This window comes from Meles meles, chromosome 5 (genome assembly GCF_922984935.1).
Source record: "Meles meles chromosome 5, mMelMel3.1 paternal haplotype, whole genome shotgun sequence".
NCBI lineage: Eukaryota > Metazoa > Chordata > Mammalia > Carnivora > Mustelidae > Meles > Meles meles.
This window is the reverse complement of record NC_060070.1, coordinates 98,806,804-98,950,982: the sequence shown is the minus strand read 5'-3', so window position 1 is coordinate 98,950,982 and position 144,179 is coordinate 98,806,804. Positions and strand designations below refer to the sequence as shown.

The window sequence follows — 144,179 nt, the reverse complement described above, 5'->3', positions numbered from 1 at the left end:
AGAAAGCAAATAATGTCAATCTGTTACAGCTGGGGAAATAAATGTTGATCATTTGGCTCTAATGTTGTCTTCTGGGTGTCTCTGCTGTAGTCACTCTTTTTCCTTATGAGGAGGGAATGCTGGACAAAATTTAGAGCCATACTACAAAATAATTGCTAATATAGTAAAAGAAACCCAAGGACCTGTTCCATATTCAAATAGATTAAAGAGATATGACAACAGAATGCAATGTGATATCCCATACTTTCTTTTAGCATAAAAGATGTTTTTGGTGAAATTGCTAAAAATCTAAAGGGTGTAGATTTTAAATAGTATTCTATCAATACTAAGTTCTTGATTTTGAGAATTGGGCTATGGCAATATAAAAGAATGTCTTTGAATTTAGGAAATAGACAATGAGGTATTTAAGCATAAAACATTATGTCTTCAATTTATTCTTGAAAGGATATATACATAAAGCATATGAGGTACGATTGTTAATATTTGAAAAATATGAGTTAAGTATAAAGATCTGTAAAGACTTTCTCAGATTTTCAAATGCAGTTACTTTATAGTCTTGGTGAGCTCAGTTTTACTAGGAATAAACCTTGCTGAAAGGCTGTCTCTCAGGCTCAGCTGATCATAGATTCAAAATGTTTAGTGAAATAACAGGGCAGTATGGTGTGACATTTCAGGAAGGGTGCTCAAATAGACTTTCAGCCAAGGAGGTACATTTGACCTTTTCTCTCTCCCTCACTCCTCTTGCCTATAGTATGGGTATGATAGCAGGCATCTTGGACCATGAATAGAATCTTAAAGTTGGAAGCCAGGACTCAGACAGTGGCAGTGAAGGATGGAAGGAGGCTGGCCACTGATGATTGGAGTTACTGCCCCACGAATGAACTGTCTTTCTCTGAATTTCTTTCACACAAGTGAAATAAACTTTTATCTCACTTAAGCCATTGGTGTTTTGGATTTTCTCTTGAACCCTTTCCCAACTGATTGGCCGCATGACTCTGAGATTCTCAAGAAGACAGTTTCTCCAGGCACTTACTGTATTAAGGTATCAAACCTATGTTAATGATATTTTCCCCGGCTTTTCAAGTTTGGAACACATTATGGAATGAGTCTGTGCTGAAGACTAAGTTATTGTTCTTCAGCTTGGTGGAGGAAGATTGAGTCAAAACTTTTGCTTCTCCTTTTGGATCTTCCCATATAGGTACAGGTGGAAGACCCAGAGGCGTAGTGATGATGGTCTTCTTCTGGTACACAGGTGGTACCTAGGTTTCTTCTCTTATTTCAAGGCTTTAGAAATTCACGAGGTCTGGGAAGGGAAGGCTTCCACTCATTGGGAGAGGCCTACGATGTTAGGACATGCCTACTGTTAAGAGAAACTTACAGTAGAATCAGTCTCCAGCACAGATCCTCCTAAGACAGCCTTGCCAATACCTGCTTCATGCTGGAGAATTCCACTGGCTCCCTAACGCATCAAACCCTCTGCCGGGACTGGAAGGCCTCCAAAATGTTTTTCCATGCCCTTTATTTCGCCAATCATTTCTCTCAGTCTTTTTTTTTTTTTTTAAAGATTTTTTTTTTATTTATTTGACAGACAGAGATCACAGGTAGGCAGAGAGGCAGGCACAGAGAGAGGAGGAAGCAGGCTCCCCGCTAAGCAGAGAGCCCGATGTGGGGCTCGATCCCAGGACCCTGGGATCATGACCTGAGCCGAAGGCAGAGGCTTTAACCCACTGAGCCACCCAGGTGCCCCCCATTTCTCTCAGTCTTATCAAGAAACTATCATCTTTGTAAAATCAGCTATGTAATTCCAGTTCCCATCACTAGAATTTTCTTACTCTCTGCCTAATTTTACTTCAGGTTTTATTTTTTGACCTTCCTAATTTTAATATTATTTGGGAACCAGTCCAAGTTTCACCTTCTTGAATTGGCCCCCAGTTATTCGAGTGCTCAGTGATTTCTCCAGTTGCAGTGGGGTCAGCACACACAGTTTAGTGATGAATCATTGTTTTGTCTCTCATGGTGTGACCATCTCCTTGGACAAGATTAACACTTCCTTGAGGTGGACAACATGGCTGTATCCCTCAATATATTCCATAGACCTATGGGATATATTCTCTTGTGTACATGGCTTTCTGTATCCATGCTGTTTAATTAGATTTCAAAACATCTGAATGAAGCAAGTAAAAGGTATTTCAAAAAACAATCACTTAACAGGAATGAAAGCTGTGAGGCTAATGGAAGTGAAATAATAATAGAAAATAAATTGAAAAATAAGAATTAAAGCTTGTTTCCTAGATCTTCCTCTTTTGTTAGGTAACTCATGTTAGAATGTAAGCTCCATGAGGGCAGGCACAGTAGTTTATTTTATTTGCTGATAGATCCCTGGTGCTTAGAAGATTGTATGGAGCATAGTAGGTCCTCAATAAACATTCATTGATTAACTGAATGGGGGCTTTTGGAACCTAGACAAGAATTAGGCTCATTATTAAAAAGGATTATGGACATCTCTTCAAGAAGGTGCTGAAGAAGTTTAGTCAATTTGACTGCAAGAAGCAAATAAAAAATAGAAGGTGTCATTTATAATAAAGAAAAATACACACGAATATATGAAGCACCTATTTCTTTCATTTTCTTAGCTGATTAAATTAAGCTATTTTTCGTGTTTATGAAACAAAGCATATTTTTGAAACATGAAGATAAATCATTTTATAAAAAGGGAAACTAATTTATTTTAAGAAGCGAAGAACTCTCTACAAATGTGAATTTATCACTATGTAAATTTGTATACTCGTGTGACAGGTTTGCCTGAAGTGCAGCAAACTGATGATGAAGGAATGGAGACCAGGTTCTTTTACCCATCAACCTTCCACAAACATCACACTCATGTTAAGAATTTATCCTTATTGATAGATGGTGGAACTCCTAGATGGAAATATTTACAGGAGTAGGAATTTAGAGCATTTTTTTAAAAGTAGAGCTACTACATGTAGCTGGGATGCCCAGATTAGTACCATAGAAACCAACCTCAAGTTAAATGGAAAGCCCCTCAAACTGTCCAACCTGGAGTCGTAAAAGCGTATTTCCCCGGAAGGTTTATAAATGAACCATATAATTTTGTGGCTCACAAGTAAGGTACAGTAATGATGTCTTCCCATTTGGTATTTACTTCTACAGGTTGGAGCAGCAGACACATGAGGAAAGATCTAAAGATTAACGTTTGGATCCTCTGAAGGAACCACATCAAATGGTGGAGGCAACCAAGGAGTGTAAACATTCTCCCCAGGAGGAGACATTATGAAAGGGTTACTGGAGTAACCAGGGCTGAAGACTTGCTGCCAGTAAACAACAGACATCTCTCCTAATACAACAGAAACTTTGGGGAGAACACCCACATTGTCCTAGAGTGCTCTATGCGTCAGGAATGGCAACTAATACATCTCTACTGTGGGCTCCAGATCTTAACGTTGCTTCTAAATAACAGGGGTGCCTGGGTGGCTCAGTGGTTTAAGCCTCTGCCTTCGGCTCAGGTCATGATCTCAGGGTCCTGGGATCAAGCCCCGCATCAGGCTCTCTGCTCAGTGGGGAGCCTGTTTCTCCCTCTCTCTCTTCCTGCTTCTCTGCCTACTTGTGACCTCTCTCTCTGTCAAATAAATAAATAAAATATTTTAAAAAATAGCTTTAAATAACAACTCATGAGAATAAATGGATTCTCACTTTTTCTATGCATCTGGGACATGTAGATTCTTAGAACACAAGCAATTATTTCAATTAGAATGAAATAGCCCCGATCTAAGTGAATCATGGGATTGCTCCATTAGTGAAGATGTTGAGCACTAGAGGTAGAAAAATGTCACCTTTCCAGCCACTGTGGTTGTATATAAAATTTCAAGTAGGGAGGGGCACCTGGGTGGCTCAGTGGGTTAAGCCTCTGCATTCGGCTCGTGTTGTGATCTCAGGGTCCTGGGGCCAGGCCCCACATCAGGCTCTCTGCTTGGCGGGTAGCCTGCCCCCCCCCCCGCCTACTTGTGATAGCTCTCTCTCTGTCAAATAAATAAATAAATTCAAGTAGGGGAAGGGGAAATAATCCTAGGGCTGTGTCTACCATCTTGGTCATGGAGAGGGGAGGGGGAAAGAAGAGCCAGGGATGTCATGGCACATGTGAAGTGAATTATTCTGTCCCTTTCCAATGCCCCATGGGGACTCCGTTTTCTCTCAGCTTGTCACCTTCTCATGGACCTCCACAATGCTCTGAGTTAGCCCTTCCATCTCCTGGTCCTCCATCCCTCCTTTATCCTGGACTCTGTCAAGCTTGAGCTACTTGAGGGAGACAGGTGGGCTTTTCTGTGCTTCTTTCTTCCCTCTGCTTCATTTTCTCAGCAGACTGGCCAGAGAGGAGTCCTTGAAACCCACTGACCCTACAAAGTCCTGAGATGACCTCATTCTATGCGATTAACTCACCCAAACTGCCTAGGGATTTCCGTAGAGATTTTGCCAGTGTTGAAAAGGTATTACAATACTGAACCTCAATAACCACAATAAGTTAAGAAATGTGATTAAAACCAACAATATTTAGCACACACCCATACACATCCATAAACACTGCTCTGAAAATCATACAGGTGTCTTCTAGCTTACACAGTTCCCATTTTTACCAAGAAAACAAAAGGCAAAAAAGAAACAGAAAGAGACAGAGAGGGAAGGAGAGAGAGATTATGGTGGATGGGGGTAGAGGGATGGTGGGCGAAGAGAAGAAAATTAGGGAATCAAAACAGACTCAGTCCTGGTGATGCAGGCATCAGAGGTATGCTTTCCTGCCCTCTCTGTTCTAACCTTAGTTCTCTGTTCTAAGGTAGTAATTTCCAAACTTGAAGGTGCTTTAATGGGGACTGCACAGGTAATATGAATTCTCAGGCTTATCCCTAAACATCATGATTCTGTGAATCAGGAGTAGGGTCTAGGATTTTCCTTTTAACAAAGACTTTAGATAATTCAGATTCAGGTGGTCCTAAAAAAGTCTGTAGGTGGTTGTGTGTGTGTGTGTGTGAGAGAGAGAGATAGAGAGAGACCTTATTTGAAATAAATGTGACCATACACATTCAGGGCTAAGTTATTTTGGCAAAAAAGGAAGGATGTCCAAATCAAAGAAGGAAAGGGAAAATTTTATCAAATAGGGGAGATGTTCTGTAATTGTTTTTCTGTTGTACTTTTTCAACTGATATATGTGACGTGATGAGATTTAAGATCTGTGCTCCCCAAAATGGCAGTCTAGGCTACCTCACAAAACTTTTAGTCAGTGGTATCATTCAGACAACAAGCTATACTGGGAGAAAACAGAGTGATAGAAATAACATACCAAACTGACAGCGTGGAGTGCTGGGTTCAGCTTTGGTGCTATTGGGGGCAAATTTTTTGTTCTTTAGCATCATTACTCTTACCTCTAAAATAAAAAGTCTGGGAAAGATGGTCTTTCGGTTCTCTTCTAGAGCTGAGTTCTGCAGGAAGAGTCTATAGTGGCCTTATTGGGTGATCCACTGTTTTTAAAAACTGGATGTCAGGTTAGCCCACAGGCACCAAGTTGATAAAAGCAATACCAGCAACAATTTTACTCAGCCTCTATCTGGTACCAGGATCAGCACTTCACTGTGATGTGTATTTTCCCCATTCTCTCCCAAATCCAGTAAGCTGGGTTTCTTTACTATCATTTTGTAAATGAGGAAAGTATGACAGAGGGAAGAGAGGTGGCATAATGTAGGGCTTGAGAGCAAGGATTCTAGAACCTTGAGCCGTGGGTTTGAATCCTGACTCTACCATCTACTGACTCAGGGACTTTAAGTCCAGAAAAGTTACTTAACACTCTCTGTGCCTTAGTTTCCTCATTGGTGAATGAGAATTATAATGGCATTTCCCTCAGGGGGCTCTTGTCCACGATACATATTATGCAAGTGTTTGCTTTAATGGTTATTAAATGTTTTGTTAGCGCTGAGATTCAAAGCCAAGTTTGTTTGAATCTGAAACCCATGCTAGTTTCTTGTCCAGTGACTGGAATACCATTGCCGAGCCAGTGTCCAAACCCAAACACGTATTCTAACCCAGTGGGTTAAGACGCATCACCCAAAAGTGAAGGTCAACAGTAGCTGGCAAAGGAGCATTCAACCTGTCCCCAGAGTAGGACTGATTAAAATTTTAAGCCATTATGTTTCCAACAAACCTTCTGGAAACTTTGAATGAAACCCATGGTTCTGATTAAAATTATGTGATTAAGTCTAAAAACCATATGTTAAGAAAATTCACACATACACATAAATACACAGTTTGTCATCCTTGGTCGCCTTGTAATGTTGGAGTAAAAACTTTAAAGGTCGGTGAACTGAAGCACAAAACCATGCGATTATTCACTGAATGTTAAGTGTTCTCTTGGACTGGACAGTCCAGTAGAGCTCAGAAGTAAATAAAGAAATGTATTAAAGAATTGTTGTGAGAAGGTCTTTACCCACACATTTATTATTTGATTATTGTTTGACAATTTTCCCATGTTCTATCCTAGACCTTTTCCCTCTGTGGAGCACTTCATTATTTCAGTTATCTGGACATTGTGTAGGATTCCCTACTCATCATATGCTTATCATTTTAAGTGTTATCCCAGTTCTATTCTGCAGGTGTGTAGAAGTTTAGCCTAGTTCTGTAAATACATCTAATATAGTTGCAGAATATACTCAGTATCATCCCTAAATAATCTACCTATCTATAATCTATATCAAATGATTCAATGGCTAGCAGGTGGTAAATAACAAGCTGATAAATGAAATAAAAAGAGAGCAGCCATTTCCGCCCCTCGCTCTGGCAATCTAGTTGATGGGCGATAACTCGCCCCATCTTCCAGCAGAGGGCAGTAGAATACGCTTTCTAGCTTATCAAGGTCTTCGGAGCTACTGCTGATATTTTGAAAGCAAGTACGGTGTTCAGATACATTTTGAAGAAAGTAATATGAGAGTTTTTGCTGAAAATAAATTTAGAGGAAAGTGGGGGTTATGAATCAAAATAAAAAAATTATTTCTCATAGTAACTTTCTTCTTTAGGGAATTGGTAATTGGTGCGTCGTTCAAAAACATTCATCACCACATAATCCTGTATTTTTTAAGTATCTTTGTTAATTATCTTCTACATTTAGATAATATTTTATCTGTATTGTATTTCCCTGTGAAATAGGTTACAGGGAATATATATCTGCCCTTAGGGTTACTAGTTTATTTAATAAAGTAAAACTGTGCTTTGTAATTACTAAAATACTTAGTGGATAAGTTCATTTATTTGTTTTTTATTAGTTTATTTATTAGTTATTCAGATAACATTTAAAAATACCTTTAAAATATTTTTAGGAGAGAGATAATTTTCCAGAGCCCCACCTCTATAGATATTTTTTTTCCCCAAACATTGTTTGTTCATGCCAAACCTGTCAATGGGAAAGGATATACAGAAAACTTTCTCAGTCCTCGTCCTTTGATCTCACTACCTATTAGATCACATTTGCATATTCTTTCACTTACGTGTACATATCTTTATCATCCACAAATATCCAAACTTCCTTTGTCCTTCCTTCCACTCTGGTTATCACTGTGCGTGCCAATTTTCAATGAAGAAGATAAGTTAAATAAATAAAAGAAGACCTAAACGTTCCTGCAGATGCCAACCCCTTGAAATATCCTGGTGTTGGAGACATTTAGCTGCCCCTCAGCCACCATGAAGGTGAAATTGGAATTTGGAGAAACAAACGAATGGAGAAAGAGGGGCTACAACAGAGAGAAAGAAGGGTTTGCTGAGCAAAATCATATTCACAGCAGTTTGTGTCCTCGATAAGATTTAAAGGCATTATCACCTTAAATATTATATTAATTCTTATTTTTTTATATAACTAAGGGACTGGATCATATTGCATCTATGGATCCTTCCAACTTCAAATTTTCTAAGTAGCTCCTCTTACCTTAGTGTTTATCTGAGAGGTCTGATGTAACAATCTTCACCAACAACTTTTTCTGCCATCCCAAGCACTGTAGGAATAACCTAGATGAGGTTTCTGTTCTCTTGTAGACTTTACAGTCCAGTAGAGGTCATAAATGAAAACAGAGAATAGTAAATAAAGACTTATATGATAACAGATGGTAACTTAAACTTATTGTGATGATCATTTCTTAACATATATATATATATGCCAAGTCACTATGTTGTACACTTGAAAGTAATATAATGCAGTATATCAAGTATACTTAAAAAATAAAAGAAAATGCAAATACCCTTTGATGAAAAATAAAAGAATTATAATGTTGCCCTTCCACTTAGCTTTTGCTTATTGATTTGACTAACATTTATTTTTTTTTCCATTTTATTTATTTTTTCAGCGTAACACTATTCATTCTTTTTGCACAACACCCAGTGCTCCATGCAAAACGTGCCCTCCCCATTACCCACCACCTGTTCCCCCAACCTCCCACCCTTGACCCTTCAAAACCCTCAGGTTGCCCCAACCTCCCACCCCTGACCCTTCAAAACCCTCAGGTTGTTTTTCAGAGTCCATAGTCTCTTATGGTTCGCCTCCCCTCCCCAATGTCCATAGCCCGCTCCCCCTCTCCCAATCCCACCTCTCCCCAGGAACCCCCAGTTTGTTTTGTGAGATTAAGAGTCATTTATGGTTTGTCTCCCTCCCAATCCCATCTTGTTTCATTTATTCTTCTCCTATCCCCCTACCCCCCCATGTTGCTTCTCCATGTCCTCATATCAGGGAGATCATATGATAGTTGTCTTTCTCCGATTGACTTATTTCACTAAGCATGATACGCTCTAGTTCCATCCATGTCGTCGCAAATGGCAAGATTTCATTTCTTTTGATGGCTGCATAGTATTCCATTGTGTATATATACCACCTCTTCTTTATCCATTCATCTGTTGATGGACATCTAGGTTCTTTCCATAGTCTGGCTATTGTAGACATTGTTGCTATAAACATTCGGGTACACGTGCCCCTTCGGATCACTATGTTTGTATCTTTAGGGTAAATACCCAGTAGTGCAATTGCTGGGTCATAGGGTAGTTCTATTTTCAACATTTTGAGGAACCTCCATGTTGTTTTCCAGAGTGGTTGCACCAGCTTGCATTCCCACCAACAGTGGAGGAGGGTTCCCCTTTCTCCACATCCTCTCCAGCATCTGTCATTTCCTGACTTGTTAATTTTAGCCATTCTGACTGGTGTGAGGTGATATCTCATTGTGGTTTTGATTTGTATTTCCCTGATGCCGAGTGACGTGGAGCACTTTTTCATGTGTCTGTTGGCCATCTGGATGTCTTCTTTGCAGAAATGTCTGTTCATGTCCTCTGCCCATTTCTTGATTGGATTGTTTGTTCTTTGGGTGTTGAGTTTGCTAAGTTCCTTATAGATTTTGGATACTAGCCCTTTATCTGATATGTCGTTTGCAAATATCTTCTCCCATTCTGTCAGTTGTCTTTTGGTTTTGTTAACTGTTTCCTTTGCTGTGCAAAAGCTTTTGATCTTGATGAAATCCCAATAGTTCATTTTTGCCCTTGCTTCCCTTGCCTTTGCCGTTGTTCCTAGAAAGATGTTGCTACGGCTGAGGTCGAAGAGGTTGCTGCCTGCATTCTCCTCAAGGATTTTGATGGATTCCTTTCTCACATTGAGGTCCTTCATCCATTTGGAATCTATTTTCGTGTGTGGTGTAAGGAAGTGGTCCAATTTCATTTTTCTGCATGTGGCTGTCCAATTTTCCCAGCACCATTTATTGAAGAGGCTGTCTTTTTTCCATTGGACATTCTTTCCTGCTTTGTCGAAGATTAGTTGACCATAGAGTTGAGGGTCGATTTCTGGGCTCTCTATTCTGTTCCACTGATCTATGTGTCTGTTTTTGTGCCAGTACCATGCTGTCTTGATGATGACAGCTTTGTAATAGAGCTTGAAGTCCGGAATTGTGATGCCACCAACTTTGGCTTTGTTCTTCAATATTCCTTTGGCTATTCGAGGTCTTTTCTGGTTCCATATCAATTTTAGGATTATTTGTTCCATTTCTTTGAAAAAAATGGATGGTATTTTGATAGGGATTGCATTAAATGTGTAGATTGCTTTAGGTAGCATGGACATTTTCACAATATTTATTCTTCCAATCCAGGAGCATGGAACATTTTTCCATTTTTTTATGTCTTCCTCAATTTCTTTCATGAGTACTTTATAATTTTCTGTGTATAGATTCTTAGTCTCTTTGGTTAGGTTTATTCCTAGGTATCTTATAGTTTTGGGTACAATTGTAAATGGGATTGACTCCTTAATTTCTCTTTCTTCAGTCTTGTTGTTGGTGTACAGAAATGCAACTGATTTCTGTGCATTGATTTTATATCCTGACACTTTACTGAATTCCTGGACAAGTTCTAGCAGTTTTGGAGTGGAGTCTTTTGGGTTTTCCACATATAGTATCATATCATCTGCGAAGAGTGATAGTTTGACTTCTTCTTTACCAAGAAAGGTAGGACTGGATGCCTTTAATTTCTTTTTGTTGTCTGACTGCTGAGGCTAGGACTTCAAGTACTATGTTGAATAGCAGTGGTGATAATGGACATCCCTGCCGTGTTCCTGACCTTAACGGAAAAGCTTTCAGTTTTTCTCCATTGAGAATGATATTTGCGGTGGGTTTTTCATAGATGGCTTTGATAATATTGAGGTATGTGCCCTCTATCCCTACACTTTGAAGAGTTTTGATCAGGAAGGGATGCTGTACTTTGTCAAATGCTTTTTCAGCATCTATTGAGAGTATCATATGGTTCTTGTTCTTTCTTTTATTAATGTATTCTATCACATTGATTGATTTGCGGATGTTGAACCAACCCTGCAGCCCTGGAATAAATCCCACTTGATCGTGGTGAATAATCCTTTTCATGTACTGTTGAATCCTATTGGCTAGTATTTTGGCGAGAATTTTTGCGTCTGTGTTCATCAAGGATATTGGTCTGTAGTTCTCTTTTTTGGTGGGATCCTTGTCTGGTTTTGGGATCAAGGTGATGCTGGCCTCATAAAATGAGTTTGGAAGTTTTCCTTCCATTTCTATTTTTTGGAACAGTTTCAGGAGAATAGGAATGAGTTCTTCTTTAAATGTTTGGTAGAATTCCCCTGGGAAGCCGTCTGGCCCTGGGCTTTTGTTTGTTTGGAGATTTTTGATGACTGTTTCAATCTCCTTACTGGTTATGGGCCTGTTCAGGTTTTCTATTTCTTCCTGGTTCAGTTGTGGTAGTTTATATGTCTCTAGGAATGCATCCATTTCTTCCAGATTGTCCAATTTGTTGGCGTAGAGTTGCTCATAGTATGTTCTTATAATTGTCTGTATTTCTTTGGTGTTAGTTGTGATCTCTCCTCTTTCATTCATGATTTTATTGATTTGGGTCCTTTCTCTTTTCTTTTTGATGAGTCTGGCCAGGGGTTTATCAATCTTATTGATTCTTTCAAAGAACCAGCTCCTAGTTTCGTTGATTTTTTCTATTGTTTTTTTGGTTTCTATTTCACTGATTTCTGCTCTGATCTTTATGATTTCTCTTCTCCTGCTGGGTTTAGGGTTTCTTTCTTGTTCTTTCTCCAGCTCCTTTAGGTGTAGGGTTAGGTTGTGTACTTGGGACCTTTCTTGTTTCTTGATAAAGGCTTGTACCACTATATATTTTCCTCTCAGGACTGCCTTTGCTGTGTCCCACAGATTTTGAACTGTTGTGTTTTCATTATCATTTGTTTCCATGACTTTTTTCAATTCTTCTTTAATTTCCTGGTTAACCCATTCATTCTTTAGAAGGATGCTGTTTAGTCTCCATGTATTTGGGTTCTTTCCAGCTTTCCTCTTGTGATTGAGTTCTAGCTTCAGAGCATTGTGGTCTGAAAATATGCAGGGAATAATCCTAATCTTTTGATACCGGTTGAGACCTGATTTGTGACCCAGGATGTGATCTATTCTGGAGAAGGTTCCATGTGCACTAGAGAAGAATGTGTATTCTGTTGCTTTGGGATGAAATGTTCTGAATATATCTGTGATGTCCATCTGGTCCAGTGTGTCATTTAAGGCCTTTATTTCCTTTTTGATCTTTGGCTTGGATGATCTGTCCATTTCAGTGAGGGGAGTGTTCAAGTCCCCTACTATTATTGTATTATTATTGATGTGTTTCTTTGATTTTGTTATTAATTGGTTGATATAGTTGGCTGCTCCCACGTTAGGGGCATAGATATTTAAAATTGTTAGATCTTCTTGTTGGACAGACCCTTTGAGTAGGATATAGTGTCCTTCCTCATCTCTTATTATAGTCTTTGGCTTAAAATCTAATTGATCTGATATAAGGATTGCCACCCCAGCTTTCTTCTGATGCCCATTAGCATGGTAAATTGTTTTCCACCCCCTCACTTTAAATCTGGAGGTGCCTTCGCGTCTCAAATGAGTTTCTTGTAGGCAACATACTGATGGGTTTTGTTTTTTTTATCCATTCTGATACCCTGTGTCTTTTGATTGGGGCATTTAGCCCATTAACATTCAGGGTAACTATTGAGAGATATGAATTTAGTGCCATTATTAGCCTGTAAGGTGACTGTTACTGTATATTGTCTCTGTACCTTTCTGATCTACTACTTTTAGGCTCTCTCTTTGCTTAGAGGACCCCTTTCAATATTTCCTGTAGAGCTGGTTTGGTGTTTGCAAATTCTTTCAGTTTTTGTTTGTCCTGGAAGCTTTTGATCTCTCCTTCTATTTTCAATGATAGCCTAGCTGGATAGAGTATTCTTGGCTGCATGTTTTTCTCGTTTAGTGCTCTGAATATATCATGCCAGCTCTTTCTGGCCTGCCAGGTCTCTGTGGATAAGTCTGCCGCCAATCTAATATTTTTACCATTGTATGTTACAGACTTCTTTTCTCGGGCTGCTTTCAGGATTTTCTCTTTGTCACTAAGACTTGTAAATTTTACTATTAGGTGACGGGGTGTGGACCTATTCTTGTTGACTTTGAGGGGGGTTCTCTGCATCTCCTGGATTTTAATGCTTGTTCCCTTTGCCATATTAGGGAAATTCTCTCCAATGATTCTCTCCAATAGACCTTCTGCTCCCCTCTCTGTTTCTTCTTCTTCTGGAATCCCAATTATTCTAATGTTGTTTCGTCTTATGGTGTCACTTATCTCTCGAATTCTCCCCTCATGGTCCAGTAGCTGTTTGTCCCTCTTTTGCTCGGCTTCTTTATTCTCTGTCATTTGGTCTTCTATATCACTAATTCTTTCTTCTGCCTCATTTATCCTAGCAGTGAGAGCCTCCATTTTAGATTGCACCTCATTAATAGCTTTTTTGATTTCAACTTGGTTAGATTTTAGTTCTTTAATTTCTCCAGAAAGGGCTTTAATATCTCCAGAGAGGGTTTCTCTAATATCTTCCATGCCTTTTTCGAGCCCGGCTAGAATGTTCAGAATCGTCATTCTGAACTCTTGATCTGACATATTACCAATGTCTGTGTTGATTAGGTCCCTAGCCTTCGGTACTGTGTCTTGTTCTTTTGTTTGTGGTGATTTTTTCCGCCTTGTCATTTTGTCCAGATAAGAGGGTATGAAGGAGCAAATAAACTACTAAAAGGGTGGCAAAGACCCCGGAAAAATGCGCTGTAACCAAATCAGAAGAGACCCCAAATTGTGGGGGGGGAGAAAGGGGATAAAAACAGGTTCTGAAAACAAAAAAAAAAAAAAGAAAAAAGAAAAAAATTTAAAAAATAAAACAAATAAAAAAATATAAAAAAGAAAGAAAAAATATATATATTTAGATGAACTAGTCAAAAAACGTTAAAAAAGAAAAGGGTAAAAGTTTTAAAAAATTTAGCAGAAGAAGAAAAAAGAAAAAAGAAAAAAAAATTGAAAAAAGAAAAAAAAATTGAAAAAAGAAAAAAAAATTGAAGTAGCCGCAAGACTAAAGAATCATGGGGAGAAAGCCATGAATTCCGTGCTTTGCTTTCTCCTCCTCTGGAATTGCTCTGCTGTCTTAGGAATTGAATCTGCTTTCTCCTTGATAGATGAACTTCGTCCTGGCTGGATATTTTGTTGATCTTCTGGGGGAGGGGCCTGTTGTAGTGACTCTCAAGTGTCTTTGCCCGAGGCGGGATTGCACCGCCCTTACCGGCGGCCGGACTAAGTAATCGGCTTGGGTTCGCTTTTGGGAGCTTCTGTTCCCTGAACACTTTCCGTAGAGTTCCGGAGGACAGGAATGAAAATGGCGGCCTCCCAGTCTCCGGCCCGGAGGAGCCGAGAGCCTGGGGCCCCACTCCTCAGTGCGCCCCCAGAGGACAGCACCCAATCACTCCCGTATCCCCAGCCTCTAGCCGCGCTCGGAGCTCACCCAGCCCGCGACCAGTTCAAGGTAACCCCGAGCTGAGAGTTCAGTCCTCGGCTCTGTCTCTGCAGCCGGCTTCTCCGTTCTAATACCTGCGAGCTCTCCGACACTCCGACACCCCCGATCCTTCTGTGACCCTGCGGGGCTTGGGGCCACGCTGGCCCCACGTGGGCTTCACCCTGGCTTAGCCTCTGGAGCAATGTCCCTCAGTGGAACAGACTTTTAAAAGTCCTGATTTTGTGCTCCGTTCCTCCGCCGCTTGCCGGGAGCCGGCCCCTCCCCCCACGGTCTATCTTCCCGTCGTTTTAGATTCACTTCTCCGCCAGTCCTACCTTTCAGAAAGTGGTTGATTTTCTGTTTCTAGAGTTGCTGTTCTTCTTCTCTTCGCTCTCCCGTTGGATTTTTAGGTGTTTGCAATGTTTAGATAAGCTATCGAGCTGATCTCCTGTTACCTGATGTAGTCTCAGGCTGCTACTTCTCCGCCATCTTAACTCCTCCCCTTGACTAACATTTATTGATGACCGACTCTGTGTCAGGTACCCCATCTCCGTGGAGACAGGAAATAAATCATTCAACAAATAAACAGGGTAACTTCAGCTATGGCAAGTGCTATGACAAAAGTAAATATAGTCACATAACATGGATTGAATGGGAGAAGAATGTTCTCTGATTGGATCTAAGTTGGCTTAGATGATAGTTTTGTTGGTGGTGAAGGGTATCACAGAAAGCTTACCAAAGGATGTGATATGTAAATTGAAGCCCAAAGATTCGTAAGTGGGAGAAGGAAAGGGAAGGTGGTGGGTAGAGAGCATTGCAGTATGTGCACGATCTAGGTGGTGCTGCTTGCTTTCCCAGGTTGCTGAAAATCTGCGGAATCTTCCCAGGATATCTGATGAGTGTGGAGGATGGTAGGGTTGGGGAGGCTGGCAGGGCAAAAACAGTTCATCTCTCTGTACCTTGTTAAGGTGTAGGGAAACCTGTATCTTTTAGCATGCTTTAAGCCTGCCGTTTGTGTTTATGTTGAATTTGTGTGTTTATGTAAAATGAAAAGAACTAGGTATCATAAAATGTGCTCAAAAATAAGTTTCTCCTTAAAAATTAATTAGGGGACACCAGGGTGGCTCAGCTGGTTAAGTGGCTGCCTTCGGCTCAGGTCATGATCCCAGCGTCCTGGGATCAAGTCCCACATTGGGCTCCTTGCTCAGAGGGGAGCCTGCTTCTCCCTCTGCCTCTGCCTGCCACTCTGCTAGTGCTCGCTCACTCTCTCTCCCTCTCTTTCTGACAAATAAATAAATAAACAAATAAATCTTAAAAAAATTAATTAGTAAAATGGTCAAGGTCATAGCTCTTTTGGAGCTACAACTCTGAGATCAAGACCTGAGCTGAATCAAAATCCTAGAGGAGAACGTAGGCAGTAACCTCTTTGACATCGGCCACAACAATTTCTTTCAAGACACATCTCCAAAGGCAAAGGAAACAAAAGCGAAAATGAACTTTTGGTAATTCATCAAGGTCAAAAGCTTCTGCACAACAAAGGAAACAGTCAACAAAACAAAGAGGCAACCCATGGAATGGGAGAAGATACTCACAAATGACACTACAGACAAGGGCTGATATCCAAGATCTATAAAGAACTCCTCAAATTCAATACTCAAAAACATCAAAAAATGGGCAGAAGATATGAACAGACACTTCTCCAAAGAAGACATACAAATGGCTAACAGATGCATGAAAAAATGTTCATCATCATTAGCCATCAGGGAGATTCAAATCAAAACCACATTGAGATACCACCTTACACCAGTTAGAATGGCCAGAATTACAAGACAGTAAACAACAATTGTTGAAGAGGATGTGGAGAAAGGGGAACACTCTTTTTTTTTTTTTAAGACTTTATTTATTTATTTGACAGACAGAGATCACAAGTAGACAGAGAGGCAGGCAGAGAGAGGTGGGGGGGAAGCAGGCTCCCTGCTGAGCAGAAAGCCCGACGTGGGCTTGATCCCAGGACCCTGAGATCATGACCTGAGCTGAAGGCAGAGGCTTTAACCCACTGAGCCACCCAGGCGCCCCAAGGGGAACCCTCTTACACTGTTGGTGGGAATGCAAGTTGGTGTAGCCACTTTGGAAAACAGTGTGGAGATTCCTTAAGAAATTAAGGGCCATCTGTACCCCAATGTTCATAGCAGCAATGTCCACAATTGCCAAACAGTGGAAAGCAGCAAGATGCCCTTCAACAGACGAATGGATAAAGAAGATATGGTCCATATATACAATGGAGTATTATGCCTCCATCAGAAAGGATGAATACCCAACTTTTGTATCAACATGGATGGGACTGGAGAATATTATGCTGAGTGAAATAAGTCAAGCAGAGAGAGTAAATTCTCATATGGTTTCACTTACTTGTGGAGCATAAGAAATAACACAGAGGACATTAGGAGAAGGAAAGGAGAAGTGAATTGGGGGAAATTGGGGTGGGGGGGGAGATGAAGCATGAGAGACTGTGGACTCTGAGAAACAAACTGAAGGTTTTGGAGGGGTGGGGGTGGGGGGTTAGGTGAGTCTGGTGGTGGGTATCAAGGAGGGCACGGATTGCATGGAGCACTGGGTGAGGTGCATAAACAATGAATCTTGGAACACTGAAAAAATAAAATTAAATTAAATTAAAAAAAAGAAATTGTCATGAAGAATTTTCCTGCCAAACACTTTTTAAAATGTAAATTCAATTAGCCAAAGTATAGTACATCATTAGTTTTTGATATAATGTTCAATGATTCATTAGTTGAATGTAACACCCAGTGCTCATCATATTACAAGTCCCTGGTCAAACTTTTAACAGATTTTTAAGATTAGGGCTCCTTTTGATGGCTACTTGCCAGTGCCTTTAAATGATTTTCAATCTAATACAGAGTATTTTAATTATGACTAATTACTTTTAACTCTAGAAGTCTAGTTAATTTGAAATTCAATATTACAGTATTTTCATGGAACATATTTAATTATTTATGCAATAATTTATTATGAGTTTTTATTTTTTTATTCTTTTTAAAGATTGTATTTATTTGAGAGAGAGAAAGAGAGAGAGAACATGAGCAGGAAGAGGGGCAGATGGAGAAGCAGTCTCCCCAGGGAGCAGGGAGCTGGACACTGGGTTCTAAGCCCTGGGATCATGACCTGAGCCAAAGTCAGATGCCCAACTGACCAAGCCACCCAGGTGCCCCATTATTATGATTTTTAAAAAAGAGAAATACTACACTTGTGAAACATACAGAAACATCCACCTTTTGGGGTTGCCTGGATAAATGTATTTTCAATGTACTATAGGAGACAAGACCAATGACTTATTTAGGCATAGGATTTTTTAGAAAAAAAAGTCACTCTTGAAAGATTCATTTTGTTTAAAATGGTTGTTCAATCCAAAGCAACATTCAACTTTGCATACTCTCTTTTTTTTGAAAAACAATTGCATGGTAAATCCAGAAGACTTTTACCTGAAATATTTAAACCGGTGTAGCTTTTCCATTTTTTCTCTCAAAGATGATAAGGTTAGAAGTCTTTTAAAAGATCTTATTTATTTATTTGAAAGAGAGAGCGTGCTTGCACATGCACACAGGGAGAGGGCGAGAGGGAGAGAAGGAGAAAATTCTAAGCAGTTAGGCAGACCCTACATTGATGGGAGCTGCCCCAGACCTGGGACTTGGTCTCCTATTCCTGAGATCATTACCTGAGTTGAACTCAACAGTGGGTTGCTCAACCAACTGAGCCACCCAGGCACCCCTGACCTTGTCTGTATAGAAAATTAAGTTGAGTTAAAACATTTGAGTACGTATGGTGACAGATGGTAACTACACTTATCATGTGGATCATTTCCCAATATATACAAATATGGAATCATTATGCTATAGACCTGAAACTAATATAATGTTATATGTCACTTATATCTCAAATAAAAACAAAACAAAAACAAACAAATCCACAAACAACATGGAGTATTGTTTCCAGAAATACTTGGAATATGTCTACAACGTCAAGTTCACTTTCTAAGGAATCGACACGGAAGGTAAAAGAAGATCTTGCTAAAGTCTGCAAATCAATTGATTGTCAGAGCCGCTATCAACAAGCATCCTCCCAGGAACTAGAAACCCTAGACACCGAAAGGAGTGACTCCATGATGGTCTTTGGTTGCGTGTATACACTGAGGACATCAGCAACCCTGGGTTTTGAAGATGAGCATCATCTTGCTCACATGTGTGTTTCTGTGTCTCAGGGTCAGGGTGGGTGCTGAGGGCAGGGAAAATACTAGAGTCTCCCCTTGGGATCTTGCTAATGCTCCTTGTCTACCTGGTCTCACGGGCACACACCTGCTTTCCTAATAAGATTTTATTTTATTTTTTAATATTAGTTTCAGGTGTATACAAATTCTATTTTGATTTTTAGAACATTGCAGTTTGTTTGGACCCAATGTGAATTACACTTGTAACACAACCAATTCAAAATCCATTTCTACTCCATAGATTTTTTTTTAATTTGGCAACCAAATTATTTTTAGTATAATGATATTCTCAGAAAAAAATTGTATTTGTGTTATTGCTGAAAAATGATTTTAAAACACTTACCTCCAAGCTCTCCATATCACCCATCTGCTTTCAAACTAGAAGCAAGTTGGAGGAAAAAAGAACCAGTGGAATAAGAGGTCTAAAGGGTAGATGTTAAGAGACGTCAAGGACTGAAAACCTCAACTGGTTTGTCCACTTTATGGTTTTAAAACCCTCACTGGTTCCCTATTGTACTTGTGATGGAATATGGGATCTTCCATAGGGCCACACAGCACAGAACATTTCTTCAGCCTCATCTTCATCCTTACTTCTGGCTCACCTGGCACCGGTTTGCTGTATGGCCACCTCTGACTGCTGCTGTATGACCTCTGTTTGCTGTATGACCTCTGACTGCTCCTATAAATTCCAAGCTCTCTCCCCACTCAAGGCCTCTGCAAATAGTGTTCCTCCACCAGGAATGCTCTTTCTTTCCCCCTCGGACTGTTTAACTACTACTCATCCTTCGGGTCATTCTCCCACCCATTAGAGTTTTGCCCTCTCTCTCTTCATCTGAATTAATTCTCTGCCATTTTGTTTATTTATTAATTAATTTTATAAAATTATAGATAAATGAATATTTACTGTGACTCAGGTATATGTTAAATACTATCCATCATTTATCTCTTTTAATTCTCCTTGTATTATTTATCCCACCTCACAAGATTTAGAGAGGCTTCGGAACTCCCCAAGGGTACACAGCTACAAGGGGTTAGGTCCATATTCCAGCTGAAGCAGTCTGACTCCAGCACCCCAATCACTCCTAACCCTTCGCAAAACTGACTCCAAATCTGTGTGAGGCTCCCTGGTAAACAATTTGCATGCACTCGTTCAGTCAAACCTCACCACAATCCTGGAAGGTAGTACTGTTAGTATAAACATCCTCATATCACAGATAAGAAAAATAAGGCATGGAGACTAATTAGCCTTAGGTCATATCCAATTTCAAAGTGCCTATTTGCACAAGCAAAAGACCGCATGGGAACATGGCTAAGCCAAGATCACCATCCAGACAACTTGATTCCAGTTTCTGCTTTAAACCAGTCCTATCTATGGCGCCCAGGGCTGCTCTCCAACTCTGGTGCTATGGGTGTCAGTTTTGTTTAGCACCACATACCCAGCACAATGCCAAGTTCAGAAGGGTAAATCAAGGTGTATTTGTCCTATGAATGAAAAGACAGTGTTCATTTTTTCAATCATGGCTGGAAATTTTGTTTGCTTAAATCAACATGTATATTATCATCAGAAATTATTCTTCAGAAACTTACAAATACATTTGTTATAGTAAGCTGTTGAAACAGTTTCCTCCCTTTGACCATGGGTCCAATGCTTTTGACAACTCTATGGAGCATTTCCAATAGACAAATCAAAACCGTCTCACTCAGAGCAAAGGTGACGCCCCCTTCCTTTGTCTCTCCGCTTTTCAAAAAGGATGTCAACCTGTTAACAGTTTTTAATTGGCAACTGTCAGTTGCATATTGCTGGGTAACACACCATCCCAAAACTTAGTGGATGTTTGCAGCAACTATTATTTCTTGTAAGTCTGATGGTTGCTAGGCCATTCTGCTGATCTGAGTTTGCTCCATTGTGCTTGGTGGGTCTTGTTGTCATGTATCTGGCTTGAGCAGATTTGCATGAGCAGGTGATCACGTGGTAGGTTGCCTGGTCGCTCATCTCTTTTCCACAAAGTCCCTTCTTTTCCAGTTAGCTAGTCTAGATTTGTCCTCTAGACAGAGGCAGGAATTCAAAGGGTGGCAGAGGGAAAGTGGGAGAAAGGGAGAAGGAGAACAAACAAGTGCTTTTTCAAGGCTCTGCTTGCATTGAGTTTTTACTTTCTCATGAGCTAAAGAAGGCCCCATGGCTAAGCCCTGAGCTGGTGTGGGAGGGCACCGCCAAAGGGTGTAAGAGTACTGGAAGGTGGAAAAATTAGAACCATCAGTATCAATAAGGAAAAGGTCAAATAATATTTACCTAGAAGGTAGTCACTGCAACCCAGCATCCATTAGAAGTTCAGCTCTGAGGAATAGTTTTTTTTAAAGTTCTGATGGATGGATATCAGTTAGTTACTCTAAATAAAACCTAGGATTAAGTCAGGCCAATAAAGGGCTGAGTAACTGGACTATTGTTCTGGTCCCAAACGGTCTTGTTTTCATTAAACTATGTTTTGATATAATACCATTTGTCTACGAAACAGTCTTTCTTTTGTTGGATCTATTAAAGTGGTTCTTAATGGACAAAGCATGGCAGGGGTCATGGTCTCCAGGGACAGTTAGCAGTGTCTGGAGACATTTGTGGCTATCGCAGTTGGGGAGCAGTGCTACTGTCATTAAATGGAGAGAGTCCAGGAATTTCTGCTAACTAACCCATAATGCATGGGACATAACTGCACAACAAAGAATTATCCAGCCGATATGTTAAGGGTCCTAAGATTGAGGAATTTCAATCTGCTGAAAGAATGTTGTTCTTGGACCATTTTCCAAGGATTCTTTGAAAATTCTTTTTGCCCTCTAAGTGTCAGAATTAGTTGTATTTCTGCTGAGCAATTGTTTTGGCTTAATCTTCAACACAAATACAAATACAACACAAAATTGAATCAGTCATCAACTTTTCCATTTTTCAATGTCTATTGGAAAGCTCAGAGGGGTGTCTGGGTGGCTTAGTCAGTTAAGTGTCTGACTCTTGATTTTGGCTCAGGTCATGACCTCAGGGTCATGCTTAGCATGGAGCCTGCTTAAGATTCTCTCTCTCCCTCTCCTCCTCCCCCCCCCAAACAAAAGAAAACAAAACAAACAAACAAAACAAAAAAGGAAGCTCAGAGTTAAATTTGTTATACACCTGTATATAGCAAATACTCATAATTCTATTTTTATTAGCCTTATTTCTGATTCTATTTTTATTCCTTTACCATTTGCCTTTTTATTTCTCAGCTATTTCTAATTTATAGTATTTTATTATTTGCATAAGTTCCTGAAAGTTGTATTAAATCTTACTTTTGAAGAGTCTAGAAACATAAATGAATAAATGCATAAAATAAAATAAAGTACTTCTAGTCTGTGACCAAGACTTACTTAACAATAAATACATAATGAGAATTGCTATTTATAGCCACTGGAAATGAGCATGAGGTCTCAGATCCAGGACTTGAAAGTAATACGAATCTTGAAGAAACAAGACCAACAAAAACAAAGGACTGAAAAAGATTTAAAGTTCTTGTGCCCAACATATGGAACATCTTCTGTTATATGATTAGCATAGTGACCAGAATATACTGAGTTCTCAATAAATATTTGTTGCATGCATGAATGAATGAGTTTAATTAGTCTCCATTATGATAAAGGCTGTGAAAGAATTTTATTTTAAACATTTCTGGGTTCAAGAAAGTTGATTAAATATGATTTGTTGCTGATGATTAGAATTTTAGCATGACTAATTTGCAAAGAAATCTGGAATTTCCTAAGTTATCCTTATGTGCTCCAGGAGTTACATGTCCATATGTCAATAAAATACACTTACGCACATGTCAGTATAATGCACGTCTAGCCAGACAGCAGGGGTAAAACATACACCGTGTGCCTGGAACACAGGGGTGCTTTTTCTTCCACGTTCTAAAGAAGTTACAGGCAATCTCCAAATCCCTTCCCATAAAACCATTACAATAGTCTTCTGTCTCAAAGTCATTATAATAGCTTTATAACCTCTAGGATAAAAGACTATAATTTCCAGTGGAATTCTGTCATTCATTAAGAAAACAAAAACTTATCCACTCTAAAATGAAGTTAACTAATTAGAGAAAACATTTATGAAGCCAGAAAGGAAATGCAGCCTTTTCATACCCCCTCAACTATCCTCAGAAAAAAAAAAAAAAACTCTACTGTGTTAGTAAATAGGCTTCAAATAGATAATTAGGATAATTGGGAACAATAAGCATTTATACTGATTTCGGTGCTGTTTGAGGATATAATTTGTACAAAGAATGCTTTGCTGTAGATGAGACAATAAGTTGTCAGTTTTATTTTCCATTACTATTTTATTTAAAATTGTAGCTTTAACAATGCGCTTCCAGGATTCATACACTGGAGACACGAGTGTGGTAATGACTTTCTGTGTTAATGCATGAGTTGTCTTGTGCCTATCACTTTCTACTCTGGCACTGTGAATCTGAAAACACTCCTAGGCTTCTAGTAATTTATGTTTTTTCACCATTTCTTCCAAAGCATATGACATATTTTCTCTATAGAACTTGGATTGGTATTGAATTTCATCTTCATTCATTTGTCTATCAGTCATTCCTGCCAGGCAGGAGTTTGCTAGGTAGGTATTGGGCTAGTTGCTGGAATTACAAAGACAGGCAAGATACATGGATTCCCTCCTCAAAACCTAATGCTAGTTAGTATTAACAATTCCATGGAGACAACTAACTGGCTCAGTCAGAAGGGCATGGGACTATTCATCTCGGGATTGTGAGTTTGAGCCCCACATGAGGTGCAGAGATTACTTAAATAAATAGAACTTTAAAAAAAAAAAAAGCAACACAATCCCACTATTTGCAGTAATATATTAATGCTAACTCATTTGGGCCCTTACTATGTCTCAGGCACTGTTATTCTTGTTTTACATGGAAAATTTAATTTAATTCTTATAATAATATAATGTGTGTAAATGATATAAATAGTACAGTCATATTTAACATGGTATTTACATTGATGTAAATACCATATTAAATAAATGTAATATTGATATATGTAATACTAAATATAATATATAATATATGTAAATATGCATATATATAATATATGTAATATAAATATAGTATTTACATCAATGATGTAAATACTATGATTGCCCTCATTTTACAGTTAAGGCAACTGGGGATTATCTAATAGGAAAGATAATTAAGTAAATAATTATTTAAAAAATTTTAGTAAGTGACACGCCTATGAGAAATGGTAGTAGAGGAGTACAAAGGAGGGAAAAGCAACTTGGTTTAGAGAATGAGAGAAGGCCTCTTTAGTAGGAAGTGTTCTAAAGATGAACTTCCAAGATTTCCCACCTAATCTCCAGGACTCTGGATGTAATGTAGTATCACATTCATAATTATGTTACATCTTAGGTGATAAAGGAGTTTTGCAGATGTAATTAATGCTACTGATCAGTTGACTTTAAGTAAATTAAAAGAGAGATACACAATCTAATCTTGTGAGCCCCTTAAAAGCAGAGGTTTCCTCCACCTGACAGCTGAAGGCAAAGTCAAATTCACTGTTGATTCAATGCACTGTTGCTGGCCTTGAACATGGAGGGGTCCATGTAATAAAGCAATGAGAGTGGAGTCCGGGAGCTCTGAGTGACTCCTGGCTGACAACCAGCAAGGAAAGGGGGCCTTGGTTCGATAACCACAAGGAAATGAATTTTGCCGACCACCTGAAGGAGTTGGGAAGTGGATACTCCCCCTAGAAGCTTTAGATAAGAGTCTGGGCTGGCTGTTATCTTGAGTTCAGTCTAATGAGAGACTAGGTAGAGACCCAGTTGAGCCTGGCTGGGCTTGCGACCTAAGAAATGGCACTAATGAATGGATGCTAATTTAACCCATTAAGTTTGTGGTACTATGTTATATAACGATAGAAAACCTATATAGTTGCACTGAATTAGTGACTTTTAAGCTGATACCTAAAACATTAGTAGAAGCTGGCTTGGTTAAGGAGGTTATGTGGAACCTAATGTTCCAAGCTTAGACAACTATAGAGTCAGTCTTAGCTTGTGAGTAGTTTCAGGAATTCAAAGAAACTTGATGTGACTGGACCATGGAATGTGTATGTGGTGGGCCAGAGGAGAGGATATGATGAGGGAAGCCCTGATATAAATTAAAGCTGGAGGAAGCTGGAGGAGAGGCCAAAGATCAGGTAAGAAGGATATTATAAATCTCTGGAAGAGTTTGACTTAAAGTGAACAGAAAGCCTTAGAGAGTTTTATTTAGGATGTACAAATTGGTTACTTTTTAGAATGATTTTTCTAAGGAAGAGCAGCACTGTAGGCAGGAAAGCCAGTTAGAAGACTACTATAATAGTGCAATCAAGAGCTGATGTTGTCTTGAACTAGGAGAATGGCTGCTTCATACAGTTGATCAATAGGCCCTGCAGAATTAACTTATTATAATATTATTGTATTTATTTATCAGAACCTAGTGATTAACTCTATGAAGTGCTACGTAGAGATAGGGAAAAATTTAAGATAACTCACAGGTTTACATCTTAGGCAACTGTATAAGGGCATCACTCACGGAAAAGGAAAACTCAGGAGGAGGAAGTTTGACTGAGATTGAGGGAGGGGATTGATTAGAAATCCCTATTTTGATTTTTTTTTGTTTTTTTTAAATTTTTTTATAAGGAACCATAAAAAAGGATTTATTTTCCTTCATTGTAGACCAGGGAGTACTATCCAAAGAATATATCTTTTTTAAAAAATATATGTTAATATATATCAGTATGTCTATATCTGTATTTAAAGATACTGTTTTTCATAGGACAATACCCTTAGAAAATTGATTACACAGATCTGGAGCACAGCAGTAGTCTGGGATAAAGATATGGATTTGTAATTCATCAGGATTCTGTTAAGCTAGGCTAATGAATAGCCGCAGACAGACACTGCTGCCCACCCCACAATTTCAGTGGCCTAACATACTAGAAGTTTAGGTTGGAGTAACAGGTACTTCTCTTCCACATGGTCATTCAGGGATCCAGGTACTTTCTATCTTCTGTTTCTGACATCTCTAAGACAGTGGTTCTTAACTAGGAGTAATTTTGTCCCCCAGGAAATGTTTAGCAATGTCTGAAGACAATTTTGATTGTCACAATTAGGAGAGATGCTACTGGCATCCAGTGCATAGAAGCTAAGGATCTGCTAAACATCCTACAACACACAGGATAGCCCCTCGTAATCAGGAATTTTCTGGTCCAAAATGTCAATAATGCCAAGGTTGAGAATTTTTGCCCTAGGGACTCATTATTGGAGGCAAGTACATGGCTGGTTTTCATTTGTAGGATCTGGAAGTATCAAATATCACTTTCACTCCCCCACTGGAATGAACTTAAGCACATAGCCACAAACAGCAAGAAATGTTGAGAAATGTAATCTGGGCCAGGTGTAGCAAACAACAGTCCTCAGGCTCAAGAAGGCCCAATATCTATTTTTGTAAAGAAAGATTTCTTGGAACAGTCATGCACATTTGTTTACAGATTATCTATAGCTACTTTCATGCTATAATTACTTGCAGCAGAAACCATATGGCCTGCATTCCCTAGAATATTTACTACCTGGCCCTTTACAGAATAAGTTTACCAGTGTCTATCCTGGATAAAGGTAAAATGGCTTTGTTAGATGGCTATTGGTCTTTGCCACAAATAAGTCATAATACAAGGTGATATTGCCCAGGGAGAATGTGTGGGGTGTGAATATAAAAGATCCCACTATTTATGCACCTTATTAACTTTTCTTGACTCCAGGAACATCCTGATAGGACTTGGAACACTAAACAGAAATATCACTGTAAGGTCCTTGCTCCAAATACCTCTTGACATGAATGAAGTAATTGAAGAAATACAATGTTAAAGGAAGAATAGCTTTGAAACTTACATCAGACTTTGGCAATAACTCACATGTACAGGTTTACTTATTTTTATTTTTTTCTGCCTCTTACGGGAATTATTATTTCAGATTTTCCTGTATCCCATTCTTTTTGAATTCTCTGTGATGCAGATGGGAAGTAGCTGAAGTTTAGTTTTTAAGTGTAGTGGGAATGAATGTCTGCCTGCCAATTTGGATATATGAGAAATGTCACCTTTTTCTGTGACATGATGCAATTTTTATATGTTAGTCTTCTTTTCAATGTGGCAGAAATTTAGTATTAGTCCACTTAGGGTCTTCTTGGGTTCATCGACCTCCCACATTTGGGGGAGGAGGGCTTACGTAGAACCATGCTGTGTGGAGGAATATATGGTCTGGATCTTTGTCTACTGATGCTTCGTCTACTGGCACCTGCAGAGACCCTCTTCTATATTGTGGGAGGCTGGGGTAGAAGTCTGCAAGCCATCTTTCTCACAACCCTTTGCCAGCTGGCTTCTAACTGGACTTTGACAATGGAGACACTGGTAGGAATTCAAAGGAAGGAGGAGGTAAAAAGAACACTCCATGTATTTCTTGGTTTCTATCATCTTCCTTAAGCAGAAGCAGAACGTCCTGGTTCCAGCCCCCAACTCCTTTTATATTCCTGGAGTTAGCCATGCTCTAGGCCTCAGAGGTACCACCAGCATCTATTTCTGAGGTTCAACAACTGTGGAGGGGAGGGATGTTTCAGGAGCTCCCATGGGCAAGTAACCTCACTTCTTTCCTTATGTCCTTCTATCTATAAGAGTGATCGCTGCTTTTTTCAATTACCAATATTTGGGTGATCCTGTGTCTCATTTTTCACTCTTTTAACTTTTAACCCCTGTCCAACCTATTTTCTTCAATAAATCCTTTCTCCTTGAAATCCTTAGCAGGTTTCTCTTCTCCTTAATGGACTCTAATTGATGTGCTTGAATTCCCATCTGGTCTTTGACACACGTCTCAGGTTTCTCCTGGACATGTTCACATTCAACCTGTGAGGACTCTGTATGCTCCTGGGGGCACCTAAAATATCCCCTTTCTGTTGCACCCCCTGGTGTGAGAATGTGCCTGCTTCCACCCACACCGTCCTGGGACCTCTGAGCCATGTTGAAGAGAAACTCTTTGGGAGAAAGCCCGTGGGGCTGAGACCTATCTGCCTACACACACACACACACACACACACACACACACACCCTACCACATAGACAGCTCTGCTGTTTCTGCACTCTGCTCAAAGTTCTTCCTCCCTGGCCTTTCCTCTGGGATGGGGACATATTTCCTTCTGCCCCAACCTCACTCCCAGACATGGCCCACTCTCTGAGAGATCGATCACAGCTGAGCTTCCCTACTTTTTTGTCTTCTTCTTTTTCCAAAACAGGGACTATTTTCTGGGCTCTGTGTGTGTGTGTGTGTGTGTGTGTGTGTAAGAAAAATCTCCTAACTGAGATGCTTTTAAAACCTCCATTCCTCCCTAGGGCCCAAGATTTTAAAACTGTAAACTTTTACAAAAGTTCAACTCTTTTCTTACCTACGTTCCTTTGGGTCACCTTCCTGCCTTGAGGCAGTACAGGCAAAATGTTAGCTGCTCAAAGATGGGGCAGGAAGGTAGGAATAACCAGAAATACAAGGTGCATCTGTTAGCTTTCAAAATAGCATCCTGCTCCAACTATTTTCAATTCACCCAGAACCATAATGTCTCTTTTCCTAATCATCTTTCCCTGTCCCCGAACATAATCCCCACCCCTCCTCTCCAGGTTCCTGGACAGTGCTCTGGTTTGTGTTGGGGCAACTGCTGCATATTTTCACTATAACACTTGCCATGTTCTAAGGGCTGGGGTCTTCACAGGAGACTGTGATAAGCTCTCAAAACAATGTTCTATTCTACTCTGTATTTACAGCCTCTAGGACAGAGCCTGGCGTATAGAAAGCGTCCAGTAAACTGAGGTGAAACTGATTTCTAGATTAAAAATGGTTTGTCCAAACTAAGTATTAGAGCCATAGCTAAGAGTCACATAGCACTAGCTATGCCCATGTTTGCTCTTAGCCGATGGGATACATCAACTCTTTGGTTCTGGAATTATGGAAGTAGGTATCTATCAGCGTCCTCACTTTACAGATGGGGAAGTGGGCGTACAGAGACACTCAGCACTTTGCCCAAGGTCATGCTGTAGTAAGTGGAAAAAGCCATGGTTTGAGCTGGGTTATTTAGCTTCAGAGTCTGTGCTCTTAGTCACAAGGCCAGGCCACCTTGTGCATAGTGACTTGGACACTGTATGCTCCTTCTGTAAAGGAGTCTCTAAAATGACCCAAAGAGACATAAAAGGAAAAACATACAGGGAAATGGAATAATATTATTTTACTTATCATTAACAAGGACAATTTACTCATACATTTACCTTAAAAGCACCAGGTGACAGAAGGTCAAATTCTTATCACTGTCACCATAGGATCAGGATTCTCGTCGGTGTGCTAAAGGGTCATGTTCTGTCCCAGACATTAAAGAGAATATACCCTCAAAGAAGGGAAAAGAAAAAGAAACTGCAAAGCCATGAAGAATTATCCCTATTTTTAAAGCATCTGAAAAGAGGGGAGTAGGATAATATACTAGGAATCTTACCAAGTGCTCTGATCTTTCCAGAGGAGAAAAATATAGTGCAATTCCGTTTCATTTACTTTTCTAGAACCACTAAACTTAAGTCAAATGGTAACTCTAATAAAATAGCCATGGAGGTGGCATTTATAAACTGGTTATTGAAACAGCCTTAGACATTTATTTTCATAGGAATTTGGCCTAATCTTTCACAAGTTTAAATATAAAAATTGTACATTTATTAATTGTGGGTGAGTATGAAATTCGGACAGATTTTCCAGGCAACTAATAGTTAATCTGAAAAATTTTCCATTGCTCTATTATTTCTTTAACACTGAAAATCAAATAGATTTTTATTGGAACCTCTCTGTATACCCAATTCCTCGTCTGTTAAGTGAGGACACTAATAGATACCTACTCTCATAATTACTGTCAGAACCAGAGTTAATGTATCCCATCAGCTAAGAGCAAACAGGGGCATAGTTAATGCTATGTGAATGTTAGCTATTGTCTCTAATATTTAGTTTGGACAAACAATTTTTAATATCTAGAAATCAGTCTCTCCTCAGGTAACCCTCCTTTACTATAAATTATGATACTGATTATAACTTCACTTTTGTTAAAGTTCGGATATCTACATAGTTTTCTTTACTGTCCTATACTGAGTATATCTACTTGAAACTTATATGACATAGTGAAAATGCTACCTTATTGAAATAAAAAGAGCTATTTATAAATTACTATGGAAGAAGCAATCCAGATTGAAACACTGAGTTTTGGGGAGGAAAAAAAGTAATAGGTCCTTTGGCCCATCTTGGACAAAGAACACACACACATTCATTTACTCATTTATTTAAAAAGTGTTGAGTACCTATTATATACAAGGCAAAAGTTGGTATGTTAACAATGCTATTAGAATATGATAATAAATGACTCTAAACATGACCAGTCCATCAATTCATTTATGGCCTAATGGCTGGTTAAGTTAAACAATGGGTGCTGTCCATTTAAGGCTCTTAAGACACCCAGAATCCTGGTAAATAATATGCACTGTAGTTATTTATAGTTATGCTTTTGTTTCCAAGGCTATTAGATAATAACACCCCATTGAGGTGTTAAGAACCCCAGCGTCACAACTATGAGTGGAGAAGGTGGTACTATAAGTCAGATCTAATTTTTTATCTGATTATTGGTGAACATTTGACATGGTATATAACTACATTAAATATCTAGCAGATACGCATATCAAAATGCCATACTAAATACATATGTAATTGGTAATAATAAAAGGAATAAAAGAAAGTGAATATGGAAAATTCATTAAGGAAATATTAGTAGCCCATATTATCTGTATAGAGCCTTCCTATTAGTTATCAAACTGAAATAGTCTTCATTTTTGTTTCATGTGTATATTTTACAATATGGGAAATTTCATGTAAAATGGAATTGTTTACTTTGTGATGAAATTTGGAACTGCAGCAGAATCCCTGCTTTATTCTATTTTATTTCAAAAACTTTAATCCATGAACAATGGCAAAATTAAAAAAATGGAACTAGATAAACACATGAAATCACAATTCATTACTTTTACATTTATTTTAAGCTCTTCTATGGTATAACTATAAAACACCTTTATCATAGAATTCCTTAGTAGTGTCTTCTCTTAACTGAATTTAGTTTAGAAAATTTAGAGTTTCATTGATTATGGTTCTTTTCTGTACAAGATTGAAGATAAAGATCAAATAATTTTAAGAATTACTGTTAGGTAAAAATATGTTGTGTGCTTTCCCCATGAAAAATCTCGAGCAGTTTCCTCAATTAAAAATAATACTAATATTCCCCGTGGGCTTATAATATGGCAGACACTTTTTGAAAGTAATTGAAATGTGTTAGTAAGAGGACATATTTTCATGCTAAACGTGTATCAGGAGTCCATATATTATTAAAATAATTTTTTTCATAGACGATGACCTATATCTTTATTTGCCTAGAAGTCTGAAAATTGTTAACCATAGAAAGGTCAGTACAATGTGATACCAGTCAGGTTTCTTGACACATTCAAGTTTAAATGGACCAAACTTTCATTCAATTAGCACCTGGCTTTTGCAGCCAGGAAGCTCTTATTTTCAGTGTCTCAACTAAAGGACAATGAAGATATAAGAACAAGCTATTAAAAAAAGGAAGGATCTTAAAAGCAAAAGTCTTCTCTGATCATCCTGGTTTTGTTTTCTTTGTTGAACACAGACCCGGATGTTTCTGTGCCTCTAAAGGTTTAGAACACAGCCATCAGGCATGTAGAAGATGAAGGTAGAAAAAGAATGGCTCTTATCGTAACCAGACAATCATTGGCCACCAGCGCTTCAAGGCACCTCCACCAGTCCCCAGGACTTGTCTCCTGTGTCTGAGGGGCAAGGATCCCTGGAAACATCACTGTTCCTATTCCTGTGCTTTTCCAGGCAGCAAAATAGCACTGCTTTCCTTCAGGAGCCCAAGAGTGGCAAAGCTACCTTTTCCTGTATCAATCCTGCCCCAAGCCACTAAGTGCAAGTCTATTTCCTTGAACTGTGAGGTTGGGGATTTGAAGAAAATGAATAGAAGAGTTCATCTCTTAGCTCTTCCATATTATGCTGTCTCTTCTTAGTTATGGGTGGAGGGAGGTCCTAGGGTGGGTTGGGAATCGTCATACATAAAGAGGGCAGATTTTTCTGGAATTTTTAAATACCACCAAGGCACTGGTAGTTAAGTAGGGTAGGGGTGACCAAAATTTCAGGATTTCTGTCAATCCACAAGACAAAGATTCGTGACTGCCCTTTTCAGTTCCCAAAGCATTTATTAATGGATTGATTGCCAGACCGGTCTATTTAATGGGAGGAGGCACTCTTCTGTTCCCAGGGAATTAAGTGAAGCAAGACTGAAGCGGTAAGCACTGGTGGTAGATTCCAGTTGGTCCTGCTTTCTAATCCCTAACTACATGGTTGGATCAGAAAGTGCATCAGTTAGATGTGAAAAAGCATGTGCTGTCTCTCCAGAGTCCAGAAGTTCTTAAAAACTGTGATGTATATCATCTGGAACAATAAATTACGTGCACAAAAGGAGTTTATCATAACATAAAATTAAAAAGTGACAATTTCATCACACAGTTACACTGCTGTTTTCCTTTTTTTTTTCTTTTTTTGGGGGGGTTTGTCCTTTTTGTTTCATTTTTCATTTCCATTTTTGTTTTTTTACGGAGGTTGGGGGAGGGTAAAGATTTGGTCCACTGAAGATTAATCACCCTCAATGATATATATATTAGAAAAAATATCAGCAGCAAGACTCTCTAGAAATAGATTCTGTTTGATGTAGCTAGTCTGTCTTTTCTGTTTTGCCCTCTTTCACGGCAGCCTCTGAAGTTTTCCGCAGGGGGGCTTTCTCCGAGTTGGCATGTCCTTGGCCAGAATCCGCTGCTCCGCCATTTTTGTGGGTAGTGTGTTTTTCCAAGTAGTTCAGCATTTCACTGAGGACTGTTTGGAAAGTGCTTAGGGCTGCACATATTGCTGGAGTCCCAAAGCCATGAGTGATCAAACTGGAAATGAGAAGTAGTAGGGAAAAAGAAATGAACAACTTGCAGTATGATACAGAACAAACATCTGATCCAGAACATTCAATAAAACAGGCATTTATTGTGTTCCTAAGGGGTGTCAAGCAGTAGGAAAGATAGAACACAAGTCAATGTATCTTTTTTAGCCATAACAAATTTAGGATGCATGTAGATTTGTCATTGATAGACTGGAAAAACACTAGTGATCAGCAAACCTAAATATTTAACACAGGATTTGGCTCTGATTCTCTATCTCATTAAGAAAGCCAAAATTAAAAAAAAAAGGCAAAATTACAACTTTCTGTATGTGGGAATCATCTCATTGTTAAGAATGGTGTTTATATTTGTATGAGTATAGTTCACACAAGAAGAACTAAAGATTGGCTGAGTATGCTTGATGGCTAGCTGTTCCTCTGACTTCATTCTTCTCTCCTCCATAGTAACAAGGTTTTATCTGGGTACACAGTCGTCTAGCTGGAGACGACATTTTTAAGCTTTCCTTGCAGTTATGTTTGGACACAGGACCAACCTAGGACATGAAGGGAAGAGTTGTATGTGATTCCCACCTGCCTACAAGGAAATTGAGTGCTCTTTATTTTTCTCTCAAAACAGTTATGCAGCTCTGCAGATGAAGATAATCACCTTGGTGGTGCAGTTAGAACACGACTGAAGAAACTCAACTTCAGTGTCCTCAGTGAGAGAAAAACAAAATTCTATCTTCTGTAAGCCACTGTATGTTTGGGTTTTAGTGGCTAACTAATTAACTAATAATCATAAATAGTGAGAAGATGTAGAGAGTGTTGTTGGCAACTGCAGCACACGTAACCCTTCCAGTCATGACCATTTCTAGCTGAACAAATACGTAATTGTAGATTCACTCTTGTGAACAGAACCCCTAGCTTGTTCATTTGGTCAACTGTTTCTGAAGAGAGACTCTGCCTGGCTGCTCCCCATAATTAATATCTTGTAATAATATGAAAATACATGTTTGGCATATATTATGCATATGTTATATACAACATAATATATATTATACATCAATAAATAGAGCTAGTAACTGCTCACAAGTCCTAGTATCATTGTTATGACATTAACAGTATCATCCTCCAAAATATGTTAACTTGCTTGCTATCCCTCATAAGTTAAGTAATCTTTAGGAGCAAAAATAAGGGGATTTTAAAACAATGCAAATGAAGGATTTACAGTCCAAGGCAGCCTGTGGATATGCCTGAATGGTGATAATAATAGGATCTATCACATGAAATTGCTTCTATTAGTCCATAAAAAGGGCTCAGGATGTTGCCAGACCTATAGTAAGTGTTCAATAAATGGTAGGTATTATTGGCTATGGGATACTCATGGTAAGAGTAAAATTTTCTGCATGTCTCACACTATATTGCACAGGTTGCCAGCACAATTCAACTGAACATTTTACAAATGTCATAATCTGTGCCTGGCTCATAATCAACATACATTAAAAAGAAAAGTCTTCAGTCTTCGATTATTTAGAAAATAAGAACCGTTAGTGCTTAGACAACTATGCACACCAAAATTTGTAGTATAAGACATTATCATAGTTCAAGCATCTGCATATCTTTGTTACAGTATCTTGCATTGCTGAGCTGGAAAACTGATCTCAGCTCAGTTTCTCAGTGAGATAACTAGAAGGGAACCCATATGCTTTAAGATCTATCAGGGAATTTGGACAACAAATGGAATTGATTGGAGTGGTGGAAGAATTAATCGTGGTGGCTTCCACAAAAACAACTGAGTGAACCCATTCATTAGTGTGAAAATACTTGGCTCTGTTTACAATCCGCCTCTCTGCTCATGCTTAATTCCTGTTTTGAGCTCCTTGTACCACGGGATGAATTTTATTGTCCTCAATAGTGCCATGTCCTCTTGGTGGGGACTGCCCTCTTTATCTATGGCAGAGTATACAGAATTCAGTTTCACTAGGTTAAATATTAAAGTTAATAAGCCAATAGTTGAATTCGGAACATATGCCAGGCCCTGCTCTATGTGCTTCATTCTGTATCACCTTCTACAATACTGGAAACAATGCTAAAAATTAGGTATGATTATTTCCATATAACCATATGAAAATAATGTGCAGAGTTAAGTAATTTCCCTGAGAAATCTGATATTCTGCATTGCCTCTGTGCTTATGTTCTCAGGATGTGGGTGTGTTTTATTTTATTTTATTTTTTTAGAAATCACATTCTGTTGGCAGTTTTAGCTTTGTTTTTCAAAGTTGGTTCTGTAGGCAGACTTGTGGGCCTGGAAAATGAGAATACTTCTTACTCTTTAAGACTGAGGTTTTTAAAAATCAAGTACAAAGTGGGTAGGTCTATAGAAATGCTTTAATTCTCCATGTGAAGAAGTAGTGCCCCCATAATGAAAGATACTTAAGCTGGTCTCCTTTCTTGGCTGATGGTCCTGCTTGCTTCTACATGATGCAATATCATTAGTAAGATACACTCTCATCTGTGACCTGCTCTGAGAACCCGCCATGCCAAGTCTTCACACGGGCTCTGGCTATAGGCACTTTGTGATCTAGAAGAAGTTATTTAGCTTGGTAAGATGACAATAGTCTGACTAGGACATCTGCAAGTTCTTTCCAACCCTAACCTTCAACCCACAGGTGCTAATGCTCTTCTTTAAAGCCAGGACATGGAAAGAAGTTTATGAAAACTGGAAGACCACTGAGCTCAACAGAGAAGTCTAAAATGGATTGTGGAATCTTCAACACCATGAAAGTAACTGTTTATATTGTATGCCTGAAACTTAATATAACATTGTACTTCAATAAAAATAAACACAACTTAAAAAAAAAGAAAGGTCATTGTTTGAAATGTTATCTTTCAACATGGGAAACATCACGTAAATTGTTAGTTTCCTTCATTTAACACTACCTGCTTATAAAAAACATACATGGCATACTACGTAGGATGATAATAAGTACAAAAGATAGCTTCTGTTCTAGCAGTTTTCAGTGAGGTTTATTAATCCAACAATTAAAGCAATTTAATATTGTGTCAGAATGGTGCTGACAATAGGTGTATATCTCATTCATAGTGACAGACAAAAAAGTGAAAAGGAATAATGTAGAGTCCACAGGGAAAAAAAATAAAAGAAAAAAGAGAAATATTAAGGTTGGCTTATTTATTTTATTAGAAAATAAACTGAGGTCATCTGTTTATGATTTCTAAATCTTTGATAACAGAGATCAAGTTTGCCTTTAGAAATATATTTTCAGCACAGATTTAATATTGATGTTATACTTGACATGTGCACGTATTTTCATCAGATTAACAGGAGAGGGTATTTCACAGGCAAGTATTACCTGGGATAAATAGTAGCCATGAACAGTTTGAAGTAGGTAGGCAAAATTTAGAAGTTCTTCTAAATTCAAATTCATCTAAAAGTGTATCCTCAGAAACAAGACAAGTGAAAGAGATAGCTAGCATTATGCTCCAGGTGTCCTCATCATGCCACATTTTCAAAACTGTTGAAGGTGGCAGCCAAGATAAATGCTGTATCAGATTTCCCATCATATTTGCATTCCTCAGGCCTCCTTACTCCCCCCTTTGCAATCATGTGTTCTAGGTCTTTATTTTTGAAAGGCTGATCTCAGGTTCCTCTCTTCTCTATCCCCAAACCTGGTTATTCCTACTTAGGCACCTTCGTTTGGCCTCCCTTTTTTTCTCAGCCAAACTAAAGTCCACTGACCAATTAAAGCTCCTTGGATGATACTGGGGGGGGGGGGAGTTTGTTTCCTGGTTCCTTGATTAAGACATTGAAAAAGATGTGCTCCTGCCAAAGGATAGAAACTTGCCAAAGTGATATAAGAACTTAAATAGAATTTTTGGGAGAAAGGAGTAACATCTCCTCCCCCCACCACCAAACTGTAAAACCAGAGTCTGGAAGGACTACAGGAGGACAAAGACAGGGGGAGGGTTAGATCTCAGTCACAAAGGGGTAAAAAGCACTGGGAGCCATATTTGTGGCCTCATAGCCCGCTGATAATCCAAGTATGCTAGATCTTAATAGAATGGTGAATAAGATGCTATATGTGTCTCTCAAATTCTGTGATTTGAACTCTTACTATAAATCGGTAACCTAAAGTTATAGCCTCATCTTAAAAAGAAATACAGGGGTGCCTGGGTGGCTCAGTCATTAAATGTCTGCCTTCAGCTCAGGTAATAATCCCAGTGTTCTGGGATCGAGCCCCAGTCTCCCTGCTTGGCGGGAAGTCTGCTTCTTCCTCTCCCACTCCCACTGCTCCTGTTCCCTCTCTCACTGTGTCTCTCTGTCAAATAAATAAATAAAATCTTTAAAATAAATAAGCAAATAAATAAATAAAATCACAAACTCTTTAAAAAAATATGGAGTTGTTAAAATAAAAACAAATCACAAATGAACAGCAACAACAAAAACAAACAGGGCTGAGATGGGACACTAATATCATCCACCTGTACTCTTGACACTATCAGCTGCCAGCACTTGGCTACTGGTGACCTCCTGATGTAGGAGCCTCAGGGGAGAGTGGTGATAGGGGGAGGGGTACCTCAGTGTCTGGAATGACTGACTTACCAAAAGGCTAACGTTTCCCAGGCTTCATTTGGGAGTCTCTGAAGCCCAGGGTAGTAAGAGTCAGTATAAAGTTAGGTTCCAAGAATGGGAAAGAGGAATGCTGCAGAGAAGGGCAGGGAGGGGAGGGGAGATGGTGCTATGGTAGCAGAAGAAAGATTAAATGATAATTAAGACACTTGGCCTTCTTTTCAAACAGTTTAATGTTAAAACTGGCAATGATATAATGAATGGAGTTGAGACTTTTTTTTTTTTAACTATAGGAAACTCTTATTTCAGGATAAAGAAAATAGGCATGTGTTTTTGAGAGACTGGAGTTGCTAGGTAATCTTTAAAAAACCTAGGAAGATGGGAGAGAAGGTGTGAAATAGAACAGAGCAATCTTCCTTAATAATCAAAGGGGGGGGGTGGAAGGAGACAGATTTTGGGAACTCTAGTTTATTAAATTACATTTAATTCATCCCTTAACAAGTTTCTTACAATGGGACATTAAAAAAAAAAGATTTATTTATTTTAGAGACAGAAAGAGAGTAGGGAGGAACAGAGGAGAAGGGAGAGGGAGAGAAAGAATCTCCAGCAGACTCTGATGAGCTCAGCTTGGAGCTGGGCTGGAACTCACAACCCTGAGATCAGGATCCTGTCATTACAACCCCGAGCCGAAACCAAGAGTGGAATGCTTAACTGACTGTGCCACCCAGGCGCCCCTAATGGAACATCTTTAAAATCAGGAGCATTGAATGTTGCTTTACATAGGGTAAGATTTATCCTTTTAGGGAATACAGACGGTTGAATTTTGACAAACCCATGCCGTTGTGTTACCACTACAGTTACCCAAAACATTTTCTCATGTTCCTTGCCCATCAACCCCTTCTCTCCTAGCTCCTGGGAATCAGTGCTCTAATTTCTATCGTGTAATTATTACTTTTTCCCAACTGTCATATAAACTGAATAATAGCGTCCGTAGACTGTTATAACTTGGCATAATAATTTTGAGATTCATCCATGTTGTGGTGCTTATCAATAGATCATTTTTTATTGCTGGTTAAGTATTCCATTGAATGGATTTAATTACCATTTGTTCATATAATGGGTCCTTACAATTCTGAAATGTTAATATTTTAGGAGACCACGGAAGGGTTCAGTAAGGAGCCCAATAAAGTAACTGCATTTTTTAAAAGATTTTTTTTAATTTTTAAGTAATCTCTACACCAACATGGGGCTTCAACTTATAACCTCAGGATCCATAGTTGTATGTTCCACTGATTAAGGCAGCTAAACACCCCAGTAATAGTATTTTTTTTTAACAAAGTATTATTAAAGGACTAAAAATGCATGTTACTATAGGCTTTTTACAAAGCATCTGACAAAAATCTCCGCAAATACCATGTGATAAGTTGAGAGGACAAGTGAATAGATGAAGGCCAACTTAGTGAGACTCACAGCTGGTTTGGCAATGATACCCAAAGTGTAGACCTAGGGCACTTGTCAGCCTTGAAGGGTGTTTCCGGATGAGTGCCCCAAGACTCTCCCATTCATCCCACTCTGCCTGCCATGTTAACTGACAATAATATTGAAGGCATCCTAGATTTAAGTGCTAGCATTAAAATAGAGAGGAAAATTCCTGCATTGGATAATGGAACCAACATTTTAAAATATCTTAATGTGGGAAAAAAAAAAAAAAAGCATTGGTGGTGGCCCAAAATCAAAGGTGTGAAATTTAGGGGAGATTAAAAACATATCCACTTGCAGTATCCTGACAGAGAGATCTGACCCAAGAGCAATTCTTAGAGAAAGGCTCACCAAATCAGTAAATCTAAGCTAAAAATACCAAAAAAACAAAAAACGAAAAACAAAAAATGCTTTTGAGGTTTGGATCACAACAAGCCAGGCTTATAAGCTATGTTTACCTTGAACTATTTTCTCTATCTCTCTCTCTCTCCCCCTCTAACTAGATTCCAGCTCATTGATTTCATTTTTCTGTTACAGTTTCACACTGAGGAACAACTCACTGTGAGCAACACAATTACCCATTGAGAAAATCCAGACTGCTATAGTTTATGGCACCTGATGTCAGAGAAAATGCAACTTCTATTTAATTGTTATGGTCTTAATTCTTTTCATGGTTTTAAAAACTCCTATTCTGCTAGATCCCCCAATTAACATTCTCGAGAGCATCTTTCTGCAACATAAGCCATCTTTTCAAATTGGCTGAGCTCAGGAAGACAGTAACTATGGCTTGATCCAAAAGATGAAATTCTACATCTGACTTTCCCCCTAAGTGTTAGGGTATGTTCAGATTACAGCAAGTGGAGGGATGGCTCAGAGCAGAACCACCCTTTTTAGGAAGAGAGTATGACTGTGTGTACACTGTACCTGCTGACTTATACTGTTTTTGTCTTTTATAAGGTGGCATTCCAGGGTCACCCAGGTGGCTCAGCCTGTTAAGCATCAGACTCTGGATCTCAGCTCAGGTTATGATCTCAGGGTTGTGAGTTCAAGCTCCCTGCATTGGGCACCATGCTAGGCAGGGAGACTCCTTAAGATAAATGCATAAATGAATGAATGAATAAATGAGTGAATGAATGAATAAAATTAAAGTAAAATAAAATAATTAAAATATAAGGTGGCATTCTGATCTCTTCTTGACTAATGGGCTTGACCTGAATAAATTCCACTGATTATAGACTTCAACTTTTTAAGGGAAAATATATTATCATAGGTCAAACTCTATTCTCTACCAATAAGGTTAAAAATGAAGAAATGGAGACAGAAATGACAGAGGTAATAATGGAAGATGGAAAAGAAGAAATTGCTATTTGAAAGAGAATAAATTGTAATCCTCTCTTCTTTTTCCCTGTGTGGTTTTGCCAATAAGACATTAGGAACAATCCAGCTTTAACTCAGTGTTTATGCTTATAAACTATTTGCCATGAGTGATGAGAATCTATCAGGAAACTTCTGTATAACTGAAATTTCACAAACTTCTCGTCACACCTTGTGGCATCTCATTAACTGCATATTTTGCTTGTGGTTAAGGCCTTATAAGTAAGTTTATCTTGAAAATCTCCAGGCATGGCTGGGTAGCTCAGTCAGTTAAGCATTTGCTTATACCTCGGGTCCTGATGCTGGGGTCCTGGGATTAAGCCAGTCATTAAGCTCACATGGAGCCCTGCATCAGACTCCTTGCTCCATGGGGGGCTGCTTTTCCTTCTCCCTCTGCCTGCTGCTCCCCAAGCTTTTGTGCATGTGCTCTCTGTGTCAAATAGCTAAAAATCTTTTATTGAAAAAAAAAAAAAAAAAGGAGGGACACCTGAGTGGCTCAGTTGGTTAAGCGTCTGCCTTCAGCTCAGGTCCTGATCCCAGAGTTCTGGGATTGACTCCCACATGGGGCTCCCCGCTCAGCAGGGAGCCTGCTTCTCCCTCTCTCTCTGCCTGCCCCTCTCCCTGCTTGTGCTTGCTCACTCTCTCACTCTCTCTCTCTGACAAATAAATAAATAAAATATTAAAAAAAAATGGAGACAATCTTCAAAGCTTCAGTCCTTACTTGGAATATAAATTAATAGAGGATTCAGAAAAGACAACTACCTAAGGAATAAGAGCTATTTTACTTCCTGTAATCTAAGTAAATATGGTTTATACTTCAGTAGCTTTGTTGTATGCTAGAGAAGTGTTACAAAACTGTTTCCATATTGCTCTAGCTGTCCTTCAGAACTGCTTTAATTGATCTGTCTAAACTGATTTAAATTAAAACACTAAATCTATTTTCTAAAACATAGCCTAGAGCAAATGCCTATGGAATCTCCCCCTGAATTCTTTCTATCTAAAGGGTTGGGCTTAGGGTCCAGCACATCCTTTCCAAATACTAATAAGGAAATACTGGTTTAAAATGTATTGAAAAGGTGGGGCACCTGGCTGGTTCAGCCAGTAGACCATGTGACTCTTGATCTTGGGGTTGTGAGTTCAAGCCCCACATTGGGTGTGGAGCCTACTTAATAATTAAAAAAAGAAAAAAAGTAAAGAATAACAAGTAAATAAATAAAACGCACTGAAAAGGAAATGCCAGCCTCATTAGTATTTTCTGCTGAAGACTAGTCATTCAGGTGTGTCTGACAACAGCGGATGGATTTTTCTAGCTTTCTTTTGGGATACAAAAAGCTGAACGTATTTAGATATTTTTTATATTACAAACTAGGAGACGGAACATGAGTAGAAAATAGCCCATTGTCATTATTTAGGTACTCTGAGTAAAAGCTGACTTCATTTCGTCAAATTTCAACTTTCTACCTGGAAAATGTCTGACAAGCAACCATCTCTTCTCCTTCTTTCAGTGCATATAAAAGTTGAAATAGTTGGGCTATTATTCTCATTACTTTGTTTCGTTGCATCATTCCAATGGGTGTTTGCCATCACGTATCTTTGATTCCCCGAATTACATACAGATGCAACTGTCATCAACCTTGGCTCTGTTTTTTGGCCTCTGGGAGGCATGCAGGCAGCAAGATTTAAAGGGAAGATAAGCCTTTTTCTCTTTCCCTCCTAGATTATTCAGCAACTGCAAGTTTAGGTCCAAATGTAGCCTGAGGCTCAGTCTGTACTCCCCACTATGGTTTTCGGGGGCAGTCGGAAAAATGCCTCCTTCCACTCATGAGAGCAGTGGTGAGGGCAGCAGGCTGGGGAACACCCCTCAAGAATGCCAGCAAAGGATTATGGGGCTTCTCTGCAGAACCTTACTTCTTTTCAGAGCTAGGAGGGTAAGGCACTTCATCTCCCGGAAGCAGCACAAATCCTGAATATATGTTGAGGACAGAGAGTGGAGGAAAGTGGCTGGGGCTTATCCTCTTAAAACTTGATAACATCTACCCTTTGTAGCCTATGTCCTGGCCATGGACACAGAGGAAGAGAGGAACTGTCTGATTGTGTTTATTTTCTACATACATTATATTGTCCCATGGCCCCAGTGGAGTTTAATTAAACTCCTTTAAATGGTTCCAATGGAGTTTAATTAAAGTGCATAATGAGGGTATACAGTTCTCTGGTGGTGAGAAATTATTGAAATCTACTCATTAGCAAGGTCTTGACAGCACTCACAAACGTTCTGTGCTTCCTTCAGCTAGTGGTCCTCAACCACAGATATATAGAAAAGTCACCTGGAGAGCTTATGAAAAAAATATGAATGCGTGGGTTCCCTTCCAGAGATCCCGATTTAATTTACTTGGGATGGGTCCAAAACATCAGCATTTTAAAAATAATACCTATTCCATTTAAATGCAGCCAGGAAGTTGGGTATGCTCCCGAAGGGCCAAGAAGTAAACCCTAGTTACCAAGGCTGCTATCCTTTCCAGGAAAAACAGAATGAAGAACTTCAGCATTTTCCCCTACAACTTCTGTAGAACCTTAGTTTCACGGGCTGTTAATAGTGACTCTCAGATAAAAAGAGTTCCTGTGATCACATTTTGGAAACATGGGGCTGAGTTTTTTTCTATTCAAAAAGGGTATAGGGAGTTTTTGAAATGCTAATGTGTAACTGGCATATGTCAAGCAGATTATAATAGGCAGGGTTTCCTGAGCCATAAAACACTTGACCATGAGACACTTTCAAGGAGTACCTCATGGGGTTAGAGTTCTACAAAATTCAAAACCTCCCTTTGGAGAAGTTTATTTATGACTGCCTTAATCTCTGCCAGATTGGGATATGTGTTGCCCATCTACTGCCCTAAGGTCATGTTCCTCCTGCTCTTCTCAGCTACTTACTCAGTCCCAAAGGGGATTGAGTCCTTGTGATTCCATTTTACTTCAATCCAGCTCATTAGCAAAAGAGGCTACGGATATAATCATTGCACACGCATTTGAAACACTGAAGTCAATCACATTCAAGTCAACTTTTTGAAGGTAAAGACATTTTTAACACTTGCACTCTACTTTTGCATATAAGAATATAGATTTTAGGAATAAATGAACTATCTCCTTACATTTCTCCCTATCAGGCAATTCATATTTTCTATATAGAATAAGGGAATGGAAAGGCTGAGTTTAGGGCTCTTGTGCTTTTTTAGATGAATTTTATTCAATTATTGACTTTTTACTTCTCTCTCTCTCTCTCTTTTTTTTTTTTTGGTTTATTTATTTATGTATTTCAGACAGAAAGAGAGAGAGAGCATGCGTGAGCACAAACAAGGCAGAGGGGCCTAGAGAGAAGCAGGCTCTTGGCTGAGCTGGGAGCCCAATGTGGGCTCGATCCCAGGACTCTGGGATCATGACCCAAGCTGCAGGTAGGTTCTTAACTGACTGAGCCACTTGGGTGCCCCAATTATTGACTTTTTAAAATGAACAAATTTCTAAAACATAAAGAGGAAAAGATGAGCTCATACAGAAACACAGCATAAATAATGATTTCACTAACGCGGAGTGGTGAATGGAGAATGGGGTAAAATATCATTGGTCTAGAAGAAGCCTTAGAGATCATCCAGCTTAACTGTATCAATATGTGGATGAATGTACAGAGGCCAGACTGGTAAAAGTTCTTCTCTAAATCCACACTATCAACTGGTAACAAGAGGACACTGAGTTAGGTCCCTGAAACCCATCCTGAGTGCTTCCCGCAGTCCTGTGCTCTCTCTCCAGACTGTCCTCCAATCCACAGCTCAACAAAGACAGAAATTATTTAAATTCCCAAATTTCTTCACCAACTATGCATTCTCCAATTATTCACACATGTTGTTTCTACAGTACCATGTTTGGAACTTGTTAGAAACAGCTGACTCTCGTTTCTGTCGTTTGAATTACTAGTCTCCCGTGTGCTGCACCTAAAAATCATTTAACATGTCATCAAGTGATCTTCGAGGGATGCTTTTATACATGGATCTCCTGCAGCCTTTGGTTTGGTGCCATGAAACTTGTGAAGTACAATAAATACTGGCAACTGATTTAATTCAATTTCCTGCTTAACGTTAAATAAATGTAAGTAACTTAATGTAGATTCATACAAGAAGTTCATCATAGTTCCACCTGTATGCTAAGGGGGTGAAAACTGTTGCCTGTTTTATTTTTAGTCGACATTTTTACTAGTGAAAATTTTACTTCAAGGGAGACTATTTTTACTCTTATGTAAATAGAAACTATCTGTATTTAACTAGTGAATAAGACCTGACCATTTACAGGTATGTTTTTCTTTGCACCTGGGAATGGCACACAGTTTTTGAAGTTTGAGTTTTAAAGTTGAATTTCAATCTCACATAAAGAAGCTTAAGTGGAAACACAGGACTTTTTTTCCTTCACAGTTTCCTTTACAGTTCAGTTATTTTGAATATTCTTAAACAAAATGGTCCTGGAAGTCCTCTTGAATGGGTAGAACATCCAGAAGGAGGCTTAATAATTTTATTTCTTACATGCTAAGAAGCCTCGTTGTATGATTTATTTCATGATGTTCTCTTTTGAGATTAGAGATTAAATGGAAATTTCTTCATTTCTCTTCTGATGCTGAGTGATTTCACAGGATTAATAGAATCATCCATTGCTGATTACCTTCCCTACCACTTTCTCATCCTCCTAAAAGGAGAAAAATAAAAACAAGAAACAAAATCTATACACACTTTAGGCTCCTTAGAGGCAACCAACAGGTCGCGTTCAAGTAGAGACATATACATTCTCCTGCGTCAGCTGCCTAGCATATGGCTCTTAGAAGATAGTAGCTGACTGGAATTCATGTCATATGAAAAGGGGGATGGATGGTGCATCTGGGTGGCTCAGTTGGTTGGGCGACTGCCTTCGGCTCAGGTCGTGATCCTGGGGTCCCCGGATTCAGTTCCACATTGGGCTCCCTGCTCAGCAGGGAGTCTGCTTCTCCCTCTGACCCTCCCTCTCTCGTGCTCTCTCTCTCTTTCTTTCATTCTCTCTCCCAAATAAATAAATAAAATCTTAAAAAAAAAGAAAAGAAAAGAAAAGAAAGAGGGGATGAACGACCCAGCAAGAGAAAACTCAGACACCAGAGCTGTCTCAGAAATTGAGAGGGAAATGGAATTAAAATGACTATGGAAGGCCCCCAAGGAGTGGGACATTAGGGAGACAGATGGTGCCTCAGTGGAAGGAAGGCATTTCAGATAGATTGTCAGAGATAGAAAGGACATGTAAGCAATGAAAGAACAGCCTATCATTGAAAGTTTTTAAGTCCTAAATGGGTGACAACCTGACAAGTACACTGGAGAGAAGATCCAAATGTTGAAGGAGAGTGGAAATTGTAAGGGACCTTCCAACATTGAGAGTCAATGAAGAAGATGTTATCACCAGCAAATATACAGACATCTGGGAAGTAACTATCTATTTCTTGCTTTCAGGAATTATGGGAAGAGTAGGAGGTTTTATTTCTAAGAAAGTGTGATGTCAATTCACTTTCTGACTAAAAGGGAAGAATTAAGCTTATTGATTATTTTACTTCCCTAACCCATGCTGCAGTTAAAACATCATGGCCCTGAGAATAACCCAGTGGAGAATACATCCAGGACCTAATAGAGATATTATCATAATCCACATCGAGGAACATATTTATTGGGTATATACTACACGCTAAGTACTATGGATAGATAGATGACAGCATTTCCTAATTACCCCAGGTAATTACCTGTATTGTGCTTAATCCTTTCTTACAAAATCTCTCATACATTATAAGTTTTTGAAAGTAATTTTCCTCCACATTGCAAATTCCTAAGAATGGGACAATCCTTGAGTCCCAATCTTTGCACCACTGGCCATTACCACTGTAAAATTCAAGAAACAATAACATTTCAGGCTCCTAAGGTGGGTGCTGAGAAAGAAAGCTTCCTCTTTTTTCTGATTGTTTTTTCTGAACAGAACATTAAAGATAGTCTGATTCCCTCCCCTTCCTTATATTGTCAGACATGTTTTTGCTTGACTTCAGATTCAAGGTGATTATGAGAATGTAAGAGACCAAGAAGGAAAGAGTTGCTAAGACCTCCTTGAGATCACAAACAGATCACAAACATTTTGCAGAAAATGAGGGCCCTGGGCTTCTGTCTGAGCTGAGTCTGTTCTGTCTATGAGGCCCCATACCACCTTTGTCTAATTGCCACTGTTGTTCCTGGGAATTGTATCTGTGGGGTCTTGTGCAGATTTCAATCAATTCTCTTCCCCCTTTCAGGAGTGTTACAGTGTCTGCGGTGTGCTCTACACTTTTGGTGGTACTCGTACATTGTAAATAATGAATAAGCCTGACTGCTGTCATTTTGATGGAAACAAGCAGCTTTCCAGGCTATAGATTGTGAGAAAGGTCACTGTTGTACAGTTTCCCAGAGCACACAGATATGTCAACTACCACAGAAAACTGGAAGTAGTTATCTGTGCTTTATGAGGTCAGATCATTCCCTAGCTTTATCCAGACATATTCAGTAGACTGAAAGGAAGCCACAGCCCTCGAGGTACCAAATCAACCACCCTCAAGGTGTAATTCAAGTGGTCCACACTGGGAAGTATATTTTGACCAAATAAAATAATAGCAAAAGTCAATGTTACTAATTAGAGCATTCTCTATGCTTATCCGATTACACTCTCTCCTTATTCTTTCCCAGCCAGAACTCAGCAAACACAGTAGAAAAATCAGATTCTACCAATGGACTGTTTTCAAAGTCAAATGTGTTATGTTTCCTTTCTAACTCATTTTTCTCTTGAACTTATGCTTCTATCAAAATTAAAGTTACTGCTGTCAGTAGGAAATTATGAAAGAGACACATTCCATGCTGACATCTTTTTACCCAGATTATTAGCAGAATAATAAATGTAGAATCCTTTCAATATATTGATGTACAAGACAGAACTTTATATAATTCTCAGTGTCACTTTAAAAATGAATTAGAATAGTTTTTCTTCCAAAGTTAAAAAAAAATGTTAATAGTCTAGAAACATCCTAGGGCTGCAGTTCCTAAAAGCTATTAGAACCAACATCAGAGTTCTGCAAACAACCTAGATGCCCAAGTCCAATGCTAGACTTGACCTGTTAAATTAGAACTTTTAAAGTGTACTCCTGTCTTTGAGATTTTTTTAAAGAAGCTCCAAGAGAGATTTTGCTGTGAAATCAGGTTTAAGGGCTACACTTAAAAAGTGTGAATGAAGTCTTTTTCAAGGTCAGGCTACAAACTGATCTTTATTGTCCTATTAAGCTATTCTTTTGAGGATTTTCAAAATAAATGCAGAGTAAAAAAAAAAAAGACATACAGGGGCGCCTGGGTGGCTCAGTGGTTAAAGCCGCTGCCTTCGGCTCAGGTCATGATCTCAGGGTCCTGGGATCGAGTCCCGCATCGGGCTCTCTGCTCAGCAGCAAGCCTGCTTCCCTCTCTCTCTGCCTGCCTCTCTGCCTGCCTCTCTGCCTACTTGTGATCTCTCTCTGTCAAATAAGTAAATAAAAAATCTTTAAAAAAAAAAAAAGACATACATTTAAACTTGATATACATCAGGAGACTTTGATTTGGGTTTTAATTGAAAATGTTAACCATGTATCTTTTGTTTAAAAGGACATAGTTTAAGACATGCAGAAAAATGAAAATGGACGTCTACCTTACTTTATATATAAAAATTAACTCAAAATCCATCAAAGACCTAAACATAAGACCTACAACTATAAAACTCTTAGAAGAAAATGGGGGGAAAGCTTCATGACTTTGAATTTGCCAAGGATTTCATGGATATGACACAGGCAACAATAGTTTAAAAAAAAAGGCAAGATGAACAACATAAAAATTTTGGTACATGGAAGTACATAATCAACAGAATAAAAAGACAACCTACAGAATGAAAGAAAATATTTTCAAATCCTACATCTAAAAGAGGCTAATATCCAGACTATATAAAGAACTTAAAATTCAACAGTGAAAAAGCAAATAACCAGATTAAAAATGGGTAAAGGACTTGAATACACCTTTCTCCAAAAAATGGCATAGAAACAGTCAAAAGGCTCATGTAAAGATGCCTCACATCATTCATCACTAGGGACATACAAATCAAAACCACAATGAGATATCACTTCATACCCATTAGGATAGCTACTATTAAAAACAAAAATAGAGTGGTGCCTGGGTGGCTCAGTGGGTTAAAACCTCTGCCTGTCATGATTCCAGAGTGGATGGAGCCCCACATTGGGCTCTCTGCTCAGCAGGGGGCCTGCTTCCTCCTCTCTCTCTGCCTGCCTCTCTGCCTACTTGTGATTTGTATTTGTCAAATAAACAAATAAAATCTTAAAAAAAAATAGAAACAGTAAATAGTAAGTGTTGGTATGGATGTGGGGGAATTAGAACCCTTGTGTCCTGTTGGTGGAAATGTAAAACGGTGCAGACACTAAGAAAAACAACTAACATATTTAATTGGGTACATGCCATGTGTCAAGTACTGTGGATAGAAAAATGAACACATTAACTACCCCAGGTAATAATCTGTACTCTGTTTAATCTTCTATTATAAAATCTCTTTCATGTATTTTAAGTCTACGACAATTTCTCAAAAAATTAAAAAGAATTACTATAGAATATACTAATTCTATTCTGGGTATATATCCAAAAGAATTGAAAGCAAGATCTCAAAGAGGTATTTGCATATCCATTTTGATAGCAGTACTATTCACAACAGCCAAGAGGTAGAAGAAACCCAAGTACCCATTAAGGAACGAGTAGATAAGCAAATGTAGCATAACAGACAGTGACTATTACTCAGTTTTAAAAAAGAAGGAAATTCTGACACATGCTACAATACAGATGAACCTTGAGAACATTATACTAAGTGAAATAAGCTAGTCACAAAAAGACATACTGTAGGATTCCACTTACATGAGTCATCTAGGGTAGTTAAAATCACAGAGACAGAAAATAGAATGGGAGCTGCCATGGGCTAGGGGGAGGGGAAATGAGGAGTTGTTTAATGGTTATAGAGTTTCAGATTTGCCAAATGAAAAAGTCCTGGAGAGTTGTTGGCAAACAATGTGCCTGTACTTAACACTGCTAAATTGTTCATTCACAAATGGTTAAGATGGTAAATTTTATGTTAAGTGCTTATTATCACAATAAAAAAGATATAATCTAGGAAGTTTGCTACAAAGTGAATTTTAGTTAAGTGATTTCTATCATCCTACTACCTTCCATTATGAAATCAGACATCTCACCAAAATAAATAATCTGGAATATAGTAAAAGCAAAGCAAATAAAAAATCTGGAAAATCTTAAAAAGGCATAATAAATAGGAAATTCTAACTTTCTGACACTTAATATATACTTAATACTTAAGTATACTTAATATATAGCAAAATTTATAATGCTTAAATAATACTTAATATAACAAAATACTTAATATATAACAATATTCATAATAATAATATATTATATTTATGCCCATATATATTAATATATAAATAATAATACCAAAATTTTATAGATGATACATTTATAAGTAGATATACCATGTAGTGTTAAATTCTTTTAACATATGGCTGTATATTTAAAATTGCTATGACTGAGAATCTGCAGCCATACATAATCTTAAGAGTTTTAACCCAAAATATAATCTCTTTTTTAACTGAGCATGGGAGGAGGGGGGAGAAATTTTCAGTATATGTAGCTCTTTTCTGGACAACACCAGACTAGCTTATTATCATTTTCCGCATAGGGGGGAGGTAAATATGAGCAAATAAAATCCTAGGAAGGAAACACTCAGCTCAAGTTTAGAAGTCAAGTTTTTTCTTTAAGGAGTTCTGTGGCATTGATTTGGCAACTAACTAAAGTATCAATAAATTAGCAGATTGTGCCTATGCTGAGCAAACACATGGCTTGCCTATTTATTTCACACTGTTGCTAGTATTCAATTTACACATTGATGCTGTATTTTGTTTTGAGTCTGAAAAAGGACAGCTCACTGTCTGATGAAGGCTGCGGCACCTGTAACTGGAAATAACCTCATAGCTATGATATAAAATCTGAATTCCCTGTGTGTTAATAGTAAATTCTTCCATAGAGTGCATTTGTCACTTCACAAACTTCCTTAAATCAAGACTTGAATTTGCATAAAAATTAAGTTCAGAACTGAACTTCTATAAAAATTACAAATATCTTTAGTGTGGATAAAAAATATGAAAAATATTTGTACAGATAGGACAGTGGAGCAAACCATACCTTCTAAACCTTGATTGGCAGCAAAGTAAACAACCCATCATTCATTGAATGCTCACTTTATATTCATTATCTCACTTTATTTTTCACATATTAATTTATTTAAAGTAAGCTCTATGCCCCAGGTGGGACTTGAACTCATGGCCTCAAGATCCAGAATTACAAGCCAGTCCGGCTTCCCTATATGCATTATGTTATGTTAACTCACTACCGTCATTAAGGAAGGGTTCTTACTCGATTTAAAGCTAGGGAGATTGAGGGTTGGAGACAATGCATGTTACCCCAAAACTACCCAGCTCACCTGAATGAGGGTCTGGATTTGAAGATGGTTCTATGGACTTCAAAGCCTCGTCCGCTTAACGTCTGGCATTGTAATTTCTACCAGTGTTATTATACTCACTTTCACTAACCCAACTGAGTGCTGGGAGAAAAGTCCTATAAGATATATTTTTGGTCTATCTGGTACATTTTTAGAAAGGAAACCCCAAATTTAGTCTTCAAAGATGTATCTACCACATCTTAAGGAGACTTGTGGCATGATGCAAGATAAAATACTCTATTTAAAAGTCTCTGATGTTGCAGATAAAATTCCAACTCATCAAAATATCTACTATTTTATATAATGGAGTGTCCTCCCCGACAGCATTATCATTGGTGAGAGGTACTGTAAACATTTTAATGTACAATTGTCTTTAACATTGTTTTTATTTGTTTGTTTGATTTGTTTTGTTTTAAGTAGGCTCCAAGCCAGGGCAGAGCCCAACGTGGGGCTTGAATTCAAGACCTGAGCTGAGATCAACATGGTGAGCTAACTGAACCACTCAGGACCCCCTACTTAACATTGTTTTTTAAACCAAATAATGATAGTTAAAAGAGGATAAAATATTTTTACATTGATGAGAAATATCATGTAAGGCTTAGAATTTTAGAGCTTTGTAACTGGAAGTTACCTGAGTAATTATCTTCTTCCTTTCCATATTGCATGTAGGGTATAAATTAACCAGAAAAAAAAATTCTATTCTTTTCCAAAGCATCTCAGAAAATAAAATATTAAATGCGCTTTCAATAACACATTCCAGGAGCTTTAAAATATATGTGTGTGGTCTAATTTAAGAGCCATTTGCTGCTTCTAATTGGGCAGAAATTATTAATATACACTTGTAAAATCAGTGTATGATGTCCCATTAGTTTGTGTCATATCACCTGTCCATTCAACAATGTGCCTCACCAAGATAAAGAAGTATTTAAATGATTTCAGAATCCTGATTCACAAGTGCCATTACTTGAAATAATACTGTTCACTTGCAAAGTCACAATTTCCTCAAAATAGCACAAAGACGCTAAATTTTCTTATCTAAAATGTTTCATGCATTAGTTATTTTTATAATTTGATCTTAGATGCTTGCAATTTCAAAAGATCAGTTAGTCTTATATATATGAATATATAAGTGCTATCTTTAAATGGAACTGTGATAGGAATAGGAAAGTATCTGGGTCAATAAAGATGATTTAAGAATTTGAAAGAGAGTCTGAGGAGATTGGAAAACCAGTCTTACCTGAAATGTGTTAGGTGTCTCTGGATGTCAAGGTCTAGAATTGGAGTGGGTCTGGAGGATCCCAGTGGTGATCTATCTTGGCTCAAGAGATCTTGGAATTCTTTACAAATTTGTCTAAAATAAAAGATTCATCATTGAAGCTGAACTCTTAATATGGGGCTTTAATTTCATCCCATGATATTTACCAAAAGTTTGTTCTCTCATTAAAAGAGGATGAGATTAAAAATTATAATTATTAATTAACTAACTAGTTAATTAATTAAAACAGGACTAGGTTAATGTTCATAAAGCAACCTCCAAAGTTCCACCTACAACATACAGATGAGGTTCACAATGGTGACTTTGCTCCCAAACTATAGGAAAACTGTAAAAATTTTGGAAGTGATCAACAGCCCATGAGCACTGACAAAACTGTGTTCATTTTCAAGGTGAATATTCACAGATCAACCTCAGCATAAAGAAATCTATATGAAAGAATCACACTGAACCATTGTTTTTTAAGAAATTAAAATATGAGTTTTGGAGGGGCTATCACATTTGTAAAAAGTTTAAATCAAGTGACAGGTTCCTTTCAAGGTCATGATTCAAGCAGACTTTGGAAAATCCTGCTTCCCAGCATTTCATTAGAATTTAGACTCCTATGAGCTGAATTCATATTTTACTATTTAAATACAAAATCATTTACTACAATTCAGCCCACTAGCTTCACAAAAATGATTGTTATGTCCCATGTAATATGGTTTCTTGCAAAAGGTACCCTTACGTGTTATTTTCAGATAGTGTGAGTTCCCAGAAATTGCCCTTTTCATTGTGAACCCAGTTGAAACTAAAAGCGGGTCATAAGGAGAGGAAAAACAACCGGAAAGAGCCCTGATCTGCTCTAAATCAAATAGGATCCTCCATATCCTCCAGCTAATGTTTTAGTCTCTGAGATATAGCATCTTAATGCATGCTTTTAACAACTACATGTGTATATGTTCATTGAGAATATTTGATCTGAATTTATCACTTTTTCTGTTCTGAGTTAGTTGATTGACTTTCAGATTTATTACAATTTAAACTAAGCTTTTTATGCCAGTCGGTTAGCATCAAATGATGCCATTTGGTAGGGCATCATTATCTGTTACTTTGTGTTACTGAATAGAGTTAGATATACTGTTATCTTTATTTTTTAGGAAATTTCTAAATAAAATTTTAAATCCAGATTCATGCTACCATTTTTCAGACTGGCAATATGAATTACTATTTGGTAGATCATCAGTAGGATCCATTATTATAAAAAAATATTGGAGCTGTTTAAGATGAGTCTTTTAATTTTCTATCAGATTAAAATATATTTAAAAATTCAAATGTTGAAACATTGCTTTAGTTCTTGTGGTATGATATTGGAATTATTTGGATGATTGAATAAATTGGTTTATAAGCTGGTAAATCAACGTCCTTATACTGTATAAATAATACAGCAAGTTATAATAAACTTAAAGTTGCTGAAGAAATGAGGAAAAGGCCAAGTGTGGAAAAATTGAACTTGTGCTAAGCAATTCAGCTACACTATAAAGGAAGCTGTACCGGGAGAAGTTCCAGAATTCTCGACCTCTGGTATTTGATTCCGCTGCTCTTAACTCACTGATTTAGGACAGCTTCTTGACTTAAAAACAGATGACAATTTTGTAGACTCCCCTTGGGCAATTATGATCATCATCTCATTATGACAGTTACGGAGTTATTATTTTTATGACTAGTCTCATCCTTATTTTAAATTTTATTTATAATCTACAATAAGAAATTCTCGTTTCTCAAAACAAAATGACACATTATGAATTATGTAACACAAGATGATCTTCGGTGAATCATAAATTCTAACTTTATCACTTACGTCACTGTCCTTAAGGACATAATTTTTAAGCTGATGTCTGAATTTCAAGTTCTGTGTTCCCCTTTTTGACAATTATTGTTATGGTAACAATTAAAACGTGTAAATGATTCTGCTTTACCTTAATGCAGATCAAATATTAAGCATATTTAGTTCTAAATTCAATGAAGAAGTTTAATGTCTTTTCCATGAATCAAATGTTTTGTCCAGTACATTTCTAGAATTCAAAAATGCTCTAATTCAGTTTCTGTCCCTCCTATATAATTGTCTAATTACACCAAGATATTTGGTTAATCAACAAAACACAAGAAATTAAGAGGAATTAGGAGGCTCTACCTTTAGTCAATAGGCCTTTCATTTAATTATACAGTTGGCAATATAATTAAATACAACTGAAACCGTTATTCATAGAGGTAAAAGAGAAACATGTAAGCCAGCCCAACAATGCAGATCAGTTATTGGATCTCTTATCCAAAGATTTTGAAATTCATATGTATTTTTGATGCAATTGTCACAGTCTTGTGAACAGAGATGAGCTAACTAGAATGCATGGGTGTCCATGTAGGCTACTTAATTTCAGTGTTGAGGATTTTAATTGAAAATATCCAAAACTTCACTATTAGAAAATTAGAACTGCTCAGAAAACATATTGGATCCATTCATATATTGCAGGAAAAGCTTGTTATTCCTACACATCCCTTAACTTATCCACTTATGTTGATGACTCCTTGTCTTGTATATATTTGTAATGACTACACAGTCTCACATTCTTGTTTCACATTGTCCAATAAGAGGATGGCATGGATATACACAACCAAAAAGACAAAGAAAAATTATACAGGCTCTCTCCTAATTTCTAGATGTTTATGACCTATTTACTCATACAAAATAAGGTTATTGGAATCAGTGAGCCCAATTCTTGATTATTTAATGGTTTACAAATGTCCAGCTTGGGCAGAAGGATTGAAGAAAAGTACATGTTTTCCGTTCTCACAATATTTTATGAAACCAAAGTCCAAAATATTATCTAAAAATAGACATTTCTGAGATCCTAGGCAAAAGGAAAATACTACTCCCAAGTTGAATCCACTATTGTAAAATAGACATCTCAGCACAACTTGGGCAAATATGAAAATACTTCTCTTAATCCCGTCAAGTTCTAACATTGGACTTCTGTGAAAACAAAAATCTCTGCATCGGTTTGAACGTACAGACATTTAAATAGAATTATGGGAACTCTCAAGAAAATGGGTACGTGAATGTTAATGGCGGCATTGCTGTGGGCGGTAGAGGTGAGCAGCTATGGAACCCTCATGGGGAAAGGGGCATAAAAAGAAGGACTGCTCTAGATTAGGGAGCGAAAGTCTTAGAATAAATATGATGAAACTACAACCAACTAATTTCAAGGTAGAAAATATAAAGGTGACTTCTCTTGGTTAATGCATATCTGGGGATAACTGTGTCATTCAGAGGTGTCCCATGGGTATACACATTGGAAAAATCTGTATAATCCCGCTGGCTAGAAAGATACCATACTTTGGAAACACCTGCAGGATACTATTTAACTTCTAGCAGTGTATTCTTCTCTTGATCTGAACACGTCTTTATAGTTCTCCCAAGATGATATGGAGGCTTCAAACTGACTACGTGTGCTTTCTGTTCCTCCTGGAGAAACTAAAATATTACTGATGAAGACCCCTCTGTGTCTTCCCGTGCAATGGGGTAAGAGCAGAAGCAAAACCGAAGAAAAGATCCCCCAGGAGATAAACCACACAAAAAATCCAGGTTCAGCTCTTTCTAACAGTAAGTTTTCAGGAGCTTGCGCATAATAAGATCTATTCCAAAAATCTTAAATTCACATTTTATACCTGACTTATAATTTTCTTTTCTAACTCTTGGTCTTCATTTTCTTTCTCAGCTGTTCCTTTCCCTTTCGTTTCCTTGTTTTACCTTTTTTCTCCTTTTGCCACCACCTTTTGTTTTCCTTCTCTCTGGGGCAATACAAACATCTAAGTTATTCTCAGAAGACTAATACACAGGTATATCCCAAACCCAAATAGTGCAGCCACAAGCAACACCAATCCCAAATAAGGGACTCAGTATCATGGGCAAGCCTTTTGGGTGGCAGATATCCCATTTAAGCCCTTAAACTTGTAAAAACCCACAAAAAGACCTATGTGACATTAGAATTTGGTAGAAGAAATATTTAGTTTTGGTTTATGCATTTTGAGGTCATTTAGATTTTAGCTAACCTGTTGTGAAGTATTTTTCCATCAGTTTCTAAGAAGCAACGTCTTTAACACGATCTACCTTATACTCTCTCTTTGAAAGTTTTCCTCAAATAAGAAACTAATTTAGAGATGACAGTTTAACCCACTTGGGACTATTAGTTCTAAAGTCTGAATATATACAGTTAGGAAATTAGCAAGATTATTAAGTCTATTATGTAGCATAACTTATTTTAATAAAGAGAAGAGAGTAAGAATTAGCTACTGTCTGGAAGATTTTTCTCTAAAAATTTGAACATGACTTGCAGCACTGTTTGACTATTTTGTTGGGTTTTCACACCATCTATGGCAGTTCTTCCATACCTTATCAAAGAACTGTCAGTTTGAGGGAGTTTGAACTCATCTTATGCAAGATTCCCCTTTCTTACGCCACCTGTCATTATTTTAATTCACATTTTGTTGGACTACAATTTTCAGGAGCTTTCTCATACATGAAACCTTTTCTTTTTGACAGTTGCACCACTGCAGTGGGGCAGAATAGGGATTATTTGCTTAATTATACACCAGAAAAGATGGGGGCAGTGATAGTGATCCTTGATCCTCGAGGACTCTGTGTTACCTCTCACACACCTGGGTCCTCTTCTGTCATATTCTCCAGACATTCACAGTGTTTAGAGATCTTCATCCTCATGTATTAAGGTGCAGTGAGTGGTTTAGACCAAATCACACAGAAGCTAATAACATACTTGCCTGGAAGCTACATTTCCTAAGCATACTTTTCTCCTAAGAATGCCTGCATATTCTGAAGAGGTTTTCTAAAAACGTTCATCATCACTAAACAAAGGCAGTTTGTAAATCTTGCTATGGCACAAGGCCGGGGCTGAGGGTATGTCCTTGTGTAATATATCTAGCTGCTGAAACGTGAGACCCCCTGCTTTAGAGAGCTGGTACTTTCTAGACTCTTTCCCTCACTCAAAGAAAATGGAAAAAACTGAGAGAAGGCATACAGAGCTTCCCATTCTGCTTACTTGGTTGCTAGGATCATCTTTTTTCTTGCTGTCTGTTCTTTCTGTTCCATATGTTGTCTGGCAAGATGTTCTCCTACAGCTTTGGCTGGAAACTCTGTTTCACAAGTGTAGCCAAAATCCCGAGCCAAGTGTAAAGCTTCCCCTGTTGGCAGACAATAAAAGTCAGTTTTCCACAAATGTCTAAACTCAGTAAGAGTAACACTTTATATTTTCCTCAAGCCTCTTCCTTCCTTGTGGTCAGATCAATCATTTTTTCCTATTTGTTCTAACTAATACTAGGGAAAAGACTTTTGGGGTGGGGGATAGAGTAGGAGGAGGAGAAACTGAGGAACAGAGAAGCTACTTACCAGGCAGGAGTGTGTGAAAAACTGTGGGGAAAACAAGAACAACGATCTAGGAGTTTTGACTTTCCTCGAGACCAGTTTAGCTTCTCAGATCCTACAGGTTAATGCCAGAGGGAAAAACTCCATGGGCTTGCCATTCTGTTGTTGATCAATCTAAGGTCTAACCTTAGTGTATTTGAAACATTCAGACATCTTTCCCAAGAGATCTATCAAAATATTGACAAAGGGTCCAAGTAACTTTCCAAAGCAGCTGGAACACTTTGGAAAGGGGAGAACATGGATTTTATCGATTTCATACTGCTCTGTTTGCAAGGATGCAATATTCTGAGATCATAGTACCAGCATATCAGGCTTCATGGCAGTCTTCAGTACCTTTTAGCACAGTGTGCAATGCTTCTTATGCACACTAACAAAAACAGTGCTTTTTAAGTATAGTAAAACCATAAATAACTTTTAGTCTTTCACAAAAATCTTAAACCTGAATAAATTGGTAAGAAATGAGGTAAAAATGGCTTATCTGCCAAGTAAGTTTTGGTAATAAAGTTCAACTTTGAAAACAATAGTAGTTTTAAAAGCTCAAGCCAAATTTCACTTGACCACGAAAACGTAAAAAAACAAAACAAAAACAAAAACAAGCTTTCACTGCACATATACTGAGCTCCTACTTTGCTCAAGGTGCAGTGCATATGTAGGAGTAATGAGGGATATAAAAGGGCCGTCCCTGTTTCTAGGACAACGACAACCACCCCCATAATGGTAGCAAAAAACACCTTAGTAGCACTTTCTAATTTACGCAGCAACCTATATGAACACTATCATCTGCTCATGTTTACTGACATTATGTTGTTATTATTTATAACACAAGCTATTGTACTACAAGTATCACGTGACTGTTAGAGAGAAAACGTTTTACTGATGTTCAAAGAGGGAGAAGGTGGTCAACATGGGGAATTAGATCAGATAATGTTTTGTGAATTAGGGATCATGATTTCCACCCCCCTTCCCCCATTTCAAAGCTGTGGCCAGTTTTTAGTTAAGATTTACATATTCACAGGGTATGTACAGGGTAGGAAACATCCTTCTTAGTCATCCACCCTAAATAGGAAGAGGGCATAACTACATACAGAGAGTCCCTATGTTGAGGAGTCTGGGTAGTGCTGGTTATTGAAGGATCACAGTTTTAGATAAAGCTGCAATGTACAAGAAATATTTTTAAAGGACTTATTACTAGCAGTTTATCCCCTTAGCTGATTGAGAAAGAAAATATATGCATATTTGACAGAAAAATGGCACAAAGATTTTTTTGAAAAGTAAAATAAAGGCATTGTGGGATGCCAGGGTGGCTCAGTCGGTTAAGTATCTGCCTTTGGCTCAGGTCATGATCCCAGGGTTTTGGGATCAAGTCCCTTATCAGGCTCCCTGCTTAGCGGGGAGCCTGCTTCTCGCCTTGCCTGCCATTATGCTTTCTTTCTTATGCTCGCTTTCTCTCTGGTAAACGAATAAACAAAATCTTAAAAAAAAAAAAAAGACATTGTAATGCCATATAGGACGGTCAATTTTGCTAGAAAAATGACATAAAGGAGATAATTCAAGACATTTCAAAATTTGAGACATATAGTCTAAAGCAGTGACCCTAACACATGACAGAGGATAAGCTCATGTGATCTTGGGATTTACAAGTATCTTGCCACTAACACAATAACCCATTCACAGTGTCATCTTTGTACATTGTGTTGAGTTATGGATATTGATACATCTGCATATTGCAATATTGTCACAGAAAGATGTTTGGAAAGCATTTTCATAGACACTATTAAATATATATATATATATATATATATATATATATATATATCTATATATATATATATATATCCTCTACTGCTTGTGCAGTAGTAGGAGAAGTGAAACAGTACAAGTGGGAGAGTGGCTGCATGTCTCTTAAATTTGATGCTAAAACCTGACTCTGGTCCATTATATGCAAAGCTCTCACCGTGTGTAGTTTTAAAACAGTTTGAATGGAACAGCTGCTATTTACATTTACAGTGACAGCCAGATCCTTCCTTTCCTTAGTTCTGTTTACTGCTTTCTCTTGCTTGCAATATAACATTGTTACTGGATGTATAGCTATGTTACATCAAAAGAAGTAGCAAGTGAAGGCACTCTGATATGTAGTTAAAATATGTGTATCATGCCACAAAAGCTTTGTGTGTGAGGACCCAAGAATGAACGAATAAATGAATCCGTGAATTAAAATACACATGATATCCAGCAAGGAGGACAAATCTGTATTTAAATTCTGTACAGCAGGTATCTTAGAGTGAACTAGTTTAAGAAAAATAGAAATTTTAGGATCATAAAAAAGCATGTGAAGGGGAGCCTGGGTGGTTCAGTAAGTTAAGCATCAGACTCTTTAGTTTCCACTCAGGTCATGATCTCGTGGGTCATGAGATCGAGCCCCACAACGGGGGTTGGGGGGTGGTCCATGCTCAGTGGGGAGTCTGTTTGAGATTCTCTCCTTCTGCCCCTGTCCCCAGCTCACATGTTTGCCTGGATGTGAGCATTCTGTCTCGCAAATAAAGAAATAAACTTTCTTTAAAAAAATTTTTTTTAAAAAACATGTGAATAAGAATCTAGGGGATCTGACTGATTCATGAAGGTAAAGATCAATGAGCTTCTGTGTCTCTGTGGTAGGGCAAAAGCAGGTACAGTAACCTGTAGTAGAAGAGTGATTCAGGAAGGGCCGAGAACATTTTTCCTTCTGTTTCCGTAGGGCAAATACTGCCCTGTCACCTCATAGCCTTGTAAGATGAGATAGGATGCCCTAGTTTTTGTTTGCAAAACAGGTTTAAGTCATTTTGAGATCTTAATGCACCATGCACTTGATCAACCAGGACCTTCCACCCTTTTTCACATGACCGGGCAATACACTGGCTCCACACGGATGACCACCTTATATCGTGTTATTTCAAGGATATTTTAGATGTAGGGTGGATGTTTGGGGTTAGGGTTATTGTTTGTATAAGAGTATGTCAAGTGCAAGGCTTTAGGGTCCTTATCTAAGGTAGTCTAAGTAGTCCCTATCTCCCTTTCAAAAAAAAATAGAAACCCCTAAGAAGTAATCATGTTTTTTCAATGCTAACATCAGCAGTAGATGACACACTGAGTAACTCTCTCAAAAAGTTAACAGAAGTAAAATTACAGAATATGAGATGAGCATAAAAAAGAATTTGCTCCCTGATGTCAGGGCACTCATTTTTCACTCAAAAACAAAAAGGGAACAACTAGGGGAAAATATTAAGAAAAGTTTAAATGAACATCACTGATGCAGACTAGAAGTAGAAATTTAATGAGAAAATGTTTTCTGGGTCACCTGTTTACTGAGTTTCTGGGCTCCTACATTATTTTACAAGAAAATCTAAATGTATTTTTATTTATGTATTTATTTATTTTTAAAAGATTTTATTTATTCATTTGACAGACAGAGATCACAAGTAGGCAGAGAGGCAGGCGGGGGAGGGGGGGAGGGAGAAGCAGGCTCCCCACTGAGCAGAGAGCAAAAGGTGGGGCTCAATCCCAGGACCCTGAGATCATGACCTGAGCCAAAGGCAGAGGATTTAACACACTGAGCCACCCAGGCTCCCTTAAATGTATTTTTAAATAGAATAAATAACCGGCTTGTCAACCTTTTATGTCGCTAAAGATTTTTCCCTTCCTTTAGAATTGTCGTATTTAGGGAAAAATGTACTTCAGACAATGAAAAAATCAACATCTAGTACCCTAATTTGCACTAAAGGATACTTCTATATTGTGATTACCAGATGATTCTTGTCAACTGCCACTGTAACAGTATGCCTTAGGAACAATTTGTTTAACTTAATATCACAATACCCGATGTTATTAGATAAAAGCAATGATTCATATGTGTTAACCTCTAGTCACATGTCTATGATTTCAATTTTATTGATATGTATGGGAAACTAGCACGTTGAAATCTATCTGTGGGATTATTCTAAGAAGTACCTATTAGAAAGCAAATCTGAGGGACACCTGACTTCCTCAGTTGGTAGAGCATGTGACTCTGGATCTCAAGATTGTGAGTTCGAGCTCCACACTGGGTATAGAGATTACTTAAAAAAAAAATCTAAAAAAAAAAAAAAAAGCAAATTTGAGAATATTTTTAAACCTGGATAAGATACTCTGTTAAATAAACTGTAATACCAAGCCATAGTAAACCCTAGAGTTGAAGGACAAAATTAATATATTATAGGTCTCCCAAACTATTTGGAAAGGAATGTACTCTGTATCACTACATATAATAAAATCTATGATATAAGTAATTGTCTTATAATTCAGTAATTCCCTAGTTTAATGATGATTTTGTTTAAACAATGCTTTGTTTTTCAAAGCAATAGTTTTATTCCCCATCCCACACCATACACTTAGCACAGCCCCGATTCAAAATAGGTACTCAGTAAACATCTGTCACGTGAAAAAGCTTTGAAATATCTTATTGGTTAATTACAACAATAGTCTTGTGAAGACTTCTAATGAAAATGGTGAAAAACTAGAACAAAGAATTGATAGAACGAACATATAGTTCATTCTAGAAGATCCACAAAAATAGAGTATATCCTTCTATCAGTGAAACCATTCTATAAAATAGACTATACCTATACTTTTCAACACTTGTTGCTCCCATAACCTGGGGTTTGTGTTTTTGTTCTTAATGTCCGGGTGTTACTCCATATCAGTCTTGGGGTATTTGTCTGTTTTGAAGCTCCTGAAGTAATCTCAGGCCAACATTAAGAACTACTGTCCCAAGGTGAAGGGAAAGTGTTATGAAGGGGTTAATTGTACACTGTCGTGAAATACAAGAATTCTGTGGCTTATACAAAAGGAAAGCAGTCACTATAAAGTCAATTTTAAACTATAAAGACCTCTGTCTATCAGGGCTTTTGCATAAAGAGTTCTGCCTTACTTGGCTGACATAGTATAAACTCTAAAAACAAAACAAAAATTAAAAAAAAAAAAAATGGGGAGGCACCCAGCTGGCTCAGTTGATAGAACATTCAACTTTGGATCTCAGGGTCATGAGTTCAAGCCCCACACTGGGCATGGGGCCTACTTTAAATAAATAAATGTTTTAAAAAATAAAAACAAAAAAACTGAAATGTAATGGTAGAAGGAGAAACAGAGAGCACTGTTAAGGAAACGAAATCAGTCTACTGAAAAAGTGTATGTATACAGAGAGATACAGTGTGAAATGAAGCTTGCTTTTCTTTTACTAGTAGGGAAAAGATAGGTTTTCAAGAAAACGTGTTGGGACAACTGGGTGGCCATCTGGAAATAAGCAAATAAAATTGGATCTATACTATGCATCTAACAACAAGGTCCAGATGGATCAACAAGTTAAACATAAAAGGTAGAACCACAAAGTAAAAAACCACATGACAGAATTCTTTTACAGTCCAGGGATAAAAAAGTCTTTTAAAATATTACAAGTAAAACTAAAAACTACGATATAAAATATATGAGACATATGATTATACTCATATCAAAAATTCTGTAAGATACAGACCTAAACAAATAAGCAAACCAACAGGAAACTCGTAACGGCAAACAGACAAACCAAAGCTAGTGGTTGGGAGGCCTTGCAATGCAGATCAGAGACACACAGCCAGCTTCCTGTTACATAATGAGCACTTACCAATCAATAAGAAAAATATTTAAAAATATCCCATAAGGACAAAGTAAATGAATAGGCAGTGAAACTCTTTAAATTCTTCTAGGAATACTCAACTCAACCTCCTTCATAAACAAGGTAGCCTTATTTTTTTTTTTTTTTACCCATCAGATTAGCAAAGATCCAAAAGTTGCCTATCTGCAGAATTATTTATGTAAGTGTGAGGTTACTTATTGTAGCACGATTTGTAATAGCTGAAGATCGAAAACATCTATATAATATTCAGTAAGGAACTGGTTAAATAAATTATGAAACACTCAAATAAGGAATATCATGAGTGTTTAAAGGAATGGACAACCTGTAAACCCTGAGAAAAAACACTATTATAAGGTGTGAAAAAAAGAACCCAACAGTAGAATAGTGTGTACAGAATACTATAATTTCTTTTTTTTTTAAGATTTTATTTATTTATTTGACAGGCAGAGATCACAAGTAGGCAGAGAGAGAGGAGGAAGCAGTCTCCCTGCAGAGCAGAGAGCCTGATGCGGGGCTCGATCCCAGGACCCTGAGATCATGACCTGAGCTGAAGGCAGCGGCTTAATCTACTGAGCCACCCAGGCGCCCCTAGAATACTATAATTTCTTTAAAAAATTAAAAAATCCCATGCACACGCATACACACACACACACACACACACACATCCTTGGAAGGAAAGAGAGAAACCATTTGTTTAACAGAACATTTGTTTTCTGCCAGGAGGGGAACTGAATAACTAGGGAATAGAGTGAAAAACAAATATTTTACTGTATGCTCTTTTGTAACTTTTAAATTTTCTTCTAATATCTGAATAAATTATCTACTTAAAATTATATTAATTCAAAAGTAAAATTACTCTTTGACTCCATTCTTAGAGAGATTTCATTCTAAACTCAAATATTTGTTGTAAATTAAAACACAAACAATTCTAACACGCCATTGCTACTCAGCAGGATATGGACATCAGTAAGAAGAACTACACTCTATACGTTTATTAAAATGCCTATGAATTTTGATAAATCTAAATCATGGAAATAAAGAAGAAACTGAGTGTTTGAAAAGCACTTTAGTCAAGGCATATATGTTGAAAGAGAGAATAATGGAAAGAAGAAAATAAAATCATGAGGGAAGTAGCACCGTGATGTGTTTTTAAGTGAGCAGCACAGCCTGCAAGACTGAGAAGTGAAATGGACCAAAGTGGGCAAGGGCAGGCAGGACTCAGCCAAGTGGGTAAGAAGCTGTGTACTTCTGCCACCATGTCTCTCTTTATTGTGAGCTTAATGAATGGGGTTCCGAGGACCTAGAGAAGGGAATTGTTACAGAGGGAAGGACTCTGGGTCCTTGACTGAAACTGTAAGAAAAGGCCTTTGGTGAGGTACACCCACATCAGACTATGATGAGAAATCAGCCTTTATCATGGTAAGCCACTGATAATTTGAGAATTAACTGTTATAATAACTAACATTATCCTAACCATTATAGATACTATTTTCTTTATTTATAAACTAAGAAAATAAAGCTGAGTCAGGTTAAGTAACCACCTCAAAGTCTGACAAAATTTCAACAGTGACTTTACTGGGGGCTCAGGAGGCATACTTGCCCAAGGGAAAATATATCTAGCTCATGAGGGACAACTAGTTCATGTGAAGATGTGCAGGGTTAAAGAATGAAACAATAACAAAGAAGGATTCAAACTCAAAATCCTTTGAATCCTGAATGGAAATTATTTGCAATATTTGTAAATGATCCCTTTCCTTTTGCTGGTGTATATTCACATCCTTCTCTGCCCCACGGTTTTGAAATAAATACACACACACACACACACACACACACACACAGGATTAGACCCCCTGTCACAACAAACTACAAGTCAAGGTATTTATGTTTAAGGACTTAAATGGTGCTTTCAGAACTCCTGGTGTTGCCTGAGAATGTTACATGAGCTTTTCCAAATTCAACAGAACTGTCCCAGGAAAACACCCCACTCCGGTGCACAAAACCTCCCTCCAGCAACACTCTGCAGCTTTGGCCATCCTGGAAAATGTCAAGTGAGGGAGGAGCAATGGGTAGGAATAACTACATCATTGACTCCTCAAGTTTATTTTAACAACCACCAACTCCGCAAAGATTGTTCTGGAGTAAAATACAGTGGAGGCAGCTAACAGAAACTGCTGATTCATAAATAATAAATATATAGTAAGAGTATTAGAATCAGGGGTGCCTGGGTGGTTCAGTGGGCTAAAGCCTCTGTCTTTGGCTCAGGTCATGATCTCAGGGTCCTGGGATCGAGCCCCACATCGGGCTCTCTGCTCCGCGGGGAGCCTGCTTCCTCCTCTCTCTCTGCCTGCCTCTCTGCCTAGTTGTGATTTCTCTTTGTCAAATAAATAAAATATTAAAAAAAAGAGTATTAGAATCAGAATGATAATATTGGCCATATTCTTTGAATGTTTTCCAAAGATAGAATTATTACCACTATACAAGAAGTGGGGATTACCCCACGATCTCCTCAGGAAGATACATGCATTGGGTTAAACAGCTCTAATCCACCACATTTTCTGGAGAGTAACATCTCTTTGATGTCATAGATAACCAGAAAGAGACAAAAGAGAAGTCACAGGAATATAATTAAAACAAGGGGAAACAAAAAGGGCATCAAGTTTATGATAAAGGGGGGAAGAAGATGTTCCAACCATTAGTTATATATCTAAAATCCATTCTGTGAAGATGGATAAAAAGGAGAAATGATCTACTATTACATTCTGAAGACTCTGGATTCAAATATTCATATCATATTCTAGCTCAGATATGTCTGTTACATGGACCCAAAAAATCCCCACTCTAAATAACTGCCTTACCAGAATGTTCACTTTTCAAACAACTTTATGAGGTGAAAAGAAGTCAGTTTTAAGTTCTTCATCCAGTGGTCACTAGGTACAATGATATTTGTAACAAATGTTGTGATTTAAGTATAAATTTGCATTAAATAGTCCTCTCCCTTAAATTCCTAAAATATTTCCAAAATAATTACTTCAATATGTTGATTTGAGAACAATGTTAGGGTGGTCCTATCAATTGAGTGACTCCATTTAAAAGAAACACAGTAAATTTATTATAAAACAATTAAAAACAGAATGATGGAAAAGCCCAAGGCAAGCATGGAAATTTGGACTATCATAATGAAACTATTGTTATTTATGTCAGTGACAGGGGTAGTTCTTGAAAAACCAATGTTTGGGTGTTTTTATTTGCTAATTTTAATATCCATTATAAATGCACCTCGCTGTTCACCAATTGGATCTTTACAAAGGTTATATCATTTCTGCATGGAATGGCTACCAGAGTTTCTATGAACTATCCTTTTTTTTTTTTTTAATTTCTATCAAAATAGAAACAATGGCAAGACTGTATTCAAATCTTCCCCAGAAAAGACCTGACAAGTACAGTAACATCATGGAAAGCTGACCTTCATGAAATTTATTTCTAAGTCTGGTGTATGAGAAATAAAGCCAGTTAGATATTATCTCACTTATGCTCAAGTCCTGTAGCAAAATGGGGATGGGGTGGGGTGTGTGATTTAATGCTAATAATATACTGGACCATCAGGAGGTTTGAGAAATAACTCTAGAAGAGTCTTAATCAAGGGTTTTAAGAGACATTTAAGATATATCAAAATAAAAAGTTGTACAGCAAAAGAAATAATCAACAAAACTAAAAGGCAACCTACAGAATGGGAGAAGATATTTGCAAATGACATATCTGATAAATTGTTGGTACCCAAAAGATATAAAGAACTTATAAAACAAACTCCAAAAGACAAATAATCCAATTTAAAAATGGGCAGAGGACCTGAATAGACATTTTCCCAAAGAAGACATCCAGATGACTAACGGACACATGAAAAGACGTCCATCATCACTTATCATCAGAGAAATACAAATCAAAACCATGGTAAGATATCATCTCTCATCTTTCAGAATGGCTAAAATCAACAACACAAGAAACAACAGGTGTTGGAGAGACCATAGAGGAAAAGAGCACTGGTGTACTGTTGGTAGGAATGCAAACTGGTGAACCACTGTGGAAAACAGTAGGGCGGATCCTTAAAAAATTAAAAATAGAACTGCCCTACCATCCAGCAACCACACTGCTGGGTATTTACACTAATTCAAAGGGATACATGTACCCCCATGTTTATAGCAGCCTTATTTACAATAGCCAAGACAGGGAACCGTCCAAGTGTCCATCGATTGATCAATGGATAAAGAAGCTGTGGTATATATAATGGAATATTATTCAGTCAAAGACAAGAATGAAATCTTGCCATTTGCAATGACATGGAGGAAGCTAGGGTTAATAAGTCGGTCAGAGCAAGACAAATACCGTATCATTTCACTCATATGTGAAATTCAGGAAACAAAACAAATGAGCAAGGGGGAGGGGAAAAAAGAGAGATTCTTAGCTATAGAGAACAAACCAAGGGTTACAGGGGTCGGGGGAGAGATGGGGGAAACAGGTGATGGGGATGAAGGAGGGCACTTACTATGATGAGCACCAGGTGACATATGAATTTGTTGAATCACTATATTTGAACTTAATATTATACTGTAACTTAACTAACAAATTAAAATACAAACTTTAAAAAAAGCCATTTAAGAGAAGCTAAATTACTAGGTATGGGTATTCAAATATACATGTGGGTTATTGCAGAAAATCTAGGAGGTAAAAAGGAGATATCAATACAAATGGTAAGAAAAATACTATTCTTTCCCATAAGACCACAGATTTATAAGAAAACTGATGGACCATTTTTTTGATGACTAGGAATCTAGTTTTGGAATTTCTGAAAAAATCGACCTGAAATGTTGCTGGCTCTTACAAGCTATGTTTGATAGAAAGAGAAGAAAAGTATCACTCAAAGACAGGCTCAACTCATAGTCTTGGGGACACCAACTGGTAAATATGGGAAAGTTTTAATTTACCACTTAAAACTATACAAGCAAAACAAATCTGAAAGAACTGAATCAGACCCATGTTAGTTCGAAAAAGAACAAGTTTCCAAAAGTACTGAAGAGAAGCATTAACTATGTCAATCTTCTAGGGGCTTGATAAATCAAAATTGAGTCACTGTTATTTTGTATCCATCCAGCATCATCTACACGATTCCAATGACTATGACCCTAATGCAGAAAGAAAATGGCATCTTGGTGGCTGGAAAAGATCATCGGCTGTCATCACCCACCCAACCAAAACGTGGGAATAAAAATATACAGGAGAGTCCTCAACTCTAAAACTGCTCTTCCTGTAAGCCAGGGATAAAATAAAGCCTATTTTAATTTAGATGGAATGTCCCTGTTCTTCAAGTATTAGGTTCTCTCCGTGTCCTCAGACAACTTGTAGTTTTTTAAACTGTGTGTCATGACTCAGGGTGAGTCTTGAAATAAATTCAGTAGGTTTATCATCAGCATTAGAAAGAATACAAAAATACGGAACAGAATAAAAATCAGAGATTGTATAGCACACTGTAATAAAACTTTTAAGTGTGCGTGTGTGAGAGAGAGAGACAGAGAGAAAGTGTGCATGTGTATTTGTGGGTTATAATATGTGGGGAGTTATAAGGGATGCAAGAGGTCCTTTGCCTCTAAAGTTATTTTCCTCAGTTCCATCACAGTCTGGAATTTAAAAAGATGTATTTCTCTATATCATGAAGATTTGGGGGGTTTCAAAAGGATCCAATTAGTGTATCTGGAAAGAATTAAATCTTGGTTTTCGTCAGCCAAGGCTAATTGTGACTCCTTCATGAATACAAGCCAGAAGAACAGAGAACACAGTTAGATATTTCTGTGGTACCACGAAGATCACCCTAGGGGTTCACATATTTAACTTTCACCTCCTCTGTTACCACAGATTGAGAATTCCCACTCAGAATACTTTAGTGCTTGGCCTCCATAAAAATCAGAAGAAGGTTTGTGAATATACCATTTCATGTATGGCTCTTCAGCTCTTATTAGCCAGGATATTCATGGACACCACAGAAAACGGTCTTTCTTAGGGCCTTTAATTTTCACACCAGTTACAAATCTCACAAGAATTCAGTCACTGCATCCTAGGAAGTGGAAAGGATCTCAAGAAACATTTAGACCAATGATCCTTAAACTTCGTTATACATTAGATTCACTGGGGATGTTGAAAAAGAAGTATAGATGCCTGGGTCATACCCACCTAGAGACTGAGTTTCAACTAGTTTAGGGAAGAGTCTCAGGCATTTTTTAACAAACTTCCAGAGCTGATTCTCCTACAGAGTTGGGTTTAAGAGCTAGTCAACTCTTAGTACCCATATGATTCTTTTTTTGTTTGTTTTTAAAGATTTATTTATTTATTTGAAAGAGAGAGAGGAGAGAGACAGCGAGAGAGGGAACACAAGCAGGAGGAGTGGGAGAGGGAGAAGCAGACTTCCCACTGAACAGGATGCCCGATGTGGGGCTCGATCCCAGGCCCCTGTGATCATGACCTGAGCCAAAGGCAGATGTTTAACAGCTGAGCCACCCAGGCGCCCCTACCCATATGATTCTTGAATCCACCTCATTATATTCTGAATAAGTGTTTTGTTCTATTGTTAAAGTTATAATTATAATTATCTTCTTCCTTAAATTGAGCAGGAATCTGTCTCCCTTTAGAATCAACCCGTGTGTCATTTTTTCTACCATGTCCTTCCCCGGTACCTCCAACCCATATGAGTGGATGACACGTCAACTTCCTCTGGCATCTGTTAGTTCTTAGTTAGCTTAGCACAGACAAGCAAACACGTCATAAGACATAAAATGTAGTAACAGTAAATAACTTATTAAATGTTGGTGGTCAGTGATATTACTGTTGTTATCACTATTATAATTAGGGAACAAAGCAAAGATAATTATTAATAGCAAAATCACCAAATTAATTTTGCCCAGACTAATGTCTAGAACATACTACTTCAGAAAGTTGTACAGTAAAAGGTATGAACTGATAATCTGGATAAAGTCAAGATGTTTGTGTGTGTGTTTCCCTTACTCTTCACTTCCCATAGTGCCTTGTAGACAAGAGAGTAACCAATGCAAGAAAAGTGTCACAGATGTGTTCAGATGAGTTCAGGTGAGAATTAAAATAATAGCATTCTGGGTTATGGGAGAACTCTAATCAGGCATTCGAAAGTTCTCCCATAAAGTCAAAAATAAGTCTCCGATAATACTTCCTCTTAAAAGAAGTTTGAATAAGATTATGTAGTTTAGTCCTTACAGAAGAAACAAAAGGGAAAGGGGGAGTTGGGAAAGAAAATAACTTCTGGGAAGATATTTTTACCTCTGTCTCTATACCACTGATTAACCTTAACCTTCTGGGACTCAGCTAATGCACCTAGAAAGCCATGGAATGCCACTGTACTTTACGAGATGCCTACTAGGATTAACCCAATATGCTCTCAGGCTTGGTATCATGCCTAGACTCCTGTGATCCCTATATAAAGGGTGATTAATTATCCTATAGAATGAATGATGACAAGTTAAGCTAGATTTATTTGAACCTTAAAATAAACACTAATAACAACGACAAAACCCAGCCAGCTTTTTGGTTACTGTTATTTTGGAAATACTGGTTGAAGTACTTAAATCTTGCATTGTCTTCCATATAATTGTCAAGATTAGCATATTAAATGACATTTTATGAATTATCTGAGCCTTATGCTGTCTAATGTAGTCATCTTTATCATGATTTATTGGGAAATTCACCTAATTTGTTAACTGTCCTACTTAATACTATAGTCAAAAATGAAACAGCATATTCTAACAAGCCCGAGTTCCAAAGAATTGCTAACTTTGTACCATTATTTCGCTGAGCTGAAAAATCATACCTTCAACTAAGGAAGTGAGGAGGGTAACGTTGGCTGCTTTCCGTCTTCCTGCTGGCAAATTCAGGCCAAGCCTATCCAGTTTCTCTCTCAGGCAGCGACCCCCATTCTTGGATTTTGCTCTGTCCAAAAACAAAATAAAAACTAAGTTTTGAAAGTTCATATTTTGAGGGAAATGATGAAAAGATTTGACCACCAATTCAATGTAAGACAGAAGGCCTCAGGGCTGAGGGTTGAGGAGTACGGTGTCAGTACAGTTAGAAGACACGATGCGCCAGAAAGCAGTTATCTTACCTTCTCAAAATGCCTCCCAAGAGTGAAGCATTGAGGCACTCCGGCGGTGAGAGACGCCTCTTCACCTCAGCAATCGTCACCTTGTATTTGGAAGTTGAACTGAGAAGGGACAAACGGCCAGGGACAGAGCAAAACAAGTCTGTGGGGTTCACCACACAGGTGCCACCTTGTGGGGGGAGGGGAAATATATTACATATTAGTGACAGTGAGAGAAGATAATTGCATGAAAGACAGTTAACATCAAGGCACCACTTGGGATTTGGGAATACACAACAATACACAATACACAATATATGGGAATTCTCATATATACATCACTGGGATCATCTCAGAAAGTTGCTCTGAAGATGTCCTTTCAGATAACAATAAAGGTTTTATCTTTCAAATATCATATAGAACATGTTTGTGGGGGTACTTTTTTTTAATTTAAGCAAAAATTATCCTATGTAGTGCTGGCTGGCCCATCAGTGCTAATTTTGACATCATACACACAAAAATCACTTCCATTAATTAAAAACCCCAACCACTGCCATTTGACCCCACAGAGGGTCTGTATTATTTTTCCATGGCTCTGTATATGTGTGTGCATGTATGTGCAATAGACACAATGGATGGCTATATTTTATCCATGATTTATTATATAGACCAAAGTTTTGGAATCTCTTTTCCAAATTGCTTGAAGACTGCCATCTCTTTTCCCTCATCCACCTACCAACTATAGGGACTAGAATCACTCACTTCTCAGGCAAAATAATCTGCCCATTGTCATAAACTTTCAACCCATGTGGGTAGATGGTAGGTCACATCTCTCTACCACATGTCAGCCCTCAGGACTGGCACACACAGTCAAATATAGCATAAGAGGAGAACATAGTAAGAGCCACATTAAGTGTTAATGGCCAATAATATTACTGTTTTGGTTGTTGTTATCGGTTATCACTATTAGGGAGCAAAGCAAGATAATTGGTAATAGCAAAATCACCAAAGCAATCTTGCCTTTGGCCTCTGAGCTCCAGAAAGCCTCTTGAGCTTTACTCTCCTCCAAGACAACAGAGTACATTCCCTAAACTCAGGCACCTGAAGGAGACTTGAGAACCCAAGATGATAATCCCTGAGAAGAGGTTCCTGCTGCCCAGTCTTCCCATACTGCAAAAATCCCAAGCCAGTGTCCATACTACCAACATGGTGGCTACACAGTCCTGGCATTCTAGGCTGCCTCTCCATGCACTGAGCCATCTAAGGGCAGAGCTAATGAGGTTCACTGGCAAGTTCCAATTCAAGTCTTGCTTTCCTAAGCACACGTTTGATTTCTTCAACTATGGGAGATCTTAAGACTCCTCTCTGCAAAAGGTCAAGTTCTATGGGAGAAAAGAGAGAAACGTAGCTGGAAGAAGAAAAACAAGCAGGAGAGTGTTGCCCCAAATCCTTTTACTCAAAGGGTGATTCTCAACTGGCAGCATTGGCATCTCCTGAGAGCTTGATAGACATGTGGAATCCCAGGCCCAACTCCAGAACTTCTGAATCAGAATCTGCATTTTAACAAGATCCCCAGGTGGTTCGTGGGCACATTAATGTTTGAGAAGCCCTAGTCTATGGCTCATCACTTGCCCCCCCACATAGCTCCTTCCCTCCTTTACTAAGCTGCTCAGGGAGAATGTTGTGTTGCTGGAGTCTATGGCGTTCAGATCTGGGTATGTTCTCTGAGCACAGCGGTTAAGGAAACTGGATGTTTAAAAATGTGAAGGGGTCCTGGAACTGGGTGGAAAGAACAGGTTAGCTTTACCCCTTTCTTAAAGTGTTTCTACCCCTATACTACTTGGAATTCTTCCAGGCTGTCTTAGAGTCATTCAAGTTTCCCCTGAAAGTGCTGCAACTCTTTCTCCTTAAGCATTCTAAGGCTGGCGATCACCCTGAATGACCCCCCAAAACAGAAGAGAGGATAGTGAGAACATTAGAGTAGTCAGCCCTCTCCAGACTGGAAGATGAGTCCTGCATGCTTGGCTACATTCCCAATGTTAGTGCTGGTGCCAGGAAACTGACCCTCAGTCTGAAATCTGAGAGGTCACAATTTCATCTGTCAATTTGAAATCCTTTTCCTGGCATTAAACTTGTGGTCAACATAGTGGAAAACCATGCAAATGCCTGTCTTGGGAGCCCCAAACAGGAATTCACCTGCACTTCCCCACTTAACATTGTCACAGAGAATTTTAAAGCTGATCTTCCTCCTCCTCCTCCTCCTCTTCCTCCTCCTATCATCATCATAGTTTTTCCAGATTTGGGGGCCTGGAACTATCATTATCCCCATTCACTGATGCTCTCTCTTTATACCTATAGATGCAAAATGTATTTTACAAAAAAACCCTCATAAGTGACTTCTCAAAAATTACAATGAACAGGCTATCAGTGAAGCTGGCTTTTAGCATCCTAGTGTCAGAATCAGGAGCCTGATAACTTTAGGACTTCGGTCACTGTGGGGTCATCTGAAGCAAAACATATTCAAGAATCATAATATCTATATTCAAAATTCACAGAGTCCTCTTCTGAAAATGGGCTTCCATCCATTGCTATGGAATCATAAGCAAATTTACCTTCTTACAGAAACCTTCCTCTCTGTTAAAATAGCCAATAAGCAACTGAGGACACAAGCAGTCTCACCTAATGGGTCTCAAGTAAATTATGAGAGAAGAATGTTTGTGCATGTGCTACTTTCCCAGTAAGTCAAGGGAAAAGAAGGACACAGCTTTAGACCTTTCCTATATTCACTAATCTACAGTGGGTCAGAAACCTAATTTAGGGAGATACAGAAGATTATAAAAGATCTTTGTTTAAAAAAAAAAAAGAAGAGTCAAATTAGATTTTCTCCAACTGAAAAATTGCCCCCTTTTGGCAAAGTGAATCCTGTGTGGTGAAAGCTAGCTGTTCCCAGGGAAGTCATTGGATCTGCTATCTAGCCAAGTTTTACCACCCTGGGCTCTGGGTCTTTCCTGCATCCAGGTTAGGCTTCTGGCTTCACTCAAATAAGCGTTTATTAGGTAAGTTACACCGGCTGCATATTAAGAGTATGCTTTATGCACACACAAACTGCCTGGAGGATTTATTTTGTATTCAGGATTAGCCATCAACTCTAGAGTCTTTTATTTTTTATGTCACAGCATCTTTAAAGGGAATTTCTGTTGCTTTGATAGTTGGCATTGCTGCAGCCTTGGGGAACTCTCTCGTCCTGGCTAAAGATTTGGCAACTTGTAGAGTTTACAGCAGCTTGGGGAACCTGATATCTTTCTTCCCAGTGGTTTATTTTGGGGGGGGGGAGAAAGAAAAGATTAATAGGTCAACATAACCAGATTTTTGCGTTTAGAAAGAAGGTCCAAGGAGGGGACCCAGACTAGAGATAGCGATGATGAGATTTCAAAGGAAAGCCATGAGAGCCATCCATGCCAAGGCATTTACGGTATTCATCCCCACGGTTACCAGTTCTTCATGGTACCTGTGTTGCCGGTGGGCTCTTATTGAAATTACATAACGTTCATTCTAGATCCAGCATTCCAGTTAGAGATGCCTCTGGCGCCAGAACCAGGCTACTCATGCAGAGCTTTTCTTGAGTACATCTCTTTTCCATTCATAGTGCACAGAAGTAATACTCCTATGGAGGGCACTATTTTCAAAATTGAAATTTGGACATGGGGCTTCCTATTTCCAGTGATGCTCAAACTCAGATCTGTAGCGATAGAAACAGCATAAGAAGTCAGGGACTATCTACTTAATTAAGGTCACTTGTCTAGAACATTGACTATCATAAAACGGATAACTCTGCCATAGCTACAGGGAAAAGTCAGGCAGAGAAACTGTGCAGGGGACAAAACTGGGAACAAAACACACAGAAGCAGATCCTTCAGCTGCCAGACCTTGTTAGATCCCATGAGGCCAAAGAAAAACAGAGTCGGGCGAGTGGCTGGAGATATCTGGCCCTGTGTTGGCAGGCACAGCCCAGGGGAGTGGGAAAAAGACTGGGCTGCAAGTAAGAGGTTGGCCAACTAGCGACCCATGCGACCTCTCATGAGTAACTCCTGGTCTGTCCATTTGAAAAATGGGGATGCTCACGCCTGCTCAACTTATTTCCCCAGCTCGTGGGAGGTGCAACGGGAAATGGGGAAATGGACGCATACGTGCTCAGCATCCTGAATAAAGCCCACCCAACTCAACCATCTTGTTGAGCAACTACCACCGCTCAGGGGCGCGAGTTTTGGAGAGCAAGATCCCCACCCACCTTTTGCGCGGCTACAGGATAGAAAGACAAGCGCCCAAGCCTGAGTGCGCTTTTCCTTTTCTTATCCAGGCAATTAGGGCAGAGGAAACAGCCGCGACCGTCTCCAAGGAGCTGTGGCTCTCCTGGCGCCCTGTAAAGCTGCCTGTAAGCCACGCGCCCCCTCTGGGTGCCTTCCTCTCAAAGAACAGAGCTGGTGATGGCTAGAGGCCCCGCGCGCTCTCCAGGTGCGATCAATACTTCCTGGCTGGCTTCCGGGCGCGGGGCTGACGCGCGCAACCACTCCAAAGCCGCAGCGCCGCCCCACTCCCCGTCGCTTCGGTGTTGACATAATTAGACCAAATCTTGAGAGCAAAATAAATGTTCTGTTCGCCTTACAGCCAAACAGATGTTTACAATTCAAATGAAAGAAATACAAACGGCAGGGATTTTTTTCCTCCCCTTCTTCATCTCCAGTGATCGCTCGTTTTTTCTGACACATTAAAAATGTGTAAGCGATTATAGGAGTTTCCTGTCCCTGTTTGTTCTGCGGGTGCATTTCTGTGAGGTGCGCGTGTAAACTGGGTGGGGTAGGATCATTCTCCGCTGCTTCCTCTCTAGCCCCTCGCCCTACTCAATCCCAAACCCCTCGGGTAATCCCCTCCCCGCTCCTCCCCACCCCTTCGCAGCAGATACTCATTGTAATCAAACAGCAAAGGGATAGCGGTTTAACTGCAATCAAATAGGCCTCAAATGATGCATCAGCCGCTTACTGCGGTATTTGAGGGGGATGTATCCTTCCAGGTATAACTGGATTAGGAGGTTTGGACACGCTCCTCCCTGTGCAGATTCCAGGCAGAACAAAAGAAAGGGAGGTCTGCACCGAGAGACACTGGTTTAATGTGGCGGTGGGTGTGTAATTGTGTGTGTGTGTGTGTGTGTGTGTACTAATCCCCATTTCTCAATGCAGGGATTGCTTTGGTTTTTGGATTTTCACAGCGATAAGGAAAATGGAGAGATGGCAGTAGGCTCCCTTAGGAGCTCCCCTCCCCCAGAAAATCCCCCTCCCCCCCAAACCATGCCTATAGATCCTTTGGTATATGAATTTTCGTCTTCATTTAAAGGAGATTGAATTCCGAATCTGCAGCATCTGTATTTGGAGACTAACGAGGCAGGAGAGGTGTGTTTCTGGCTATATTTTCAAAATGGATGAGCTATACAGATGATTTTGGGCAATTCTCGTAAAGAGAGATTCTGGGGGCCCTGACAAAAGAAGAGGAAGGCTTCCCACCCCACTCCAATCGTACTCCTCCTGGAAGTCGCTGAAAGAGCCAGAGGCTCTTTCTAACTCGAGTTCCAAAACTCAGGGCCCCGGCAAAACTGAAAGAGCAGAAGCAGCTCATCTTCCTGCCCAAGCAGCTTGTGGGCAGCCTGCTGTGGGGACTGTAGAAGGGGAGAGCGGTCAAGTCCATCCAACCTGTTATTGGCAGACTGGGCGATTAATGCTAAACTCCGTTTCACAGAAGCATTTTTAAAAAATTAAATCAGATCTGACAATGTTTGTACCGCAGCGTAAATGCCTCCTCGGCGTGCCAGTCACCTCTAAGCGATCTGACAAACTCCAGCTCCCTTAAAACGTGCAGAGTTCAGATCATATTAATTCCCCCAAAATGTTTGATTCAAAGTAGTTTGTATTTTGTGTAGCCACGGGCAATCCGGAAAGTGCTCCTGCCTGCCCATAGCTGGGTCTGCTCCCTCTCCGCGTGGCCCAGAGGCTATGGCGGTATTTAAGCGTCTGAAATTAGCCTGGGGCTGCAAGGCAGAGTGATCACAAAGCAAAACAAGGGTGCTTCCCCTCTTCACTTTTTTCATTTTTTTCTTTCTTCTTTTTTTTTTTTGAGTTGCCATTCTGATTTCTCAAAAAAGACCAGGGCCAAAATGTCACTTTCCACCCAAATATGGAAAAGCTGGGTCTTCTCATCTCATCTCTATCCGCATCTGCAGGCCACAGCCCCCTACCCAATCGAACCCCTACTCCTGCCATTCCAACCTGGACCCATTCATTATTAGCAACATCATCATCGTCATCGTCATCATCAACATTGTTCTCCTACTATTAAATTCTCAGAGTGAGAAATGAAAGGGACCAGTGACTGACAAAGGGGAGGGGGCCATGAGGGAGCCTCAGAAGATTCATGGGGAAAAGAAGAGTGGGTTTTCCTTTCTTTTTTTAATGATTAAAAACACAGATGACTCCTGTAAATAGAAGCCTCATTTCTTCAAGAGACGCCTTTTGAAACCCAGTATCTGAATATTCAACGAAGGCAAAGCTCCACTCTGTACGTACAACATTAATATGATCTCTGCAGAATTTGCTACTCAGAAATATTAACATATCAAAGCCGAAGCCGGAGGCGAGAGAAGCTATCGATAGGAGAGCACAGGGTAAAGTAAAGATTATTGGTTCTGATGGTTGGAGTGGTGGAGCTGCGGGCAAAATCACGCACACCATTAAGCGAGAGTGAGCGTATGGGAGCTGCATCTCAGAGGCGGTGGCAAATATTTTATCTAGGTGGTAATTACCTTGCCGCTGCCCCTCTTCCACGCTTCCTTTGGCTCCTTGGCCTTCATTATAGGCAAAAACAATGTAACTGCCACTTACCGAAGTGAGTCAGAGAAATGGTATTTTGTTCTTTGCAAATAGAGATGGCCAAATTTAAAGAACTGAGTGCCCCACCAGCCCCCTCCCCCCCACACACCCTGCAAACCAGGACAGCCTCTCACTGGTGAACTCATAGGGGGCACTTAGGGATCTTTCTTCTAGAATACTCAGGAGACTTTGGAAGTGAAATCTGTTTTGTTCCTCCCACAATAAATTCTAGAAATCATTAGAAATGTAAGTTTATCAGAGAACTTAGCAAGGGAGGGAAAATTGGCAAAAAGTTGGGGTTTTCAAGAAATCATGTTTCCTGTGGATAGTTACCTGTAAACATGGATTAGAAGAGAAACAGACATTCCTACCTAAACAAAACCGTTACACAATATGGCAATACAGCAGAGTGCTTAACTTAATACCCTCCTGGTTTTTGATGAACAAAGGTGACTCGAGCTATTTAGATTAAGAATCTGGTGCACTACCATGACAAGAGAGAGAAGAGCCTTCCTCAGCTTTTCTTCAAAAACGAGGAGTCCTGAGATGGGGGGCTGGGCAGTTTCCAGTAGGATGTACAAAACCTTTTAAGCAAGACTTCCTTGCTCTCCATTTGTAAATTGTCATGAACATTGATTGTTTCAGAGTAACAGACACACACTCGGTCTCCAGAGCTCAACCGAGTTAATTGGCATTTCTCTAAGACATGTGGAAATGCAATAAATTCCCAGCTAAATTCTGAATTCCTTTGCAGGGAGTGGGGGTGGAGCGTGAGGCCTGGGATTTAGTCAAATAATACAGATAGACGCCCCAAGTTACCACCCCTTTCTCTTTGGAGCTATGCTCTTCTCCTAAAAGATCAATATTTGGTTTAAAATCACAGGCTTCGTGCTGATTTTCAGGTGAAACGAAGTGACACGGAATTCTGTAAGAGCAAGAAAACATCACCCAAGGAAGACCATTTCTGTGGCTCTAAGAGGACAGGACCACTGTTCCCATTTTGTAGTTATCCAGGAGCGTAGGCCTTTCTTGGGGGAATGCTGAGCGTGCGTCCCCTAAATCACTCTCCAAAAACTTCAACTGATTACACAGCCACCTCCCTGCCAGCTCCCGCCCTCGGTCTCAAATAATTCCCACCCTCTGACAGCTACTGTAAGGTCTGATGCGATTTCCAAGCATTTGAGAAGGTGATCTTGGACTAAGTGCGCAACTGAACGCGTCGAGCGCAGCAGTAGCGCCAGCCGGGCTCTGGGAGGAGCCGGCTTCAGGCGCTAATTAGTGGCGCTGTCCTTCAGCACCACCGACATCTCCGTGCGCCCTGAGTGCTCAGCCTCACCTTTAGCGTGACCGCCGCCACAAACCCAGATCCGCACATCTCTCCTGACCCTTCTTTCACCATGCATATTAACCCCTCCCTCCAATAGCATGTGTATTTTATTTCAATTTTTACTAGTCTTTACTAGCCACTTTAACATGGCTGAATATTAGCCTAACTGACAAGCTTACTATTACTCATTAAAAAAAAAAAAAAATCCTTACGGAACAACACTAGTGGTTTTTTGAAAAATAATTTCAAATCTCCCTGGAGTAAAACAACGGAGTCAAATAGCTATTTTACATTTAATGGACGTTCCAAGTATCCACTATGACAATCCTCAAGTTCCAAAAGAAAAGCAATCTTTGTTTTTGTTCCTCCTCAATTTAAATGGAGTTTCACATTGGACACTGGGTTGTAAAACCTGCACTTTAAACATGAAAGAATCCATTGCTTTCTTTGTAAAAGCACTGGAATCCTTCAACAAGCTTTGAAGAGGATGGACAGGGACTGAAGGACATTTATTTGGTGCCATCAGAAGTGACTCAGTCTTTAGTAGTTCTGTTACTAAAGACAACTGCGGCCCTGGAGCTGGAATTAGTCCTGGTGAATAGGCCACATCTTATTAATTCGTATGAAGTTGGGATAACAGCTGGTCCCCTTGCCTGCGTGCTCCTCGGTTACTCAGCTTTGCTGGGAAAACAAGCTTCAGAGGCTCTGGGTACAGTTAAGTGGGGAAGCCAGCAAAATCTGCACCGCCTTGAGGCCCTTAAAATGTCATAGTTCAAAACCTTTTGTCAAAATGGAACATCTGAGATGCAGCCCCCTTCAGTGTCTGAGCCAAAATCAACAGCTCTCGACTCTTGCCTTCCCCCCACCTTGCAGTTCCATGGGTAACTCTGGATTCAGATGTTTTCCTCAACAGATGGGAACAAGAAAGCTTTATCCGGTAGAGTTAACACCACCTCCTCCTCCCACCTCCCTTAAAGAAAGAAATGTTCTGGACACTTAGAAAAATAAGGGCAGCTACATTATTGGTGTTTCATTAGCCTTCCCCAAAGCCTCAACGAATCTAGCCTTTCATAGAATCCTTCAAAGCCTCAAGCTAACACCATCACCTCAATCACCCAGGCTGTGGCTGGCACATTCAGAACTAAAAGAGACCAGAAATTCTGCTTGAGGATGTGGTGATGGGGAAAGGAGGTGTGACAAGGATTTTTTTCCCCTTTCTTTTCTTTCCTTTCTTCTTTTTTTTTCTTTTCTCCCCCTCTAACTTTGATTGTGTCACTGTTCCATGGAGAATAGCAAATCTCTTCTATCATAGCTCTTTGGGGCACAGTCTGGGTTCAAGCCTCAGTGAAGGAGGGGAGTATGCCTATGTGGGACGAAAGTAATCAGGCCCAAGAGTAATTGCTTTCTTAATCATCAGACAAGGGATCCAATTCTTAAAAACACCACCAGATCTTCAAAGTATCAGATGAGAGAAGAATGTTTCATTTTAACACGTCACTTACCTCTTCTTATCACTCCACCTTGACCATTGAGAACAAGTCCACACTGGGCTTCCACGGAGCCCTTAATAAAAGAAAAATAAATAAAAGCACTCAAATAGGTACTAATAGATATGACCACATGAGTTAACTCTTTCAATCTGCCCCATTCCTGAACCCCATATCCCTGTAGTAGACATTTAAAAGCAACCACTGAGCTGGAACAAGTTTGGCAGCACACATGATTTTAAGGGGGAAAAAGTGCCAGAAAAACCACAATCTAAAAGTTGTATAAATCTTAAGGTATGCATTTTGCAGCACCATACAATATTACACTTCAAAGTACCTGAGTGTCTTTCATCTTGGCATAAGGGAATGAGAAGCCCTTTGAGTCCCCATCAAGGCAGATAGCATATATACAGACAATTTCCACAGCATTTTCTGCGTGGAGCAAATTACACTAAAAGTGTCAAGTCTGGTACTGTGGGTTTCTGGGGAGCTCAGAGGAGCCATTTCAAGTGCAGCCTTCAAGATATCTGATGTTGGTTCTGCTTTACCACAGAAGTAGTAGTATCCTACCCAAAATATGCCTTAGAGAGGAAACACCTTCAGGTTCACTCACTGTAGATCTTCAGGCTCCTAATGGGTTGAGGGATCATTTGAGCAGGGAAGAAGGAAAGGGTTTGCTGATTTTTGATAAAGAAAAATAAAAATTTCTCTCTCTGTCTTTTTTCCCCTGAGTTGAAATGTGTTAAAGGCTCATTTTCCTTTACAAACAAACGAGGTATTGGACATGAAAGAGGCCTTGAAGGGTGTTAACCTACCCAACAGCCCGTGAAGAGTTAAGTAAATGCGGAGAGAGTCGGTGCATAATAAAAACCCACTTTACAAAACAACCTTTACAGCCCTGGCTCCCTTTTGCTTCCCCATTTTCACCATATTGAGGCAGGCCTGTAAGACCCCCCTTTTCAACCTACTCACGAGCTCTTTCTTATTTTAAATGTTCTGCCTTAAAGTGATTATCAAATCAATATGAAAAAAAAAACTTGGAGACTGAGCATAAATTAAAGCGGTGATGGGAAAAGGTGTGACAGTTTCCTTTGTTGGCCATAGCAAATCTTTTTAGGGGACTCAAAGATGGAACTGAAGCCACAAGACTGTTTGCATCTGTTAGGCAGACTTAGACCGCCCTGCAAACCATTGGACTTTCACTTAAAATTCTGTGCAGGGAAAAGTATATTTACATTTGTTGCATTTGAAATGAGGCATATGCTGATGAATGTTTTAAAAAGGAAGAAATAAAAGGAGAGAGACGGGTTTCTCCCACACATCCCCTCCCTATTTCTCTTTTTAAAAGTAGCTATTACTTTTTTTCTCTTTCTTTTTCATTCTGCCAACTAAGTCCAAGAGGAGTGCAAGAAAATAACTTACCAGATTTACAACTTGCTTCATATATATATATATATATATATATATATAATATATATACACACACACATATATAGCATATATATATACACACATACACAATGATATGTACATATATAGCTATGTCTATAGACATAGATACATAAATATACCACATATCATACTCTTCAACTTCTTCTAGGATCTTGGAGTGTTTCTCTCAGTATGAATATTCCCTCAGTATGAGCAATAAACTAAAAAACTAAAAAAAGACTATAAATATAAAAAAAGACATAAGCTGAAGAAAAGGTCTAAAAATATCTGAAATGTAGAAGGTAAAGGGCCTCGAAGCTCTCCAAGGGAGCGAACCACTCTCCTTCCTGTTCTCTGGCGCACTGTTAAGATGTTTATTTTCTCAGAAGAAACGAATCTTGGTCTCTACACTTAACAAACTTTTCCCCCTCATAAGTAAAACATGTTGTTTGGTCGGATGACATTGCATAAATGACCAGTTGAATGGCACTAAGTCGAAAATTGGATAAACTACGGTGTTCTTTTGCACGGGATTCGCCCTTTGTTTGGTGCTTGCAAATGTTCTAATCCCCTCTTTTGAAAAATGCCCGGCTTTGTGCCTAGCACAGAAAAAAAATTTGTACAGATACAAAAAAATCAGCAGCAGACGCGGCTATTAAAAGGAGTAAATAGGTTTTAGTTGAGCTAAGCATTGAATGGCAGATTTTTCCCCCCTTGAGACATAAGGGGATCCTTGTGAAAAATGTAAAAATGTTCTGAGCGTATAAAATTATTTTGTGAATATAAATGTAGAAAGTCAAGGTTTATGGAGCCAAATCTTTCTTCTTGTGTGCCGATCTTGTGCCTGCGGCTCTTTGTTGGGACTGTAAGGGCTTTCACTTTAATTTTAAAATGATCCCTTGCTTGGAGGTAAATGAGAGGCAAAGATTTTCCGTGCGCAACAAGGGATCTCTAACGTCTCCAACTTGTGCTCTTGGAGTATCTCCCCTTTCGTTATGGAGGCTGTGGAGAGGGTGGCCAGCTTTGTGCGGACTGAAAAAAGTAGACACTCAGCTACAGCTGTCCTTTCAGCCAGAAGAAGCTACAAATTCATGTCTTTTGAGTTATTTTTTGGGATATTTGTGGGTTTATTTGCTTGCAATGTGGTTGTGGCAATATGTCTGAAAAATTATAAATTCTATTGCTGGCAGAAAATGTGCAAAAATACATTAAGAAAAATGTAGGAGAGAGATCATCTGATTGATGGCCTCCATAGTATCTAGATTCCTCCTTCCCTCCCTCCCTTCCTTCCTCTCTCTTTTAGCTCTCTCCCTCATCCCTCCTTTCTTTTTCTCCTTTCTTCCTTCCTTCTTATTTCCTTCACCTCTCCCCTCATTTATTTCTCAATTTCCTTCTTTTTAAGAAGTTGCATCTTGTGTAAAAGTTAATAATCTGGTGAGAAAAATAAACTTGTGAATTACCTAACTGAGTGGTGGGATCCGGTGCTCCTTAGACAGACTTGGGTTCAACTCCACAGCCTGGTGAAGTGCATTGTGCAGATTCTTTGATTGGTGTGAATTTTGAGACTTTCATTTGCCATTCTTTACTATCCACAGCAATCTAGTATATTCGGGGAAACTTTTGCTAGAGCCCAACAAAGTCGCAGTACAAACCAGCCCCCCCCCCCCCCCCCCCAGTTCTTAGTAAGTTTCCACAAGCTCAGTCTGGGACAGACACCTAAGACACCGTCGGGGAGACCCAGCAAAACTCAGAGACTGAAGGTGCGATTGGTCATCATCTTATCGAGTCTTACTCAGAGTCCAGTCGGCTCAACCCAGCCTCCCCGATCTCCTCCGCCCCATCCCCTCAGGGACAGAAATGAGGATTCACAACCAATTTCTGTGCAGACCGATTGAAAGTGGGGGCCCGCAGCTAGCCAGACTCCCGGGCGTCCAGGTGAAATGCCTTGATCCAATGAGAGTGACAGAATGGCGCACGCCTCCTCTAATTGTCTTGATAACTTTCCATAATAAGTGGTGTGTGTGTGTGTGTGTGTGTGTGTAGAGAGAGAGTGAGAGAGAGAGAGAGAGAGAGGAGAGGAGAGGAGGGAAGAGGAGAGGAGAGGAGAGAGGAGAGGCGGCTAACAGAGCTTTAACGGTTCGGGAGGGGGAGGGCAAAGAGGGGAGGGCGCAGACAAATTCGCTGCATGCTTATTTACCTGCAAGTCGTCCGCTCCCGCGGCGGCCAGCCCCAGGCTGGGCCCTGGCAGGAGTCTTTGATCTGGGTGCATTCCATACTGAGAGCCATGGCTCATGAGGGACAGGTCGTGGCGGCGGTAGGCATCGAGGCAGCCCAGCTCCCGCCTCTGCTCGTCCAGGCAGGACGACTTGAGCGCCCGCGCATTGTGCAGGTTAATAAAGTCGGTGGGCTCCCCGTGGTGGATCTGCTGGTAGTACTGTTGCGAGTGGTGGAGCGAGTTCAGAGAGTAGGCGTCGGGGGTGACGGCCGGGTGGCTGTGCTGAAACTCGTAATGGAAGGACTGGTGGTGGAGCGGGGTGTACTGGTGGTTAGTGGAGAAGTAGGGGGACGCGAACTCGGTGCCGGTGGTGGAGTAAGTTAAAGGAGAGGAGGAGGAATAGGCGACAGTGGAATTGGCTACGGACTCCAGACAGCCAAGCTGCATCAAACGGTAGCTGTTTGATCCGTCGTGACGTATCTGGAAGGAAGAGGGGGAAAAGGGAGAGCAGAAAAACTTGAGGTTTGTCATTTTGCAACCGAGACGCCACTCTCCCGGAGCCAGGAGCTTTCTCTGGCTCTCCAAGGGGAGCGAGCACGCAGGGCTGGGGCCGAGCCGCAGCCCCGGCTCAGCGCCTTTGCCAGAGAGCCTTTGCGAGCAGGCGAACTAGGGGTGGGCGGCCTCGTCCTCACAGTCGAGAGGGCGGAAAAAAAATCCCCCACCCTATATAGGTGCGGGTGACACACCACACACACATACACACACACGCGCGCGCACATACACACGCACACACACACACACACACACACACACACAGCCCCTGCCTAACTTGCACAGGGAGCGGGCGCTGAGAGCCAGGTTTACGCCTGACTCCCGGGCGGCGGGGAGCAGAACCCGAGTCCACACGCACAGAACGCGGGCCGGCGCCTCGCCACTGCAACCAGATCCCAACACCGGGATTCCGCGGCTGTCCTTGCTGAGCTGTTCCGCCAGAGCTGCTCAAAATCATTATCCATATATTTACAAAATCCAGTCTGTGCAAATCTTTCAACTTGTTCATTTCTTTAGCCATTTGGGGCAAGGAATCCGACTCCCCTCTTTCTGCTTCACTTTCCTAGAATAAGCCCATTCCAAAGGGGTGCGTTGTTCCCCACCCCCCTTGTCCACCTACCGCCCCCCGCATCAATCTCTTTACTTTGCCTTTCTGAGTATCTTTTTTCCATCTTTATCTCTTTCTCCTCACCCCCTCCTTCCTTTCTTTATTATTAGGATTATGTTTTCCCCTTCATTATGGCAAATGTTTCTTAACATGGCAGAGAGTTGCCCTTCCTGGCGACAGATGTCATAACGAACTTTCTCCCCTTTCCTTCCTTAACTTCCCCCGAAAGCCAGATTATAATTAAACGTAACGGTCCAATATAGATTAGAGACAGGGAAAGCTGCCACCGCCGCAGCCGCCGCCGCCACACACACGCGCGCTCAGAAAAAAAAAAAAAAAAAAAAAGTAATAATACCTCGGCATCGTGGACTAGTCCCGGAAAGGTAGTTGACATGTTGGGTTTCTCCGAAAGCTTACGATGCAATTTCCCTCTCCAAAAAAAGAATCGGGAAAAAAATCCAAACTTCTTGTATTTTCCAATTTTTTTAAGGAAAAAAAAATGTTCTATAGATAGAGATCTAAATTGTAATGGCTTTGCCCGGATCAGATAGCTCCTTGCCTCGTACCCACTTAAAAACCTGTAGGAACAAAATTTTCCCTCTGCACAAAAGCAGCTCCCTGGAACAGATTTTGTACTTGCTGAGTATTTCTTTGGCTGATGTCGTAGGTCCCTTGGTAATATAGAAGTTTTGAAAATTAAGCATCAGCACTGAGAACTGGGAGGACAATAGGCAGAAGAGATTTATCCCAGGAGACAAGGAATAAATATTGTATCTTCGCCTAATAAGGAACTGGAGGTTCTTTCAACATTTTTATCCATTTTTTCCAACCTTTATCATGCTTTTCTATACCGACTGAGGTGGGGACTCATCTCTACAGAGAGCATTTGCACACATTTTATTGTGAAGATAAAGATCCAGCCCCGATATGTGTATATTAGAGATAGAAATATATATTAATTAAAGCTTCCTTTTGCATGAGTAAGTGTTCATTCCTATTGGTTCCACTCCCTAGATGCTGAAGACTGCTTTTTCCAACAAGCACCCAAATCAATTTCACCCAGATTGGGGTGTCTGCCTTTACCCAAGTGGAAACAATATTGCTCTTTCCATATTTACATCGAATTTGGGTTCTTTTCCCTTTTTTGAAAAGCAACACCCTGTGGTAGCTTACACTTTCAGCAATTTTTAAAATAAATAGCCACGGTGGACAGCCCCAACTTCTCATCATAAAGAAATGGTGTAACTGGCAATATATTTAAGAAAAATACAAGAGAATAAAGACGTGTCACAAGATTCTACATTTAGGTAAAACGTTGTCTTCCACTCCCCAACCCAGCCCATTTTCCCCCTCTTTTGTGTTTTCCTTTTCCCCTTTCTGAAACAGAGCTGGATTGGGGAGGGGAGTGTAGACCATTTAGCAGTGACACCAGGTATTTGAACACTACTACCCCAAAATAACCCTTAAATGTTTGAAAGTTATATTTTACAAAGAGAGGGCAGAAAGGAGGCAGTGCACACCATCTCTGTCTCTTCGGTGGATTTCTTGACTTTCAAACAGTATTTGAGCTTTACTTCGTTCAAAATTCAGCTTCCTGCACCAAGGGTTCCAGCACCTGGCAGGGGTAGCCGTGGCTACATGCCGGCAATACTGAGGCTTTGTAAGGTCCGCTCTCCAACCCTATCCCGTCAGAACTGGCTGGCCCCACAGACTCATCTCAGAGATAGAAGGAGTAATTTAGTCTTAATTGCCATTTCATTTGGTTAGCTTTTAAGTGTTTAAGCTGAGAAGGTGTCTTAATAATAAGCCGCAGGCAAACAGGCATGTGGCTTTTTTTTTTTTTTTTTTTTTTAGGTCGGGGTTTTGGAGGGTTTATTAGGATCTGCTCATGCAGGCTAAGTGGGGCTGTCACTCAGCGCTCTTTGCTTTATATAAATGGACAAAGGCACACGACAAGAATTGAAATGCACTGTCTGAAATGGAGATCCGTGATACTTCAGTCCTACACAAGGGTCAGCCCCCAACACTTGCACCCTTTTTCAAGGTGCGCAAGCGCCCCCCCCCCCCCCAAATGCTATATTTTGGTCTAATGAAGTCAGGAGAATGAAAGTCCAGTGAAGATGAAAAGAAAGAATGCCCAACTTAATCTTTAAGAAGGAGGGGGTAAGATGAGTGCCCTTGGCACCGAGGGGCTGAATCCCAAAATGCTTGCAGCGGAATCTTTTGTTTGTCAGGACTGAGTGAGGCCTCTATATTCCACCCACAGAGGAAATAAATAACCGTCTGTGGGAGCGGGGACCGGCCCCCTCAACCTTACCCCAGGAACTCCCACCTCTGCGAAGGTGTAACACCCCTCTCACCACCACCAGCCCCCGTCCTGGGAGGGAGTAGAACCCGCAGGTTTTCTTGGGAATTGCCAGACGCGCTTTTCTAAGGAGATAATGTTGGTCTGAGCTCAAATGGAAAAGGATGGCCCCTTCTCAGACAAGCTGTAAACCCCTCCCCCAGCTGCTCTACTGTCAGATACGTCTTCATTGAAGGCGAAGGGACCTTCTCTCCCCGGCTTACGTCCAGGCAGCAGACGCAAAACCCTCTCCCCTGGGAATGACCAGAAGGCTCAGGACGCGGTGGCCGCCTGCTCTGCCTGGTTGCCAGCGCGTTTGGCCCCTGTGTTTGTCCCCGTCCGGGAGAAGATCCACACGCAGCCCCCGCACCGCTGATACTCTCGGTAATGAGCTCTGGCCTGGAGCTGAGTACATCCACAGAATGACCTCTAGCTGTCTTGTCCCTCTAAATCCTTCTGGACATCACGGAAGAACAGGCAATCTGAACTCCCCATTCCACTCCTTATCCCCATTTCGTTTTCCCGAGTGACTTCTAGATACCAAGACAAAAGGTGTCCAGGGTTCATTTACTGTTTCTCGAACCTTTGTGGAGTTAGAGGAAACTAAAGATCTGGCAGACTGAGAAAAAACAAACTTGTATTTGTATTTAAAGGAAACGAAACTGGGAGGGTGAAGTGCGTCTCTTGGCTTAAGGGTCTACTTTGCCAGGGTCCACATCTGCCTTGAAAACTCTCCCCCCACCTCCCGTGTCCCAGCTTCCCACACCAGCATCTGAACGGTAGGGAAACTCCATTTGGCCAACTGCTCCCTCTCGCCTCATCCCAACAAAAAGAAAAAAAAAAAAAAAAAAAAGCTGTCTGTCCCTGAAAGAAAAGTTGGGGAAATCATCCGCGCCATATGCACATACTGGTCAGCGCTCCCTTCCATCTGCTCTGGGGTTGCTCGGCGCGCCCCTTTTCTAAAGAAACTCATCGAGGCAGGTGTGTGGCTGCTCTTGTTGTGTGTGTGTGTGTTTGTGTGTGTGTGTGTGTGTGTGTGTGTTGCGCGCGCGCACTCGCGCGCGCGCGATTTGTTTCTGTCATTCTCCCCGCCCCCCACCATCTCCCCTTCCCATCCAATTAATAGTCTTGAGCAATTAATAAGTGCCATCCTGCTTGACCCAAAGACGGGCTTTTCAGCAAAGCTAATTCCTCTTTCTCTGCTTTGCCCTTTTTTGGGAGAGCGATTGGCCACACATTCTCCAGCGGGCGCTTAATTGAATTAACTGGCCAGTTGGAGACATGGTGACAATCGCCTGGGGCTCCCTCCCTGGAGAAACGGGTAGTGAGCATCCTAGCCTGAGCCTAAGGCCTGGCCAGCTCCCGCCCACTCGAGATAGCTCATAAAAGCACAGGAGAACCCCCCGCCAGCCTCACGCTCAGAAGCTGAAGAAGGGTCTCCCTTAGCACCCAGAGCTTCTGTTCTGCCTTCTGATTCCATGCTTCACACCCCAGGAGGGATTGTTCTACTGCAGTCGCTCTAGGAATCTTCAATATATCTATATTATATCTATTATTATTATCTATTATTATATTTTATATCTACTAAATCAATCATTACTGTCTTAGTTAGGATCCAGAGGTAGAAAAGAGAGGTTATGAACTGTTTCTTATGGTTCAGATGCTGGTGTGGGAAGCTCAGTCCCTACATGAGCTTCAGTGCTGATATACAAGTCACCTCAGTTTTCATCCAAACCCAAACATCTCCACTGAAAGAGTCCTCCACCCATTGAGTTTTTGAAGGTGGTGAACAATTGCCAGCAAACAAGTGTCTACCCTAACTTTATTAAACACGTTTCTCCTTTTCCTCTTCCTCTCCCACCTCCTTCTCCCCTCACCCTCCTCTTCTTTCTTTTTCCTACTTGGGATTTTCTTTGCTCCTCCAAACAGATTTTGTGTGTTTTCCTGTTGTCTAAATAGATTTTCCTCACAAAATTGCCCGCATAATGCTAAATGAAATGGAGTAAAGATTGTAATTAATACAATTATTTGGACACTTTTAACCCAAATTATTTCCTTCGATATATTCATTCATATGAATCAACCAGAGTATCTTACTTCTCTGTTTTTTCTTCCTTCCTTCTTCCCTCCCTCCCTTCCTTACTTTCTTCCTTACCCTTCCTTCCTTCCTTCCTTCCTCTCTCTTTAGAGAAAGGTAGAAATGAGACTGAATCCATTAAACTTATGCCATATCAGGGCATGTGTGTACATTATATCTAAAAATGAAATTTAGTGTCTTCTGCTCCAGTGGGGCACGCAGTTCCATAACCCAGACATGAATTGAGGAGATAATTTTCATGATTACAAAACCCGGCTTTGGAAGGATACTAGTATGGGGGAAAAGCAGAGCACTGAAGATCCAACATAGTAGGCAGACCTTCTTTCCACAAAGCAAAACAAGAGGTGTCGATCTGAACACCAGCACGTCTCCTAATCCTTCCAATCCTTCCCTTCCACTTTTGCTTTGGATGCACGTACAGAGCAGGGGGGCCTTTAGAGAGCCTAAAGAAATTCAATGACTGCTGTGTCCTATCTTTTTTTCTTTTAAAGGAAGTTCTGCACCCAATGTGAGGCTTGAATTCAGGACCGAGAGGTGCCTGCTCTATGGATTGAGCCAGCCAGGCATCCCTGCTCTGTCCTATCTTAGTGTGTCTGGTTCTACTCTCTCTCAGGCACCCTTCCACCGGTTCTTGAATCCCCTGCCTCCCACCGAGGGCCTCCATCCTGGCTGGATAAGCTTCTGAGCTCAGCCTAGGGTTCCAAGTGCCAAACAGAGGGAGGTCTCAGAGCCCTCTGGGGGAGGAGGTCCAAGTTTCACAATCTCTCAGGATTTTAATGACAATGGAAAGGTCTGATCCAAGGACTTCCTCTGGTTTGATTCCTCTAATCTTTCCCAATTACGGATGCTGTGGGTAGAGAGGTGGGGAGGGGGGCAATCCTTCAAGTCATTGAAAAGAAAACGGGGTGGGTCCAGGACACAGTGTTCCAAACCCTGGATCATTCATTTTTTCCCCCTCATTAGTAATGAATGCAAGATGGAGAGGGAAGAGTGTTCCAAATACCAGGAAAATTCTGGTCAGAAGCCAAGAAGCTAAAACTTGGCCCAGTTACAAGAGCCAGGATATTTGAAGAGGAAAGGCTTAGGCAGGACGGGCATTCATGTCTAGGCACTCCAGGTGAAACCCCCACCCCCCACCCCAGCTAAGAACGAATTGCTTGCCTTTCCTACTTCTATTAGCCTAAGCTGATGCTGACCCTGAATGTCTTTTTCCAGTCAGGATGTGATGACTCTTCTGCCTTCTCTTGGTATCTCCCCCCACCCCTCCACTTGCAACAACAGAAAGACCCCTTTGCGTAAAATGTTACCTAATTCCAAACGAGAAAAGGCAGAACATTTTAAAAAAGAGTGTTGGGGTATTTAAGGGAAATTAACATTTCTGACAGACTCTCCAGTCATTTCAGTTTAAGGGTTGTCATTGATTTTTCTAAATTCCTTTTTCTTACTTACTTACTTTTTTTTTTTAAAACCTCCTCCCGCACGACCCTACCCCGCCCTCCGCGCTGTTTGTCAAAAGCCTAACGCGGATCTGTATTCCGCTTCAGCCTTGCAGCCGACAGGCAACACGGATTCCATAATCGTACAGAGAAGATGCATTTGCAAGCAATTAAAAAGCCTTGCGAATGTATTAGTCGAAAATTAAATAGAGGAACTCGTGTCTGAAGTCTTCTCTTTGATAACAGTGCAAGTTGGAGCCAAGGCCCTCACGCGAGAGGGCAGCCTCCTCGCCGTTCTGCCTCGGCTGCGGAGTGGGACCCAGGCAGGGCACGGGCACGGGCTCGCGCACCCTCTCCGCGCGGCCCGGGCGCCGGGGGAGCGGGTCTCGACAGCCCGGCGGCGTCCTGGGAGGCACTCACCCCTGGCAGCCGCGCGAACCCGGGAGCGCGCGGCGCCCTGGAGGCCTCCTGGCTCTTCAGCTAGGGTCTTGCTCTCTCGGGGGAAACTTGCTCCCTTCCGCGAAGAACTGCGTGAGTTCACAAAGGGCCGCGCTCTGTCCTCCTCCCCGCCCCCAGTCTTTCAGCGTTTCACCTTACGGGGCGCTAGGGGTGTTTGAGGCATTCGGGTCGTCTATGGAGCCTTCCTTCGCTAAGCACCTTTGCAAGTATTGACTCATTTGATCCCGAGAACACTCTGGTCCCCACAACGCAAGGAGGGAGGATTTGCATAGTTATTACTTTGTTTTTATAGAGCAAAGAATAGCAACAAAGTAATAGCAGGAGCCAGCATTTATGGAGCATTTACAAGCACGTATGGACTCCTTACAAGCATTAGGTCGGTTAATCCCGACAACAGTCCTAGGAGGTAGGTAGAGCGTGTGCTAATATTAATTGGAGGTAAGGCGGGGTAAGTGCCCCTCCCGGGGGAAACTGAGGCACTTGGCAGTTGCTCAAGCTTCTCCCGCCCCCCGCAGGTTAGGCAAGCCTCCAGAAAGTGAGGTTTAAAAGGGTAGGAGTGATCGCCTAGGTGTCCTTACTGCTACATCTTGTGGCCCGTGCTATTGAATGGAAACTTTTCCAGAGTTTTCATTTCTTCCTTCGTATCCCGCTGTTCTGGCTCCTGACGGACGGAAACCACCCACCTGGAGGCCCTGTCTAGGTTTCCTTTGTAGTAAGAGATGAGTCACCTTGACGCCTTCTCGGGGAAGCCTTTTGGACTCCCGAGGCCTCAGATCTGGCCTCCCTGATCTTACCTCTTTCTTCTCTGGTGGCGACTGTGTGCCGGGCTCCCTGAGCCTGTCCCCTGCCCTGGAGCGCCGGCCTCGGGCTCTAACCCTGGGAGTCAGTGGCTTTGGCCTGCGGGGAGCGCGGAAGACAGCGGGAGCGAGGACGCCTGGGACAAGCGCAGGGTCCTGCCAGTCTCCCTCAGCACCTGCTCCCAGGCAAGGTGGAGGGTGCCTCTCTGTGAATCCAGCGCTAGACACTGGGACCCCCGCCTCACCCGTGCAACCACAGGGCCTGGGACTTCAACCCTGATTCTACCTCAGTCAGTTACTTAATTTTCTCGCCTGTAAAATGGGAAAAAGACTATGAACACTTAGCTTATCAGAACACTGTGACGCTCAAGAGAATACATGCATCTCTTTGATCAGCCGGCTCGAGGGACGCTCTTAAGAAATGTTGGGTGTTATTATTTGGAAGGAGGGCGTGTTGTTAAGGAGGTAACGGAAGAGAGATGTTATTAGGGCAAACTAGCTTCCCTAGAGTTGGTCTTTCCAGCTCTTGGACAGATGGCAGCAAAGAAAATCCAGCTGGGGGAGATGTAGGAAGTCATCGGGTCTTAGCCTTTTTGCTCAAGTCACACAGCTAAGCAAGTGACAAGGCCAGGGCTGGGGCTAGAACTCAGAACTTGCATCCACTTGGTCCAAAGTCTCTCACTCAATATCCAGGGAATGGACAACTTAGTCCTCCTTCCATGCACCCCAATGCCTTGTCCTTTATGGTTAATTATTTCCAGTGTTTGCTCCTGGATTAATGAATATTTTGGTCTTTTAAGACTTTGAGTTTCATTTCTTCCTCTCTTCTTCTCTCTCTTTCCTCCCTTCCCTTCCTCTTTCACCTTCTTTTTCTCTCTACTTCTTTCTTTTCCTCCTTCTCCCCCCTGCCCCACTCTTGCCCCAGGGTCCCCATACACATGCCCTCCTGGGATTCTGCCCTGGTTTAGTTCCCTCCCTTTCAGTGTCCACAGGTTTCTGCCTCTCTTGGGCATTTTCTCAGTAACATGAGGGCTGAGAGATTGTGTGTGTTTCTCCATTTGTAATTCTTCAAGTTCTGGTCACTCTAGTACATATCTCATTGTCTACCTTCTAACTGACCCCTGTTGATGTGTGGTGGCTGACCCTAAGCCCCTGCCTCTTCTCCCTGTTAGTAGCCTTGAGGAGCTTTGAGGCAATCAAGGCCTCCAGTTACCTTTTTTTTTTCTTCCCTGAAACAGCTTTGTCTTCCTCTTCTGTCAATTACCCCAGCACACCTCTCAGAGGTCCCGTTTATTTTTCCATTGACCTTTTCTTCCTTATGTACTGGAACAATGCCTTATTATTTTATTTATCTTAATCTCTGGTGCAATCGCCCTTTATTCTTCAACTTGGCTGTGCTAGTGTTTGCCTTTACACTTTCTTGACTTCATTATGTAATCTTGCCGAATCTCCACGCTCTGTGCATGCTGTTTAGACCTCACGTCTGTCTTTTACTTACCCTTGAATAGTTTTGTTTTGAAACTCCTGGTCCATCCATATTTACCTTATTCCTTTGTTTCCTGCTATCAGTCTGCTGCCTGGAATGTTCAGGGACATTGTCCAGAAATGTGTACCTGTTCTGCCTTATTACGTATCTTACCTAACAGGACATACCATTAAATATTTTTTTTCCTGCCTTGGTCCTGCCATTTTTGGTCACCTGAGGTAATGTCCATCCCAAGTCACTTCTGGTTATAGGCATCATATGGGCATTAGACATTTGCTAGGATGAATTTATCTCTTTTGATTTCCCTCCAGTTTTGAGCAAGAAGAGGTTGGCGAAGGATGTGTAGATTCTGCCACTGATTGGCTCTGTGACATCTGGCAGGTCACTTAACCACTCTGCTCCCTTTCATGGATGGTTTTATATATATATATATATATAAAATATATATGAGTGTGTGTGTGTGTATATATACACACATATTTAGCCATATATATACGGCTAAATATATATGGCTAAATAAATACAAATCAACTTTGCAATTGGTAATGAACTATAAAATGATTAGGTAAGATTTATCTCTGCAAATTATCTTCCTGCTAGTAGGCCAACGCTTCTCATGGGTTTGTATCAATCCTAAAATGATGAAGAGTATTGCTTCTCTTCTGTAACCCATCCTTTCCAACACGAAATTCTGGTTTGTCTGTCTTCATTGTAAACATTTCTACTGATTTCCATGTCAGAGTGCTGTCTTTTTGCCGTCTAGATTCAGAGGGGACAACTTTGCTCAGGCCTCTTCTCCATTCTGGTGTTATGAAAAGCCTTGAGGGAACTTATAGGCATACTCCCAAATCCTCTCTGTCTCTCAGTGTTCTCTGCCAAGGATGGAGGTAGCAATCCCAGAAACACCCTATCACCCTTGCTGCCCTCTGGTCATCCTCTCACTATTGGTATTTTTTCCTGCTCTCAATCGCTCCCTTTCTCTCTCTTTGTCCTCAGATAAAGCATCTTTAATGAAGAAATTACTGCAGAAAAGAAGATAACCCACTCTAATGATTCTTAGAGTCTTATCCCCTTGGGAGTATCGTGTCCATCTGGCTGGGACAAGGGCATGTCATGGAATGTCCATTTTAAGAAGTTCAGTGAAACGGGGATGGTAAGGGTTAATGTAAATCCTCAGATGTAAAAATAACATCTCTCAGGCCCTCCTTTTGGAAAATTAGAGACTAAGTCTAGCATTGAGACTTTTCCCTAGTATAAGACACTGGGAACACGTATAGACTGTGATGTATTAAATATGTACCACATATTAGAAATATCAGTAATGAATGCAGACATTCTGATAAATAATACAGTGTAAGGTTCTTTGTATGATTGAACACTATCTACTTCTCATATATTTATGTGCCAGCAGTTAAGGAGAACAGGTTTCTTTCCCTAGTTAAATACGTTGAAACAGCATTAGTCTTTGAGGAGTGTGTTCCAATCTGAATGCTAAGATTTAGATGGTGACAAACTAAACACCTGTAGATGCTCTGTGCTGGCACAGCCAGTTTTGACTTAGAGGAGGAAGCTCTTCCATTAATTATCTGGACTCTGGCAGGGGAGGAGGAGTAGCGATACAGAATGTTAGAGAGACATCATTTTAATGCATTTTTCATTTACAAGGTCAAGTGTGTCTCAGGTACAGTTGATGGCAAAATTCAAAATCCTTGAGATGTAGGAATTGTATACTTTGACAATGTGCTTATTTACCACCATAATGTAGATAATGGTGGCCAGAATAACCCAAAAGGAGTTTATTTTCAAAGTTCCAGGATTTCAAATTGTTCATGCTAACATCTTTCTCTCCCTTTTCACAATGAAAAAACCAAAGATGACTCCAAAATCTGTGATTTTCTGTAGAACATGGAACCTACTCCTATTTCCACAGAAAAGTAAGACTACTGGCCTCTTAAGAAATAAGTATAGAAAGTTCATCCTGTCCCTTCCTAAGGTGGTATATTTAGCATGAGACAGAGGCTCTTTAATGATTCTTGCTAGGCTGGGAAGAATGCCCCTTGGTGGGCTTGGAATGACAAGAGTTAGGGCTCCTATGACTCTGTAAAATCTATTCTCAAGAAGTGATTCATTGACTGGAAATCAGGAAATGTAAAAGGATAGGGAGGTGTTTCACCCACTTTATTTAACTGCTCATGGAACTACACCTTAATGTGAAAAATTGGGTCATCTTGACACCTAATTACAGAACTCTTTACCATGAAGTCAGTACATTACATTATAGGGAAAGGATATAATAAAAAGAGGGACCAAAAATATCCAGAGTTCCTTTTAGTAGTGAAACTTGCACAAACTTTTTATTCTACTGATAAATGTCCCCAGTCAATTTGAGTCTCTAGCAAATGGACACAATTAATTTCAAATTGTCTATAATCGTACTGTTTTATGCCTAGCTGTATGTGGTTATGGAGTGCCATTATGGACCGAAATATTCCCTCCAAAATTCATATATTAAATCCCTAAACCCAATGTGACTATATTTGGAGATGGGGCTTTTAAGGAGGTAATTAAGGTTGTATGAGGTCATAACAGCAGGGCCATAAGGTGGGTGGGGGAAAGAGTAATTGGGTGATGGGCATTAAGGAGGGCATGTGATGTGATGAGTACTGGGTGTTATATGCAACCGATAAATTATTGAACACTACCTCTGAAACTAATGATGTATTATATGTTGACTAATTGAATTTAAATTAAAAAAAAAAAAGAGTGGGGCCCTAATCCAATATGACTCATGTCTTTCTAAGAAGAGGAACAAGAACAGGAATGTGTACCCACAGGGGAAAGACCATGTGAGGACACGCAAGAAGGCAGCCAAGCCAAGGAGAAAGGCTTCTGCTGACCCCATGATCTTGGACTCCAGCCTTCAGAACTATAAGAAAATAAGTTTCAGTTATTTAAGCCTCCAGTCTGTGATATTTTGTTATGGCAGCCCTAGCAGACAAATACAATCACTTTGATAAAAAACTAAACTACTCTACCCCCCAATACCGCATAGGCCCACAAATGGCTTCTGACATCCAGGAATTGAACTAGTATTATCAGCTAGTCCATCATGTTGCTACAGGCTGGCTTAACTCATGCTCAGGTGTTGGTGTTCTGTTGAATACAAACCATCTCGTAGAACACCAACATTACACAGGGCCTCTCTGTGACCATGACATATTTAGAGGAACGCAAGACTACTCTGCAATCGTGTCTGAACACAGACAAGACACGAACATTGTTCACACCTGGAAATACCCAACATACTCCTTTCCTGGCTAATGGCTAATGAAAGGGACCGCTGCTTCTTTACTAATTACAGCTTTTGCTTTAGCCTTCCCTCAGTGTAAAACGTTTATTGGGAGACCTAATCACAAAATTTCCCCCTCTTTCTGAAAACACTCAATCCAGTGTGAACCTCTACTTCCTTGGATCATTCCTGGAAAAGCTCAACCAAAGTTCAAATCCTATATGATCCCTTCTAACCCTCTTTATTAAGATGTTATGATTGTTATGTTCCAAGATTCCCTATGAGGTGCATACAAGTCATAAGCCCAGTTTCTTCAACTACAGGTGTGTGTTTGGTGATTTTAGCTAGAAGACATTGGCAATTTGAAATAAAGTTATTCTAAATTGAGCTGTGCTATGAGTATAAAGTACACAGCTGATTTTCATATACTTACTTGAAAAAGAAAATTTTAAGCATCTCAAAACATTTGTATTGACTATAATGATAATATTTTGATATATTAACAAATATGTTATTAAAAGGAAATTTACTTGTTCTTTTTTTTTCTTTTAAAAGTATAAGTACTAGAATTTTTAAAATGACTTATGTGACCTGCATTTTATTTCTGTCGAGCAGCACTGGTTTATAATGTCCCAAGAAAGGTCAGTCCTTGGCAATTCCGACCATGGGAAGTTTGCTATTTTTTTTTTCTTTAAAGGAGTTTATTAGGCAGATTAGGACATGCTGCACTGTGGTAACAACTCCCAAATCTCTGTGTATTGACACAACAAAAGTTTATTTCCCCTCACACATACAGTTCATTGTGGATCTGGGCACCTCACCAGGGCTACTATTCTCCATATGGAGGTTCAGAGATCTAGTGAGATCTTTATCTCTGCATTATCACAAGGTTATGTTAGGAAGGGGTCTGGAGGTTCTGGCACAAGTAAATAAGTTATTTGTTGCGAGCCAGAGCCAGTCATGAGGCTGTGGTTAACTATAGGGCAAGGAGAGAATGTAATCTTCCCACATACTGAGAAGATGGGGAGAACTACAACTGAGAAACAATAGTTACATTTCCCATATGTAAATACAATACGTGTTCTAAGTCTTAGTTTAACAAAAATGTGTGATATATTTGATATATGCCTAATATATTTTATTTTGGAGACTTTGACTCAGATGATATCAGCACTGATATTGAACATACCACCAAAAAGATTCCTAAATTTTCCAACTCATATTTCTGTGAAAACGTCTTAATGTTTCAAGGCACTTAAATGAAGGCAATGTATGATTACTGATAGCTCACAATTCCTTACATCTTTTTCTTATACCCAGATGAACTTTTTGTTTAAAAGATTTTATTTATTTATTTGACAGACAGAGATCACAAATAGGCAGAGAAGCAGGCAGAAACGGGTGGGGGGAAGCAGGTTCCCTACCGAGCAGAGAGCCAGACTCGGGACCCTGAGATCGTGACCTGAGCTGAAGGCAGAGGCTTAACACACTGAGCCACCCAGGTGCCCCCCAGATGAACTTTAAAACAAAGTTAAAATCTTGTTTGAAAGCAGTGTGCCAGTGGAATAAATAGAAGAAACTTTTTAAGATCATTGATATTTTTAAGTTGGTTGATCAGGCTCTATGTCCATCCAAATCTATGCATCTCTTTCCATCTCTCTTATATACATACTTGTATATACATGCACACTCATATATATACAACCACATATATGTATATATTCATATGGACACACAGACATGTATTACTTTATTTAACAAGGTTTTATAACATTAAAAACGAATGTGATCCTTGAGATTTCATTAGTTAGAATCCTCCCATCTGCAGGAGGGATTCCTAAAATGCAGGCAAACTTGCTTTATCTTCAAAGGTTTCCTCCTAGCATCAGAAAAGTTGTTTGTAGTAAGCCCAGGGGAGGGAGGAGGGTCTGACAAGCTTTCTCCTCCCCTTTTGTGGCTGAACTGAGAAAGCTTCTAGTATAACTAATTTTACCAATATAGATCAGTAGGTTAATTTCTGAAGGAGGCAAGCCTATGGCTGTGTGGGGTATAAGGAAAAAGGGGGAGTCAGCACTTGATTTCACTCTCCTGGCCTCTTTTCTCTCCTGTCTTCAGGGTCTGCCACTGCCCTCTTAGGCTGCTAGCCCCAGCGCACAGCCTAAGAGAAAGGAGCTGTCCGTTCAGTACCAGGACCACGTGCAACCTGCCCGCCAAAACACAAAGAACTGAAATATTAATTAAAAAAAGCCAATCTGCTCAATCCTCCGCCCGCAGGCAGGCTCTAACAGAAAACCGCATATGCTTTCCCTTTCTCCTCAATAAATCTTCATGTGGGCATTAAAATACCTAAAAGGATTAGTCATTAAATGCTTGTACATTTGGCTTAATTCGCAAGAAACTGTATGTCACAGGGTTACATCAGAACTGCAGTTTAATCTAATTTGCAGTATTTGCGTAAATGCTTTATTTCTTCTGCTGATTGTTACAGAGGATAATATTAATATCCCAAGTGTCCAGAGGGAGAAGGTTAACACACCAGCACGGAAATGAGCTGGATGCTGACTGATGTATAAAAATATCAAAGCTTCTTTTAAGGTAAAACACAGAAAAGAATAAATGGGAGTGTGGCTTTTCCTCCTCAAGCTGCATTTATTATTATTATTTATTATTTGATCCTCAGGTAATAAGGAAAATGTGTTTTTTGAAAAGGATTTTTGCACTTCAGTTGGGTAGGCTGTCCTACATATTGCATTCAAAAGCTGTCTATATGGAAACAGTGGCACAACTCTTCAGAGGATTTAATTGCAGAATCATTCTTATTTTCTTCTGAGACATTTCTGTTGTAGCAACAACAACCAGTCCAGTTATATGAGCCATCCCTTTCCCCAACCCCTGCCAAATATTTCTTCTTTCACTGACTAATGGAGCATGCACTGTTGTCTGTATTAGACATCTACATCTGGCACTGATAATTTACCTTTTGGTGCTCCTACTTATTTTTGTACACAGTTCTTAAAATTTTACTGGACACTAAGTCCCCAGGCAAAGGGGATCAAACCCCTAACATTATCTATAAAAATAATTATATTCCTTAAGTACACATTTATTGATTAACTACTCTGTGGGAGCACTCTGCTGGTTTTTACTCATGGTGTATTTTCTGAAATTATTTTTTGTTTACATATTGGAGACACATCCCAAATTAATGAAAGAAGGCCTTAATTTGGGTTGATTCTTGATTTCTTTTGCCAGAATGCTCATAGAATACAAGCTGTTGTACTTATTAAATTTATTTTTTTTTTAAATCAAGGTTTGCACCAATTTTAGTAGAATTCTGTTTTAAGAATTCAACAAGATATTTGAATATGAAGTCAACGTTTGAGTGCCCAAACTTTATCTACTGGTAAAAAGTAGCCTTAGACAAGAGTCTGTTCCAATTTAGGTTTTTCCTTTGACCATGACATACTGTATGACATAGACAATAGAGCCGTAAAGACTCTATTGATACATTGTGCAGGTGGTGAAAAAGGAAGATAAATGCACAATTTGAGGCATTCCTTGGAATAGAAGAAGTTTTTAGGATATTTATAATTGAGCCAGTGTGTATTATTATACATGATAGATAAGTGAATTTCTGTCTATTGTGGTAAAAAGGGCACATTGTCGTTAAAAAATACACTTATAGACTTTGATGTTTTTTCTATTCTTGGTTCAGTCACTAATTTTCACACCCGTAGTAAATCTCTTGGTCTCTGATCCTTATCTCTTATGTTAAGCAGGTATATCAGGCACCTTTAAGATTTCTTCATGTTCTGACCTTCTATGAGTATAACTTAACACCTTCAACTTCTGAAGTTTTCATTCCATGTCCTATCATGACATTCTTTTTTTTTTTTTTTAAAGATTTTATTTATTTATTTGAGAGAGAGAGAGTGAGAGAGAACATAAGAGGGGAGAAGGTCAGGGGGAGAAGCAGACTCCCTGTGGATCCAGAAGCCCAATGCATTACTTGATCCCAGGACTCTGGGACCTGAGCCGAAGGCAGTGGCTTAACCAGCTGAGCCACCGAGGCACCCATGACATTCTTTTTTAAGTTAAAAGGTATCACCTTTGGCGTGGCTGTCTGGCTCAGCTGGAAGAGCATGCAGCTCTTGATTTACAGATTGTGAGGTGTAGAGATTACTTAAATCCAAAATCTTAAAAAGGGCTCTTTTTAAGTTTGTTTTTTAGACTGTTTTTAGTTTGTTTCAAATACAGGTAAGTAATATGTAAATTTTGGCCAACAATTAGAGTTGAAATCATCAGATTATTTCACCTTTTACTTATTTTCTCTGACAATTTATGGTTTATCTGTTATTTTTACTCCCATCTCCTTTATCTTGTATTATTATTGAATAATGAATTCTTTGTTGAAACATAAATGATTATTATTGCTCTCTTAACTGTTAATCAGGGTCATGATTATTTATTTATCATCAAAGTTTTGTTTTTATTTGAAGAGACTGAATATACAAAATTAAACTGAGTATCAACTGTTAAAGTTGACCTAGTTAACTTACTATTTTGTCCTCTGTTAGATGTAAGCTTAACATGTTAATTCTCAATAATTCAACTAAATTCTAAAAAATTAAGTAAACATCTATTTTATTTATACCTAATATCTCGTTGGATAGTAAGGAAGGCATTAAGAAGTGAATAAATCATAATTTTTAGAATTTGAGGAACTTACAATCCAATTGAGGAAATAATACTCACATGTAAAATCAATCATATGAATGGCAGTCAATTACATGAGTGGCAAAATGTAACAAATGTGACATAGTAACGTGGGGCAGAATGGTTTAGGTTAGTTTCCTGGGACTTGGTGGGGAGAGGCGTTCTAAAACAACATGGTCATAGCCTAAGCACTGATATATGGCATTAAAAATCAGAGTTACAGAATCATAATAATTAGTTCACATTTTCTACCGCTAACTCTTGTTTGGCAGATAATCTTTTCTCCTTTTATGCTAGAACGAGGTTATCATTTCTATTTTGTTCTTTACATTAAACCTTTCTCTTTGCAGGAAAATCTCATGTTTTCTTTGCTCTTAGGAGGAAAATGATACTCACATTCAAAGCATAAACCCCAACTTCCTATGGGACTGCTTGGATGATAACTGGATAAGAGAATTACATTAGGGTAGAAGTGTGGGTCATATATCATATCAAACCAAAAGCGTGAGGCTAGGGTCAAGTTTAGTGAGTTTTCCTTGTGTCAGATTCTTTCCAGGCCAGTTCTACTATTTCACCTTCCTTAAATAAGGATAATATTCTTGTCACTGAACAATAAATTATATTTTTCTGAAGCTATAATCTAGGAAACAGAGTACCACCAACTTGGGAATTAGATGTGATCTGGAATGAACTGAGACGAATAACTTCTAATTAAAATAATGACAGTTAAAATATATGAACCATAAAACTGATTGTATGAGCTTTTAAGTTAAGGATACTAACTTTTAAGCAAGTGCATCATTTCTAATGCACTGGTAATTCTAGGGAGGGAAGTTTTGGGGAAACATCTACAAGACTATTTAATGTCATCTGTTGTCTACAAAAATACATAGCATTTACATCTAATTTGTATTTTTAACAATCATTTTGAGAAAGTTCTTGCTATGACAAACACTTTTTTGCTAATATATTCTGTCTGTTACATTTGATACATATTTACAAACTCTGGAAAGAGAATTTAAGGTAACGGATGCCATAATAATTTAAAAAATATATATTATGTGCGATATAGTGGCTTTGTCTAAATAATGTTTGAGTTGTAGTCCTACGTTTCAAAATATATGGTATGTTCAGTACAGACCCAGAATATATATATATATAAAAACTTAGGACCTGAGTCCAAAAATATAATAATACATTATATGGAAGTTCTTTTTTCTTTTAAAACATTTTTAAAAAAAAATTTATTTATTTATTTGATAGACAGAGATCACAAGTAGGCAGAGAAGCAGGCAGAGAGAGGAGGAAGCAGGCTCCCTACTGAGCAGAGAGCCTGATCCCGGGCTCAATCCCAGGACCTTGGAATCATGACCTGAGCTGAAGGCAGAGGCTTTAACCAACTGAGCCACCAAAAAACCTTTTAGCGCCCCTAAAAAATTTTTGTTTTTTTAAATTTCTTCTCAGTGTTCCAGAATTCATTGTTTATGCACCACGTCCAGTGCTCCATGCAATACGTGCCCTCCACAATACCCACCACCAGGCTTACCCAACCTCCCACCACCTTCCCCTCCAAAACCCTCAGTTAGTTCCTAGAGTCCACAGTCTCTCATGGTTCATCTGCCCTCCATTTCCCCCAACTCCCTTCTCCTCTCCATCTCCCCATGTCCTCTGTGTTATTCCTTGTGGAAGTTTTAAAATATGTCTGCAAAATTTTTTACACTCTTTCCATCAAGAAGTGTGTTTGTGCTGCTTATCCTTGAATCTAAGCTGATTTAGTTATTCTTTTCAGCTAATAGAATGCTGTAGAGGAGATACTGCATGACTTACAAAACTGGAAAAGCTTCCACCCTGTCTGTAGGCTGGGATTCTTACTTTGGAGGTGTTTTTTTTGTTTTGTTTTGTTTTTGTTTATTTATTTTTTCGTTTTGTTTTAGAAAATGAGGGGTGGTTTGACAGGGAGAGAAAAAGAGAATCTTAAGCAGTCTCCATGCCCAGTGCAGAGCTGATACAGGGCTCAATCTCACAACACTGAGATCATTTAACTTGAGCTGAAATCAAGAGTCATCCAGTTTAACCAGCTGAGCCACCTAGCCAACTGACTGAGCCACCCAACTAGAGCTTTTTATTTTCTTGTTCAGCCTAAGATTTCCTTTATTATTCTAAAAAAATATATTGAAGTGGGGAAGAAGCAATAGTGATGCTAGAGTTTTACAGTATTCTCCAAAAAAAATATTATAGTTCAAGGTGGTCATTTTTTAATTTCTTTCTGTTTTGGCATGTTTGTACATCTGTCTTTCCTTTGATGTCCTCCACTAGATATATTAAAGTCCTTATATCATCCTCAGCCTAGGTGAAGGTGAACATAACAATATGACTATCTTTATGAGGCTTAATACTACTTTTAAGCTATTTGGTCTAACAGCTGACCGAGGTGGCAATGCCATAGTGTCCCACTCCAATCCACCTTTCTTGGGAAATAAACAGACCTATCTTTGCCTTCTTCAGTTTCCACAGAAATGCAGTTCTTAATAATGATTGGTTTGGCACATAATATGTTCTAGAAGCTGTGCTAACTATATATATATTGTCTTCTTATTTATCACTAAAGTTCTATGAAGTATTCATTATTGTTTTCTGTAATTCACAGATGAGGAAATTGGCTTAAAGACATTAAGTCACTTGCCCAAAGTGACCTGTCTAGTAAGAACAGGAGCCAGGATTTAAACCTAACTATCTTACTTCAAAGACTGGAATTATTTCATTGTCTTAGAATCTTTAAGCAACACACACACACACACACACACACACACACACACACACACACACATACACACAGAGCCATTGGTATAGCCACTATGAAAAATAAGAGAGTCCTCAAAAGAGTAAAAATAAGACTACCATATGGTCTAGCAATACTATTTCTAGGTATATACCCAAAGGAAATAAAATACTACCTCAAGGAGATATGTGTAGCTCCATGCTTACTGTAGCATTATTAACAATAGCAAGATATAGAAACAATTGAAATGTCTGTCAGTGGGAGATGGGGGGTGTGTGTGTGTATAAAGTGTATGCATATATATGGAATTTTATTGTATATATTTCACTGTATGAATTATAATTATTATATTAATATTATATATATATAGTAAAGTATTATTCAGTTTTTTTTTTTAAGATTTTACTTATTCATTCGACTGAGAGAGAGAGAAATCACAAGTAGGCAGAGAGGTAGGCAGAGAGAGAGGGGGAAACAGGCTCCCCGCCGAGCAGAGAGCCCAACGTGGGGCTTGATCTCAGGACCCTGAGATCATGACCTGAGCCAACGGCAGAAGCTTAACCCACCAAGCCACCCAGGAACCCCGATATTATTCAGTCTTAAAAAAGGAGGAAATCCTTACATTTGTGAAAATATGATATAACTGGAGGACATTATGCTAAGTAAAATAAACCAGACATAGAAAGAGAGATATTGTATGTAATGTCCACAATAGCCAAACTATGGAAAGAACCTAGATGTCCATTGACAGATGAATGAATAAAGAAGGTGTTGTATATATTCACAATGGAATATTATGCAGCCATCAAAATGAAATCTTTCCATTTGCAATGATGTGGATGGAACTAGAGGGTATTATGCTAAGTGAAATAAGTCAATCAGAGAAAGACAGTTATACAATCTCACTGATATGTGGAGTTTGAGAAACAAGGCAGAGGATCAAAGGGGAAGAGAGGGAAAAATGAAACAAGAAACCAGAGAGGGAGAAAAACCATACTCTTAATCTCAGGAAGCAAACTGAGGATTGCTGGAGGGGAAGGGGGTGAGAGGGATGGGGTGGTTGGGTGATGGACATTGGGGAGGACACTGGGGAGACTGTGGGGGGGTGTTTTGTATTATGTAAAACTGATGAATCACAGACTTCATACTCCTGAAACAAATAATATATTGTATGTTTAAAAAAGGAGGGATGCTGCATAATCTCACTTATATATAAATCTGAAAAAGAAAACAGAAAAAGAAAAAGAAGAAGGAGGAGGAAGTGGTGGAGGAGAAGAAGAACTCACAGTTTCAGAGAGTAGAATGAGGGAGAAGGTCATGGGGAGTTATGATTTAATGGGTCTAGAGTTTTAGTGTTGCAAGATGAAAAGTATTTTGGAGATAGATGATGATGATCGCACAACAATGTGAATACATTTAATATAACTGAACTGTAAACTCAAAAATAGTTAATATACTAAATCTTCTTATGTGTATTTTAGAATAAAAGAAATGGAAATAAGGAAAACATTTAAAAAAGAAATTGTGCATTTTTCATGTTCTTGCTTAACTACTCATATGATAGTCATCATTAGCCTCTACTAAGCAGAGAAAAACACCATCCCAAGTGTAAAAGAATAATGAGATAGCAAAAATCTTGGTCTGAATGACCACACTGAATAGACCTGCTCCTTTAGTGTGAGCCACTTTTCATGTGTAGAGAAATAAACTACTCTCATCAATGCCATTGCATTTTTATATTTATCTGACACCATGCTTTAGCCTATAAAATAATCAATTCAGTCTTTTAAGTTCAGTTTTATTACTAAGAAATTAAATGATTGAGATAAATTAAATGATTATTCTAAGATGACACAGACCTAGCTACCTATCTTTAAATTCCATGCTTGTTTTACTCCAGCATATCAGTTCCAGACACAAGGGGAAGGGTCCTAGGAGCTCCAGTAGAACAGATTTTGGGAGCTCACTGAAAATCAGACTTGTATAGTCTAATTGTGGAGGCTGTCTGGGAGATTTCCTTGTATACTTAGTTCAGACCCATCAACATATTCTGAGAACTTTGTGTGTGAAAGGCATTTTGCTGATCATTGAAATTAAAAAGTGAGTAAGATCCAGCCTCTGTCTTTAGACTGCCATGTGAGTACAGGTTATCGCGGGAAGGGGAATTCAGCTAAGATGATGCAAATAATGAGACTTAAATGAAATGACTACAAATAGTCATTTGTTGAGATGTGACTGGGGTTAAAGGAACGAAGAATGTTGAGTTACCCAAGAAAAATCCAACAGTAGACGTAATAGTAGGAGACTGCTAAGACTAAAGAGAGAAAACTAGTGTTATTAGAGACTGATGAGAGCTGAATCAGATAGAAAGGGGCTCTGAACAGGAGCTGACCCACAGCTTCTTCTGCTGAAGACATTGTTGCCACCCACAGACCAATCCAATATGGACTCTGAAAAACAACCTGAGGGTTTTGAAGGGGCGGGGGGTGGAAGGTTGGGGGAATTAGGTGGTGGGTAATAGGGAGGGCACATATTACATGGAGCACTGGGTGTGTTGCAAAAACAATGAATACTGTTATGCTGAAAAGAAATAAAAAAAAAATGGCCACAGAGTCCAGATTACAGGGTGAGCCTACTGGGATTCAGAGAAGGGCATAGGAGGGTGGAGAATAATCTCTTTTTTCCTAGAGGAAACCAACTGAGAAAAACTAGCACAGGGTTTTTATAGCCTATTTTAAGAAGTGGGAGTGGGGCAGTGACCCTATGTGCTGATAGACAGAGTGTAATTTTAGAAATGTATTTTAAGTCTTTAACTTCACCTAAAATCCACCCTCCTTACTGAATAGAACAGATATGCAGGTTTCCAGTGGCCTATAGAACTCAGTAAGTCATGGTGGAAGAAGCATGTCAAAGGAGAACTATCGACTACTTATTAGTTTAATGTTAGATGACCAACTATTACGATTTTATTAAGGTAATTACAACTAGGAGATTGTATGCCACGGTTCCCTCAAAGATTGCCAGATGCCACAGCAAGCATATTTCACACCCTGATATCTTTCCTGCAAAGCCCAAATTTTCCATTATTCACAGAATGGTGCAACTTGTCAAGATTCCTTATAACAAGCAACCCAAACTGATTTTAGCTGATTATGCAGAAAGGAAGTTATTAAAAAGATTCTGAGTGGCTCGCTGAATTGCCAGAAGATTGGATAAATTGACTTGGAGAACAGGCAAGGTAAAGGAGCCAAGAAGTGTGAACCTCAGGCATAAATCATGGCTTAGAACCATTCTGCTGAGGGCAAGACTACCTCTGCTTATTGAACACTGAACCATTGTTACCACCTCCAAAATGCATCTACCACCACTCCTGAGTTTTGTTCTACTAGAAGCTCTGGGAATCAGACTTGGAAGAACTATGTCTGATTGGACAGTCCTAATTCATGTGTCCTGCCTAACTGTAACAGAAGCCAAAAAAGCAAGTATCCAGATTTTTAGTTCTCCACCTCCCACCAGGGGACAGATTCTTTCCCCTACCAGGACCTACAAAATAAGAAATTCTTAAAATCTAGAAATAGGATTAAAATACTGGGAGTCATACATGTTAATTTCACCTGGATATGCATTTTGTATCTATATCTTATGTATAATAAAAGCTATTATATACATATTATATGTGTACATATATAGAGATAAAAAGACTGGATGATACAAAAAAAACTTCTTAGGGAGAAAAGACACTGACAATTATTTATTTATTTATTTATTAGCTATTTTTTTTATTTGTTTATTTTCAGTGTAACAGTGTTCATTGTTTTTGCACCACACCCAGTGCTCCATGCAGTACGTGCCCTCCCTATTACCCACCACCTGGTTCCTCAACCTCCCACCCCCCCCCCCCCCGCCCCTTCAAAACCCTCTGGTTGTTTTTCAGAGTCCATAGTCTCTCATGGTTCATCTCCCCTTCCAGTTTCCCTCAACTCCCTCTCCTCTCCATCTCCCCATGCCCACCGTGTTCTTTGTTATGCTCCACAAATAAGTGAGACCATATGATACTTGACTCTCTCTGCTTGACTTATTTTGCTCAGCATAATCTCTTCCAGTCCCGTCCATGTTGCTACAAAAGTTGGGTATTCATCCTTTCTGATGGAGGCATAATACTCCATTGTGTATATGGACCACATCTTCCTTATCCATTCATCCGTTGAAGGGCATCTTGGTTCTTTCCACAGTTTGGCAACCGTGGCCATTGCTGCAATAAACATTGGGGTACAGATGGCCCTTCTTTTCACTACATCTGTATCTTTGGGGTAAATACCCAGCAGTGCAATTGCAGGGTCAAAGGGAAGCTCTATTCTTAATTTCTTCAGGAATCTCCACAATGTTCTCCAAAGTGGCTGCACTAACTTGCATTCCCACCAACGACACTGACAATTATTGACTGATGTTCTCCCAACTCTCAGTGTAATATTGATCTTCAATGATAAGATAACTTATTTAAAAGATCAAAAAGGTAACACTGGTGTAGAGTAAATGAAATCATTTAACACTTATATGAGTGCCTACATATAAGCAAAGAGAGAAACACAAATCATGCATTCGAAGGCTTTCTTAGAAGGTCCACACATGGTTAACAGCACTTTATAAATTTCATCTTAAATCTCCCAATTAGATTCAACAACTGTATGGATTTAGTTTTAGACCAAACGCATTATAAAATTCACTGTTTAATGGTACATTTCAGCAGCTATGCCTCTGAAAAGAACTTAATTATCACTACAACTGTAAAATTTCATTTGTTTTCCAACTCAAAATAATTTATAAAGACGGAGCTTTTCCCATATTATCTTACAGACTGGGACTGAAACCAGGACTTGGACTGCTTCAGTGTTCATTTTCCTTGTAATTTGTTTGAGGAATAAGTAAACTTGAGTTACATCCCTCATCTCCTTGCAATCTTGGCTATAATCATACTAGTAATAAGAAAGCGTCATGTATTTTGAATGGGGTAGACAATGCTGGGATTTTTAAGTTTCATTTTGAGCTGACACGGAAATACACAGAGAACAGCTTAGTTGTGGACATAATATGTCAGAAAAATTTCTTGTTTAATTTTCATGTAGAGTAACAAGGGTTTCTGTTTTTGAATAATGATTTAGGAGTGATTGGAGAGACAATATGCTTCAAACATATGTTATTCAAGATTGGAACAATTTTGAGAGTCCAGTCTTAAATTATTTCTGAGAATGTCCTGTGGAAGAAAAATGAATTAGAAAGGATCTGATAAAGGAAATTCATTTGCATCCCACGTACAGCAGAGAACCTGTTGAATGACATTTAAAAGAGGATTAAAGCTGATTTCTTACAAGCTCTAGGATAATCAGATTTTTAAACTAAAGCAGAATTAGGACTTCCAATTCATTTACAAAATAACTGATGTCGTTGACCAGAGGGCTTGGTGCGGTGCAGTTGCTTCTGGACATATGATCCCTCTACCTTTTATCTTTCAAGACTTTTCTTCTTTCCAATATTTTTTTAATAACAGGGGGTTATGTGTTGTTTTGTGTTGCTGCTATTATTGATATACAAACTTTAGAATAGTATCTTATAGTCACTACGAAACAGCTCATGGCATAGTTCCTCAGGCTGCACTACATTTACTTGAATAGTGTACCTACTTCCTATAATGACTATTAACTTAAAGACATAAACACAATGTTGAACAGAGCATATTCCTTAAGTGAGTAACAGGATGACCATTTTGGTGATATCAGGGTGAAATGCTCTTTTAATTTTTTTTTTCTTTTTTACAGATAGAGAGAGAGAGAGAGAGATTACAAGTAGGCAGAGCAGCAGCCAGAGAGGGGAGGAAGCAGGCTCCCTGCCAAGCAGAGAGCCCGATACGGGGCTCGATCCCAGAGACCCTGAGATCATGACCTGAGCTGAAGGCAGAGGCTTAACCCACTGAGCCACCCAGGCGCCCCGAAATGCTCTTTTGAGATCATGCCACTCTCCCTTTGGAAACTCTAGATACTGGGGTTTATGGGATCTCCTTGGGAATAGCCTGATGTTCCCATTATACCTTCCTTCTGTATTTATCAAATTTGACTCTGTGAAAAGCAGATTTTGAGTATGCTTTCTGGGCTGTGAGAGACAATGAGAATCTTTTCCCACACTATTCTTTTTTCTTTTTTAATTGAGATCTAACATTGTGTTAGTTTAAGGTGTAGGATGTCATGGTTTGATACATTTATCTATTGCAATATGATTGCCATGCTAGCATTATCTAATACTTCTATAATGTCCCATGATTATCATTCCTTCTTTGTGGTGAGAAAAGTTAAGATCCAGCCTCTTAGCCACTTTGAAGCATGTGATGAAGTATCCTTGACAGCAATCACTGTGCTGGGGATTAGATCTCCAGAAGTTATTTATCTACTAGGAAGTTTGTACCATCAAACTACATCTCCCCAGTTCTGCCACCCCATACTCCTTGGTAACCACCACTTGAGTCTGTTTTTATAAGGTACTTAGATTCCACACGTAAGTGATATATAGTATGTGCCTTTGTCTGGTTTAGTTTACTTTGCACAATGCCCTCAAGGTCCACCCATGTTGTTGCAAATAGCTGGATTCCAACCCCCACTCCGCCCCCACTACTCTTTTTAAAAAAATTCTTCTCACTTTCAGTATCAGTTGGTGTGATAGTTAAGATTATTGTTCAAGGGGCGCCTGGGTGGCTCAGTGGGTTAAAGCCTCTGCCTTTGGCTCAGGTCATGATCTCAGGGTCCTGGGATCCAGCCCCACATTGGGCTCTCTGCTCCGTGGGGAGCCTGCTTCCTCCTCTCTCTCTGCCTGCCTCTCTGCCTAGTTGTGGTTTCTCTCTGTCAAATAAATAAAAATATTAAAAAAAAAGATTATTGTTCAACACATATTTGCTCTCTTCCCTTCTTACTGAGGGTGGAGTACACTTTATTGCCCCCTTTAATGTCATCTTTGGCCATGTGACTTGCTTTGGCCCATGGAATGTTATAAAAGTCTAAAACAGGCTTTCATAGTTTTGCTTGGCTCCTCGACTTCTGCCATTTCCATAGGGATATGTCCTGGTAGCTGCTGTCCCTCAACCTGACCCTGGAATCAGACTCATGGAACAGGCATGACCTAGTCCTTGTCCTAGAGCTAAGTCTGGCTGAGTCTGGCTGAGCTCAGCCAAACTTCAGCTTCTTTGAACAAGAAAAACAAGTACTTGTTGATGTAATCCATCTAGAATAGAAGGTTATTTGTTATGCAGCATTATTGTGGCACTAGCTGATGATATAGAGGGTGAAGTCATTGACCCAGACAAGGAAAAAGAATTCCCAGGGTATAACTGAATTATTAAGAAGACCCTGGGCTATCACTTTATTTTTTGGGAGTAAATTGCTTATTTTACAATATTGTGGATGATATTTAAAACTAATTGAGCCCCTACTATGTATCCTGAATTGTGCTAAATGCTTTACAGAGAGTATCTCATTTAATTTTCACCATAACACTTCCATTGTTTCTTTAGCTCTAAACTAGTCAGGTTATTACTGCTTTAGAGCTAAGGAAACAATGGCAGTTATTTTATGGCATGTGATGGATCCAGGATTCAAACATAGAAGAGACAAGTAGACTCAAAGCCCACACTCTTGACATTGACATGACAAAGAAACACTTCTTTGGGTGAGACAAACTGCCTATTGTGTCCAGTCCTGACACATTGACAGGAAGGCAAAATAGTATTTTGTGTGAAAGCATCACTGTCTTTACTTACTTTTACCTAAAAAACTCAGAGATATGAAACTGGATTTCCCATATCTAGTTATACATTTATTATTTTGATCTCTTTTCATGTATATGTCTATACTTCTTGTTGATGCAATTATTTGATGTAATCTGTATGATAAATTCACTATTCACAAAGGTGATTTTTTATCCTAAAAATATCTTCAAATTTCATGGTTTAGGTCTTGGTTGTGAAGATTTCAGATTTGGTGAAAGTTTAATTGACTTTACTCATAATTTTAGCACAGGTACAAACATTACCCTTTGAAATTGTATTTTCTTAAGATTCCTCCATCTCTCTAGTTAACGATCTTCTGTCCAATTTTCCCTAAGTTCTCCCCCCACTTTTTTTTTTCAAGGAGCAGTTCTTATTTTGCATCAGAATTTAAGTAATACGTTCAATTTTGTTTCTGGTTGCCCTTCTGGAAATCTCCAGGATTATTCTGAATCTGCAGACATTGGCTTTATCATCTTTAGGGATACGCCCTCTTTAGAGGGACTTTGGCTCACCTTCTGAATTATTCAGCCACACTTAGGTCACTTTTCACCAATGATACTTTGCTTTTCCTAAAATAAGCTTTCCATCAAATTATGGTGAGTCAATTTTGCAGTTCTCTCTGTGGTAAGGATGCTTAGATTCCAAGATTTTTGCTGGCTTGATAATGCAAATACTGAAGGATTATCCATGTATGTTATAGCTACTTTTGAAACATTCCTGACAAATACCATTTAATAGGAGGATTGTAAGCATGTCCTTGCCAAAGTGTAGGTTTGATGGTGGTGGTGAGGTGGGGAGTAAAAGTGAACAGTTGTGCTTCGCTATGATCTTCTTTTTGCCATGACAGACATGAGAGGACACAGAAATATCATGGTGATACATATTTCCTCAGGCCAATCAAAAACAATTATATATAATCTAAAGCAGAGCAAAATCTAATCTTGTTGTTTGGGCTGGGGGCTGGGATGGTTCAGGATAGGATCTGTCCATTATGATTTGTCTGACTTCTTATTGCTTCAGTGGGAATGTGTTCCCACAGTGATGAAGTTGGCCTTCCAAAGTGTCAGTGCAGAAAGTAACCAGAGACACACACATGCATGTGTGCACACACTCACAGACACTCATACATCCTTGGCCTGTGTTCCCTATCAACTGGACAACTGATATAGATGTTTATTCCTCCAAACCAGTTTTTCACAAATTTGTGATCTGGGTAGGGTCCAAGGGCTCAAGACCAATCATGTGATAGTATCATGACTCTAGATAGATTTTATTTTCCTCCCCTTTCTGGGCTTATCACAAGTGCAAACAGAGAGACTAAGAAGTCTTGAAAAATCCATTTTCATCCATCTTAATTGTAAATGTAACTTTTACATTTAATATTTTATATTCGTAAGAAAGGCTCACAGCCTCGTATGAAAATACAGGGGATCTGACATCCATTATATGGCAGTTTGTCATGGAATGGAGGCTAGTACGATCGTTCAAGGTTTTTACATCGTCTACCAGTGGAAATGCACAGGGATATTACCGAAAGATAGCAGAAATTATTTCTTCTATTCAGAAAAGGAAGTGCTGTAGAGGTTGGAGAAATGATTCTCTGGGTGATTTTTAGTCCTGTTCTCACTTTAATTGGGATTGGTTTTGGGTGCAGCAAGAGGCTACACACACATAATGATGGTTTTTGTGCAAGGGTATGTAAAAACATTCTTATACTGATTCTTTTTTCTAGGAGCAGCAGGGGCCTTGGATCATCTTTTCTCTGTCACTCAAGTTTATGACTAACTAGAGAGGAAAACTCTGTAGGAACTAAAGGGACATTCTTCTCCTTTCCTCATCTCTCCAGGGAGACCTTCAAAGAACAGAAAGTCAAAACCACTGGATATCTACTACTTATTTTTATAACTGTAGCTAATTTCTGCCTGTGACCGTCGACCTCATATCCTTCCTTTCATCTTCCTGGATGCACCCCTGGACAATACTGTGAAAAGAAGGAGGGAGGGTGCTTTGATGGGTAAATGAAAAAACCCCATCTACTAAACAATAGATTCAGCCACATCTTTGATAGGGGGTAATACAATGTCTGGAGGAAGGGTAAATCACAAAAACGAACAGAAGTAGCAAGTTACCTTCATCTTCCTAAAAATTTCAATCGGCAACCCCCATTTTGAGCAGCTTGGCTACAGTTCAAGAGCTCATTTGAAACCGGAAGAGTCTGGCCCTCTGGATTAAGAACTAATTTCGGAGTTCTTCTTCTTCTTCTTCTTCTTTTTTAAATACCATCTTTCTTTGTTTTCCTAAATCTCTCCAGACTTTGCTGAACTTCTGTTCTCCACTGTCATTCTAACAGTTTATATTCAGAAGCTTCCCTCCAGGCTAAGAAATCATCAGAAGGTGGCCAAACATCTTCTTTCTTCAAAAAAATAATGATTGTATTTCTTTTTATTGAACATTTATTTACAGGATAGGATGAGACATTACTAACCAAGTTACTACCTTCTCAATCCTTAATACCAGGTGCAGTTTAAAATTTTAATTCAAATATTACTGTGTTCATAGCTTTTGTTTTTTGGATCCTTTATTATTTAAAATGTTAAATATCTGCAGTAGTAATTAAATAAGATAATTCAGGAAGGTAGGGTCAAAGAAGCAAATCCCCTTCCATAAAATACTGGAATGAGTAAAAAAGAAAGTCTTCAGTTTTATTCTACTTAGTGACCAAATCCTTTTCTTCCGGAAAATTATATGTATGGGGAAAACATTTTCAATTGCTTAAGAAAGCACTGTGATTGTGATATGACAAACAGTTTAGATAATAAATTGTAAAAACACTTTACTAAATAATAATATATGTAATATACTAGAGGAAGGGAAATTCCATTTATTAATTCTCTACTGTGCATGTATGAGGTGAGTGCTTTATGTTCAGTGTGTTATTGAATTTTATTTTCTTACTTGGTAAGATAAAATTCAAATTAGATTAAACTGCTTCCTCTTCTTCCTACGTCTTTCTACAACAGAGAAATGAATAAATTCCTGCTTGTCTGTAGCAAAGACAAATGATCATTAATTCTGTGAAATTATCATCTGTTAATATCTCATTCTCGAGATTTTTTTTTCAAACTATTTTAAGTATGTTAGTAACATCCAGTTGTTGCCAAAAAGTTTATGTACTCACTACAAACAACTCTTAATTATTAATTGTAGAAAGTCTTCAGAGGCTTCTTCATGAATGTTGGAAGCATTTGAAAGTAAGTTTCATTTCTCAAAAATTATCTGTAATATTATACTGTAAATAAACAAATAAAAATAAATGAATAAAAAATTATCTGTAATATTGACTGTGTGGTATGGTGACTTCCTTTCTTTCAGTTCATTCACTTACTATGTAGGGTCCTGTTATGTTTCAGAATAGAGCAGGAAAGGGGAAGATAGACTGCTGGAGGTTGGTGTATATCAGTAAGATATTCCTGAGTTGACATCTGAGTAAGGACCTGAGGGAAGGGAGGGAGCAAGCTACCTGAGAGGGGAATGTGATAGGTTGTGCAACACAGCAGGTGCTGAGGCCTGAATAGGAAGGTACCCTGAGTGTTCAGAGGACAGCAAGGGGACCTTTGTGGCTGAGTGGGACGAAGCAGGGGAGGATGGACAAACAGGGGAGTTCTAAAGGGCCTGACAATTTCGACAAACCTTTTATTTATTTTTTTCTTTTGCTTTTACTTTGAGTGAGATGAGACAAGATTGCAGAATTCTGACCTAATTTGTCCTACTGGGATCATCCTGGCTGCTCTGCTGAGAATTTTCTTGAGACAAACACAGATAAAAGAATTAGCAATTGCAGCAATTCAGATGGGAGATGATGGTGGCTTGAGACAGACTGGTGAAGGTGAAGATGTGAAAGACACTTGCACTCTTGATACAGCTTACAGCTCTATCTTGATAGGATTTAATTACAGATAAGAGAGAAAGGATTAATTCAAAAACGACTCCAAAGTTTTTGGCTTGAGCCATTGGAATTGCTGAGTTATAATTATTCAGGATGGAAAAGCTTAAGAGAAGAGCAGATTGAAGCAGAAATTTCTGACTTTGACTTGAGGATGTACTGAGTTTCAGGGTCCTATCAGACTTCAAAGTGGAGATGGTAAGAAGGCAATTGGATATACAAGTTTGGATATGGGGAGTTTGGTTGACCTTTGCATTATAAACTTGGTATAAATTTTGAAATTCTGAGCATTTTTATGAATTAGAAATCCATGGATCTGGCTCAGATAACCGAGTAATAGAAAAAGAGAAGCCCAAACCCTCAGCTCTGATGCTAATCATTGTTTATTTAGTGTCTGGGAAGAAGAAGAGAGACCCATAAAGGAGGTTGAGAATGAATATAGTGAGGTAGGTACGGATATAGAAGCAAACTTAGTGTCACCATTTGCAACAACACGGATGAGCTTAGTGGGTGTTATACTAAATGCAACAAGCCAGGCAGATAAAGACAAACACCATGTGATTTCATTTATATGTACAATCTAAAAATCTGGGCAAATGAAGTAACAAACCAATAAAACAGAAACAGACTCATAGATATAGAGAACAAACTGGTGATTGCCAGAAAGGAAGAGGGTAGGAAGGATGCATATAAAATAAGTAAGTAGTGGGGATGAAAAATAAAGCAGAGGGAATAGTCAATAATACTGTACTAATGTTATATGGTGAGAGATGATAATTCCACTTACTGCGGTAAACATAATATATAGAATTGTCAAATCACTGTGCTGTGCACCTGAAACTGATAAAATAGCATATGCCAATTATACTTCAATTATAAATTAAAAAATTAAAAGGGACAGTGGTTAGAGGCAGAGGTGGGGTTAAGAGAGAGTCTCTTGTTGTTTTCGGTTTTTTTTAGGGTGAGAGAAAAAAATAAAATGTTTGTGCACTGATGGAAAAAGATCCAGTAGAGAGAGAATCCATGTGATTCAATAGAGAGTGAGAAGAATTCTGGAAGGAATGATTATTCTTGTATTGATGTAAGAGGATGGATCTGTTGTACAGGTGAAATCATTGACTTGCCCAAGAACATAAAAAGTTCATTCTTAATAGCAACAGGAAGACTTGCCATATGGTACAGATGCTATAGAGATGTATATGGGAGATTGTGAACATTCCCTTTTGAAGCAAGTATGAGGTAGGAAGTGCTGGAGGATTAGAGGATAGAAAATGAAATCTGTAACAGACATCCATGAGTGTAGCATGGATGAACTAGGGAAATACAGTATGATTTCCATGCAGGACTGAGGACCACCAAGGCTCTTGGAAGTGAGATCACTCAGCATGCTTTTCTTCCACATGCTTCTCTTTAGCCTGGATTAGCTGTTCAGATTAATTATTAAAAACATTTAATTTTTTTATACCAAAATCATGTACTGAGGATATAAAAATGATGAAAAAGTAGTGTTGTCCCAGAGGAGCTCATAGTCTACTGAATTTAAAGTAATTATAAACTGATGATTAAAAAAAGTATTGTGACAATTTCTTTATTAGTTGTACAAAGTATGTTCACACCTTACTTGACACTGAATGGAACTCATCTTTTACATACCAGTTGGCCATAGCAAAGTTAATAAAAAAGATCTTTAGGGAATATTTATTCACTTGATATTTGACATGTCTGTGCAAAATGTATCTGTGGTATTTGTAAATGATTGATAAGTATGCACTTTAGGGAAATTGTTAGAATTATAGAAAATTAGAGTTGGAATGAAACATGACTCATCCCTTAATTTTAGAAATGAAGAAACTGGATCTCAGACTGAGAAGGTAAATGGTGTAAGAGGACATGCCTGGTTACTCAGCCTAGGGCTCTTTCCATTTCACCACTTGCTATGTCCAGACCCGGACTTTGCTCAACCCAAGGCTGTGTGGTCATTCTTACTTATTATTCTAATTGGAAGTGGCCCTGGGCTTTCCTACTTTGTCAGACTTTCTGCCCTTCTGTGGTTTGAGGACAGAAATTGCTCTGGTGTATTTCAGAGGCTAAACTCCAAAATAACTACAGGAACCTGAGAGTAAAAAGAAGACAAAAGAAAATGAAAGTGAAAAATATTTCAGGGAGAATTACTATGGGGGATTTAAATTTTCTCTAAATTTCTGCCTTCTCTCTTTTGTAAAGATTTTATTTATTTATTTGACAGACAGAGATCACAAGTAGGCAGAGAGGAAGGCAGAGAGGGAGGGGGAAGCAGGCTCCCTGCCGAGCAGAGAGCCCCGATGTGGGGCTCGATCCCAGGACCTGGGATCATGACCTGAGCCGAAGGCAGAGGTTTTAACCCACTGAGCCATCCAGGCGCCCCAATTTCTGCCTTTTCTTAATATAACGTGTAATTGGTGAAGATCTATTATTTATCACCAGGCATATAGAAAATTATAGAAGATGGTCCTTACCTTTGAGAAAATGAGTATCGTTGGATCAAGAGAACCTGCTTTTCTGTCCATTCTGTCTTTCTTCCTTTTGTGGTCTCCTGCGTTCATATTCCAGACTTACAAAAACTTATAAGTGAGAGGAGGCATTCTCTGTCATGAACCTAGTCAACAAATTTCCCCTTAAATTTCTGAAAATATCAACTGAGTTTGGGTAAACAAGACATATGAAAAAGAAGAAAGACTTTCTTTTTAAAATGACTTAGTAAAAACTCATAGTCCAACCAGTCCAGTTATTCAACTAGTTGACTAATTATTAAATCAACATTTGTGTGTCTATAATATGCCATGGATTGTTTGAGAAGCTAACATATATGTATCAATGGCCCATGCATGTAGTACATAAAATTAAAAAATTGATGGTTAGTCATAAGTTTAAGTTGATAGACTATATTTCTTAAAAAATTTTTCTGTCCACATACTTAAATAAGAATATTGGTTTCTATTTTTTTGCATCATATACTGCTTGCTAATAAAATGAACATAAGCTCAAAATGTGTGTGTGTGTGTGTGTGTTTGTGTGTACAGTCACACAGGGTAAAAAAGCAGTGACAATGTAGTCAGTAACTTAGTCTGGTGTTTGCAGGTGAAGGCCACTGGGAGTTAAAGAGGAGGAGTACAGAATGGACTGGACAAAAATCCCTTTTTAATGATTATAAACAAATAACAGGATGAGATGTTTATTATTATTATTTATTTTTGTCTTGGGTTTCCATCTTTACAGTCAAAACAAGAAAATTGGAAAACCACATCCATCTTGCACCATTATTCTTGCTTTTTCCTACTCGTGAACAATCTTCCCTAGTTCTCCATTCCTTTAATTGGTCCTTGGAGAGTCCTCTCAAACCTTTGCAGTGACATTCAGTGAGCATTTTTGAGTGGTGCCAAGCCAGAATCTCTGTGATAGGTCACAAATTACAGATTGAACTAAAGCTGTATTACTTCCTTTTGAGATGTTTAATGCATGAGTTTTCTTATTTGGTATGGCTAAGCTGATGACATACAATCTTTTTTTCTTCTTACAGCTTCATGAATTTCTGTGAATATGGCTTAAAACGTATTCTTTAAAAATGATTACATGGCAAACCTTTCCTTCTATTGTTTCTGCTGCACATGGGTTGAAACAAAATGATTACGCATGAATGGTATATTTCTGAAAAAGTAGAAAAAGTCTGCAGAGATGAATTTAAGATACTTAAAAGTCACAGACCCTACTTTGACAGTTCTACACAAAAGAAAAGTAAGTTTTAGAATATCTGCAGATCTCTTCAACATCTCATAAATAAGATAAAAGGCCTATTTTGGTGGTTATAATACATTAGCTTCAAAATATGTTCAGTATTGACCAAATAAACTGTAGATGTAGGAGAAAACTTTAATAAATTTTTTGATGGGGAGGGTAATTTTCTTTTCTTTATTTTTTTAAAAGATTTAATTATTTATTTGGGAGAGGGAGGACAGGGAGGGGGAAAGGAGAGAAACTTCAAGCAGACTCCCTGCTGAGCGAGGAGCCCAGTGTGGGGCTTGATCCCAGGACACATGAGATCATGACCTGAGCTGAAACCAAGAGTTGGATACTCTTTTTTTTTTTAAGGATTTTATTTATTTATTTGACGGAAAGAGGGATCACAAGTAGGCAGAGAGGCAGGCAGAGAGTGAGGAGGAAGCAGGTTTCTTGCTGAGCAGAGAGCCTGATGCGGGGCTCAATCCCAGGACCCTGGGATCATGACCTGAGGCGAAGACAGAGGCTTTAACCCACTGAGCCACCCAGGTGCCCCCAAGAGTTGGATACTTAACTTACTGAGCCACTGAGGCACCCCAAGAGGAGAAAAGTTTCCAAAAGTTACTCATGGTGATTTTTGTTTTCTGTTTCCCTACATTTCAAGATTGAGTATACTGTGCATAAAAATCCAATAAATGTTACTTTCAGTTCTGACTTATTAAATAATTCACTTCCATCTCCCTTTTCTTCCTTCCTCCCTTCCTTCCTTTCTTTCTCTCTCTCTTTCTCTTCATACATAACATTTTCAGACATACTTGAAATGTATTAATTTTTATGTTTATTGCTTTTCTCTAATGATTAGAGTGAAAGCTCCAAGAGGTCTATTTCATTCACTGCTGTAGCCCCACTACCCAGAACTTAGGTTAGGGAAAAGGTGAGGTCAGCCCTATCTAAACGATGCATACAGATTCTCCATGAGAAAGGAGAAATTTTTTTCCAGGATGTAAGAGCTGCTAGACTGATAAAGTAACAGTCTACTCTCTTTGACTTACTGCTTTCTTACACCCTCAAGCTAAGACATACATATTGCAACACGTACAGTTGCACCTGTGTGCTTTTTGCCATTTATGATTTTAAGAGCCATCTCAGATTGCAACTAAAAATACCTCACTCCTCCCTAGTGGGAGACACATCATGTCACTTCTTGCTACTGCATCTAGTCCCAATTCCAGATGATAGGTTTTCCTTGAGGATGGGTCCATATATGGGTCCCCAGGATTTGACAATGAATTGATGATAATTTTCACTGTCTCTAACCCTCTCCTGGGCGGGAAGAACAAGGAATCTCTCTGCTGCGGCAGGGGAGATGGTTTCTTGGTGAGCCCAAGAGAAGTCTCTGCCTTGTTCATTGTTTTCCATGACAACTGCAGTAGACACAGAGGGATTTCTAGTCTAGAAGCTGCAACCCTTGAGCCTCTCACCCTCTGGGGGCGTGATTTGTTGGGGGCAGCAGGTAAAGAATTAATCGCCTTCCTACTTTATTGACTTTCTTTTCCACACTAGTTAGCTATTCATCAGTCTTGGTGTTCTTAACAAGTCATGGTCCTTGAATGCAGACTATCATCATCATCTTCACTTTGGCCTCCCTTTGTAGTTTCTATTGTTTAGCAACTGGCTTGAGAACTCCGTCCATTTCCCTAGTTCTCCTAACATTAGGTTTTAGTCTGTGCCTGATCTTAGATCAACAGGATAGAACAGGGTATAGTGCCTGCCCCTAAGCTTCTTCTCTATAGATGACTTTCAAAATGTAGATAGTACTTAGTCAGTCTGGAGCACATTTCAGGAAGGGTTTTGGAGAGCATTCTCTCACATTGCTCTGACCCTTCCCATATCACAGCTTAGTCTCCCCCATGTCCTTCCCTTCTACACCTCATTTTTTCTTACACTTTGTCTTAAGATTGCCTATTAGGCTTTTGCAAATTCTCAAAAATGCATGATTAATATGAACCACAGTAGCCTTGAATTTCTTGGTCTGGGTAAAAAAGATCTTTTGTAACAAAGATTCTTGCTGTTAACCTTTTTTCTTTTCAAAGGATACTGTATCAGTCTGAAGACTCTCTCTTCATAGCAACACCTTATTGAAGTAGCCAGCACAATTCATGCTATTTTCCCACCTATTGGTCAAACTTCTAGGTATGAGTATGAGCTGCAAGATACAAAATCTTATAAAATACATTTTTACATAAGACTATCCCAAAACTAATTATATTTTTCCTGGGCTTAGTAAAAGAAGGAAAATTTCCTAATTCTTTTAATGAAACAACTATAAACAGATATAAAAGTCCCCAAAAAATTGTACCAAAAAGAAAACTACAAATTATCAATGGCAAATTTACAAATCAGGAATTAGCAAACAGATTTCAAGAGCACTCAAAAATGCGTAATGATTGGGGCACTGGGGTGGCTCAGTCAGTCAAGAGTCTGACTCTTGATCTCAGCTCAAGTCATGATCTCAGGATCTTGGGATCAAGCCCCACAATGGACTCTGTGCTCAGTATGGAGTCTGCTTGTCCCCTTCCCTCTGCTCCTCCCTCATGCTCACTAACTCTCAATCTCTGAAATAAAAAATAAAATCCTTAAAAAATGCATAATGATCAAGTGGCGTTTATGTCAGGAATATAAGGGCAGTTCAATAATAAGAATACCACTAATATAATTCAACAAATTATTAATAGAGATAAGGAGAAAAACATTTTATCAATTGTCAAGAAAAAAAGCATTTGACAAAATTCAAGAATTGTTAATATTAAAAATAAACAATCAAATTGTCAATTGGTAGTCACTACCTTAACCAGATTATATACCCACGTTTACATTCACCTGTATACACACACAGATGTTAGCCCTAGAGAGTCAACATTTTTTTGTAATGGGAAAACACCAAAGACTTTTCTTCTTGGCTGAAGTTAGAAAAAAAACAAGGATGCCCACTATGTATATTTGATATAATGTTACTCAGTAAACTTAGATATGAGAAAACAAATAGAAGCATACAAATGTGAAAGGAAGAAATAAAACCTTTTTTTTAACATATGAATATAATTATTTTTCAAGATAAGTATCTCGCTTTCTCTCTCCTGCTCTATCTCCTAAATAAATAAATAAATCTTCAAAAAAATGTATGAAAAGATGTTTAATGTTGCTCACAAGAGAATGCAAATGAAAACTACAGTGAAGGGATGCCTGTCTTCCCCTTGGGGCCTAATCTCAGGGTCCTGGGACAGAACTCCCCATTGAGCTCTTTGCTCAGTGGGGAGCCTACTTCTCCCTCTGCCTGTCACTCCTCCTGCTTGTGCTCTCTCTGACAAATAAATAAAAATCTTTTAATAAAGAAAGAAAACTACAATGAGGTATGATATACAAAAGTTTGAGAACACACTCTGTTGGCAAAGATGTGAGGAAATGGGCACTTTCATATATTACTGAAGGGATTACAAAATTATAGGGACTGATTTTAAAAAATGGCGCATTCACACAAAAGAATACTCTGAAACTGTAAAAAGGTATGGGAAAGATTTCTATATCCTGTTATGGAGTGAGTGACAGAATATAGAATGTCATTAAAAAAAAAGGCCAGGTGACAATAGTGTATATAGAAGGCTTCCTCTTTTGTAAGAAAAGGTGGGATATGTGATGCACAACTCTACTATGACTCTCAGTCATCCTTGCCTCCTGGTTCTCATGTCCTTGTGTAATAGTCTTGGATGTTGGTGGGAACTGTGACTTGTTTGCAACAATAGAATATGACAAAGATGATGGCTTCTTATTTCTATAATTATTTTATTTTTCTTTGCCTTATTTTTATTATGTTGGGATTCTTTGTATTTTCTGGATTATACCTATATACACTTCTTATTCTCTTAATTTTATTCTTTTTGGTGAATGGATGTTTTTAATTTTAAAGAAGTCCATTGTGTTAATCTTTTCTTCAATGGTTAGGATTTTACCTAAAACAAAACAATGAAAAATCAACTCAAGTTAGAGCCGGCTTTTCTTTATCACCATGTACCAGCATTTTTGAACAATGTGAGTAATACTGCTTCCTGCCCCAGGAAAGCTACTTTTACACATCATTTCCCCTTGGTTCCCCAAACTGGATCATCAGATAAATAAATAAACAAATAAATACATACATACTTACATAAATGTTAATGTGATGAAGTATGGGATAAAAGAGGATGCTTAGGGGAGAAGCTTGTCAATCCTCCCAGGTAACCTACAAAAGCATTAACTGATTTCCGGTATATAGAAATTCAAATATTCACAGAGCTACAGTTTCATGCAGAAGCTTTTTTTAAAGGTTTCTCTATCCACACCCAATACAAGAATAAGAAAATCATTATACCAAGCATTTGTGTAATTAATGAATTAAATTAAAATTGGCACTAACACACTTCCTTCTTGTTCTTTCCTGTCATACACCACACCCTAAGGCGGAAGCAGATCTCACAGAACAGCTTTTTCTGCAGCCTGGAGGATGGCTTGGCACCTGGGTGATGAGACAAAAGCTTTAAATTCAAGGGTTTGGAAGCCATACAAACTGAAGAGTAACACAATCATTGGTCAGGAACCAAGGAGAGTGGAAAAGCAGTGATCTTAATACATACAATTTACATTCTTCTGGTCCCTGGAGTTTTGCACACAGTAGGTAATCAGGGTAGACAAACTATGTTTTATATACTTTGTGGGCTAGTTGCATAAAGATATGTGTGAGCCTTATTGTTGTTGTTGTTGTTGTTTTTAACTTACCCCTCTGGAACCATGTGGGTAGACAGGTGTTAGGGTTAAAAATTCATATGGTATGTGATAGGATTTTGGTGAGGAAATGGAGCAGAAGGGATGGACATTTTAACAGCTTGTGAGGTTTTAGAAGTGAAAAGGGAAGGGGGAGAAGTATCTCGCCTATTGAAAAAAATCATTGAAATATACAATTGTGCATACCGAGGAATCAAAAAGGTCTAACTCTAAAGTTAAAGAAGAAATAAGAAGTCAAAAATATTTTATAGAGACTAAGAGACGATGTAAACTGGGTTTTTTTTTTTTTCCTTCCAGAGATCTTTCTAACAAAATAATCCGAGGACAGTTTAATTCCACTATTAATCAATAAATCAATGTGAAATATGGACAGAAAGAAGACAACAGACTCTTGTTGGAATTTTAGTTCTTAAGATAGCCTGTCTGTATCTATTCATTTATTCTAAAAACATTTATTGTGCTCTTCACATACACAAAAAATTCTACTGGTGACTGAAGTATACCAAGAGATTTTTAAAAATTTGTATTTCTTTTATAATAGGAAATTATATAATAATAAAAAATTACCATTTTTGGAATTCTACATATATACCTTTGGGTAGGCATTTTGCATGGGTAGTTTATAATACCAACAATAATGACACAGTGAGGCAGGTACTTTTAATTCCCATTTCACAGGAAATTGCAGCTCAGAGAGTATCAAAGATCACAGGACTGGTACATGATGGAATTAAGATTTGAGCCCATATATGTTTTTTTTTTCATTTTGCTATATAAATAACAGCAAAGCTACATGTCAGAAGCACAGTATCACAACACAAAATGATGAAGAGTTCAAAGGAAAGAGAGAAGTGCATTTTCAATTCTCCTCTTCTCTCTGCATCCTTTTATGTCTTTCTACATCACTGGCATCAACTTTCATTTTTCCATGCATTCAATAATTCATTTAACAAATACCAGTTGAGTTCCTACTATCTATCACATACTGTTCTGTTTTGGGGAGGCATGGTCCTTGCTTTTATGGTGCTTACATTCTAATGTGAGAGTCAAACCATAAACAAACAAGTACAGTGTCAGGTAGTGAAATGTGTCATGATGAAAAATAAAGTAGCAGAGGAATAGAGACTCAGTACTATTACATTTAGGACATTTAGGACAATCGTCACAGGGGGCCTTTCTGGGGAAATGGCATTGGAGGAACTAGGGTCTAGTAGGTCATGCTTATACCTGGAGAAGAGCATTTTGAGTAACGGGAAACACTAGTTTAAAGGCCATAGAGAGTTCAAGGGCCAGGGGCCAGTGTGTGTGTGTGTGTGTGTGTGTCTACAGCAGCAGGAGTGATGGAAAGAGTGACGGAACATGAGGTCAATTATGGAGGCAGGTTACATATGAACCAGGTAATGTGGGTTCTTGTGTGTCCTGGGATTCTTTAATTTTATTTATAGTGTGATGAGACGCTAATAAAAAGGTTTAAGCATGAAAAATATCATACAATGCACAATTTTAAAAAATTACCCTCATTGCTACAGGAAGAAAAGACTCTCCAGAAGGCAAAACTGGAGACAAGAAGACCAGTTGGAGATTGTTTCAGGTCTGTAGGGAAAGGATGACCATTCAATATATGACTCTGGGATGAAGGAATCTATATGGGTAAAGAGTGAATTCTTATTTCTAATTCATATCACATACAAAACTTAGTGAAAGTTAAAATATATATATGTGAAATATCTGTGAAAGTTAAAAATATAAACTTCTAGAAGAAAATGTAAGAGAATATATCCATAACCTCCACATATCCAAAGATTTCTTTAAAAGAACAGAGAGGGGGCACCTGGGTGGCCCAGTCCTTTAAGTGTCTGCCTTCTGCTCAGGTCATGATCCCAAGGTTCCAGGATTGAGCCCACATCGGGCTCCCTGCTTAGCGGAGGGCCTGCTCCTCCCTTTCCCTCTGCCATTCACCCAACTTGTACTCTCTGGCTCTCTCTACCTCTCTGTCAAATAAATAAACAAAATCTTAAAAAAAAAAAAGAACACATAAAACAACAAATGCAAAATTGTTCAAGATACTCAAACTTTTTTCACACTGAGTCTATCCTACTTGGAATTGCTTTTAAACTTAGCATTGTCAATATTTCTGTTTTTCTAAATAACACTGTGTTCTCTGTCATCAAGAGTTTTGGTGATTTAGTATTTCTTAAAATTATACCCTACTATTATTGTTAGGATTTTCTTTCAAGGTAGAGATACCCATTCTTCAAATTTTGACAGCAGTGCTCTTTTTATCTTTTAGAAAGACATTGTACCAGCAAAAGCAACCATAGCTGCATCATGATCACTAACTTTGCAACAGGAATTCTAAGATAAATGATAAGATCTACCATAAAATGAATTCCAATTGCTAGTGTTTTAAAATTAATAAGATGTGCTATATCTCAGTTAATTAGAATCTCACCCAATTAGCTTCCTGGTACACCAGCAAAATAAGAAAAGCTTTTTGACAGTAGTGATGAGACCTGAGTTCAAAAAGGCCTCATTTTTCTCTGCCATTGTGTGAACTTGACAATGACAATCTACCTGAGTTTCAGTTTCCCCATAAGTAAAGTGAGGATAAAAATAGCTCATCTTTATTAGAGGAATTAAATGAGATACTATATATTACAGTACTCATTGGGATCTTGGAAAATATTTAGTGTTTAATAAATGGTAGTTGTGTCAATGAGGATCATGGCTTGATCGGCAGGAGATATATTTGTAAAGCAAAAACTCAACCTTAAAGTTATAGAAAAAAAAAAGGAAGGAGGGAATTTTACAAAGTTACCTTTGAGAATGTGTGTTAATCTTGACCATTAATCAGAGTATCTGAATATATCAGACATAATGAAATTTGAACAATTTATTACCTGTAGACCGTCACTGCAAGATATATTGTAGCAAGGTCTTCAGGCAGAAGGAAAATGGTATCAGATGGAAATAAAGACCTATATAAAGGAATGAAGACTATTAGAAATAGTAACAACATGAATAAACACAAAGTATTTTCTTGTTACTTAAATCACCTTAAAACATCACTATTTTAACATATATAATCACAATATTGTGTGGGGTGATAATGTGTAAAAGTAACGTGCATGACAGCCATAGCACGGGGTTGAGAATGGAGACATGTAAACAGGATAGTTGGGAGCACAGAGCCTACTTCTCCCTCTTTCGCTCTCCCTGCTTGTGTTCTCTCTCTCTTTGTCAAATGAATAAATAAAATCTTTTTAAATTTTTTTTTATTTTTAAAAGATTTTTATTTATTTATTCCACAGACAGAGATCACAAGTACACAGAGAGGCAGGCAAAGAGATAGGGTGAAGCAGGCTCCCTGTTGTGCAGAGAGCCTGATGCAAGTCTCGATCCCAGGACCCTGAGATCATGACCGAGCTGAAGGCAGAGGCTTAGCCCACTGAGCCACCCAGGCACCCCAATAAATAAAATCTTTAAAAAAATAAATAAAAGGCTAAAACGGTCAGATTAGGTAAAATAAGCAAAATCTAACTATACGCGGTACACAATAAAGTCCCTTCAACATAAAGACATAGCCAATTTAAAAATGAAGTTTAAGTGAAGATATAATATGGAAATGGTAATTAAAAAAAAAAACACCTGGAGTGGCTATATTAATATCAGAAGGAGCAGATTTCAGAGCAAAGATTATTAGCAGTGACAAAGGTCATTCCATAATGATAAAGGAGTGATTTTATCAAGAGTATATAGCAATCTTTTTTTTTAAAGATTTTATTTATGTATTTGAGAGAGAGTGAGAGCTAGAGAGAGACCACACACACACACAGAGGAGAGAGATAAGCAGACACCCCACTGAGCAGAGAGTCCAATGTGGGGCTCCATCCCAGGCCCCCAGGATCATGACCTGAGCCCAAGGCAGATGCTTAACCAACTGAGCCACCCAGGCATCCTGAATATATAGCGATCCTAAATGTTTACGTACCTAATAACAGAACACAAACACTGATAGAACTGCAAGAAAAAATAGACAACGTCGCGATTAGATATTTCACATCCACCTCTCAATAACTGACAAAACGAATAGAAAATCGGTATAGTTTCAATACGATCAACCAATTTGATCTAATCAGTATTTGTTGAACAAGGGAAGTTTTTATTCTTTAGGAATGCACACAAAATATTTCCCAGGTTAGATCAGAGGTGGGCCATAAAACAAGTGCAAATAAATTTAGAAGTATTCAAGTCATACAAAATACGTTGTGACAATGGTATTGAATCAGAAATTAATAAGAGAATATCTCAGGAATATAACCAAATATTTGGAAATCAAACAACATGCTTTTGAATAGCCTCTAAGTCAAATAGGAAATCTAAAGGAAAATTAATATTTTGCACTGAGAGAAAACAAAAACACAAAATATGGAAGTTCTGAGATACTGTTAAAGTAGTACTTAGAGGGGGTAATTTATAGCATTAAACACTTGTTTTAGAAAAGAAGAAAGGTCTTAAATCAATGCCCTTAGATTCTATCGTAAAAAACTGGAAAAAGGAAAGTAAGTATAAAATCCAAAGGAAAAATAAATATAAAAGAAAATCAATGGACTGGAAATCAATGAAATACAGTATAGAAACACAATAGAGAAAATCATTGAAATTAAGGGCTGCTCCTTGAAATCAATTCAGTTGAGAAACATCTCTAGAGACTGATGAGGAAAAAAACCAGAAAAGACACAAGTTGCTAATAATAGAAATCTGAAAGATAGTAATCACTAAAGCTATACAGATATCACCAAAATCATAAGGGGATACTACCAACATCTGTATTAATAATTTTGACATATTTAATGAAATCAACAAATTCTTTGGAATGTACAAACTACCAAAGCTTAGTGAAGATGAAATAGCTATATCTAGAAAATCGCTACACCTAGAATATCTCTATACCTAGAAAAAAGATTAAATTTTGAAGTTAAAAACTTTTCCAGGAAGCAAACTCTAGGCCCAGATGACTTTACTGGTGAATATTATAAAACATTTGAAACGAAGTCTATGGGAACTTTTCTATAAAATTCTACTTTCCAACTCATTTCATGAGGTGGGCATTACCCTGATACCAAAACTAGACACAGATACACAAAAAGGATGATTCCAATTCCAGAATGCAAGGTTGGATTTACATTCAAAACCAATCAATGTAATGTACCTGATTAATCAACAAAGGAATTAATCTATTTGATTATCTCAATAGATACAGATCAGCATTTACTAAAATCGAACATCAGTTAAGACTCTTGGTACATTAGGAACTTTCACAACCTAGTAAGTTCATCTATATACAACTTATAACTAACATCATTCTTAATTGTGAAAGACTAAATGCTTTTTCCTTAAGATCAGTAAGTATAAATATACATCAAATTTCACTTCTTCTAGTCAACCTTTTACTGGGAGTACTAGTGGTGGACTAAGCTAAGAAAAAGAAGGACAAATCTCCTTCAGTCTTGGGACTTCACCATCCGCTAGAGTTATGCTGTCCAACATGGTTGACACTAGCTTGCATATGGTTACTGAGTACTTGAAATGTGATGTACTGTTGCACTAAGATGTAGGGGGAGTGTGAAATACACACAGATCTTGAAATATGTAGTATCATTAAAAAAGAAAATAAAACATTGATTTAATAGTTTTAAAATTATATATGGAAATAATATTTTATATATATTAAGTGAAATAAAATGTTATTAAAATCAATTTCACCTTTACTTTTGAACTTTTTTGTGTGGCTACCAGAAAAGTTAAAATTCCACACGGACTTCTATTATATTTCTAATAGACTATAGTGTCCCAGAGCCCTCTTGGAAGATAGAAGAAACAGTGCAGATGATCATAAGCTTTTATGAGCAAGGCTTGAAAGAGATGTATATCCCTTCTGTCCCAGTCTTCTGGCCAGAACTCAGACATATAGCCTCACTTCAATATAAGTGTGTTCTTAGGAGAAATAGAAAGTGGATTCTAGTGACCGCATAAGTTGTCCTTTCAGCATGCATTTGTGATTATGTGTGTGAATAAATGTCTTGCTACCCAAGTCAGAGATGAGCTCCTTAAATCTTACCATTTGGAATCTTTTCCTTCTGACCTTGCACAGTCTCTTAAGCACATGGAGTCTCATTGAATACTTTTTCAAAAAAGATTATTTATTTATAATTTATTTATTTATGAGTGAGAGCATGAATGCATGAGTGAGTGAGCAGGGAGGACAGAGGGAGAGGGACAAGCAGATTCCTCACTGAGTGAGGAGGTCCTCTCAGGTCTCAATCTCGGGACCTTGAGATCATGACCTGAGCCAAAACTGAGAGTTGGATCCTCAACTGATTGAGCCACCCAAGGTGCCCCATCACTGAATACTTTTTGGCTTGTTTGAGTAAATTGAATTCACTAATACATAAAAAGGATGATACATAATGAGTAACAGTTAGAGAATACAAGGTGGGCTGGGGTGGGAGGTGAGTGCAAATGGAGGAATAATTGGAAATTTGACAGAGGAAAAAACTTGTGGAAGGTGGGGATAGAGACTCGGGGTTATGCAATATAAAGTGATTTCACGATTAGAGTGCAGGGGAGGTGGTGAGACCAGTGTTTAAGACATTTGATGCTCTGTAACTGATATACTGGACTGGGCAAAAGTTTTGAATCACTGAGGCCTGGGAGAAAGCTATTGATGATGTATTGAGGTCAAATCAGGTTTATTTAGAATATTATTTAGGAGGCAGGAAGGGAAAAGTGCTGTGTTACTAACCTGCTAAACTTTGCTGCTTCTCCTTTCTAAACAAAGACATCAACTCTGTTTTTTTTGACATGGTATGCAGCAGACTTCTGTTTGTTTATTCTTCACATGCAAATTGCCTCTTGTTTTCCAGCCGGTCTGCTCATTTCAAAGCCGACCAAGATAGGTGGGAGGCTTATGGCTTTGTAGCCCCAAATAACAAGGAAATGCTAAAGTTTCTTCATTTTTAGAAAAATTCCATGTGGCCTGCCATGAAATCAAGCTGTGTCTGTTTGGTGTCAGTCTCTTTTATCATACCAATTGTTTTAGAACTTTCCTTCCACTGTAAGGATAGTGGAAGTCCATACACCTGAGAAAGGAGTCATCTTGGTGGTGGTGGTAGGGTGGGGGGTGTCCTACAATTCCCATGTGGGTTGGTGGGAGTGTTGGAAACAGTAACACTTGGCTGTTAACCCACCTGCATTGTCTTAAAAGGAAATATCTTTAATCTTTTCATGATATCTAGAGTGAAGACAGTGGAACATCTGCCACTAACTTAACCATGGCAATCGTGTGTGTGTGTGTGTGTGTGTGTGTGTGTGTGTGTGTGTGTGTGTGTGTGTGTTGTGTTTGCATACATTAGCAAAGGATTTTCTGCACTTCATAGTGGTTATAGATGAAGGGGAAGTAGATTGAAAAGACTGAATGTCTAACTATTCTTTGCAACATTGCGATTGGACAACCCTGTATTAAAACATACAAAGAAGCATGCATTTTATGTTTTTTGTCATTGGGATATCCTTAAAACATTTAAATAACATTTTCTGCTCTTATAAATGTATGATATCTATCATGGCATTTTATCTTTGTATAAATCCTTTGAGGTAAAGAGAATACAATTTTTCTCATTTAATAGGCTAAAGAAACTAGGTTCCAAACAGGGGAAGTGGTTTACTCTGGTTTATACCATATGGTGATTGGTGGTAGAGCTGAGACTGCAGACGTGTGTAATCTTGCTTCATCTCCAGGGGCTGATGAGAGGAGGCAGGTACAGACAAATCTTTATTGGAATGTGATCCAATTAGTCGGAATCTGGATAACTTGGTTTAGAACCATTGGGGATCGCTGTTAAAAATTCAGATTTCTAAACCATAAGTGACTCTTAATCTCACAAAACAAACTGAGGGTTGCTGGGGGGAGGTGGGGTTGGGAGAGAGGGAGGGGTTTTATGGACACTGGGGAGGGTATGTGCTATGGTGAGTGCTGTGTAAACCTGGCGATTCACAGACCTGTACCCCTGGGGATAAAAATACATTATATGTTTATAAAAAATAAAAAATAAAATTAAAAATTCAGATTTCTGAGCCTGAGGAAGAGCCACTGAGTCACAGTCTCCAGAAACAATGCTTGAGAATCTGAGTAGAAAATACCTCCGGTGATTTTATGCACACTGAGGTTTGAGAACCACTGGAAAGTAAAGCACAGGTAGGCCTTGGAGCTGAACAGTTCTAGATTTGAGGCAGAACTGTTCTACAAAGGTATTTGACATTGAACTTCAGTATTCTTGAGTTTAAAATATAGATAATAACACATGCAATTATAGAAAATTTTTAATGTGCAAGAGGAAATGCACTGAAAAAGTGATGTCTTAAAAAATGTGAGTATGGGGGCGCCTGGGTGGCTCACTGGGTTAAGCCTCTGCCTTGGGCTCAGGTCATGATCTCAGGGTCCTGGGATCGGTCTGCTCAGCAGGGAGCCTGCTTTCCCCCCTCTCTCTGCCTGCCTCCTGCCTACTTGTGATCTCTGTCTCTCTGTCAAATAAATAAATAAAATCTTAAAAAAAATTGTGAGTATAGAGGCACCTGGGTGGCTCAGTCATTAGGTGTCTGCCTTTGGCTCAGGTCATGATCCCAGGGTTCTGGGATCGAGCCCTGCATCGGGCTCCCTATTTAGAGTGAAGCCTGCTTCTCCCTCTCCCACTCCCCCTGCTTGTGTTCCCTCTCTCTCTGTGTCTCTCTCTGTCAAATAAATAAGTAAAATCTTTTAAAAAATGTGAGTACAGCTTTATCCCAAACATGAGTTTGCTCTATTGCTGAGGGGCACATGCAAATTCAAACCCTTTTGTGCTATCCACATAAGACTAAAGGAAGAAATTTAAAAAGTTAGCAAAAACAAATACACACTGAAAAATAAGACAAATTTGGCTTAGGTCATGCAAACTTATGTAGCTAACTTAAGAACCCATGCGAAAACCATGGGCTCCAAGTTGAGAAGGAAACATAAAACTTCTGAACTTTAGAGTTTAGGTTGTTTCTAGCACAATGTAATTCAGCTTGGTTAAATTTTTTTTGAAAATTCAATTCCCCTGGCAATCCTAGAAGCAGGACATGAATAACTTTCAAAAGAAAGAAATCTTTGTTGTTTGCATAGCACAGCTTTCCATTCAGTTGGAAAAAATTACTAAAATTTCCCTTGAAAAGCAGTGATTGAAATGTTCTAAAAAAATTCAAAGAACTTTTTTGAAAATATCAGCTTCAAAACAGAATTTCTCAAGGTTTTTATAAAACAGAAACACCAAAACCCTGATGGGTGCTCTCTTATCTCAGACCTGTGTGTCATCAACTTATCTGATGCTCTGAATATTTTGGGGAAAGGAATTTTATGTATTGGGGACTGGATTTATCCCAGTGCCTCAGCATCATGCTGGGATTGGGCCAAGAAATGATGGAAACTTGTTTACTTTTGTCAGGCAGAGAAGTTAATAAGAATGATAAACCTTTCTTAAACCCATTGTGTGAGCCAGACACTATACCAAGTGCTTAGAAAATATGAAATGAATAAAAGATTCCTATCCTGTAAGCATCACCAACTTCTTCGTACACTTCAGGCTGATTTCATGGGTGTTCAGAGTGTTCTCATAGATAATCAGCTCACTTTAGGGGACCGGTTGGAACAGGGTCTCCTACTTCTCTGCCATCTTGCCCCTCTTCACTAGCACCAACAATTTCTCATTTATAGTTTATAGAGAGGAAATTGAGATGGTGGGGAACTTATAACAGCATCTATCACTACTTGAGAATCATTTTTGTGCTCAAAGCATGGAATTACCAACTTGATTTGGGGCATCTTTGGAATGAAACCTATTCTGTAACCTCCATTAACACAAAGAGATGTTTGGTGAGTGGTTTAGATTTGGTCACTTGGAGAATCAAGAACTTAGGATGCTTTTTGGTTCTGACCCTGGCATCCTATGTGAGCGAGGACCAGGTTTTGTTTTTTGATATTTCACCCAAACTTTAGAAAGAAAGAAAAATTATTTAGAAAACATCTAAATCATGTTGGGATGTATTTTTGCCAAACCAGTTGGCCAGTCTAATGTTCAAGAGATGGACCAGTGAGGGGAATTGGTTTAACTGACTGTGCCATTCACAAAAGTTGAAAAAATTGATTTAGAAAACAAACACAGAGATGGAAGAATTTTACTTTGCATATTCTGAGTGGAAGAGCAACTCATTTGGAAAAACAATTGAATCAAAGGTGCTAGGTTGATCACTAACCTACTTGCTCTGCCTGTGAAAAAAAATTTTTTTAAAGATTTTATTTATTTATTTGAGAGAGAGAGAGAGCACAAGCGGAGCGAGAGGGAGAAGCAGGCTCCCTGCTGAACAGGGAGTCTGATTCGGGGCTCCATTCCAGGACCATGACATGACCTGAGCCGAAGGCAGATACTTAACCAACTGAGCCACCCAATTGTCCTGAAAAATTCTTTATGTAAAAATTTTATTCTTCAAATCTGCATTTCAGTAGGTCATCATGGCCCCTTCTATACTATACTTGTTAAGGGTAGTGAATAAACATTTGCGCAGCTGGTGATGGACAAACCCAACTCAGAAACAGATAACACTGTATGGCTTCTAAATCAAGAAATATTGCTGAGATGTGACTTGTCCATAAGATGCCACAAGTCTTGTTCTGCTGTTACGTACACCATGACTATTTCACAGGAGTACTGGAGTCACCTAATTAAATGAGAGAAAGTTCTTTGAAAAGTGTCAGAGTCACATGCAGACTTTGTCTATTACTGTAAAGTCCTTAATAATTGGCATTACATTTAAAATTTCTCTGTGAAGTTGCATCATTAACTATGATAGCTATATTTGAAGGGGGGCATTTTACCAACAATTGAATCAATGAAGTAAAACAGTAAATAAAATTTTATATCCCAAAGCCAAATTTCATTAGGTCTTATGAAGAATTGTTTGCTAATTGATTTTCAAACTTGAGTTGCGCTTGGTTTCAAGGACTTAAGCAGGATCCATGAAGCATTATTTCTTCAGGTCACTTTGGAATCAAGCATCAAAAGATTTAGAAAACAATGGCATACTTCTTTAAAAATTCGCAATGAAAATAAAAATATTTTTTCAAATCTGCATTTCAGTCCCACAAAGAAAAAGCCATTGTGTTTATTTTTGTTTAACTAACATTTCTTTAACTTATTTGATGAGAGGAATCCTCTCCCACTAGTTGGCAGAGGGTAACATCTACTCACATCTGTCTTTTTTTTTTTTTTTTTAAGTTGGGTATAGGCTCATCAGGGGAGTTTAAAAAAGTTAGTTAACTGAAGTTGAATATCTTAGGCTTAGGAATTAATTACATTAGCAATATTTTTTGGACATCTTTTTCTCACTATCACCCCATAGGATTTATAGTGTACAGAACACATTCCCAGAAATACTGGTCTCAGGAAATGACAAACTATGCATGGCTCAAATCAGGCTTGCTGAAGGTCTGTGGTCCTCAGTGATGATCTCATCTGGATTAGAGGTACTGTCTGTCTATCAACAATAGCTTCTGCCACAAACCCTCCCAATTGTCTTATTTTCAATTACCTGTTGAATCAATGCTGACCACACTAGAAGGCAGATCAAGGGACAGAATGTTAGTTTCTTTGATTCTTTAAGACTTTAAGTCTTTGTACATACAACGCTCTTTTTACCTTTTCCTCCCCCTTAGTTTTTGCTTACCGGATCTTTTAAAGCCTTGTTATCTTGTCTTTCATTCATTCAACAGATATTTGAGTACCTGTTTGATGCCTGGAACCATGTTAACTGATGGTATAAGAGAGGAATAAGATGTGATGCCTGCCTGTGGGTCCAGCGGTGAACAAGATCAAGCCTGTCTTTGCTCTCAAGGAGCTCCTTGTCTGCTTTTAGGCTTCTGGTCTACCTGCCTGGCTTCTGTCCCACTTGTAAGCTTTAACACTGATATTTTACCCTTTCTTCAGGTATGATTTACGTAATTGATTTCTGACTTTCAAATCCTTCATGCTATACAGTTGGTTGCTGGCACTCAGTGTGGCGTTGACAACTAAATTCTCAGACTTCCTCTAGACCCAGGGTCCTCTCCAACAGGCCTACGGGGGGCTCAGTGCTCGATGTTGCCTCAAGGTTTTCAACCTGTCCTGCCTCAGGACCACCACGAGTGGAATAAGGCAACGTTTAAAGGTTACATATCTCCATCAAACAAGCTTTTGGAATCGACTTCCCTAGTCCTGTGAAATAGGTTGAATATTTATCTGAGTTAGGATTGCCAATGTGAAGTTTTTTGGTGGGTTTTTGAGCACAGAGACGATTATGATATTTCCTTAGTTTTTTAAATTAGTGCTAAATTTATTACAGCATTAAACTTGAGGTCTTCTTTTACTTAAGCTTTTTGATTTTTATATGTAACAAATTTTAGCAATTATTTTCAAGGGGGCTTTTGATCAATCTTCAATCAACTTCGATAGAACACAATAAATACTTTTAATAATCAGTTCATTTTCAAAGTTCAATAGTTTAATATCCTTAAACATTTAAAACTGTGTTTATAAGTTCAATATATTCAAGTTTTTTAAAAAAAGATTTTGTTTATTTATTTAGGAGAGAGAGACAGTGAGCATGGGTGGGGGGAGCAGAAGCAGGCTCCCTGGTCATCAGGGAGCCTGATGTGGGGCTCAGTTCCAGGACCCCAGGAAAATGACCTGAACTGAAGGCTGAAATTCAACAGACTGAGCCACCCTGGCACCTCCAATATTCAACTTTCATTTATAAATTCTTCAAATATTCAATTTAGCAAGTAAGACAATGCAAGTACTAAAGGCTATTATGTCTAACAATTAGAACTTATGAACATAGTAAACCACATTTTTTAATCAATTCAAGAATGTTTACAAACATCATGAAATAAACTTACACCTTTCAACTTGAAGTCCAAAAGCTAAAAATCAATTATTTAATTACATATTTTGCATGTTTGATTATATATCCTCATTTACATATTCCACCATGGGGCTGAATCCTAAAGATATTTATCTAACTTATGAATACTTTGAATATCAAATCTGCAGAGTAATCTTTACACAAATTATTAGCAGGATTTGGATTTACTTAATACTTTTTCTTGAATAAAAAAGACTATCTTTCTGAGAAAGCTGTGGCTATCAATTGCAGGAAACTCAGGCCCAGGGAATTTTGGCCAGGACATAAAACCTAGGATTAAAGACACACAGGGTAATTCTAATTACAGTGCTGACAGATGTATTGAATTCTTGTTTGTTGCCCCCACAATGCTCTTGTGCTATAAAGAAGTTAGTTCTATTGTTCATAATCCTGAGTACAAGTCATACCATTAATTGATTTTCTGTCTGAATTGAATAAAGAGAAGTCTTATAACTTCCTCTACTGCTGCCTTGAGCTTGAACCCTTGTAAGACAAATCTGACTCCAAAGACACCTTTAATGTTATTCCATTGGCTAGTTCACACCCTCGTATAAGTCTTTTTTAACCTCATTTAAATAAAAAAAATGTAGCTGTGGCAAAATACACAAGACATAGAATTTATCATCTTCACCATTTTTAAGTGTTTGGTTCAATGGCATTCAGTACATTCACTTTGTTTTGCTACTGTCTGTCTCTATGAGTTTGACTACCCTAGGTACCCCCTGTAAGTGGAATCATATGGTATTTGTCCTTTTGTGACAGGCTTCTTTCACTTAGCATCATGTCCTCAAGGTTTGCCCATGTCGTAGTGTGTCATCTACCTGTCAATAGACATTTGGGGGACTCCCAACTTTTGGCTCTTGTGAACAATGCTGCTATAAACATGGATGAACAAATACCTCTTTGAGTCTCTGCTTTCAATTTTTGTGCATATACCATGAAACAGACTTGCTGAATCATACCATACTTCCATTTTAAAATTTTTAAACAAACTGCTTACGGTTTTAATTTCCTTTAATTTTAGGTCCCGATTAGATAAAGAGAACTCTGCTCATTCACTCCATCACCTCTAAGGTAGCTGCTGACCTGCTGACCTTTTTAAAAATTTTTTTAGTTAATTTTTATACTGGTTGACTGAATTCATTTAATAATGTTTATTATTTTTTTCTGAGTTTAAGACCGTATTGACTGGATCCTGAACATTTCTCATGGCTTTGCCTTCAGTCAGAAGTGGGGAAAAACTAGTGAGCATTGCTGCTTAAAGCTTATCCGTGGACAAGCAGCATGGATAATAGCTATGAGTTTGTTAGAAATGCAGTGTCTCTGGGCGCATCTCAGACCTACACAATCAGAATCTGTGTTTTAGCGACCTGTCCAGGTGCTCCTTATGCACATAAAAATGCATACCTGTGGAGCACCAACTTAAATGATTTCTCATGGCTCTTTTTATTTGGAAAAATCTGTAAACTTTAGAGTGAGCACAGATAGTGTTATCTAATATTTGCTAAGTATTTTATTCCTTCTGTTGGGTCAGTATCAAATCTCAGTGGTTGAAGACTGTAAGAAAAACCTTTGGTTATGGGTCATGGCACCAGTGAGCTCTGGAACATTCTAGAATTCAGGATGTCTGGGAAATCAGTTATTTAGGTAATATTAGACTAGGAGTCAGTGACCTGGAAAAACACAGAAGTAAGTGTAGAATATTGTCAGAGTAAAGAAATGATCAAAATATAATAGATTTCTCAAGGGCAGTAATCATGTTTTATTTAAATTTGTATTCTGAGTGCCTAGTACTTTATGTGGTGTAGTGTTGAGTAAATATTTGTCCAGCCCAGTATTTGCAGAACTAAAAAAACCCATTTCTGAGATCTAGATGTGGGGGTCTGTAGTCACAACAGTTGAATGGGGCAGTTGCGGAGTCTGTCATAGCCAGTATCGTTAACCTTTCCGAAGACTGAGACCTTTTTGAGGGTAGATTTGGGCATTTATACCTGGATGTACTTTGACCTCAAGCGCTCTGCCATGGGAGTCTGGAGAATTTTAAGTTCTGACAGTGTGAAGTTGGACTCTAAATAGAAAAAGGTAGTCTTTGGTCTTTAGGAAATCACTTTTTAAAACAGACCAAATGGTTGCAGAGAAAGGTGACCTAGCTTTGAGAAAACCCAATACATAAATATCAGAACTGCCAAAAGAGATCAATGTTACTGTCATGAAACTGCCTTAAATTTCCATCCCCAAACCTCATTTTAAAATAGTTTTATTTTAAAATGTTCTTTTCTTTAGGAAGAACATAAACTCTTCCAGGAAACAGCTCTGGGAACTCTGTACTAGGACAGGTTGGGATCTCAAGTTATTACTAGAGTGTTTCTGAAAGAAGATCTATTGGATGTACAATTCGAGGTCACCCAGCTACTAATTCTAATAAAAGAAAAACATAGCTAGTGCTTGTAATGTTTCCTTTTAATAAGAAAAAAAAAGAGTACTGTTTTTCTTAAAGGTTCTAGTGTTAGACGTAAAAAGTAAGCTTAGATAGTAAGCAGAGCAACTCCTGAGAAAAGAGTGGGCTAGAATTGGAAGAGTCTCTTTAACTGATTCAAGTAGCAAGTAGGACAGAAGAGAAATCCATCTGTCCAATAAACTGTAAAGAGGCCGAATGAAGCCTTGCTCCAACAGAAAGACTGAGTATCTCAAGGAAGTTTTAATACATTAAAGAATATTGATTTCAGCCCACCCAATGCTTGAAGACTTGACACTTCAATGGCTTTTATACTACAAGGTAGAGAATTTGACTTCAAGTTAAAATACAGAATAAATGACAAAGGGAAGTTAAGGATCAATAAAATAAAGTAATAGGGATGGGGATTTCCTTTTGCAAATTTTTCTCTAAAATGTGTTATTGAAATGCATTACCTCAACTATTAGTCATTGAATACCCAAATACTGTGCCAAGAGCTATGGAAGATTAAAATATAGAATTAATATTCAAAAGCTACAACATCAGGCAATGTGGAAGAGCTATATTTGTGCTAAAAACAGAGCAGTTCTTATGTATGGCAGGGGACGACCACTTCCTACTGGAATGATGATGGAAGAATGGGAGAGGTGGCACTGAAATTGGGCATTCATTGAAGGACTTTTAGAGCTAGATAGAGGAGATGACAAGGCATTTTAGATACAAGGAATGAATGAACAAAGGATCATAGTAAGCATTCATTAGCCCCCCTCTATGTACTAGGCATTAAATTCTTGCACTAGTTTAAAAAAAGAGATGAGTATGATACAGAGTATAATGAAAAATAACATGTAAGTAATAGTGAACACGTCAGATTTGACTTAGCAAATGATTTTTATACAGGGAAAATATGGCAGATGAACCTGAGTAGGAAATTGAAGATTGATGACAGAGATCCTTCAATGCTAGACTAAATCTTATTATTAAAGTAGCTAAATATAAAGAGCATGAAAGGATATATTTCAGTGAGTTAAATAGAAAATCATTCCTAGTTTTGATTTGAATCTCAAAGCAAATATTGGAGGGACCACCACCCGGTGGCAGAGTACTTACATTGCATCATCTGTTATTAAGAGATGCATAAACATTCTGAAGTTTCAAACTGCTAATCTTTATTCATAAAATGATAAAGAACATGACAAGAAAATAAGAGATGATTATCCATTGTGTACATATTCTCTGCCAGATTCCTTTCTATAAAGAGGAAAATCCCTGAGAGCATCTAAAATGATTTTTTCCTAAAAATTTCAATATATATTTTAAATAGAAAAAATGGTGAGAATACTCCTATTTATTTGTTCAAATTACTCTGGCAATTAATTATAATTCCACCAACTGTGGGTGGTTGTTTGATGACGACATTAGGAAAGAGATTTAACGATTTTATTTTTGGGATATTTTAATCTTAATATATTCATTGGTTGTATTCTTCAGATGTATCTTGATTTGGTGACTACATTCACGTATGCATAAAACTAGTGAAATCTAAATATGTGAAGTATCTAAGATCTGAATTAAGTCTGTGGTTGTACCAATGTCAATTTCTGGTTTTAACATTGTGCTATAGTTGTATGACATGTTACCACTGGAAGAAATTCAGGGAGAAATTCAGTGAAAGCTTTGTATGATTTTTATGTAACTTACATATTTATCTAAAAATGAAAACTTAATTATAAGTATCATTTAGCTCAACTTCTACAAACTTTAGCTGCTGAAATGAAGTATAAAAAGATTTACAAATGACCAAAGCACCTGGGTGGCTCAGTTAGTTGAGGATCTGCCTTTGGCTCAGGTCTTGGTCCTGAGGTCCTGGGATCCAGCTCTGTATTGGGCTCCCCGCTCAGCAGGGAGTCTGCTTCTCCCTCTCCCTCTGCCCATCTTCCTTTCCCCTCTCCTGCTCTCTCACTCTTTCTCTCAAATAAATAAATAAATAATAAATAAAATCTTAAAAAAAGATTTATAAATGATCATTTGTAACTACATGGTCTATCAAAGAAAGAATGTGTCTTGGAAGTTAAAGGATGTTAGGTATGAGCATTATATTAATTTTCTTTCTTAATTAAAAATATACTCACCCAGATTGATGCAGTCTGTTCTCACTTATTATTTATAGATTTCTTTTGTCTTTCTCAAATAAGGTTATACATTGAATGGTATATTAACATTGTAGAAGAATTAGAACAAATCAGACAATAAAATAAGTAAAGGAAAAGGAATTATTGTCACTCAACCCCACTCAAATAGTATAGTTTTTTCATTGATCCAGTCATCCATTCAACATTTATGAGCAAGTCTCTGCTCTGGATGCTCTTTGATAATATAGATTAGTGAATGGTGCAGCCTCTGGTGCCTTTTCTAATTTGCACAAAGCTTCCCTGAAGGCCAGCATTGGCTCAAAAGGTAGATATACACAAGGAACTTACGTTAGTAACTATTTCAAAATATTGTTGTAGTAAATGAGTTTTTCTCTATTTCTAACATGTAGTAAGCACGATGGAAGTGTTGGCTATTATTATTATTATTACTATTATTATTATTAAATGACTAGAATTTGTCATAGTATTTGACCACAAGAGAAGTAGCAGAGACTGATGATCTATGTTCTGTAGAGTCATTCAGCTTTTGTTTTTCATTCAACGAATAATTTTGAGTGCAGTTCACATGCCAGGCACTTCCTTGTCGATGGAACTGGAAAAAAAAATAGATGCTCCCTCCCACCATTCCTATAACATAGCTTACATTTATTAGTATTTTGAAAGAACCTGCTAAGATTAATGTATCACATTTATTTAATTTAAAGGCTTTAATTAAGTGCTTTGTGCTGGATGACAAGTGAGAGGGTAGGAGATAGGAAGTGCAAAGTTTAAGACGATCTCTGTTCTCCAGGGTTTCTGGTATTAACAAAGGAGACATACTTTCATCAAGAATATCAAGACAAAATGGTGATGTG

The 144,179-nt window shown here is 38.8% G+C and overlaps 1 protein-coding gene across 1 annotated transcript; it reads right to left on the bottom strand.

The window, feature by feature from the left end:
• Positions 1-32,548: 32,548 nt before the first annotated feature.
• TFAP2D (transcription factor AP-2 delta) lies at positions 32,549-86,362 on the bottom strand. Its single transcript, XM_046006771.1, has 8 exons — positions 86,319-86,362; positions 84,787-85,284; positions 81,174-81,234; positions 71,455-71,620; positions 71,164-71,282; positions 57,216-57,357; positions 52,087-52,200; positions 32,549-32,768 (listed from the first exon to the last, which is right to left on the bottom strand). The coding sequence occupies exons 1-8, from the start codon at positions 86,355-86,357 to the stop codon at positions 32,549-32,551; spliced, it is 1,359 nt and encodes a 452-aa protein (XP_045862727.1). The 5' UTR covers positions 86,358-86,362.
• Positions 86,363-144,179: the final 57,817 nt, after the last annotated feature.

Excerpts from the sequence above, each read along its gene's own strand:
- TFAP2D (XM_046006771.1), bottom strand. The coding sequence starts at position 86,357 with ATGTCAACTACCTTTCCGGGACTAGTCCACGATGCCGAG. Across the intron at positions 81,235-84,786 it reads CGGGAGCGGACGACTTGCAG|GGCTCCGTGGAAGCCCAGTG; the intron begins GTAAATAAGCAT and ends TCTTTTATTAAG. Across the intron at positions 57,358-71,163 it reads CCTCACTTCCTTAGTTGAAG|GGGAAGCTTTACACTTGGCT; the intron begins GTATGATTTTTC and ends GTCTGCCAACAG.